This window comes from Oreochromis niloticus, linkage group LG9 (genome assembly GCF_001858045.2).
Source record: "Oreochromis niloticus isolate F11D_XX linkage group LG9, O_niloticus_UMD_NMBU, whole genome shotgun sequence".
In the NCBI taxonomy this organism is placed as follows: Eukaryota; Metazoa; Chordata; class Actinopteri; order Cichliformes; family Cichlidae; genus Oreochromis; species Oreochromis niloticus.
Genome location: NC_031974.2, coordinates 14012668 through 14156269, shown reverse-complemented (window position 1 = coordinate 14156269; position 143602 = coordinate 14012668). Strand labels below are relative to the sequence as shown.

General features: G+C 43.4%; 4 protein-coding genes across 7 annotated transcripts; 3 read left to right on the top strand and 1 right to left on the bottom strand.

Moving 5' to 3' along the window:
• Nucleotides 1-3864: 3864 nt before the first annotated feature.
• On the top strand, nucleotides 3865-11926 carry lztfl1 (leucine zipper transcription factor-like 1). 3 transcript variants are annotated; one of them, XM_005449012.4, is made up of 10 exons: nucleotides 3865-4155; nucleotides 4473-4597; nucleotides 4729-4923; nucleotides 8862-8919; nucleotides 9336-9407; nucleotides 9521-9586; nucleotides 9679-9756; nucleotides 10066-10224; nucleotides 10625-10728; nucleotides 10908-11926. In XM_005449012.4, exons 1-10 carry the CDS (start codon nucleotides 4153-4155, stop codon nucleotides 10924-10926), a joined length of 879 nt encoding a protein of 292 aa, XP_005449069.1. In that variant the 5' UTR covers nucleotides 3865-4152; the 3' UTR covers nucleotides 10927-11926. The 3 variants fall into 3 exon arrangements, with proteins under 3 accessions (XP_005449069.1, XP_003439313.1, XP_005449070.1); XM_003439265.5 differs by having other exon boundaries at nucleotides 3866-4155; nucleotides 10048-10224; XM_005449013.4 differs by lacking the exon at nucleotides 3865-4155 and adding an exon at nucleotides 4199-4390 and having other exon boundaries at nucleotides 10048-10224.
• A 7062-nt stretch (nucleotides 11927-18988) lies between these two features.
• Nucleotides 18989-21482, top strand: ccr9b (chemokine (C-C motif) receptor 9b). The gene is made up of 3 exons (XM_005449014.4): nucleotides 18989-19082; nucleotides 19253-19299; nucleotides 20128-21482. The coding sequence occupies exons 2-3, from the start codon at nucleotides 19258-19260 to the stop codon at nucleotides 21166-21168; spliced, it is 1083 nt and encodes a 360-aa protein (XP_005449071.1). The 5' UTR covers nucleotides 18989-19082; nucleotides 19253-19257; the 3' UTR covers nucleotides 21169-21482.
• Nucleotides 21483-34600: 13118 nt separating this feature from the next.
• Nucleotides 34601-131443, top strand: gli3 (GLI family zinc finger 3). Its single transcript, XM_005449015.4, has 15 exons — nucleotides 34601-35042; nucleotides 52244-52417; nucleotides 71907-72152; nucleotides 87056-87161; nucleotides 104348-104553; nucleotides 107404-107565; nucleotides 111559-111760; nucleotides 113395-113614; nucleotides 115776-115889; nucleotides 116816-116956; nucleotides 123758-123907; nucleotides 124032-124196; nucleotides 124286-124576; nucleotides 126240-126633; nucleotides 127163-131443. Exons 2-15 carry the CDS (start codon nucleotides 52285-52287, stop codon nucleotides 129550-129552), a joined length of 4920 nt encoding a protein of 1639 aa, XP_005449072.1. The 5' UTR covers nucleotides 34601-35042; nucleotides 52244-52284; the 3' UTR covers nucleotides 129553-131443.
• A 1048-nt stretch (nucleotides 131444-132491) lies between these two features.
• On the bottom strand, nucleotides 132492-141790 carry prpf4bb (pre-mRNA processing factor 4Bb). Of its 2 annotated transcripts, none has more exons than XM_005449016.4 (16): nucleotides 141585-141790; nucleotides 140337-140427; nucleotides 138927-140062; nucleotides 138465-138638; nucleotides 138068-138223; nucleotides 137642-137723; nucleotides 137333-137534; nucleotides 135585-135658; nucleotides 135345-135435; nucleotides 135022-135169; nucleotides 134781-134918; nucleotides 134521-134674; nucleotides 134315-134429; nucleotides 134080-134231; nucleotides 133865-133951; nucleotides 132492-133748 (listed from the first exon to the last, which is right to left on the bottom strand). In XM_005449016.4, exons 1-16 carry the CDS (start codon nucleotides 141641-141643, stop codon nucleotides 133545-133547), a joined length of 3063 nt encoding a protein of 1020 aa, XP_005449073.1. In that variant the 5' UTR covers nucleotides 141644-141790; the 3' UTR covers nucleotides 132492-133544. The 2 variants fall into 2 exon arrangements, with proteins under 2 accessions (XP_005449073.1, XP_005449074.1); XM_005449017.4 differs by having other exon boundaries at nucleotides 133545-133748; nucleotides 140352-140427.
• Between the last annotated feature and the right edge of the window lie 1812 nt (nucleotides 141791-143602).

Here is a 143602-nt window from a genome sequence, read left to right as displayed (position 1 = left end):
TTTTCAACCCCTGTCTGAATTTTTAAGTGACTCACCGTGACTGCAGGTAAAGAGGAAACATCTTTGCCTCTGTTACTGACTGTTACTGACAGATGTTGCAAACTAAACTTGAGCAGAGCAGCAGTCACGTTATAAGCCATCTGATTAGGTGACTAACCATGCGCTGCCCGTTAGTCTAATTTAATTAGAGCTAGAGAGACATGAGGGGGAGAAAATAAAAACATTTCCGTCTTTTTCCATGGAGTCAAATGGAGGGTGAAGTTCTTGAGGATGAGAAGACCGTGCCAATCAGTGAAGCTTTTATTTGGCTCACATGATGGCCACTGCGCTTGACTGATGGAGAAACAGACCAGACGATCAACTGAATCTAAAAGACTACAAGAAGACTAACTGTCTAGTAAATGCAAAGTTAAAAGCATTGCAATCTCTTGCTGAAAATATTAAAATCTGATATTTAGAACTTTAATAGTCTTTACAAAATGTATAGCTGAGAGTTTGGCTTTGTTGTTACAACCCTCTGGGTTAGATTGGAGAGGGTTCCTGTGCTAATTGCTGAGGGGAGCAGTGGTTTGCGCTCCTGTCATGCTTTTTTTTCTAGCCAGACGGTGCCACCTACTGCTGTATACTGTGCAAAGAATGAGCACAGCCAGGTACTTGCTGCATAATAAATACTTTAAGTCAACTAAAGCAACAGACAGTGCACAAGAGAGAAGTGAAGATCGTGCAGACAGGATGCAGTGGGTGTCAGGGGTACTTGTGGCAGAAGAGTGAACGTAAACATTCACAAAATGATAGTGAGACCTGCTATTATGTGTGATTTGGATATGGTGGCACTGACAAAAAGGCAGGAGGCCAAGCTGGGAGTGACAGAACTGTGCTTCATTGGGCAAAATGAGTACATCACAGGGACAGCTCAGGTTGAGTGTTTTGGAGACAAAGTTAGAGAAGAAAGGCTGAGATGGTTTGGACATGTGCAGAGGAGGGATTGTGGATATACTAGGGAAAGGGTGTTGAAGATGGAGCTGCCGGGAAGTTCACATAGAAGATTAATGGATGTGTGCTAGGGATAAGCTGAGATGGAGGCAGTTAATGTGGTGTGGCGACCCCTAAAGAAAAAAAACAGAAGATGACAATTTAGGCTTTTTGCAATCACAAGACAAGAGACAAAAAAAGAAGTTGAGAGTAAATGAGAGGAAAAAACTAATTGCATGAAATGATGAAAAGGATTAATTAGTATTTCAAACTCTTACTTGCTTTCCTGGCTCATTTTCTGTTAGTAACACATTTTTAGTTCTCAGTGCAACACCTCCCAAAATTTTTATATTACACATGTAGTGTTTGGCTCATATAAGTGTGAAGGCACTGTGTCTGATCACACTGTCCTCATCTTACATTGTCTGCTTGTGTTTGTGTGTGTGTGTGTGTGTGGGTGGGTGGGTGGGGTTGGGGGGTTGAGTGGTAATGTGACTTCTCATTCTGTTCCTATTTTTCTCACATAAGGCTTCACTATTGCAACATTTCTATGACATAAATTTGTCTGTTCCCACAGTCCCACACATTTTATCCTCTGTCTTCTGGGAATCACCCTATATTTTGTCACAGCGGCAAATCGGTGATGAGACACAACAAATAGCAAGATGGTGAATAGATTATCTACTCAGAGAATTTCAATGAGAGAGAAGATTTGAAAGATGAAGGGGGAGAGTTGTCAGAACATAAGTCCATTCTCTCCCCTTTATAGGACAGTGCAGACAATAGACAGCAAGGCAGGGAGAGAGTGAAGGGGAATGACACAGGGAATGGCCTGGATCAGATTCAGACCCCTGCAGTGAGGACTCTAAGCACACCGGTGCTCAACCAGGTGTGCTACAGTAGCGCTGTCAATTCAGAGTCTTATAATGAGTTTATGACTGTGCATCAGTCAAATTCAGTGCAAACCCGTCTGCAACTAGCAAGGGTAGAAATATGGATGTAAAAAAATGGTGAAACTGAATACTCAATTCAATTCAATTCAATTCAATTCAATTCAATTCAATTCAATTTTATTTATATAGCGCCAAATCACAACAAAAGTAGCCTCAAGGCACTTTATATTGTACAGTATACTCTATAATAACAGATACAGAGAAAAACCCAACAATCATATGACCCCCTATGAGCAAGCACTTTGGCAACAGTGGGAAGGAAAAACTCCCTTTTAACTGGAAGAAACCTCCGGCAGAACCAGGCTCAGGGAGGGGCGGCCATCTGCTGTGACCGGTTGGGGTGAGAGAAGGAAAACAGGATAAAGACATGCTGTGGAAGAGACAGAGAGATTAATAACAGATATGATTCAATGCAGAGAGGTCTATTAACACATAGTGAGTGAGAAAGGTGACTGGAAAGGAAAACTCGATGCATCATGGGAATCCCCCGGCAGCCTACGTCTATTGCAGCTTAACTAAGGGAGGATTCAGGGTCACCTGGTCCAGCCCTAACTATATGCTTTAGCAAAAAGGAAAGTTTTAAGCCTAATCTTAAAAGTAGAGATAATGTCTGTCTCCCGAATCCAAACTGGAAGCTGGTTCCATAGAAGAGGGGCCTGAAAACTGAAGGCTCTCGCTCCCATTCTACTTTTAAATACTTTAGGAACAACAAGTAGGCCTGCAGTGTGAGAGCGAAGTGCTCTAATAGGGTGATATGGTACTACAAGGTCATTAAGATAAGATGGGGGCTGATTATTTAAGACCTTGTATGTGCGGAGCAGGATTTTGAATTCAATTCTGGATTTAACAGGAAGCCAATGAAGGGAAGCCAAAACAGGAGAAATATGCTCTCTCTTTCTAGTCCCTGTCAGTACCCTTGCTGCAGCATTTGGATTAACTGGAGGCTTTTCAGGGAGTTTTGCTTCTGTTTTTAAACAAAAGGAAGGTTGGAGATTGGCCTATAATTAGCTAAGATAGTTGGGTCTAGGGATGGCTTTTTAAGTAAAGGTTTAACTACAGCCAGCTTGAAGGACTGTGGTACATAGCCGATTATTAGAGATAGGTTGATCATATTTAAGATCGAAGCATTAATTAATGGCAGGACTTCTTTGAGCAGTTTTGTAGGAATGGGGTCTAAAAGACCCGTTGATGGTTTGGAGGAAGTAATTATTGAAGTTAACTCAGAAAGATCAATTGGAGAAAAAGAGTCTAACTGAATATCAATGGTACTAAAAGTAGCTGTAGATAATATTACATCTGTGGGATGATTATTGGTAATTTTTTCTCTAATGATAAAAATTTTATTTGTGAAGAGTCACCTGATAGTCAATAGTCATCCATTTAGAAAATCATCCTGATCAGGAGATGTTTGATATCTAAATACTGCTCTAGATTCAGTAGCACCAAAAATAAGAGCTGTATTATGTGTGTGTCTGTCCAAGAAAGACATTAAGACGCAGTATACATGCATTAATTGAATGTATACTGGATGTATATGTATATGGAACACACACCAAAACTCTGCTTCTCATGTGTTTAAAGGCTTTCACAAATGGGCTAGTTCTTTAGTGGGGTTGAAATTTTGACTGGGATGAATCTTGTCAAAACACTGAATTGCAAAGCAGACAACTGAATGACTTGATTACCGACTACTTGTGAGGCAGTTAAAGGCAGATAGCGTGTTCTATGTTGAGATCGAATTAACGTAGAACAACAACAAGACTAAACAACTACCCTTAAATTAAAACCAGTAAAAAAAACATCTCATAGTGAATATCACACACGTGTGTATATGAAATGTTGCTAAGATGAGGCAGTTAATGTTGATTGGGGATTCACTTTTTGTTTCAAATCTTTACGTATCGCCATTGAATGCACCTCAGGTAACCAAGGTGATGACGCTCTTTTCCGTTACCAAGGCATTCTCAATGCAAACACTAGCTGCTAGGAGGCTAGCAAATCTGCTTGATAGTCTTATAGCTGTCATATAACCTTTGTTTAGCCTCGTCGAATGTAATTATAAGAGATTTTCAGGAACACTCGATTCCAGCATTTCACCGCTGGTTTTCAGTCTGCTCACTGAATGATCTAAATTAGAGGCAGAAACACCCATTTTTTTCCTCCTTTGGAGCAGCTCAGTCTTCAAGCTAGCTAACTTAGTTACGTTAACGTTAGCTGCACAGCCATCATGGTAAGTAGCTGAAATGATTTGCTGTACAGGCCACCTGTTCGCTTTTAGGAGTTTAGCATGCTAAACGCCTAGCCCTGTGCTCTAAAGCTGAATCAAAAGACCAGTGAACCGCTAACGTTAGCGAGCAACCCTTTATATACATAAATAGTACGCTGGATGTGCAAGCCCATGTGAAAGGCCCTGCTGCATATTAGCAAGAGAAAATCCTCTTCAAGTTAGCTAATTATCTGCTTGTGTATGTACACCTTATTTGTGTTCATTTTTTATTCTGTGTGCCGATCTTTGCTTAAAATCAATTTTCTCTTATCTTCGTGTAGGCTGAATTTGGATTTAATGAACACCATCAGAATGAAATCATCAATTATATGCGATTTGCACGTTCAAAGAGAGTTCTAAGGCTCAAAACTATCGACTCATGCATCGAGGAGCTCAAGGATAGCAGGTGAATGGTCATTTCTTCTCTTTTCTCACGTTACTTCCGCTCAGTTGTCTATGTAAAGTAGATATGCAGGAAAAACGAAGACGGTTCAGATGTACCTGAAACATTTCCAATTTACGTGTATTTATGTGAAGGCTGGTGGAGGAAACCTTCACAGTGGACGAGGTGAAGGAGATGCTGGACGATCTGCAGGCGGTGGTGCGTGGGGAGGTGGAGATGGAGCTCATCAACACAGCCCACACCAATGTGCTGCTGCTTAGGCAGCTTTTCTCCCAGGCTGAAAAGTTTTACCTACGACTACAGAGTGATATCTCGGAGCTGGAAAACAGGTTGTCTATCTAGATTGCTTAGTTAGTGGTCTATAACAGATATATATATATAGACAAACGGACATACAATGCTGTGAGAAAATATTTGCCCCCTTCCTGATTTCTTTTTTTCTTTTGTTCACATTTATATGTTTCAGATCATCAAACAAATTGTAATACTAGACAAAGATAACCTGAATAATTACAAAATGTACTGCAGGCCTTACTTGCCTCAGTTAAGGTCAGTGTTCATGACTAAACAATAAGAAAGATGCTGGGCAAAAATGGCATCCATGGGAGAGTTCCGAGGTGAAAACCACTGCTGACCAAACAAAAAACAAAGGCTTGTCTTACATTTACCAAAAACATCTTGATGATTTATGACAACATTCTGTGGACTGATTAGACAAAAACTGAACTTTTTGAGTGCCGTTATGTGTGGCATAAAAGTAACACAGTATTTCATAAAAAAGAACATCATACCTGTACAAACAGTCAAAAATGTTAGTGGTGGTGGTGGTCTGGAGCTGCTTTGCTGCTTCAGGACCTGCATGACTTGCTGTAATTGATGGAATTCTGTTCTCTACCAGAAAATCCTCAAGAAGAATATCTGGCCGTCAGTTCATGCTCTGAATCTTAAGCACATTTAAGTTATGCGACAGTACAGTGATCCCAAACACGCTGACTTGGACTGGCCAAGTCAGCGTTTGGACTTAAATTAGACTGAAATGGTTTTGCATGACTTTAAAGACGTCATCCATGCTGGTAAACTCTCCAGTGTGGGTAAACTAAAGTAATTCTGCAAAGAACAGTGGGTCATATTTTGTTACACTGAAGCTGAAAGAACCTCCTACATGAAAGCACTCTTCTGTCTGACCACTAGGTTGTGCAGGGGATGTGAAATGTTATTCATTATTCTGAGGTCTTTGTTCAACACCCTCCTCTCATACGCTAACTGTAGGGGCAGCAAAGTAGTTCCCAGCCCAGCGCCAACTTTCCTGATCATCTTATCAGGACAATGGAAAGATGCCTAAAAAAAGTAAAATCTTAGGTGATACAAAAAAATACAGCTTTTTTTTCTTTTTTTTTAGCAATTTGAATATATTTGAATATATTGTCTGATACAGTGGCTTGCAAAAGTATTCGGCCCCCTTGAATTACGCACACCCCACTTTTCAGTTATTTATTTGTAAAAAATGTTTGGAATCATGTATGATTTTCGTTCCACTTCTCACATGTACACCACTTTGTATTGGTCTTTCACGTGGAATTCCAATAAAATTGATTCATGTTTGTGGCTGTAATGTGACAAAATGTGGAAAAGTTCAAGGGGGCCGAATACTTTTGCAAGCCACTGTAAGTGATTCCTCTAACAGATAACATAAAACGTCCCCTTCAAGTAAATGGACTAGTTTTACCAGATGAGAATTTTTTTTAAAAAAAGGAAGAACAGTCTGTGACATTTTTAATGTCTACGTTTTTATTATGTTTATTGTGGGATTATTTATCATTGCGTGCTGAATGGTGGGCTTATCTGCACAAGCCTCTCAGCAGTTAGGCATTTTTGCATAGACGGCAGGTCGTTTTTAAAATGATGTGATAGGGGTCATGTCACAGCAATGTAAAAAGTAAGCTTCATGTTAAAGAGAAAGGTTCCACCACACTGTATCATAGACCACTTCCTCTGCAGTGCTGCTCAGATTTAGATCGTGTACATGTTACATGCCAGGTAAAAAGGTCACTGCCAGCCCTCGCTGTCAATTTAACCCTTTTTTTTCCATTACGCTTGTTTCTCACTCTTTTGTTTGTTTTTTTGCAGGGATGTTCAGTTAGCCTGAAAACCACAACATGCACACACACGATGCAGTATGGGTAAACTGAGCTGTGAATTTAGATAAGCCTTAGCATTAAAAGTAATATTAAAAAGCATAATGGAAACGTACAACCTCAGAAAAGTGCATGACCTTTTTTCTTTTTATAATTTGCAGAGGAGACCGTTAGGCCTTTTAACATTTGAACATTTTTCCAAGGCTATTTCTGGATATGTTTAGTATCAGAAACAAATACAGATATATTTGTAGGGTTTTTTTTAAACCGTGAAACTATCTGCAAAAGATTTGGTGAATTACTTAAGTCTGCTACTTTAATTTCAGAATAATTACAACGTTAATATTAACATATGTATTAATTAAATCTGAAAGATAATTCTTGTGTTCTTCTTTAACAAGTGTGCCAGATGTTCTTCAGAGAGTGGGTTTTTTTCATATTACAAGCCCAAACATGGAGAAATGAGGGCATGCACATGTGATACCAGAAACAAAGCTACATCACATGTGAACTGTAGTCAGAATATTGCACTCTTTGGCACAAAGGTATCAGGGCTTTCTGGCTCAAGTATGCCTATATCTCAGAGCAACAGAATTGGGTATATGAAGGGTGCAGAATGGTACGGAGCCCCGCAAGAACGCTGGAGAAAAAAAATAAGGAGAAACCTTTCCGAGATGTCGCAAAAGTTCATTGTCATTTTTTTTTTCTCCAGTGTCTTTTGCAGGGCTCCGTAACTTTGTCTTGTTGCATGTGCATGATGTCCTCTTGTGGGACCTCTCTTGACTGCAGGAAATGCTCTAAATCCTCCTCCATGTCTACTCCCGAAGGAGATCCCGAGTTACTTTTGCGAGATACCACAAAACTAACTCGGGATCTCGCAAAACGTTTTGCGAGATCTTGCAAAAGTTCATCTTCATTTTTTTTTGTCCAATGTCCCCTGCGGGGCTCCGTAGAATGGGACTTTGTGGGGTGACAGGACAGTTATCGCTTTGTGTGTTAATCTTATTTGGCAAAAAAGTGTATTGTGCTTGACCCCAAAGAAAATGGATTAAAGAAATCAAAATTTTTATTTACCATGCTGCTGATTTTTCTTTGGTCTCTACTAAAACCTCTTTGGGTTTTATATACACCCCCCACCCATCACCCCGCACTCCATCCCTCTCCTGACAGCACTGACAGTGCCACAGGTTGTAGGCTTCACTTCTGAAATGAGCAAGCATTTGATTTAAATTGCAAATTTCATGGTCACGCTTAAGCCCAAGCCGCACGTCGACCGGTCCTTTTTTTCACGAGTGAGGATATGAAAGCAACTTTGTTTCTTTATCTCAGTCAGATAACATCAGCTTGCTGTCCAAATGTCCTACTTACGATGACCCTAATGACCGAGACCCGGGGTCCGGGTTGCTCAGTGCAGCGCCCCATGGCTCATACACGAGTATAAACGCACTGCCTGTTTTCTGTGACACTCTGATGAACTTGATAAATGAATGTGACCTCTTCTCACCTTTCACCTTGTTAACACACTGTGTGTGTTCTTTGGAAAAGTAGTTTTGTAATATGCGCGCAGTGGGTGGATGAATAACCTCCAAAGCCTTTTTTTCACAGGGCTCAGCTGTACGTGACTTATACGGTGTCTAAAGCTAGGAATACGCCCCATATCACAGGCTACGTGTCTTCATCTGCTATTTAAAACCACATTACAGCTTTTCAGAAGCCTGATCTGCTCACCACAAGCATGCATCTTAAAACATGAGTGCTAAACTGCCACCAAGAAATAGGGTGTTAAGTTTCCCTGCCAAACATTTAGATGGTAGATCGCTGTAATGTTCAAAAACATAAACATCGACATTGTGGTGACAAGATAGCTGATGTGAGGAGATCACACAGATTGTCATATCAGTGCACCCAGTGTCACATTTAAGTGTTGTTTACAGTAACCTGACATATGTCATATTTTACAAAACTGTCATATTTTTTCTCTGCATGTAATATTTTTTATTTTCAGTCTTATTATGCAATATCATGTCTTCACTGTTGTTCAGCACTTTGTGACTGTTATGTCTGTGAAAAGCACTGTATAAATAAGTGTTACTTCTATCATCTAATGCTTTGTGGTCGTCTGACCCGTACAGGGAGCTGTTGGAGCAAGTGGCTGAATTTGAGAAGACTGACTTTAAAACCACCGATAAGGTGAGCATAAGGTGGAGTTTTGGCATGTGTGAGAGCTTCAAACATTACCGCTGCTATATTCGTCATTAATCATGTGTCTCAGCGTATTTGTACCCACAGTTAGTAACTAGAGAGGCATGCAGCTGCTTCTGTGCATTTTAAATAGCTTTATGTACCTGTTAATAGTAGCCTGGTGGTTACTTACTCACACATCATTGAGGCTGACAAGTGGTTTTAACACATACCGTTTTATGACAAACAAATTAACTGCTCTTTGTGACTTTTTCATGACACTAGTCTTCATCACATTCACGTGAAAGTGAAAGACTCGCCTAAATGGTGTTGATTTTTTTTTTTTTTTTTTTTTTACAGTTGCATACCAGTTAGATAAAGAACAACTGACCATCTAATCTTTGTTATTTAAAAATATCCCCCAGATAAACAAAGAAACAAGCAAACCCAAGTTGGCCCCTCTGAATGAAAGTGGGGTGTCTGAACTTCTCAACAAGGTAAAGAAATGTGGTACATTATATGGATTGCTTACATAGATTCACTGGGATGTTGGATAGTCTGTATGTTTACATAGTAAACCACAGCTACTGTATCTTCAATACTTCTTCAGGAGATAGTGAGACTACAAGAGGAAAATGACAAACTGAGAGCAAGGCTCCGGACTTTAGAATCCCAGGTACACAAATAACATTTTAAACAACATGCTGTCTTACTCGTACTTGATAGCGATAGTTGTGTTGTTAATTCTCTTCCTGCTTGATTGTTTAGGCCATGAGTGCACTAGATGAGAAATCCAGGGCAGAGAGAGCCCTGAAAGACCTTCAGAGAGTGCAAGGTGAACAGCAGGTATGTTTCCAAGTGTGGCTTACAGTCAGCAAGTGTCACCTTCTCACTTTTTCTTTTTTGGGATTTTGGTTTGCGTTCTATTTCGTTACTTTTGTTTGTTTAACTTTACAGTTTTTCGTTTTCATATAAATGTTTTCTGCCATTTGCTTTTATCTGCCAACTTGGACCTAAATGGTATGTATCCACATGGTCAAAGTGTGTATTTTGTCGTCGTTAGAAATAGATTTTTTAGTCTTGATGTCGCAACTCATTCAAAAAAAGTGAGGTAACGGTGTTGCCGTTCCCTTTAAGGTGGCCGCTCAATCCAAGGAGATCAACAGTCTAGAGGACACAGTGGCAGCTCTGAAAGAGGACTACGAAAGGTCTCTCAGCGCCAACGTGGCAACCCAGAAAGATTTGCAGGAGAACCTGATCTCTTCCAAACATGAGCTTCTGCGAGTGCAAGAGCAGCTGGCCTTGGCAGAGAAAGTGAGCAACTTTGGTCTCTTCCGGGAATTGAAAGTAACAAGCAAACATATAGTTAACACCCACAAAATGTCAAGTGTTGCTGTTGCTGTTCTACCCAGTTATTGTTGAAGTTGTGAGACAATGAGGGTGTCGTGAAGTCTGCGAACATGACACGCAAAAGGCCTTTCTTGCTGTTTACGAATCTCTCCTTGCTCTTTATCAGCCAGTTCCTATTTTGCAAGTGGCATTGCGGAAGCAAATGTTTTTTTTCATGTTCACTTTCCTGTCATGAGTTTCTAAGCAAAAGGTCATGCAATTGAATGTTGTACTTGCCGCCTGATGCCAATGGGACAGTTGGTCAGGTGCACTGAGCAGTCTGTGCTGTTTTTCTCACGTTTGAATGCGTGTGTGTTGCGCGCAGGAGCTGGAGAAGAAGTTCCAGCAAACTGCGGCCTACCGCAACATGAAGGAGATTCTAACCAAGAAGAACGAGCAGATCAAAGAGATTAGGAAACGATTGCAGAGGTGAGACGATGATTGTGAAATTATTCAAATCCAGGAGGTAAAAATGAATCAACACCTTTGAAAATAAAATCATACGGCATCCCAGTTTAGTCATAATATATAATACTAATAAGCTAATTGTGAGATTTTCCTTCTCTTGTTTATGTTTGACTAATTTCAGATTTTGCTCTCTGTTTCAGATATGAACCTAATGAGTGAGCTCCACCCCGGACAGCTGGTTTAACAGATGTCTGTGGGGTAAAATGGGACCAAGATTTACGACTGTGGTTTGGATACGAAACCATCTGATCTTTTGCTGTAAGACAAGAGAGACAGAAAAAAAAGCTCTTCCACAAGGAAACTTTGATTCACGCTTTGTCTGGCATTTTCACTAGTAATCGGCTTTAGTAAAGAGTAGGAGCGGGAAGCTGGAAGCACACACAACTACACACACACACACACACACACACACAAATGTAGTAGTAATGGCCGAGCTTTCTTTTTCCGTGTCTCAGTTCAGAGCTCACTTACAGTAGCTAGCAGACTTCCCTCTGTGCTCTATGCAATTACCAACATGTCCCAGTTTGAAGAGGCCTTGTCTGTTTGCTGAATTTGACAGATACGTTTTTGTCTGCCGGAAGCTTTGCAGTCTTATTATTGTGTGATCATAGGTTAAAATATTTGGCATTCATGCATCAGGTGATTGATTACTGATATCCTGCTGATTAGTCTTAATCTCAGCAGCCCCGTTTTCTAGTGAACTTGGCATCGCTGTTGAGTTACATGCAGTTTCAAGCAAATCCAAGCCACAGAAAAAAGTTTTTTGATCTGTTGCGGTTCATCTGATTTGTTACTTAAGCATTTAATAGTATTTCACACCAAATACCTACAGTGTTTCCTTTTTGGTTTTTTTCCCAATGCGTGAAAACCCGGAGCTTTTATTTTTCTGCTCTTGCCTATTAAATGACATGAATAATGATTTAGTAATTTCCCTACTTCCCCTACAAAATCGCATAGAATATTTTTGTGTGGAATCTTTATCCATGTACTTTTCGTATTGCTGTGGGCGATGGAGTGTAAGAGGAAAAAAAAATATATTTACATGATGTTCATGAAGTAATGCTCTTGTAGAGTATGACACATCTACCCTATATTACACTAGATGTGCGTTTGTTTGTATTGTGCAAAGTATGGGGTAATAAAAGCTGGTACTAAAATATGTTGTCGGTTTTATGAAAGTTTCTTCTTCACATTCAACTTCAGCTGATATCATACACTAAACAGACACTTTACTGCATGAACATGTTACTAGTGCACTAGTAACCGGACCCTCTTTTCGCCTTCAGAACTGTGCTAATTCTTCTTGGCACAGATTCAGCACGATGCTGGAAACATTCCTCAGAGATTTTGGTTCATATCTATGATGTGACTTTTTGGTTCCACCACATCCCAAAGATGCTCTACTGGATTGAGGTCTGGTGACTGTGGAAACCATTTGAGCACAGTGAACTCAGTGTCACGCTCAATAAACCAGTTTAAGATCGCTGGAGCTTTGTGATACACTGATGTCTGTGGTCGTAAAAGGATGGACATGGTCAGCAACAATACTCAGGTAGGTTGAGGCATCAAAATGATGCTCAGTTGATATTAGGGAGCCCAAAGTGTGCCAATTCAATATCGCCCACACCATTACACCACCACCAGAAGCCTGAACCACTGATACAAGTAGGTCGGATCCATGCTTTCATGTTGTTTATACTAAATTATAACCCCACCATCCGAATATTGTAGAGGATCATCCGACCTGGCAACAATTTCCTGTTCTTCTGCTGTCCAATCTTGGTCGTCCTATGTCAGTTACAGCCTCGCTGTTCTGTCATTTAGCTAACAGGAATGCCATCTTTAGCCCATTTGCTTCGATGTTTGATTTGTGCTGCATTCAGAAATGCTCTTCTACATACCTTGGTTGTAACAAGTGGTTATTTGAGTAACTGTTACCTTCATATCAGCTCAAAGCATCTGGGAATTTTTGTCTGACTGGCACTCACTGTATATTTTCTCTTTTTATTTTTTTCTTTGTAAACTCTAAAATGGTTGAGTGGAAAAATCCCAGTAAATCAGCAGTTTCTGAAAATCAGATTTGATGATTAGAGAGTCCCCTTAACAAACTGTTGAATAGGTCCACCTAACAAAGTGGGAGTTAAGTGTGTTTGATTAAAAATATTCACCCTATTCATTTAAAAATAAAAAAAAGTCGATGTAGTGAATGCCATGCCACACACGGCACGTTTGTGTAACCTGTACCAGGGGGCGCCACAATGCTATAATACAAAAATAAACATGCACAAATAAATATCTCATTATAACCTTGAAAAAACTCAGTTTGGGCAACAGGTGCTTGATGTCAGTGACTTTGCAGCCTGTTGTCACTGCACTGGTTACTCACAAGTACTTAAAATATTTTTTTCTTTTCTTTTTTTTTCCAAGTTACAGATGCAATTGTGTTTTGTGTGTTGACCCATGTATGTTTTTTTCTGGCCAGTAAGTAGGACTAGATGCTAATGCTGTCACACTGAGACACCCAGGAACCAACAAAGCACAAAACTACATGTTTTTAACTACAAATCTGTGGGCAGGACTATTATTATGTTTATGGATTCTGTATTATTTCATGCTAAATCAGCAAGGGTGACCAGTTTTAGTAAAGTACCACCAAAAATAAATAAATAAAAAAAAAATTACCTGTTAAGAAAACTCCGGGGGGTTAAATGACCATGAGGTAAATCTCTCTGGTGATACTCGTAATAGTAGTGCTGACTGGTATTATTTGCACAAAAGAATTGCTGTTGTTGCTGTAGAGTTAACCATATCTAATCTGCTTTCCTTATCTTGAGAAACATGTTTTGTTTCCCTGTTTCTCCTAACCAAAGTAGACCAAGATAGCACCAAAATAAGAAGCAGTGGTCACCAGCAAGTCAACCGTCAAACCCTTTTTGTTTTCACTGAAACCCTTAAAAGCCACAGCGTCCTGAATTAAACTCATGTGAGTTATGCATCTTGCACAGAACTTATGCACACGAGGTGGTCCTCCTGTTATAGGTGTCGAAGGAGGGAGTAGGTGAGAAACACACTACGTGCTTATACGAGCTGTAAACTCATAACAATGATGATGCTTTAAAACCTATTAGCTCTGTTCTGATTCAGAAAGATGGCATCCAAATTATTTCTTCTCCACCACCTAATGAAAGTTGAGTTTAGTAAAAAAAAAAAAAGAAGAAAAATACTTGCCCTATATTTGCATGTTGCGTGCTTGTGGTGCAGCTAAAGAGTAAACAAGATGGGGATTAAGAACTGCTGGTTGGTTCGGATAGCTGCTGTACAACAGACTGACAATAAATCACAGCAGCAGGCACAGGAAGTGGTGGCTTGTATGTACCAAGCAGAGTCTCTTGCACTGCTGAGAGAAGTCACAGCACTTTCCCACAGTATGGGGCAATAGTTAATTTAGAGTAGTGAAGCTGGTGAAGAACAGCTTCCTGCTCACTGACAAGGCATCAAAGGGGTTTTCTCAGTTTCACTCGCAACGCAGAAGCTTCTGGTTTTCTACAGAATCATGAAGCAGGCATTTGCTGGTGCTGGTGGGGAGAGTTTCAGACTGTAATTGTCCTAAAACAAAGATGGTTGGATTTTTAGGGGAAGAAAAGACTGCGGCAATCTACGCTAATCTCGGGTTTCGATGTTAGTGTTGGCATATTTACACCCACATGGCGTTCAGTAACTAGAGAGCAGTCTAACATTCCTGTTCAATCTTGCCCTGAACTTGTACCAGTGTGATTTAGCAGTCACGTAAGCCATATTTGATCAGTATTTGTCCTACAGGTGATGTTAATGTAAGTGTAAAGGTGTATGGCAGTGTGTTGATAGCTGAGATATTACATTTGTCTGTTAATCCATCCATGTTGCTCGGATTTGTTGACCAAAAGACAAACGTGACGACGCTGCCGTCTCTCAAGATTTCTGAATCACCCCAGTAACCATAATGTGGCAGAATCATAACACCGTGGAACCAGTAGGTATGTTTTATCTGACATTGTTACATCAACTGCTGCTTCCAGGTTGGTTCACTTCGCCCCTTCTCTCACATCCTTTGTCTCTGCCTTTATCTCTGTAACGCCGGCTGCCTCACTGTCACTGTGGGAACATTGTTGTAAAACGGTTAGGCCTGCATATCTCAGCTTCCAGGGACTGCTCGATGTCACTCAGTAACTGGCAGTTGCTAAGAGATGACACAGATGACGACAAAGAGATACTGGAAGCAGCTTTTAGTCACTTCTGAGAATAATTGCTTAACGCAGTTGTTTTTTATCTTGCTCTTTCTGTGAAATAAAATGGCACATATATGCTGAGTTCAGAAAACGGCTCAAAGTTGGCCTCTCCGCGCTGCGAGGATCTCCAGTTGTAAATGTAACACACATAATCCTGGTTTAGCTGAAGTGATTGGGAGGTTTTCCCCCTCTTATCTAGATGCACAGCTCTGTTGTAACAGTGTCGTGATCACCTCATTCTGGTGACTAATCTACCACCATCATTCAGATCTGTTGCTTATGTTTTGTGACTTTTTCTATCACAGTGGAAATTCATTTCACACTACAAAACTTAACACAGAAACTAGACTGTTTACTTTGCTTTTACAAATGGGACAATCCTTTGTTTCTGGACTTTCTGTGATTTTTTTCATGTTTTTTTGTTATGTTGACATAAATAGGTATCAAAACAACATGTTCAAAGTCTTTTATTCCCACAAGGGATGAGTGGGTTGAGAGATCTAGTATCTTTCTGTTTCGGATTGTATAAATGGTCATTCCAGGGTGTTTCCCCTGCTTTATATTCTTCAGAATCTAAGTTTACCCTTCACAGGTGGAGATTCAGAAAAGGTAACAGAATATGCAACGTGAGGTTTTCTGTTCTACGCCTCTCCCACCAGATGATGATGGGAATATCCCACAGACTGCAGCATGACATCAGCAGTTGACTTCTAGGCACATTTCAGAGCCTCAGCATTTTGGCATGTGGGTTTTTTGTTGTTTGGAATTGCAAGTGACCACATATGAATGAGGAAGTGATGCGCTGTATTGGTGCATACGCGGACACATGAGCAGTAAGTAAAAGCTCCCGTTTAACTGGAAGAAACCTCCAGCAGAACCAGACCCAAGGAGGGGCAGCCATGAGCAGCTGGGGTGATGGAAGGAAGACAGAAAAAAGGCACACTGTGGAAGAGAGCCAGAGATGGATAATAACTAATGAGGAAATGCAGAGTAATGTGTAAATAAATAGAAAGTGAAAAAGGTAAGTGAAGAAGAAACACTCAGTGCCTCATGGGAACCCCCCAGCAGACTGGGCCTTAAAAGTCGAGAGGGTGTCTGTCTCTCAAATCCAGTCTGGGAGCTGGTTCCAAAGAGAGGGGCCTGGAAGCTGATTTTTAGGGCCCAGTACAATAACTTCAGTTTTATCACTCACTAAAACTAAAGCACAAATGTTTTTTATAATGTTTCTCTGATCATTTTGGTTAAAATTCTCCGCAAATGAAAACATGGATGAGAAATCCAGCTCAGTGGCTCAGATTGGCTGAGCTGGCAGCTGCTAGTTGCTCCTTCTATATTCAGCACACCACTGAAAGTCAGCCTTGGAGGTTTCTCCTTTGCATTTGTGTGTGTTTCAAAAACAGGTCAGTACTGACGGTTGGCCTGAACAAACCCCACCACACACACACAGCTGGAAGACCTCTGCCTGAACCACAGTGCCACCACATCACCTGATACGGCTGAAAAGATGTGTGATTGGGCAAAGTGTGCCGTCCTGGGTTAGATTTTCTAAAGCCCGAAAACAGAGCATGGAGAAGGTTCATAATTCTTATTACAATAAACTTTGGATTTTTTGTGCCATCGAAATTCATCCTTAAAGTTCAGAAACAGATCTGTTAGTTTTATTGTTTTTTCCTGGACTTTTAAAAACAAAATCTCCTTTGCATTTCATGTACATTAAATAGTTTGATTTATTGGTTCAGTCCAAACACAAAAATACAAATACAGTTAAATTAAGCAGGAGACCTGCTGTGATGCATTTATTATTTTAAAAGGCTCTTGTAATCCACAGCTAACGGCTCAGCGTACGGTTCCTTTATGACAGACATTACTATCAACACACCACAAAGGTTGAAGAGCATGCGCCTCAGTGAACAAAACCTTCACCACACACACACACACGTGTTACACAACAACGAAAGCACAAAGCACGCCCATGGCTACAGCAACAGTGAGAGCTATGTCATAAGATGTCATGAGATGCATGAAGCCTTAAAGTGTGTCATTCAGGCAGCAGTCTGTAGTCGTGTTGGGTAAACTACCTCGTTTAGTCACCTTTAAATATGCATTGCTGTGGTTACAATCTACAACAGCTGGCTACATTAAACATTGCTTGATCGCGTTGTTATTCTATGCAGTATTTTTTGGGAGGGACTCTCGAAGCTAGTTTTTGTTTTTATAATCCGTGTATGTGATTTGTGGTTAATATGGTGGCGCATTGGTTAGCAGTTTTGCGTCAAGGCAGAAAGGTTTCGAGTTTGAATCAAACAACATTTATGACACAGAGTTTACGTGTTCTTCATGCATCTACATGGGTTCTCTCTGTTTACTCCCACTTCCTCCCGCAGTCCAAAAACACGCGTAGGTTAAGTTAACTAGCAATGCTAAGTTGACTGCACTTGTTAATGGTTGTCTGCGTCTTTGTGTTGACCTTACCTGTACCCTGTCTCTCACTCTATGACAGCTATTGGAGATTGATGGATTGCGATGTGTGACTTTGCCATTTTGACCCTGACACTGATACTGAAAGGGCAGTAAACTTTGATTACGCATTCATTATGTCCACTGGTTCGTTTTTCATAGAAAGTTCCCAATAAAGCCACTGCATCAAAGATTAGAAAGGTGATCTCATCTTCAATTTGGAAGCTGATGTGGCACTGTCATCAACCGATGCCTACCAACGAAACTCTCTGTTTGACGGTACGTAATAGTCTTTTTGCTATGCTGCTTTTCATTCCCACAGATCAAAGCCATGCAATTAGCCGCACTTTGGCAGTTGGTAGATGGCAAGTAGTGAGTGAAACCTCTCAGGCTGCTACACTTTCAACAGTCTGTTCCCAGAAGGTAAATACTGATCATGACATATTCATTTCCTTGTGCCTCACGCCGATCAAAACCGAGAAACGCAACCAGTGAGCAATTGGTAGAAATTTGAAGAGGTAATGGCTCGCACGCTCATCCTCTTGATTCAAGAGCTAAAGATCCATGCCAGGAAGTGAAACTTTGAGAATACAACACAGTCATACGGAGGGCCTTCTGAGAGGTCAAAATAGCCCCACAAGAGAACGCTATAAGGAAGCAAAAACAGACGAACTATTTCAATAATTTGATTTATAATCATTTTCAAAGTGTGTCAGGCTCTTGTTGATGAGCGTGTATTGCCTCATTCGTGGCACAGTGTGATCATCATCTTCCATCCCGGGTCACAAGATGACTTTATGTGTTTTCAGTTTTGTTTGGATGTCAGGTGGTATGTCAGGGACTTTCTTCTTCATTTGTTTTGCACCACTGTGGTCAGCATCCAGCATGACCGTGTTTTTATTAAACTCCCTTTAGCCTAGTCCAGGCATTACCAAACGAACTTTTTACTTCCCAGATTTGATTTCCTCGTACTTCAAAGGAAAATCACGGTTTCTCTCATACAGACAATGAGATGTTTACTGAGTAAGAGCACATGTTAATAAGAAACAAGATGGCTTACACACATACTATTATTCTAACACAAGCCCACATCGTCTGAATTTCAGACCACTGAAACTGCAAAGGAACAGCAGCGCCCACGATCTTTTAGCTTTAGGCTTTAATCGCACTTTGGTTTTCAGTTTCACGCATCACTCATCTCCTGCGCTAAGTGCTCCACACCTGTGTGTGCAAAATGGGCCACAACTCGATCAAACCTAATCAGCTGTGGAGAGAATGTGCTTTGGTTCCAGCCTGATGGTCAGGGTTCAGATGGTGCAGCCTAAAAATCACAACTTCTCCTTTAAACTGGTGCAACGTTGTCAGTGTTTGAAACCATGCATGTCTGATACTAGTTTTTGAAGTTCTGCTAGCTGTAATATAGACATGCGCGTGCATCAACAAAGGCCCTGTCGAATGAGGGGAAATGAACTGATATCGTCACGTGATTCTGTGGTTACAGAGAAACCATATAAGTTAGTGAAGATGAGTCGCGCTTGGTAAAAGTGACAGCCCTGTGACTGTGAAGTTGCTTACTACGTCCTTACTGAGTGGGTAAGTAATTTGTTGGTCTGCTGAAAGGACATTTCCATTTAACATTTAGTTAAGCTCCAGGTTATATTTAATTTGTTATATTTAATGTTTATTTTATTTCATCTTTTAACATTTTATTTTATTTTTTTAATGTCGTTTTTAATTTTTAACATTTTCTGGTTCCTTTGTAGCAATCATGGAGGATTTCAGTTATTTCAATGAAACAACATATTCTCCAGTAAGTATTACTTTGACATAACTCATAAACACTAATGTCTGTATTCTATATATAGTAGACTTGCCATTTTTAGTATTGCCTGCTTACACATGGAGTGCTTAAGTGACATTTTGTATTGTTTTGCAGTATTTAAAGTTTTCAAAAATACTGTAAAACTTAATTTGAGATGCTGTTTAAAAATCTGTATGTACATAAAAGGATAACGCTTATGACCTGGGTTTGCTTATTTGCCATTATATATCTTTAAGTGTAAAAGAATCCATTTAGTGACCCAAGTGTAGTAGATTTATCTAAAGCAGACATCTCTAGAATACTAAATTACCACAGAGAGCCACGGCTGTAGTTCGCATCAAATTTTCCATTGTATCTCAACACCAAGACGCCGCTGTTTATCTCTGCCCTATATCTAAATGCCATGCTTCTGGGGGTACTGTGTTCTGCAGGGGGCCCCTTTCTGGAGCCCCTCGGGATCGTTCGCACCCCCCCTTCGCCTCAGGGTTGGATAGCAGCAGGAAACTGTGCAGTAGTGTGGTTTCTCCTGTACAGACACGGCACCTGCACCTGACGGCAGTTTTTTTGCATACTCTGGTTAGCTTGCACGTCACAGACAGTGTTTGATGTAATTTCATTGTATTCCCATTGTAAACATGTTATCTTATGTAACCGCCAACGAGTAACCAAGAGAGAGTGAGCTGGGTTTCAATGAGAGAGAGAGAGGTAGAAAAAAGAATGCATGACAGGAAACTCAAAGCAAGACAAAAAAACAGTGCATCTGTTGCAAACAGTTGTCTTTAATACCTCACGAGACAACCTGCTTTCTGATTGCAGACCGAGGACTATTCCCTGCCAACTGACGAATCAGGCATGTGTGACAGAACCTGGGTCAGGGAGTTTCGTGGGCAGTACGAGCCGCCGCTCTTCTGGATCATCTTCATCCTGGGTGCAGTGGGTAACCTGCTGGTGGTTTGGATCTACACCACTGTGCGCAACCGCCTGAAAACAATGACCGATGTGTATCTGCTAAATCTGGCTGTGGCTGATCTCCTTTTCCTGTGCATGCTTCCATTCTGGGCAGTCGATGCCATTAAAGGCTGGGATTTTGGCATCACTCTCTGCAAAATAGTGTCCGCTGTCTATAAGATCAACTTCTTCAGCAGCATGTTCCTTCTCACCTGCATTAGTGTGGACCGATACATTGCTATTGTTCAAGTTATTAAGGCCCAAAATCTAAAGAAAAAAAGGCTGTTCTACAGCAAACTTGCTTGCCTTGGTGTCTGGTTTGTCTCTGCTCTCCTCACACTCCCCGAGTTTATCTTCGCCGAGGTGAAGACGTCTCCAGAAATGCCGTCATCTTGTACTCTGGTCTACTGGAACAGTACAAACAATCATACAAAGATCCTCGTGCTGTCCCTGCAGATTTGCATGGGCTTCTGCATTCCTCTACTAGTCATGTTCTTTTGTTATTCTGTCATCATTCGCACACTTATGCAGGCCAAGAGCTTTGAAAAGCACAAGGCCCTCCGTGTCATCCTTGCTGTGGTGTTTGTTTTTGTCCTCTCTCAACTGCCTTACAATAGCCTGCTGATTGTGGAAGCCAGACAGGCAACTAATATGACTTACACAGATTGTAGCACTGTAATTAGTTTTGATATAGCTGGACAGGTTGCCAAAAGTTTGGCATATACACATGCTTGCCTCAACCCCTTCCTCTACGTCTTCATTGGAGTTCGGTTCAGACAAGACCTGCAAAGGATGGTGAGGACTTGCATTGGAGGTGGGAGCAAAGGAGGCCTCAGTAAAATGCAGGCAGTTCCCAAACGCCCCTCTGTCATGTCAGACACTGATACTACTCCTGCCCTTTCCATATAACTGCCCATTTTCCCGTACCTGAGATCTGAGCCCAATTCATGTTTTCCACTATGTTCTTCATGCATTACTCCACACTAGAGGAGCAACAATAGCATATACAACTTCAAAAGCAACAAAAAAAATTCTAAAAAGCCTTTACATTAATTTCAACCACATACTGACAGTCACAGGCACATTTTTATCTGAAATTACTGTAAAAACTGTACATTACTGTAAATACTGTTTGCATTTTTTTAAACATTTGTTCCATCATGTATTTGCTGTGTGCTGCTTTAAATGACTACGAAACATTAAAAAAAATGATTCATACTCCAGTTTATGCTGCTTATGTTCAATACTTCACTGCACAATAACAAACAGGATGAGTCTTCAACGGTCGGTTCATGTACCCCTGTCTGCAGGGGCTAAGTGATGAGATCAGCAGTTTATACCTGGGGAAGTATTTGAATGCTTTCACTAGTATAACGTACTAAGTGTGGTGGGAAACATACTCGAATGTGACAAGTTCACTGTTTTCGATCTGAGTACACATCCTCATATTAAAAGTCTATGCCATCCTGTCTGCTGACACTGTTTTATGATTGAACCTTGTTTGGGTATGACTTGGCAGTTTCACAGTGAAAGCTAACGTTAGCCATTCATACTGCCATGAAAGACATTTCCCACAGCGGTCTCACAACGGCTGTAGCTCAGACAGGTGACAGACATCCGTGCAGGCAGGTGTCACAGCTTGAAAAACTTTCCAGTTCTACTGCACCTCATGCAAAAGGTAACGTTTCAGCAGGGTGCACTAAATACACATATGCGTGGTTTTTAATGACATGTGCAAGTCAATCCCTGCATAGTAGTGCTTGTTTCTAACTTATCTGGCCTGAAAACATCAAGTCATTCAAGTATCAGTAAGCTGGCATTTAAATTTGCTGTTGATGAGCTTCGAGAAGTTTGTTTACCCTTCCCAGCGCCCACAATCAGAAGCAGCAGATGTCAGATAACCTGATCTTAAATTCGATTTTAAACCAATACAATACAAATTCCTGTGCTGGAAGACAAAAACAAGAGACAGGTGGTAGAAGCAAAGCACACCACAAAGTACCTGTTAGCTGCAGGAAACAAAATATGAGGTGTTTTTGTGGTCACCAAGGTGACCACAAAGACTGCTGCATAGTTATATACCTGCTGGATTCAGGTGAGACCACAGACACGTTCTTTCAAGTGCCTCTTTTGTGCTGTTTCTTCATCTCACGACAGGAAACCATCAGTCAAGTCAACAACAAGATGTTCCCACTTAAGTGCAGAGCTGAGGCCTCCCTACAGATGTCCTCAATGTCCCGGTCATATGAATTCAAGGGAAAGGAATGTTACGCAATAACCGAAGGGGCGCACAGCACTGTGGTAAGATGAAGTGGTTCGTTACAGGCTTTTCAGTGTCTTGTTCTCAAGTCGGGGTCAGTCCCACGCTTTGTCTTAGAAGCAGAAGTGAAGATCTGTTTTTTGCATCAGTGCTTTTATTTCATAACTGATGCAGTGAAAAATCACATTGGGCTTGGGTTACAAGGAAAAATAGTCGTTATGGCTTATTAAGGTAAGATCTAACAGCAACCTCCCCTTAATGCATACACACGCACAATTAAATGGCATTAGATGGGCTTAAATGCCCTGTTTTAGTTTCCTGTTCCTGGTTTAAACAAAACTGCAGAGCTAACATAGGATGTGCTGACTGTACATGTTAGTCTACCCTCACTATCCACTTTATTACGTACAGCCTGCAAGGTAAGGTTATTCTGGCACAGATTCATAAAGGTGCCGCACATCCATGATGTGAATCTCCCGAACCTCCACATCTCAAAGATGCTCTATTGGATTGACCTGTGATGGCTCTGGAGGCCACTTATCACACTGTCATGTTGCAGAAACATGTTTGAGATGATCTGAACTTTGTGTCATGCTGCTTTATCCTAGAGGAAACAGTCAACAGAAGATGGGGACACTATGGGGTCAAAATGTGCAAAGAAAATATTTCCCCCAATACCATTACACCACCACCTGAACTTACTCATGCAAGGCATGCTTGCATGTTGTTTATAGCAAATTCTAACCCATCACCATCTGAATATTGTAGCAGAATTCAAGGCTCAACAGGCCAGGCAACGTTTTTCCAATCTTCCATTGCCCAGTTTTTATGAGCCTGTGTTGCTGTAGCCTTGGTTTCCTGTTTTTAGCTGACAGGAGTAGCACCTGGTGTGGTCTTCTGCAGCTTTAGTCCATCTGCTTCAATGTTCTGCATACCTTGGTTCGAACAGGTGATTATTTGAGCTACTGCTACCTCCTATCAGCTCATTGTCATCTAATTACTCTCTCCTGATTTCACCCAGAGAATTGACGCTCGCTGGATATTTCCTCTTTTTCGGACCATTCTCTCTAAACCCTCGAGATGGTTTTGTGGGAAAATCCCAGCAGATCAACAGTTTCTGAAATAACCCAGTTTGTCACCAACAACCACAGCACACTCAAAGTAATTTAAATCACCTTTCTTCCCTATTCTCATGCTTAGTTTCAGCAGCTCGACCACGTCTACATGTGTACATACACTGAGTTGATGTGATGTGATGGATGATTAGACATTTGTGTCAACAAGCAGCTGAACAGCTGTACCTAACAAAGAGGCTGGTGAGTGCCTGTCAGGGATTTGCATGTTTTTAGGCTTCATGTCTTTTTTCCTTCATAGCGTTCATACATTCTTATCAGTTGATGTTGCAAAACCCTGATCTTCCAAAGGTTTACTGATATATCTGAGAGGGTCACCCAGTTAGTGTGAGAAGAGAAAAAAGTTCATCTTAAACCTACTGAACTACTGAATAATACTAATTTATATTCCCATTTGTGCATATATTTGTCTTACAAACACACTGAACACTACAACACCCTCAACTCTTTATATGGACAGGCCTTTTGTTGGGAATTACTGCCATAAAAGTACCAAACTGCTAGTGTATACAGCAAAAGCTTTGCTATATTGCTTTATTACAGACTGCTACTAATTTCAGCCACAAGGTGGTGTGATGTGCACAGCAGAAAGCTCCTAGTTTAGGCTTCAGTAGGGTCAACAGCAAACAGACAAGTTGGAAAAGAAATCAACCCCATCTAGTGGCGATTTTGGTTGGGAGACCAAGTCTGGGAAAGCAGGGTTAAATATGAAGTCAGTGAGTTTTTCTTTGTTTTTGAACATCAGTCCATTCCCACTGAGCTACAAACAGACTGAACGCACTGCCATACATAACTCTCAAAGCAGGACTGAATCGTGCAGTGAAGAATGCAAAAAGACTCACAAGTAGAGCAGCACCTGTGGTTGGGAACATCCCATCCATCTTTCTGCACAGGGGGGAATTGCGTGCGTGTGTGCATAAAGGAGAGGTGAGTGAGAAAGAAAAAAGAGGGATGGAGGGAGGATACTGTGGAGTCTGTGAGTAATAGGAGAGACAGTGGAAACATATGTGACCCACTGACATTGAGCAGACTGCGGTCTGTTTCTTGTGGACAGCCGAAAGCTGCAGGGACAATGGCTTACATATCAGCAGTGACCCACCGGCTCTGAGCTCCATTTACTGCTAGAGAAAGTCACAAATAAGCTTTGCTGGAAGTTAGGTTCATTGTTAAATTCGAAGCTTGTTGCTGTAAACTGGTTCATGAGGAAAGCAAGAAGCAGCTTCACACACCTCTGAAAAAAAAAAGAAGAAGAAATGTAATAGAACTTGGACCTCCGCAATTCCAGCCCAAACAGGGAGCCGCTTATCATCCACCATCTCTCCCACAGCTAATATTTCACTTCAGCTCCCAGGCCCACAGAATGAGAGACGTTTCCATTTCATGTCAGTCATTTCCAGGCCTGTGTGTTACCTGTGTGGTGATAAGTGTTTGACTGACTGGGAGTGTCGTTAGTCACTGTCCGGCTCAGAGTGACAGCCACAGATTGACGCTGATGATGAGAGGAGGAGAGGGCCCGGTGTGTTCAGGGACGACAGAAAAACCGGGGTTGATGCAGGGGTGGGAGTGGGTGGAGGGGAGGAAAGACATTGCACACTTATAATGATGAACACAAAGCCATGTGTAGACATTCAGTGCACGACAAGGTGTATTTATTTGCAAAATCATGCTTTGCATAATTCTTGGCTCTCATAAATAAAATCTGCCATTCTTTTTAATGGTGAACAATTACTACCAGTTACACTTGTTTATTATAATAAATTAGATGTATCAAGTTAATAACTGATCTACCTGTTTGGTAACATTTTAATTTTCTAGAGAAAAATTTAATTTACAGATAATCTGACATTAAATGCAGGAATAGGAAAGACAAAGCTCCCTTTTCTATTTTTTTTTACCAGTAAAATTTCAGTTTAAGAAAGAAAATACGGTTAATTTTCAGTTTTTAGAGATAAACATCCAATTTTTCTAATTAAGTGCATATTAAATATTTTCCACCCTAAATTTACAGAATCCTGTGGAGGAACAATCCTACAAATTCTGCATTAACTCTAAGTATCAACTACTTTATTACTCTTGCTTGCTGCAAAGGTTGTTACAGGATAAAATGCAACTGGAACCTTATTCTAGTGATTTCTAATCAACATTTTATGTCCACATTGGGGCAGGAAACAAATCTGGCCCTGCAGCAAAAAATATTAAGCACCCTCTTATTGCAGAAATTAGCTTTTTCGTCATAATGCTTCACCTATGTAAATTTTTATGACTGTCTATATTGAGGGCTCATGCACATGCCAGTTGTTGTTACCACATACGTTGTGATATTATCCACTGTGTGGAGAGGAAAACCTATCCACTGTTCCTCAAGTAATAATAGAAGTATCTCACAAATGAAATTGTAGTGTAAATGCATGCCACTGTTTAGCGTCTGGGATTAAACATCTAATTTGTAGCGCAACACAGACAGGTTTTCTTTTTCTTCTTCTTTTATTTTATATGTTATATATATACAGTGGTAACACCTACATCCTCGTCTTCACGTGCAATTTGACTTTTCACGAATAAAATAAACGCATTTCGGTCATCGTTTTAGTTACCAGCTCCTGTGCTGCTGGCCACTGCCGTGCAGAAGGTGTAAGAGATGCAGTGAGGATGTGGTAAGCGTCTACACCTGGGCTCAAGTCTACACCGAAACACCTGCCACAGCAAAGGTAGTATGGAGAGAGATGGGTTGTGTTTAGGTACATTTCACAGCTCTGATCTCACCACTACTGAAGAGCAAGTGAGACAGCACAGAAGATCTGACGTTCTCCAAGAAACGCAGAACACAGATCTGCCGTGTCCCCTGAAAAAACTGTTTTCTGTTTAGATAAATAACAACTAGCCCCGGCACGCATGCCTGAAATTGTTGCATTTTCTGTGTTTGCTGAGGTGAGTGTGTTGAAATCAGTTTAAAAAAAAATTATTGTTCATAAAGGGACTTCAGCAGTCGTGGTAAAAACCATGTCATGTACAATACAGCTCATGATTCAGTATCTTGTAGAACCACCTTTAGCAGAAGAAGTGATGGTTGTCTGTATGACTTTATCAGTCTCTCACATTATTATTGTTATGTTGTTTCTTTTTGCCATGGCTGTGAGCTCATTAGAAAAATAAGAAAAACAGCACTTTTAGACAGTACTGAGGTCATTTTCCAGCATTTGCCATTCATAACATTGTTGATGTCACACAATTTAAAGCTGACAGACAACAGCAGTAAATACTAACATTCATCCATCTATTTTCTTGCACTTATCCTTATATTATATCCTTATATCCATTAATTATTGAAAAAATACATATTAAAACAATCATATTTTCCCGAGTTATTAAAGAAAACCTCCTTACTAGCAGGTTGTGTTGTACTGCGCTGCTCTCTTCCTTCTTATTCTGTTATACATGATACTATACAGTGCTTAGGTGGTAACCATTAGTAGCACACTTCTTTTTTTAAAGCATTGTTGGGTACTTTGAGTGCACTTTATAGGTTAATAATGTATATTAAACATTTGGATAATACTATCAAATGGCAAACTCACTATACAGTGAGTACAGCTTACATGTCTGTTTTGTTTACCTTTTTAGGCCCCAGTTTAGCTGAAAGTGGGGTTTTTGGAGGCAGCAGGTGCAAATTGAAAGCACAAAATTGACATATTTAATGCTTTTTGTGTTGAACTTAGTAACCAGGTGCTCATTTAAACTTCAAGCGCTTGTGCGACAACAACAGCTTTTATTTAGAATCTAGCTATCTAGCGACTGTGTGTGCTGTTTGATGCCTCTGTGGTGAACAGCACAGTTTTGGAGCATTTTCACTGAAAAGAGCTGCCTGCTGTGAGAGTGCTGAGTGTGAACCCAACGCATTTTTTTTTTTACGCATTGATTCTGTTTCACAGCGTTTCTAACAGCTGCCACTTTAATATTCACTTTTGCACTCTTTTTGCGGACAGGGGAAATATGTATATTGAAAATGAACTCAGACTGTAATTGGTTAGCCCTGAAGAACAAAATAGGTTGTAGTTTGGTTAGATTTTAGTACAGCAAGTGCAATTGTGAGCTTCTTTGCTTTATCATCAGAATCTGCTGACTTTAGCTGCTACTTTGACTGCTCTCTTATTTACAAGGGAGACATGACTCGGGGTAGCTCTGTATGTTTGCTTTGGCAGGCTTTTTACGCCGTATACCCTTCCTGACACAAACCCAAAGATCTGTGTCTCATTTGAGTCTTAAACAAAAAGAAAACTAGAAATATAAAATTGTACAGTTAACTGTTTTGTACTTTTTACTTTGTGCACATGTATGCTTGATTACTGCAGTGCTGTGCAAACATCTAGCTTGAGCCACCCTCATGTCTTTATATTTCATTTCCACCGAGCCAGGCTTTCTTGTCACTTTTAAGGAGGTTTTGAGGAGTAGTTCTCCAGGCTTTCTGAGTCCTTCAAAAATTTTCTTTGGGCAATCTCATTTTAAGTCCAGTCCTTGCTAAACCACTTAACACTGAGTTGTGAGTCTTTTGAGCACAACAACAGTATTGCACTCAACAAATGAACCAATAGATGAGTAAAAGAAACAAAAAAAATGTATCTTTTGACACTTTGTTACTGACAGTCTGCTAGAAAAACACACCGCCTTAGCTCAATCTTTGAAGAATGCCCATAAGGGGATTCCCAGACTTGGCACATCTCTCCATAGGGTGCAGTTTGTCCTTAAAATGTTTGAGGAAACTGGACAAATGAAAGACAGAAGAAAAATGGCTGTCCTTAAAAAAAAAAAAGCTATCTGCAGCAGATGACAAGCATCTGAAAGTCATGTCCTTAAGTAACAGGGGGGAAAAATCCAGCAAAGACCTGACACAGGACCTGAGAGATGCATCTGGCTCTTCAGTTGATCCATCTGCTGTTCACTGAAGCCTCATAACAAATCGTCTCAGTGAGAGGGTGGCTGTCAGGAAGCCATTCTTAAGGAAGGCGAACAGGGAAAAAAAGGCTGAAGTGTGTAAAACTACACAAGAACCGCACTGAAAATCAGTGGCAACAAGTCTTATGGAAAAAATTTTGATTCCACCTGTCATCAGTGTTTGTGGAGCCATGTGTAAAACATGGTGGGGGCTCTGTCATGGTTCGGATTTCAGCCAGCGGTGTTGTAGATCATCAGTAGATCAAAACTGATGGGTGTATAAATACAGAAATGCACCATCAAGTTTTGATCCACCATGCAATAACATCTGGAAAACATCTGATTGAAAACATCTGATCTGATCTGATTGTAAAACTATGTTTGCTATAAACCAAAATTATGGAGGATATATTATCAGTTATGTAGCTTTAAACCATACACATGCCTAAATAGCAGCACTAATCTCTATATTCATATGGTGGGCATGCACAAGATGTTTCTGCTGCACTCTTTAATCAAGAATTTGCACAAATCCAACAGAAAGGAGAATATTGCATAAAAATATTTTGGTGAGAATGAAGCCAGCACTGGCAGTACTTTATAATATAGCTCAAAAATAAAAGAGAAGTAAGAGTAAGAGCAGTAACTTGTTACATTACTGCATTTTGGACCAATGTGATTAGTTATGCTTTGAAATTTATTACAAATGCCAGCCCTGTAATTCCAGCATTTTCAATAGGAATCATGCACTAAAACAGTGGAAAGGATGATGGTTCAGGTATCAGTGAGGACTGATGCTGGGAAGCCTTTCTAAAAGATGAATTACAACAGCATTGTTTTTACTATTAGTCTCACTATGGGCAAAAGTGGAAAAAGGAAAAAAAACAGGAAATAATAAAGCACTACAAGGCCAAGAAGTTCAATCTCTGGACATCTCTGGAACATGTTTTCACCCTCACAGTCTCTACTCGTGCCTTTTACCGCCTCTTCCAAAAGCGAGGCAGCAAGCGGCGAGATGGATGGGCTGAGCGTTGCAAGATTTCCAAAAGCGAACAGAGTCTGACTGCTGCTCTACCTGAGGAGCAAAAACAAAAGAGCCATCTCTACCTGTAGGACTGTGGGAGTCGAGGCTTTGATCTGGACCAGAAAGAGAGAGTAGTTTGATGAAATATTGATGCTTTTTTTTAACTGTGTCCTGTGGGAGCTCAGTCTGCTCTCAGGATGTGTGCGCTGATCCACAATACCGCTGCGTGCTCGGCTGTATGAGAACAGACTTGACCGTGGAGCTCAAGGAGTGTTATCGGCCCTAATGGGCCCGATGATGACCCCCCACTCTGGGCCTGAATTGGTCAGGGGCTTCTTCTACTGATCAAAAGAACAGGTGCATTTAATCAGTCAGCACCCATTGCAAAATACATACACCGCTGATATGTGTCTGACATCTAAACAGAAGCTTGACAGCAAACCTGCACAACGTAAATCTTCATTTGGTGATGGACGGGTAATTGTTTGCCCTTGAAACAAAGGTGCAACAGCTTCAGATGTGCATGCAGTGAGCGCACAATTAAAACTGAATAACAGTGTTGGAAAACTGTTTTTAAATAGCCGGGGATTATTCACACTGAGGCTGTTTTGGCCGAGCATTCAAATACTTATTCAAAGCAAGCATCGTGTAATATCCGACTGGATGCTCGGAAAGTTTGATATAAGCTTGTATGAAAGTGACCCATATTCTTCAAGCAACAACGTCGGGAAAAAAGGAAAAAATCAGAATGTTGATAAATTGCCTAGAGTGCTTTTGTCTGAAAGTTAAGAGGCCAACGAAGCCCAATCAGCCTGGAAAAGAGTGTGAAAAACGAGGATTCATCACTCCCATGCCTACGTCCATGTACAGATAGACGGCGGGGCATAATGACTTCTGTGGAAATAGCAGAACGATTATTTAAACTTAAAGGAAGAGGAGAAAGAGGCAGAGAAACGGGTCGAGTGGGGGGGGAGGAAAGACAGGGTCTTAGGAGGAGCCAGGGGCAGGAGATAGTCTGGGAAAGGTCTCGCGTTAAAGTAGAATTAACATGCCTTTCCATTGGAGTCCATTAGATAATCATATTCATACCACACAAGGCTCCAAAACCTCTCTCTGTTTCATTATTCCCTTTTAATCCAGCCTGATAAGGGGGTGCAGGCGTCGTGGTTTTATTATGTCGTCATTTGGAATCCACATGAAATCCCCACGGGATGTTATCACAGGGAAATTGCTTAAGTAGCCCAAGTGGATATAGTTTTGGGTTTATTATTTCTGACGGATTCAAAATAACTGCAAATATCATTTTTTCCCCCCGATTATTGGGGGCTAAGAGTCTTATCAGTCATTCACACTAATGGCCCACTCAAGCCACCCAATACCTTCCGGCAGGGGGGAAAAAGGAGGGATGCTGAGAGGAGGAGGGGTGTGAGGGTGGGGGGGTTTGGGAGTGCTGCGTTTGAGAGTGTCCTAAGTGTACAAGTGCGTACAGGTACAGTACATGTGAGGAAACTGAAAGCAGGAAAAACAACAACACAAAGAGCGACTGAAAGCGGAGACTTCTGAACAAACTAACATGCTCCTGACGGTAGATTAGAGGCTGCTGGCGTTCTCCTTTGCGGCCCCCAGATCTTCCCTGGCAAACAGAGCAGATGTCAGATTGCTCCTGTCGTTTGTGGTTCGGCACATTTGTGGTCTTGAGGAAAGCAAACACTTTGATTAAATGCATTAGGGCCTTTATTAGACAGACACTACACAGGGAAGAAACACGAGGCAGGAAATATATGGGCAAACAAACCTTTAATTTAACCTTTAATAATGAAATATGTGTAATTATTAAGTCATGAGGGATAAGGTATTCATGTTTACAGTCTTCTTTTTCTGTTTCTTGTTACAAAAAACTCTTGTGCAAAGTCAAACGAGTTGTCAAAGCAACGCTGAAGCAAGATCGATTTTCTCTGCTGGGAGTTTTTAGAAGTTTTGAACATTATTGCAGGATTTTATCAAACTATCCTAAGCTTCTGGAGTCACAGGTTAAAAGGTCAGGCCACTCAAAGCAAAGGAAATCTGTGTTTTTGCTCATTTGCATGTTAAGGTACGTGTCCATACACACACATTTCGCTTTTATACGCATATATTTTTGAGATATATATGGCTCCTCAATAAAGAATAACAGTGCACTGAACTCCAATACTTTGAAGGAGATATAGGGTACCCAATATATAGACCTGGCACTATATACTGTGATGTTTGTCTTAAACTACACCGCTGATGGCTTATTGCTTTCCCTTTAATATCTGCAATTAAATATTTTTCCAGAAAGTGCAGTGTTCTCTTCTTGTAATGATAAAATGGGCAAAAAAATGATGTTTGACTGGTTTATATCAACATGTTTGATAATATGTATATTTTTAAATTTCACTCTTTTTGTAATTATTTTCTTATATTAGGTACAACATGATAAAGACATAAATGCCTGGGCATGGAGTAAAGAACTGAATAGTAAGTTTTGTAACCAAGTAGCCACCAAATGCCTAAGTCTTGGAGTTTAGTGTTAAAATGTTTTCCTTTAATATAGATGGGCTGGTTCCAAAAGAACTGCTAGCCCTTATTTCCATTAGAGAAGATTAAAATACTAATTTGAGAGCATAAAAGGATTTAATAACCTGCACTTTGTGTCATGTGTAGGCAGAGATCAGCAGAGATTTGGTTGCTTAGTAAAAACTTACTGACAACTTTACTCACATTCAGCTCCTCACTACTTCCCGCCTGTGTTTGTCTACAGCCGAAAACACTTCAGATACTCTGTAATCTTATTACAACTTCTCCATTTTGCAGTAAACAGTACAGTCGCCCCTGTCATTCCTCTGTTTCTTGCAGCCGCTCCATTTCCAGCGGTCACATCTGTGTGGATATAATATGCTTATTCTGCTGTATCCATTTCACTGTGACATCTGTCCAGCAGAGACGAATTAAAGGCCAAAAAAAATCCAAATGCCTACACAACACTCTGCCAAGTATTGATTTACTGTTACATGTGTAACATACAGTACGCGGACAAACCGAGCGCTACATTTTATTTCAGTGAGATCATCTGAAACTGGAAACACGCTCTGCGGGGTTGGTGATTATTTGAGAAATGAGCCCAGATGCTGATCTTAAACGCACGGCGCTTCTTCTCGATTGTGAGCCGGTGAAAAGTAAGACTGGGTGCGCAGGGATAAGATGTCTGCATCCCGCGTGTGTGTCAGTGTGTGTTTGTTTGTGAGCACGCCCGAGCGTCCACCTTAGTGAGCGCACCTCCCTGTCTGTAGATCTCAGGGTCTGGAACAAACAGTAGTTCCTTCTTAATTGGGGTGAGAGCTGGGGCTTAAAGAGGGCCAAGAAGGGACCTGAACCCCTTTCTTTCTCCTCCAGAATCGCTTTGGCTACAGAGGCGCTTTTGATGTGTGCTTTGGCTCTGTGAGTCCTACTTTGGAATATGTTCTTGGGAGACCATTGGTTACTTGCCTCCAGGCAGAATCTCAATCCCCAGGATCCTGGCCCTCTTTGATGAAATACTTTCGGGAGCCGCTAACCCCACTGATGCCCATGTGCACCTCCTCCCTCCTCCTTTACCCTCTTGTTCTCCCCTACCTCGCCCCCATCCTCTTTCCACCCTTCACCCCCCCCCCAGCCTCCCACCTCTACTACCACGTTCCTTGGATTCTCTTTGAGAGATTCATAACAAGGACTTTATCTCTGTGTAGTCCGGGCCAGATGAGCACCGCCTGACAAACTGACAGGAGAATTAGCGGCTGTCTTACAGAGCACCTTTGACTGTCTCCTCTCTCGGCCCGACTTCCTGTAGCTACAGACGTGAGCGTTTTCTATTCATATTCTCATACTCCATTCTTGTGCACGTGGAACACTTCTATATTTAGTTTTATGACCTCTTAACCTTGTTTATTTTGTCTGTTTCTCTTTAAAATAATAACTAAACATAAATATCTTTTAAGCATTTTTATGGATGCCAAAGAAACTTGACACCCATGAAAACCAATATAGTCGTTCACACACTCATCATAGTTCACAGTTTTGTCACCTTGCTCCACACTGACATCCGAAATCCATCTTCACATTGCGACAAAGTCAGAATCTCGACACTTTTAACGATGACAAAGACGTTGACAGTTGTGACAGAAGATCCTGAGCTCTGATTGATTGGGCAGTAATTAGTCATTGCCGACTTTATCAGCATAATAAGTGTCAGGAAAGTGATTATAAGGCAGCCTTAAAAGACGGATATTTGTCTTTAAATCAAACGGTTTAGTCATTTGTCACAGCAGCCGATTGGATGTGTGTTACAATGAGGAACAAATAGACTTGACGGACCTGACCTCTCGGCCACACACACACATTCAAATGCTGGTTAAACGGTTGATTTTCCTTCCCAAACTCCCACCTCTTCATTGATTGAAACTGCACCCTAAAGACCTCTCTTACCACATAATTTCCCTGTATATTGATTATGTATATTGATTACACCTAACCCTACAGGAGGGCTTCCCTCTGCTGAAGCATTAGTAGGTATGACTCTGAAGGCTGAGCCCAGGAGGCTGTTTTAGCCCTCATAAATCTGCAGTTAAATGTATGTATGAGTTTCTACATAACAAAGTGGGTGTTTTCAACTGAGATCTATGAGATTATTTCAGTTTCTTTTAGTTAAAACTTGGATCCATTTAACTCTTGGTCCCTAAAATGCAGTCATTCATGCTTAACCTGGACCTGTTTTCCTCTTCTTCGTGGTGTAAGGACTCAAACTTGAGTTTTATTTTGTTCTTTCTCTCCTCTAGGTTTATTTCTACTACAGAAATAGTACTACTGAGGAACAAGTCTTTAAAATGCTTACTAAGGAAGAAAGAAAGAAAGGGGTAGCCTGCACAAAATAAAAAAGGAGTAGGCAGTGAGTAAAGGAGGGAGCAATCCGAAGGGAGGAGTCAAGCGAGGGAAGGAGCAGCTGGAGTCCCACACTTCGCCCTCACTCTCTCTCTCTCTCTCCCTCTTCCCGAAAAAAACCGCTCTAAATGTAATAACAACTCTCCATGCGCTTCTCTGACGCTTATGTTGTTTTTACGCACATCTGCGGTCTGCTATCGGCAGATATTATCGGCAGGCTGATGGTGTTAGTCCGGCGGTGGTTGAACACAGCAAACTGTGAGAAGGAGGAGAAAGACAGACAAGAGGAAAAAGTCTGGCAGCGCCGTTTTGGAGTTGGAGTTGCAGCGTAAAAAAAAGAAAGAAAGAAAAAAAAACTCCCAGGCAACTCCAGAGGCACATCTGCAAGTTAGGAAGAGGAGAAGAGGAAAGAAGACAAATCTATATATTATATTTTTTTTTTTTTGCCTGAGAAGATTTTTTTTTAAAGTCGAGAATTAGAGGGGAATTCACCCAGAGAGAAGTAAGTAATCTGCTGAAAGCTCGCGCACACCGCACACAAATACACTTTCTTTTTCTTTCTGAATATTGTTGCGCTCGTTTGTCTGCTTTTAAAGTTGAGAAAGCCACTCAGAGTTTGTGAAGCAGCGGAGGTTTCATATTTCAAAACGATGGAATTTCATACAAGTTCAGATGTAGACGTGAAGTGCACCAACTGCGAGAACAGTTTATGAAACTAGCGAAGAAAGCCTCGATCAGGGACTCCCCCCCCCTCCAAAAAAAGAAGAAAGAAAAAAATACAGCCGTAAAAGCGTAAATGCACCACTGTCTGTTTTACGCTTGGCCCGGCTGTGATTTAATCTCTGTGAAAGAAGCGTCGGTTGTTAGAAACCCCCGGATGGCAGACTTAACAAGTATCCACCGCAGACAGATGTGCATTTTCAAACCAGTTGCATAAACTTTCATATTAATGAACAACGTGTTTTTGTAAAGTTTAATAAGACAGAGAGAGAGGGGGAAAATCACTCTTAGAGTTTGGAAGTGAAACTTTATTGGACCTCAAATAAGCGCGCGCGGGGGTGTGGTGTATAGTGGCGTGGGATGAGACGGGGGGGGTTCATATATATGTGCATTTGTGATCATATTTCAGGATCTGTTATTGATTTGCTTTAACAAGTGAGAGACTCGGGGAAACACTTAGTGACGGCATACATGTTCAACTTTTTATTTCAATCCATCCAAAACCTGTGGCTGACCCTCCCCTTGACCTTTGACCTCCCCTTGCTTCACTATCGAGCACCGAGTCATTTATAGTTTTGTAAAATTTAATTAGCTGAAAACTTATAACTGGAAAAACTCCAAAAAAAAATTGACAATAAATTATAACATTAAAAAATTCCTCATGAAATTATTTTTAGTTATAAAAAAGGAGAAAATTAAAGTATTTGGATGATTTCATATAAATCTTAGTTTTCCGTGTCTGCATCTGCTAACCTGATGGAGTTAAAGAGGCTCTCCAGAGCTTCTGACAATTTGATTTGCGTTGGAAAATTTTTAAAATGATGTTCTTCCCCTCAAGAAAGAACATATTTAAGCGTACATCACAGTGTGTTTGAAGGCATGCGCATGTGCTCAGAGAAATTTAAGCCCATTACACTGAGGTCTGTGGCCCTGCGGGGGTCCATGGGGGAGGTTTTATGGGGGACCCAAGCAAAATTAAATATAGCATAAATCCTCTGTATTTTAGTTGATTAGAATTTATTAGTATTTAAAAGCTTGTGGATATACTTTAAATGCAAGGTGTCATTTAAAAAGTTACATCAATAATAATAATTATAGAAAGAAGAAGAAGAGTAGAAAGCTCTCACATGGGCTTGTGCAGATTTAAAAAAATGTGGGAACAGGGGAACAGAAGTCTGGTGTGTTCATTTTGGGGGTCCAGGACATGAAAACGTTTGGGAGCCCCCCGCCCTCGAGCGTCCACATGTGCAGATATTTGTTTGAAACTTTCCCTCCTGTTCCTCGCCAGCTGTTCCACATTTTATCTGCTTGTCTGCTCTCGGGTTTCATACAAACGACGAGGGTCCGAGGTGCTCAGCCATGCGGTGCAGCTCAAATCCTCCCTTTTTTTGTGAGTGTTGTGTGTGTGGGGGGGGTTTTTTTCTTTTGGCACATGGCAAATTATTAACGGAGGTTTGGCCGCCTTGAGACGGAGCAGCGAGCGAACGCACGCGAAATAAGATGTTTAACAGTTCACACAGATAAAAAAAAATAAATCTCCTTTCGGGTGTTTTTTATGAGGTTGCTCTCATCATTCATCTTGTCTGAGGATTTGGCTTTGAGCGGGGTTTTTGCAGGTCTTGGTAACATTTGTCCAATAAAATAAAATAGGCACTGTCACATAAACTGTCATTTAATATTTCCCCCATTCTATTTTATTAATAGTAACAAAATAACATTCGCAGGGCCTGAAGCTGGAAAATTTACCACTGCACTCAGTTAAAAAAATAAAAGCAGACAAGTCAGGCCTTAAAAGTCTGAAAATTTTAGGCCTAAGCTTTATTTTAAAATGACAACTTGAAGACAATTTATAATTACATTTTTTTTGCATACATTTATGCATTTTTATGGCCTGTGACTTCTTAATTAAGCGTTTTGAGACGATGCCTGTAATTAAAAATATTACACTGATAAAAAATATAGTTGCCTGTATATCATCATAGGAGGCCCTTGTCATTTTATTTTCAGAGTATAAGACATCACATTTAAATTTGGCGATTAATCAACAATTCAGTGCTGATAGATCAAAATATGTAACATTTTTAAATGGTTAAATCAAGTCAAAAATAATGGCTTCAATTTCTATAGTTACACAATAATCTAATGTATGTAATATATATTTTCCAAATATCTAATAAATAATAAATAATACGCAAGGAAGTCCATGTTGTGAAAAATTGTAAATGATAAATCTGCACACTGTCTGTGTGTATATCTAATTTTGCTGTTGCTGCTTTTGCACGATACTATCTGAAAGTGGTGCACCTTTTCCAAATAAAGGACTTTGTCTCATTACAATGCAGCAGCAAGGATGAATGCAGCACTGTTTAAGATGCTAATCTTCTGGAATGAGATGCACAACTTAGAGCCATTCGCTTACTGTAGCCAGGAAAGATGTATCGTTGCCGCTCTGTGCTCCATAACTCCACGCGCGAGGAAAAGGCGGATAACGTTTCCCTCTGCAGGAATCGGTCCGTCAGATATCAGCGGCGGCAGCATCAGCGTGCCGCTTTATCTCAACTTTAAGCATTTCTCTTTTATGCATGGGGACGTTGGCCCAGGACACCTGTGACCTGGTGACCTGGCAGAATAGGAGATGTCATGTTAATGCAGGGAGATGACGTGCTATTAGCTTTTGAGGTATGGCCTGCTCCTCTTTGTAAGGGCCTTACATTCACAGTTACAGGCAGTTTGTGTCCTCAGGCCTTTTTCACCCTGTTGGAAGTATACCTGTTATCAGGTTTGTATGCAAGAAGCCCTAATGAGCTGTTTTGTTGTGCTAATGCCACAACCTGAAGCACTCAAAGAGGTGGCAAATGTTTTGTTAAAACGAGGGTAATGTGAGGGAAGTTGATTATCCGTTAGATAATGAGCACAGATGTGAAGGTTTTGTGTAATCGTGCTCGCTTTGTGGGTTTTCCTGCAGGTTGCTGTTGGTTTGGTGATTTTTTCTCCCTCGCTTTTTTGTACTTTTCCTAAAATTTCCTGTTTCCTGAGAGGATAAAATTGACAATTCTAAGTTTCATTCTATGTAATAATAAAAATCACCTGACCAGGGAAAGTTGGAGGGATTTCTTGTAGCCTACATTGTGATTAGCTGTTGCTTTCCTTGCATACGGCTGGCGTAGTTGAATAGATGGCCCCCAAAAGAAATCTCTTACTCTCTTACTTTGATGATTTGGTACTTTGATATGTTGACATCAAATGAAACAGACACAGTGGGGAAAGAAAGAGGACAAGTCAGACAGAGGTAGTGATTGAGGGAAAAAAAGGCTGTTCATGAGAGCGGGTGGAAATGTGTGTGTGTGTGTGTGTGTGTAAGTGCAGTTTGTGAGGCACGGAGGAGTGCTCTGAAAACTTGGGCTGAGACAGCAAACCTGAGGAGCGTCAAAATGTCTGGATGCATTTGCGTATGAGCATAGACAAGAAGGGGTCTTCGGGTGTGCGAGGGCTTCTCCTTGGCCTCCTAATCCCCAGGCCCAGCCATCCCTTCAGGGCATGCCTCAGATCTGGCTCTCTGGCTCTGTGCGTGGACGACCCAGCTCCGCCAGCAGATTTAATATGCTATGTGTTCCTGCTCCCCCGGCTCCCCTCCACCTCAACCATCATTGTCCCAGAGCGGGACCCTCACTCGCTGTTTCAAGGAGCCTGCTAAAGGCACCTTTCAAGCCAAGGGGTGATGTCTTTGGATAAGTCGTATGGCGGGGAAGGAAAAATAGTGATGAAGGCGATATGAGACTCGAGATGGGAAAAATGTAATTTCACATATGTATATGAGTCGCATTCAGGGATTGTAATTCACTTGGGTCTTTGGTAGCCAGCAAAAACAGTCCTACTCTGAGTGCACATGCATTCTCGTGCTCATTCACACTCTTATTTCTCTTTCTCGCTCTCTCATTCATACAGTTTTTTTTGTTTTTGTGTGTGTACTGTTCTCCTTCTTACTGTCCTTTTTTGTCTTTTAACTGCATGAAAAATAAAAAGGAAAAAAAGTTGGAAAAGTTTTTTTTGCTATAGCTTTCGTCCTTTGGAAACTCCATTTGGACCTGACAATTTGCCTCCCAGAGTGAGGTGAAGAAAACGGCAATAAAAAAAAATGGTGGGGGTGGGAAAACATTCACATAAATTTGAATCAAGTGGTTCGGATTTACGGTAGATGAAGCTGTGTTTGACAGCTCAACATAAGGCCTGCTGTAGGAGACGGTAAATTTTATTGCGGCAGAAACGCAGGCTTGTGTGCGAGGATCCAGTGGTGTGCCAGCTCGTGACTGGTATTTTCTTTTCTCACACACTTTGGAAGAGAAGCGGGACAGGTCACGCCTGCGCGTGACTGCCGCTCATCTCCTCCTCTGTTTGCTGTAGCTGCTGTAAAAATGTCTTTAAGTCCGCCGCGTGAAGTGTAGCAGCGAGAGGTGAAGTGCTTTTAGTCCGGGGGCCCATTTGTTTGTGTGTAAAGTTTGTGCGCCTAAAGAGACAGTTTCCTGGGGCTCTGGGGTGGTGGCGGGTTTGGTGGGGGCTCTTTCTTAGTGCAGATGTGGCATTGTGTCAGCTTTGATGGGAGCCGGTTGTGGCATCCGTGAGGGGGTCTGTGCTTTCTTGTCAAGGGTGGCGATTGGGAGACAGATGAACTGGCCGCTTGCTGTGAACAATGATCCGTCACGTACCGCTGCTTCTTGATGTGTGGGGCTAGGCTGCACCGAGGCATCAGTTTGGGCACTAATTTTTTTTTTCTCTGCCATAACTGTTTAAACTGAGCACTGTATAGTGCATTTTGTTGCACAAAACACCTGCCCTCACAGCAGTAATTAAGTTATGTGTTGTCATGCAACGATGCTCGCCCTGTGTGTTTGCAGCCCCGTGCTGCTTGTAGTTGTCTTTCAGTGGGAGTTATCGCCGAGCCTTGGTGAGTCCCCGAGTGGAGGTCAAGGGGGTGTCTGTTGTTTGGATGTCACATGTAAATCCCAAGGTTAATACCTGAAAGAAGCGCAGGCCCAGACATTCTCTTTGCTCTCCAAACATGTTTTAGATGAGTACCTCTTTACCCGCTCTGCCCCCTTCGTTTCCGTCTGCCGTAGACTTGGGGCAACTTGGAAAAGGAGGGGCGTGGGGGGCGGGTATCCCGAATAAACCCCTTTAGTGTGTTCTTTTCAGTAATGAATGCTAACAGACTCTGGCTCTAATAATGCCTCATCTTGGAAAAACAAAAGGGGAACTCTACTATCTGAGCAAATTTCTACCCGAACCTGAAAGAGCCCTCCTTTGACAGCGCAGCATTTGAAGACTAATCGTTTTTTCTCATGCAAAGCACGCTGTTTTAAGAGCCCGGGCCACGGAAAGAGAGGGGGCTGTGTTTTAACAATACTCCGCAGGGAGTGAGGAACAGGGTTCGGGGAGGGGAGGTAGGGTTGTAGAGAAGAGGGGTGGGGGGGATTCCTCTCTCCTTTGCTCCTCAGACAAAGCCCGGTTCCTTTCAGTTTTGCATGGGGGGTAGGGTGCGTGGAGAAGAGGAGGGAGCATCCAAGAGTTTGAGTTCCTTGAAAGAGATGGACTTGAGCCGTTTTTAATGACAGTTTGTCACCGTGGCCTCTCTACTTTCCAGGGAATTTGTTGGGCTGGCCGTGCAGTGACAGGCCTGGAAAGAAGCAGGCCTGAGAAAATTTATCGAGAAACAGAAATATTAACGTGTACATGGGGCCCTAAAACGGCTTTGGCTATTCCTGCCAGACTGGTGTTTTTATTAAGAGGGGTCGACATGCTTTGGAAATATATCTTATTCATGAAGAAAGCCAGGTTAGACTTCTCAAAGAATTCATTATGTTCCCCCAGATGCGGCTTTGCGGGTTGCAGCCGTCCCTTGGAGGACGTGGAGCGTGGCGCGCAACATTGTAAAAGCTCCCTCAGTGGGCATGGGAGTGCGAAGGGTTCCATTTGTCAAAGGTGCAAGAGTCTTTTTCCCCTCCTCAACACTTTCCCGGCTCAGTCTCAAACTCATTGTCTGAGCAAAGGCAGGACATTAGTCACTGCAACGCCACGGGAGCCTGCGGGGGCTAAGGACCAGCGCTCTGGAGCCCGAGTTGGACAGAGGGGAGGAGAGAGGGGAGAAGGAAGAATGGTGGGAGGGAAGGAGGGAGGGAACGAGTGAAAAAGGTGAAAGAAGGGCAAGAAAAGTGGAGGAAATGTGGGGTAGGTGGAAAGTGAGGAAGAGAGAACATGGGAGCGCAGAGTATGTGTGTGGGAGAGGGAGAAAGACCGTGGGGGGGTTAGAGGGAGTGGAGTCTGTAGCTCTACCTCAGGGCTCAGTATGTAAGCCCCTGTCTACCCCCCAAAGCTGCTTTCACAAAGAGATTTACAAGACAGGTCTCCGGTGTGCTTTGCTGCCCTGCATTATGAGTGAGTGTGAGTGTGTAAATGTGTGTGTGTGTGTGTGACTTGGAAAAATGGGCCTTTCTGTTTTTCTATTCCCTGACTTATTTTCTTCTTTGCATCATCTATGCAAAAAAGATTTGGTCAAATTTACCAATCCAGACAGGTCAGACTCTCAACAGCCCCAGTGGAGCGGTGTGAATAACCTATTCCCCCTGGTGGCAGTGTGTGTGTGTGTGTGTCTGTGGGTGTGTGTGCATTCACGTGTGAATGTATTTCACAGATTCACACATACAAGGGATCCTGTTAGCTTTTGGAATTATTTATAAAGCCTGGCTTTTGTGTGGCGCCCTAAGTCCCTGTCTCCTCCCATTACTGCCTATGACTCTACCTGGGCATCCTTCAGCCCCCAAATGCTCCCTCAGCCACCCTCCCAGCCGAAGGAACCGAGTTTGGTGTTAAAGCTAAACCCTTTATCTGCTGCTGCTACTTTTCTTTATGTGCAATCGCTGAGCATTTTCATCCTCTGTAAAAATCAAAAAAGTTTTCTTATTCAGAAAGTCATAATGTGCAGAGACAAACACAAGTCGTGCACTTCAGAGAGACACACAGAGTTACCCAGAACCATCCCATATGGCCCTGATTACCCTGTAATCCAGGAAAGTTTTTTCCCCACCCCTTTTTTCTTGCACACACGGAGCGAGGGGGTGAAGGGTTTTTTTATTTAGCGTGTTTTTTGAGATGCTTTATGTTAATGCTTGTCTTTTATTGAAACAAGCTGGAATGTGATTATAGTCCTGCTTGGTACATATGAGCAGCGAACTGCTCTAGTTTCTCCATCTCCCTCTGGCATAGAGATCAATGCAAACCAGCTAACACAGGGTAATAAGCCATTAGTACACACATTGTTGCAGAGATTTACATACATCGACCGGTGAAGTGATAAACTAGGTTCCGTGTCCTAGAGGTAAGAATTATTGTGTGTGTGAGTGATTAGCTGAATGAACGCTGGGTTAGAGTAGGTGTGTGTGTGTGTGTGCGCGGGCACACGTGTGTGTGTGTGTGAAGCATTGCTGGGTGATCTCCTCCTTGCGACTGCCAGTCCTGTGTGATAGGTGCCAGATTGCGTAGCTGGGAGCCAGGTTGTCTCTGCTTGTCAGGAGTGCAAGGTGGAGGAGGGGAGATGTGAGGATGATTACAGTACACTGTTCCTCTGATCTGATTCATCACTAACTGTCTCTCCTGCAAAGGGTGAACTTATTATCCCTGTCTCAACTTCCACGGTGGAGCCAGCTGCTCTCCATGCTTCCCAATTAACCCCAGGCGCCCGTCAAACGCTCCAATTAAGGCCTCCTCCTCCTCCTCCTCCTCGCAAATGTATTTGCCTGCGTTTGCCGGGCTGCTGGAGACGCTCGAACATGCGGCGGTGAGCGAGCCGAGCGTGTTTGTTTAGGAGCTGTCCTGAGAAATGGCGTTATAGCTCCCAGATTTATTTGAGGTGGGGTTGCTAACAGCTGAAACAAGTAAATACACCCAGATGTTTGGCTTCTTCACAATCAAGTCGGCAGGCCCGGGGGGAGGGGGGGGGGGGGGGCTGTCTGTCTAACGACAAGTCTTGTTCCTCGGTTTCTATGCTGGGATTTTCAGGGGGCCATTTTGTGCCTGCTCTCTTTGGAGTTTATGGGAAGTTTTATTTTCACGAACACTCGGCAGTACTGTTAGGTTTATGGCATCTCATCCCGGCGTCGTGCCGTGTGATATTGCCTTGGTATTTGAGTTGCGTGAGTCTTTCTCACTGGGCTGAGAGTTTCTTCCGAACTCGGTGTTTCAAAATCCTGTGTGTTTTTGATGCACGGGTTTCTGACGCACAGCAGTGTGCGTGCGCGCTTCCATGTGTAGGAGTGTTGCTGTAGGTGGTGGGATACAGGTTTGGCAGCACTAGCAAATCCTCGGAGACTGCCTGTGTGTGTGTGTGTGTTTGTGCGTGTGTGTGCATGTGTGGAGCCTATGAGCCAGTGCAGGGAGAGGTAGTGGTGGTGGTGGTGGTGGGGAATCTGTGGCTGATATGAAAGTGAAGGGAGAGAGTTGTCTCCCGACGCTGCCGTGGGGAGAGCCGTCAGGGAGCTAGAAGTCTTTGGGACTCCCTCTGAGCTTCAGCTGTCTTTGATCTCACACCTCCGCTGCGGTATACTCCACACTGCTCTATAGAACACCCTCACCTGCCGCCGATCCAGCAACACAGACTCACAGCTCGCATAGATGAGACTCTTAACTTGTATACTTGCACTTACTGCAACGCAGGGCTCAGTGCAACTGCACTTAAAAAACTGAGGTGGAAACTTTGCAAGCAGCAACTGTCAGAAAAATATATGACAATAGAGACTACACTGGTTATTTTTTTTTTTTTTTGGATGTATTAATTACTCGGGTAGTGTGTAAAGTTTGGGAAAGTTTTTAAAAATCAGGAGAACTCATATTGCTCATCCTGTCTGATAAGGAGTCTGAAATGCAAACTTTTAAGGATCTAGACTCACAGATTTAGCACGCTTGGGTATTTTTTTAATAAGATATTGTCAACTATGGTGTAATCAGTAATGACAAAGGTAGCGTGATTAAGAGTCCTGCTCGTTTAAGCCTGCACATGTGAGTGCATTCCCTCCTCTCTTTTTTCCTGTCTATTACTGACATGTTGAATTAAGGTTGAAGTGCTGACCCTTTTTTAAGGTATTTTTTAATGACTTGTGATGGATAAATGCAAAACAAACAAGCAAACAAACAAAAAAAGCCTAATAATTTTCTCCATCTGTGGAATATGTGACTCAGTGCTACCCTTTTGGATCACTTCCCATCTACACAGGAAGTCTAGCATTAAAGCAGTGCTCCTCCTTTTCTCCATGCATTCCTTTGACTGACTGTGGCACATTTCTGGACAGCCTCATTCAGCATTCCTTTACATCCCGATTTGTTTGCCCTCCCTCTCTCCCTCCCTCCTTATTTTTTTTTTTCAAGTCTTCCTGCGTTAACGTCCGGCTTTATCATACGAGAGCCCAACACCAAGACAACTTCATCTCATCCAATTTTCACCCCTTTAATTCGGTTTAAATGGCATGGCCGCGAGGGCCAGGGCGGGAATTAATAAGAGCCAATAAAGCTCGCCGCTGGGGCATCGAGGCCAGTCTTTAAGTAAACATTATGACTTCTTGAGGGGGGATTCAGGCGCGGCAATTGATGAATTGCGGCGGAGCTTGGGAAGGGCTAATTTCTCACTTAGCCGTCCTGATGGGGCTAGCTAATAGGCCTTGCTTTGCCTGGCTGATTGTCTGCTGGCTTTATTATTGTGCATTATCACGCTGCCCCCTGGCTGTTTTTAGCGTTCGGCCCCGGAGACGCCAGAGCACGTCATTAATCACATTGCGGCACTGACTCATTCCACTTCAACACTTATTCCAATGACACAGTGGAATGAAGGAAAGCAAGGAGGGAGGGAAAGAAAGGGAGTGTGCGCAAAATGAGAAAGGAGGAAAACTGAACTGAAAAGAGGAGGAAATTCAAGTCCGAGTGGGCAGGACAGCTTCACGATAACACTCTAACCTGTAGCTGTACAGCCTTCGGATTGCACTCGGTAGTTCAGCTGCTGCAAACAGCGCTGGTTTGACTTCTGTCTGAGGTGCAGAGGATAAGAGGAGTGTATTCTACAGTCCCCTGGGCTAAGTGGAAGATCTACTGTCAAAATCATACGTGCTGCCACTCCACTTACACAGGACCCTCCATCTGCTTGATCCTCCTCTGAGCACAGAGGAAGAGAGAAAGATGTGTGTGAGGAGGAATTTCACTTCCTCCACTCATCCCCTCCCTTGGGCACCCCCTCTTTCTTGCTCATGTTCTACACACAGTGATTACGCTTGCATATTGAAAGGGATGTAGAGAAACATATGCATCCACTTCTATACATACTGTTAGACAGCCGGTCTCGCATACTGTCAAATCTACTCGAAACATCTCCTCTTTTCCTCCCGTGCCGTGTTCACATACACATGGGTTACATACAGCCGCTGTTTAACATTTACTTTTTTTTTTTTTGCTGTGAAAGCACGGCGAAGGATGCTGTTCTTGCGTCTCTGGTTGTGGCATAGCGTAGAGTGCCTTTTAATGACATGTATGAAGAATGCCTCCACAAACACAGAGCTGTTCTCGCTGCAGTTTGGAGGCCCGCTGACGGGATACAGATCCCGTTCTCCTGTGCTTTATAATATCTGCCATGTGCATGGGCTAATTGAATGGAAAACTTAGCTAAGAGTGTAGCGGGCTGCTGCAGTTGGCAACAATTAGTTTGAAAACTAAACTCTTTAGATACAAAATAAGGTGTGCAGTAAAAAAAAAACAAGTCTAGCATTTTCTCTTCTTTTCAAGGACCTTTGGGATATTTTGCTGAAGTATTAGTTTGCATTGTCTGCGAAAGGCTTCAGTAATCGGCTGAACAAGCATCTTTTCCTTCTCCTTAAGAATCAGAAAAAGTGTCTGATCAAACAAAGGCTCTGTGTTTTAGCATGGGAAGAAAATGGATAAAGTAGGAACAAGGGAAACCAATACTGCATAACTGGGCCACCGCAGCATCAAAGCTGCCCGTATTATCCATTGTCTCAGTTGTCACAGCCCCACTTGCCCTGAAACAAGTGGTTCATGAACAAATGCAAAGTCAAAAATATATAAATAAACAATCTAATAAGCATGGGGCTGTGGGGAAAAGGAGCAAGGCTTCCATTGTGGTGCTCGCTTTATTTGCCCCTTATCTACTGGGTAGCGAGCGCAAAAGAGGCGTTGTGTAAGCGTTGTGATTACATCGTGTGGGTTTGTTACCCAGGAATGTAAGATGCGCTCGGCTCATTCTGCTGTGCAACACACAAGGTCCCTCACCAGCCCTCCAAAGCATCTTAAGTGGAGAGGTCTGAGGGACCAAGACGCATGCGAGGATAATCTTATTAACTGTGGTGAAAGCTACTGATGCTCTGTGTTGTTGCACTGTTTGTCCTTGGAAAAAAATACAAATAAAATCAGTCTTCATTTGAAACAGGCTTTCCATTTTCTAATTTTTGTGCAATACACTTGTGGTAGAAACCTGGTTGTTTGCTGACGGGATGCTTTTAAGACCACGTATCTTTAAAATAAAGATAAATCATGAACATCAGTATGTTTAAAATGTACAAAAACATCAAATTGTCATTCATAAGTAGTCTCAATAAAGCTTTGCAGTGTACCTAGAAAAAGCTCAACTCACACGTGACACAGTAACGTGTAAATGACTAACAAACTTAATGACTCAGACATGCCACACTGCACAAAAAGGGTGAGAAGATCAAGTACTAAACCAGTTTGCATGTGTGTATCTGGGATTTGATATGTGTGTGTGTGTGTGTGTGTGTGGCAGGGTGTGACTAATTCTTGCTAAATGGCCCTTACTTGAGAGTCTGGTCCCCATCAGCTGTAGGCCAGACTTAGTGCCATCTGGGCACAATGTTAAGTTTTTGCTGGTGAATGAGAGCCACAGCCCCCAAATCCCCCCCAGCCCCTTCCCCTTTGCCCTTCAGGGCCAAGGGCATGCTGTAAAAGTGCAGTATTGAACACGAGGCCTAAGCATGTGAAGCTATTGAGCCTCCTCGGTAGGGGTTTTGAACCCATTATAGGTCCTCTAACCACCACCAAGAACCTTAAGGTTACAGTCTCCTTAAGGCATCTCATCCCCTCACACTGACCTGATCCAATGCAAACACATGCAGTCCATAGGAAGCACACTTTGTTTTATTGCTAGATTCAGCTAATCCTGCCGAAGGGCTCACACTCCTCCTCCTCCCTCTTCTTCTTCGCCCCTCAGTGTTTTAGTTCTTCCAGCTGTGAAGGAGCTTTTAATATTGTTGGCATAGCTGCGCGACGTGCAAAACACACATTGTGCATACAGGAAAACATGTGCAGGCACGCAGGGGCACAGTGAGGTGCACACGGACGCATGCATGCATACGTGAACACTCGTACACACGTGCACGTATAGTCTCAGTCTCACACTCCTCCCTTTCTCCATTCATTTTCTCCCTTATCCCACTTTTGCTCACAATCTCCCTCAATCGTCTCCATCTCCCATCTCTCCCCTCCCCTCTAACTCGCTGCGCCGCGGTGCGTTTGTGCAGTGTTGATAAGCCTAAGATAGCAGATCTCGGTGGTCGCTGATGTAATGATGATGAATGCTGCGGTGCTGCCAGTCTCCCCCTCGGGGGGCCCTCGACACTGAACAGTCGCCCTAATGAAATGAACACAAATACAGTACCCTGTCTGTGAGGGGGGGGTTGCCAAATCTAAGAAGACACTTCAAGAGTTTATATATAAATGTCCTCCAGTTTCTGATTGTGTGCGTGCGTGTCTAAGTGTGTGCACCATGCAATTGCAAATGTGTTCCTGATGAGAGCATGCAGGTACACCTAAAGCAGCTTTATAAAATTAAACTTGTGAAGTTGTAGGCTTTAAATAACAAACCTCGGTGATTTTTTGATACCATTAGTGCTCGTTTAAGCCTGCGTGAAAGAAAGAAAACAGTTTTTTTTTCTATCAAAGGCAAAAGTTTATTTTAGTGTTTCACTTTGATGTGTACAATTTGCAGATGACTTTCAACTCAGTGCCTTTTTCACCGAAGCGTATAATTTATGTTAAATTGATTTGCTTAATGTGCTTATAAAATAAGATTTTTTTCTTTTTTTTCAGAGGGAACACTTTGAATTGTGGTATTTTAAACCTGTTTAATCGCCTCCCTTTCTGTGCGGAGGGATTACAGTTGAACGCAAATAATGATACACCCTCTTTTTCTAATTGGGTGTAGGACATTTCAACGGCAGAAACATTAATGTGAAATTAAGATTTATTCTGACTAACAACGGCATCCAGTGCCTACTTGTGAGTCATTCTTTATGTGTCAGGGATCTGTGAAGACAACTGTGGGGCTCTAAGTCCAGGTACAGGTGATTGTCTCTGTGATACGCTGTGTAAATTTAGCAACGCGATTTCTGGCGAGGGGGTCAAAGGGCCAAATGGCAAATTAAAACTTCTTTTGACATTTTACGTTAAGGGAAAAAAAAGTTGTACATTTTCTTTAAACATAGACTGATGTGTCTATATGAGGGTATGATTTTGAGTGTCTGTGGACGGGGCAAAAACGAGCAAACACGAAAAATGAGGGCACAGACAGCAACATCTGCACGACTGGGTGTGGGCGTCCAGGTCAGAGGGATTATGGGTGAAAAGGTCCTGCTTTTAATTGCTGCTTTGGAACTGTGGCCTGCCTTGTGGAGCACAAAAGGCCCGTCAGACACGCTTCAGTGGCTTGGACTTGTGAATATTTGCCCGACCAGTGGAATGCCCCGCTTTCTTCTCAGCTACCCCCCTTCTAGTATGACCCCCAATCCTGAACCTCATATTTACTGCACTTTCAGCTCATTTGCTTTGGTCTGACTCACCTGGGGTGTGATAGGAATACACACATGTTGTTGTGAGCTAGAAACACGAGCATGTTGGGAGCTCAGGTCTCCTCTTGTTCTTTTCTCCTTCACTGATTTTACCCAAGTTCAGCTGTATGGATGATGTAATGACAGTTTCACCGGGGCAATGGTGAAGTTTTTTCTCACCGTGCTCTTGCTTGACTTAATGCTGATGAAGTGAATGAGTGGCACCTACGAACTTAATATGAATGCACAGTGCCACCAAAAAGTATTTGCCCCTTCCTGATGTCTTTGTTTTTTTGCACAATTCTCACACTTAAATGTTTCAGATCAACAAACAAATATTATATTACACAAAGATAACCTGAGTAAATACAAAACACAGTTTTTCTGTCCAAACCTACCTGACCTTATGTGAAAAAGTAATTCTCTCACTTTGTTAAATCATGAATTAAGTGAGATTAACCACATTGTTTAGAAAGAAAGACTTCAAATTCACTAGCCAGTCTCAGGCCTGATTAACCCCACACCTGTTGATCAAGAACTCATTTAAACAGAACCTGTGTGAGAAAGTAAAGTTGGCTAAAAGATCTGAAAAACCATAACATCATGGCTCTCAAGTATACTTCACAAACGAAGAAAACTTGAAACAATGGTGAAACCTTCCAAAATTGAATATCGATGACTCAACCAGGAGGTCATAAAAGAACCAAGAACAACATCTAATGAACTGCAGGCCTCACGTCTCTCAGTTAAGGTCAGAGTTCATGATTCAATAAGAAAGAAACTGGGAAAAAATGGCATCCATGGGAGATTCCAGAGAAACAACCACTGCTGACAAAAACAAACACAAAGACTGCCAAAAACATCTTGGTGATCTCCAAGAAAAATGTGTGAAAATGTTCTGTGGAATGACAAGACAAAAGCTGAACTTGTTAGAAGGTTTTGATTCCATTACATTTGGGATAAAACTAACACAGCATTTAATAAAAATATTATCACACCAACAATCAAACATGGTGGTGGTAGTGTGATGGCCTGGTGCTGCTTTGCTGCTTCAGGACTTCCTGTAATTGATGGAAACATGGATTCTGCTCCCGGAGAATCTCCGGCCAGCAGTTTGTGTCTCGGAAGCTCAAGAGCATTTGGATTAGTCCACCTCTGAATATCACAAAAAAACAAACAAAAATACAGAACAAAGTGAAGGTTTTGGAGTGACCTCAGGAGAGTTTGAGTTAAATCAGATTGAGATCTTTTGGGACAACCTTAAAACGAGCTGTTCATGCTCAAAACCCTCTAATGTGGCTGAATTAAAACAATTCTACAAAGAAGAGCGGACCAAAATTACTCCACGGTGATGTGAAAGACTCATTGCCAGTTAACGTAATTCTTGATTGCAGTTCTTGCTGCCAAGGGTGGCAAAACCAGTTATTAGGTTTAGGGGGCAATTACTTCTTCACACAGAGCCAGTTAGATTTGGATAACGTTTTTCCCTTAATAAATGAAATCATCATCTAAAACCTGAATTTTTACTCAAGTTATCTTTACTTAATATAAAACGTTGTTTGACGATCTGAAACATAAGTGTGAGAATATGCAAAGAATTAAGAAATCAGGAAAGAGGAACATACCTTTTCATAGCACTGTACATGTATTGCACACGCTCTAATGATTATAACTCGCTCAGGCTGCGTAACCCCCGCCCCAGAAATGAAAGCATTCACTCTATCAAACACATGCAGCAGTGATTTGAGATGATATCAGTTCAAGTAGGACAAAAATGTCTTTGGTTGGAGATGACGGCTACGCATGTATTCATGTGGGAGTGATTAGAGGACAAGCTCTTGTTTAATTCTGTTTTGATTGGTAGGGGTGTAATTGCATTGTGTTTTTTCTTCCTCTCCTTTTTTTTGTAAGCCAGCAATTGCTTACAGATGTTGTTGTCGGGTCAGAATGGATGACAGACTCTGGTTTTTCAGGGGGTGGGGAAAAAAACAAACAAAGCGCACAGTGTTTGTCTGAAGTTTACCCCTCACCACTTCCCCCTTGCCTTCCTTCCTTGGGGAGTTGGTAAAAATCAGCTCGCCCCCCTCTTTCTTTGAGCAGCACTACTCTCTTTGCATTACAGCTGACTTTACTGCCTTTGTATCCATGCGTGTTTACAGAGAGGAGGACAATTAAATAGTACAGTTGGGTAATTAGCTGCTCTTTATTGTAAAGAAAATCAGTCAGACTAAATATTTCCAGTAATTATCCAAGAATTACGGGGTCTAAGTAAAGGCTTTGTAACGGACCAAATGAAACTGTCCTGTACTTTGTGTAAATGAGTGGTTGTGGTGTATCACCATGTTGTCTCCATAATCAGAGACCTCCATGACCTAGATAGAGTTGAGCTTGTAGACAGCCTCTGAGGTGCTGAACTGAGCAGCATGTCTGCTAGACTGTTGGCTGAACCCCTTCTAAACCCACAGACAGTATTAACTTGAACCACCTTTATTCTTTGAAAGAAAAATTGCCCGGCACCATGATATTCCCAAAAGGGCCTTCAAACAACCCTTGTTTTTTCAGGACTGTGAATGTTTCTCTCTCTGTGGTATCCCCTTAAGGTTTCTCCTTTCTCTTTGGAAAGACTGCTAGAGTAGGATTATCAGTATATCCACAAGCTGCCTTTACTTCTATTCTGAGATATAAAACCTAGTCGGGATGTCCTGCCGCACTCTGTTTATAGAGTTGTTGTATTTTTGACAAGAAGTCAGGAGTTTAGCGTGACAGCTGAAAACAGGGCACACTAAATTTTGGTTTTGGATATTTAACCGCAGTTAGCGAGGAAGGAAATCAGGCCCCTGACAAGCAGATCAGAGCCCAGCAGGTTTGAGTTAAAATAAATCAGTGTGAGCTCCTGGATTGACCCTCAGTGTGCTCTGGGCACCATGAAAAGGGAGGACTGGATCTAAAGTTTTCCTCACAGGGTTCACAGTTTACTTCTGAAGCATTCTACAGATAACATTAGAAAAAGTAAACTTATTGCTAACTGATTAATCTTCTAAATATATACTCCATCTTTGCATTCACCGGCTTTATCTTCTGTTTTTTTCTCCATTAGTTATCCCGTCTCCATGAGGTCTTGAGGAATGAACAATCGTCATGGAAACCCAGTCCCAGGCCAGTTCAGCAGCTGAGAAGAAGAAGAGGGTGGAGACCATCGTGGCTACCAAGGGCTCATTAGCACGAAGTGACATCAGTGAGAAAGCAGTGGCCTCCAGCACCACCTCAAACGGTACAAGTCACCTCTAACTGAGCTGCAGTAATTCATGTCAATAACCTTTTGATCTTTTGTAATATAGCCACAAGCCACCCCATTAGTCAGATTACTCTTTGAGTAATAAGAGTCCACAATTGAAAGAATGCAATGCACACATCTTATATTAAGGTGTTTTTTCAGCGGGGACGACTCAAAATAAAAAGTGCATTCAGGTTAACCAGATCAGATAACAAATGATATCCTAATGTGTCCATGAACATACCATTGACTGAAAATTTCCTATCCATTTTCATCTTTTATTTTACTAGAGTCAAAAAAAAGTAAGTGCCAAAACCTGCAGTTCCAAAAATAGCCACCAGCTCCAAGCTGGAACTGGGTTACAGTTGTCTTAGACTTACAAGACCAGGTTTTACAGCAGAAATATGGATATTTACTTGGGAAAAGAGAAATTTAGTAGTTGGTACCAATATCAGTAGAATTATCTGGTTCTCAATAATAAATTTCATGCCCCCGGTAAAGGTAAAAAAACAAAAAAAACCCCTCAAAAACCCCAAATGATTGATGAACTTAAACATAAACTTCCTTATTAAAAAGTCATTTTAAGTCAGAGGCATAGTGTGGCAGTACATATATTTAAAATGGACTGCTGCTGACAGGCAGCCTCATTACATACACTACACTTAAAGAAACAAGAACCTCTGAATGTTTGTATCAAAAGGTATTGCAAGCGTTGGGTCTGGTTCTAATTGTGTCACGGCCTAACATTTCGAATACTTAGGCCGGGATTATGCTTTCCGCATCCACAAGTTCCCTAGGATCCAATAGGATCCACTTGGATCTGCGTGATGTACATTTCATCATCAGATAGTTAGCATGAGGGTCTGTGTGGATGTCTGTTTTTCATGACCATGCGGACTTGTCAGCAAAATTTACATTACAATGCGTGTGCTTCAGGAAGTGGAGTTCAACAAAGTGTTACAGGAATGACTACACATGCAGATCTCCAGCTGTCCGAGTCTACAGTGGAGTATACAGTGGTCCCTCGTTTACCGCGGGAGTTACGTTCCAAAAATAACCCGCGATAGGTGAAATCAGCGAAGTAGCCAACTTTCTTTTTTACAATTATTATAGATGTTTTAAGGCTGTAAAACCTCTCACTACGCACTTTATACACTTTTCTCAGACAGACATGAACATTTTCACACTTTTCTCTTGTTTAAATACTCTCAAAGTTCAAACCTTCGTAGAAAAAAAAGGTCCAGTATTATAGTCTGAAACCAAAGGCACCCGGAGTTGCCTTTGACGGTGCAAAACCTTTGCATGACTTTTGTTTTAACTCCTATATTTGATTTCATCACCACTTTCCCGCTAGGCCACTATGTAACGACTACCTGTCTGCTAGTCATGTATGAAGCTACTTGTACTAACAGGCCAACAAAGTAGTCAGTGTTCCAGTTTTTATACATGTATTTTATTTGTATCTAACTCAGCATTAGTTAGCAGGTATCTGTTTCTGTGTGATGCATCCTTTCAGGCAATGGATGCACTTTGCTAACAAGCTAGCTTGTACTAGCTAATAACAAAGACATATGATCACATATTGGTCCATGAAATCACAACAATGACTGCTGCAAGGTCACAATAAAGTCCACAAAGGGTGACGTGATGGTGTCTACATCCATCTTCTATCTACAGTCTACATGTGTCAGCGACCATCACTCAACATGTTTGAGCTGTAGGGCCACTGAACTAACCGGCGGTCCAATGATTATTATAAACGACCATCTAAAGATTTAGACACCCACTGTTTTTTTCACATAACTCTTTCTTTATTTTCATGGCTAACAGTGAGTCAAATACAATGCTCACTGGTAGCAACTTTGACATGTTTACATAGCAATGTCTTCAACACTTGCTATTAAAAGCTGCACGGTGCTTGCGCTTCATTAAGCTTGTCGTCATTCAGCCTTTCATTCCCACTTCTGAGCCTTGGAGTAGAAATATTAGACTTTTTTTTTTGTTCAAATGAAAGTCATAACAAAATCGGAGTTGAGATCACCATGGCCTAAGCTGCAGCTGCGCTCATTAGCAGTGAGAGGATTTGGAAGGTTTTTGGGGGTATGGAGATTTGACTCTCGGAGGCAGAGCTGGTGGCCTGATAGAGTGTTTTGTGACTTCCTCTTCATTCTGCTGATGTCAAACATGATCATTCCAAGTGTGAACGGAAGACAAACAGTCTAGGAAGGGGTAAATAAGTCGCTGTGACTTGCTCTCCATATGGAAGTTATCACAGGAAGTAGGTAAGCTAATGCATCCTGAAGCATCTTGGGAACACTCTCACTCTTACTCATTCCCAGATGGCTGGCTCTGTTTCATTCATTAAAGGGACAGTAAGAAAAAGTTTGTTACGGAAAAAGCATGGCTGTAATTTGGAACCGTGATTGTGGATTTTTCTTAGTAATGTGCTGATAATTACAGCTGTAAACGGCTCAAGGTTTGTCTTAAAAATCTGCCGTTTGCCACGTCAGAGGGCATGCTACGACTTTGCACTCCCTAAAATACAGTAGTCCCATAACTCACTTGACGAGGGGCGGGATGATACTTATCTGAAGAGAAAGGTCCCTTTTAGATCCCAATCTCTCTCCTGGAATCATAAGATAGCTTACACATTCTTTGTGTGGTTATAATTACAGCACATTCCCCATTCGGCCCCAGAACTCATAACCTCTTATCAGGTGTAACCCTACACTCGCCTCAACTTTAACCCTCGTAGCCCCCTGCCCCAATGCATCCATCCAAACAAAAGGTAATTGTGAGCAGCTGTGGAACCCCAGTGACTGGTTCATCTTAGGAAGGCCCGGCAAAATATTTCCCCCCGTCAGGCAGAGTAGCGGCCCCTGATCTCAGCACAGCAGAAACCCCCACGGAGCGCCTGGCAATAGCGTGCTATGATAAGTTGTGAAAAGTGGAAAACAATTAGGGAGGGCAGGTGGACTGGTTAGTACGGATGTTATCCAAAGATATCTCTGCTACCAGGAAGCACAGCCATTTTCTGCAACTCTGATTCAGCTCGGAAGTAGGTATTGATCTGATCAGAGCTTATTAGTGATGATAACCTTAAGCTCCAAAATCCTCCCTTCGTGTGCACTGCAGCGATAATTCCCAACTTAAGCATTCCTTGCTCCTTTGCTCTCTTGTCCCTAAGTTGGGTTTGTCCAGGATGAACAGGCCCCGGAGTAATTATTGAGTCCTGGTAGAGCGTTCCCACATGGTTAGCTAAATGGTGGCTTCATCCTGTGTACCATTCATCTCTGTGCCCCCTCCTTTTAGCAGTGACAGCTCAAAAGAGCCGACTGTGCCACAACAATGCTGTGATTGGTGCTCTTTAGGAGGGGTTTGGAGATGACGGGGGGTGGGGGTGAAGGGGGGAGCGGGGGTCTCTCCCCGCCAATCCTCATCATTCAGCAGGCAGGTGGACCACAAAGTCCCTTGATTCTTTTGTTAGGTCCTACGATTAAAAAAAAGATGTCCATGCTCCTTGGTTGGATAAATCCCGTCGTCATGGGATAATTTGCTAATAAAAAAAAAAAAAATAACAGGGTGGGGGGCTAAAGGACTGGTTATTTGCAAAGGAGAAAAAGAATGGTAAAAGTTTCTGGTTGGTTGGACTTTTATGATATGAGTGCTGCCGATCCGGGGAAGGAGAGGGAGCGAGTGTAAATAATAGGATGGGAATTGAAAAAGCGGGCTCAGTTTAGAAGATTGTCAGTGAACGCCGCTTCGACTGCAGAGCCTCTGCAAAGCATGTTATTAAGTGGGCGAGTTGGGATGTTTTAATGGGCGTGCTTAAAAGGGTGAGAGAGTGAGGGTCTCAGAAGGCAAACAAGTTAAGCCTTAAAGGGCAACAAATGTTAGGCTTTCGTGTAGGTTACTGCAGAAATCCCCAAGCAAATGGAGAGCGTGGCTAAAGTGTTTAAGGAAGAAAAGGAGCACTTGACTACACTGAAAAAAAAAGGAAAAAATCTTCAGATGGGCAGAGAAGGTTGAATGATACAGAGAGATGGGTGGGGGGGGGTGATAGAGGAAGAGTGAGGGGCCTCCTTCTTTTTAGGGAGCCATTTAAATGATCAACAGTAAATAGAGGGGAATGTCATCTGACAGAAATAAAGTTCCCGTTAACAGCAGGGATGGAAAGTAATTTACAGATACGCTGTCCCCGCCATCTTTGTGCCTCCCAGATAAGGTTTCATTTCAGAAACGGATAGGAGACATTTTCACTTACGGGCCCCCATTCTGGGACACCTGTGATAACAGCTTGTGGACCCCTAATTGAAAATGGGTTTCAAAATGGATTTTCACTTTTCTTCCTCCCTCTTCTCCCCCCTCTCCATTTGCTCCCTCCCTCATGACTAACCCCCTCCTCCTTCCATCCCCACCAACACCCAGCCCCCCTCCCCCCCTTTTTTTCTTTCCTTGGCGTTCCCTTGTCGTTGGCAGAGGGAGGCAATATTGGAAGGACAGGAAGGGAGGAAGGGAGGGAGGCTTGAAATGGAGCACTGGGAGCGGATCATCCCTCAGCCCGTGTCACAGCTATGACAGCCGCATGATCCGTCTTATTAATGAAATCATTGATCACTTGATGGGACTCATAATCAACTGTTTCTCCACTGTGTCCTGCCCCATCTCCTCCTCCCCCTCCTCCCTGCTCATGCTGTCACCTCTGCTTTCCACTTTTTTGTCCCTGCTGCTAATCCCCCCCCCCCCCTCCACACACTCACACTCACACACACACACAAAAAGAACAATACCTAAAGGAAAGTTATTCATAAATGCATAAAATTAATAGGAACACTCAAACACAGCCTGACTATCAGATGACTCAGCGTCATCAGGAGATCTAATGGGAGGATTGATTCCTTAATTATTTTAAGTGCTGTTTTCTTTAACTGTAGTTTTTTTTTCTTTTCCTAAAAGGTGACCTGTGTCATCTGTATTTGTGCTATATGTTTTTTTATGGGGACCAAAGAGGGAAGCAGGGGCTTCTTCATGTTATCCTGCTGGGGGCTCTGCCTGTGGGGGCTAATGAGAAAGAACTGATGGAGGGATAAGGGACCTCATGGGAGCTCTGCCTGGCCCGTGGGTCAAACAGCACAATGGAGGAGGCGTTATAGACCCTGACACGCAGCCCCACACAGGAAAAGTGGCTTTAAGTGTCAAAAGACCGCTGTATGCTACATGCATAATACATAGAAATGCATAAAAACACATTGTGTTAGAATTAGAAGGTATACATAGAAGATGACAAAATGTAACCATAGCGTGCTCTTTTATGATAGTACATTATGAGCTTTCAAAGATAAATATTGAAGCTACCTGTAGAATTGTAAAATCACCATGTGCACACGCAGCGGATGTGCTTTGCCTTCACTGGTGAGCCATAGCCATTTCATGGACTTCTGCACTGAAGGCAATTTCCTGCAGCAGCAGGAGGACAGACTTTGGCAGAGCCACCTCACAGGGGCCTGAGGCGCAGGATTAGCTTAGCCTCGCTGCTACTCAGGGCGGAGGGGAACCTCAGCAGCCCAACCCACTCCAGCGCTGCCTGGCCTCTCTCGTCTGGCACACTTCCGCCTGCCCAGATCTGCCTGCTGGGGCTTCGCTGCTCCCTCACTGCTGCAGGATGCATATAAGCCGCTGCCTCAAGACCTCTGAACACTGCAGTGGTGCCACCAGAATTTAGCTGTAGTGGAATTGCATCTTTTTTTCTTTCTTTTTTTTTTTCACTCAGTGCTACTTGTTGTAGATAGAACAAACATCAAGTTAATTACAATGTAGGTCTTCTTTTTGTGCTAGCCAGCTGTTACAGTAACACTGGACTTAATATAGCAACTGCTGAGATCCACCACAATATCAAGAGACAGGGCAAAACACAAAAAACAAAAACAGGAAATGATAATCGATAGAAGCATCTCTGAATAAGCCACATGTTTTTAACTGATTTGCAAAGGAAACTGAGTGAACGCACAGCAATAAACCAGGAAGTCTGCAAACTGTATTAGATAAGTTCACCGCTTGTCCTTATCTTCGAGTGAATTTGGCAATCTCAGCGTTTGTTAAAAATTGTGTATTGTTTTTCGCGTTAATGTCGTCTTTCGGCAATGATGCTGAATTCTGTGTTTGTTTGTTTTTAATGTGTGTATCTTTAGATACCAAGACAAATTGTAGTTAAATGAGTCAGAATTCATGGCATGCATGCATCTCCACTCTTAGATTTTTAATATGTTGTGAGAGTTCATGCCACAGTGGCTCCTTAAAAAAACAAAAACAAACCTGAGGTCATTTTTACCAGAAAGGCCCAGGGGTCAAAGGTCATGCAAGTCTAAACCAATGACCAGCAGTTTAATGACAGATCAGCTTGTCTCGTGAGAGAGGATTGGTGTGTATTGACCAGCTTCACTCTGCTGAATCTACGGTCCTGCTGGCTCCTGCTGCTCCCCTCAGAGAGGGAGGCTGAGGGACGACCGGCGGCCCGTAAACCCATAAACCCATAAACCACTAAAGTGGGGAAACAGTAGTTGATTATTCTACCATTCTGGCCATTTGTCGGGAGGCATCAGTGGCCTCCCACCTGCCAGGAGGAACAAAGCAGGAGTGTCACGACCCGACCGGGAGGATTTATTGTTTTTCTCTGTTTGGTTTGTTTGTTCTCTTCTCTTTGGATGAAGGAGCAACTAGTGGCCTTGCCACCAGGGTTGGATTTTAGAAAGAAAAATAGGCTTCGATATTGTCTGTACAATTTGATTTTATTTACAAAGATGTATTTATTATGCACAGTGAAATATTTTCATAAATAATACCAGCTAGTTGGCTTATGAATAACTTGTGGATTCTTTGTTTACTGCAAAATAAATACATAAATAAGCCAAAAAATATAAACAATTAATAAATTATAAAGTTGTGGAATCATGTGTTATGTGCACATCAAGATAAAAAGTGGTAAAAGAAAAAAGCAGAAAAGCTAGAGTCAGTTTTTTTATATATATGTTTTACCTTTATGAGGTACTTACTGCCCTTTATAATTAGCTTTTTGCATGAAAGATATTTCCAGGCCATTTGCTGCTCTGTGCTCTAAACTCACTGGATTAAATCAAGACATGCTTTCAGATTTGAGAGCGCAAAAGGCTCTGTACTCCCTAATCTCTCTCCCCTGACCTCTACACCCTCTGGGCCTTGACTCTCACCCTTCCCTGTGCTTTCCCTCCCCTTTCGCCGCCCAACTCTCTCCCTTTCAGTGCGAAAGAGGAGCTAGGATCAAAGGCCATAAACCACGGCAGTGATTTCTGGTGATTGATTAGAAGCAGAGGTTGAGAAGCAGCAACTCTCTCCCCTCAGTTCTTCCCACCCTCCGGTGCTGTGCACGTATTCTCCCAGGGCTCTCGTAAATAGCTCAGGCTTTAAGTGTGAAAAGAGTTGCCACGATTGGCAGACAGGACCCAGAGAACACATCCGTGCTGAAGCGGCTTGGCCAGTTTTTCTGCCTTTTCTTTCTGGACGGCGGAGGGGGTGTCAGTTGATAAGAACCATTTGTTGTCTTGCTCGGATCTGGGGAGGGACAGTGTAATCCCTTCGCCCTGGTCTGTTCGCAGACCTGGAGGAAAAGAGCAGAGGAGAGGAGGAGGAATTGATTTTCAGAGTGAGGGCATGCGGAGAATTGAACTCAGATGTGTAGCACAGACAGGGTTTGAAAGAAGCTTTCTACTTGCGGGGAAACAAACGTCTGTAGCTTACAGCAGAGGAGGCCGTGCAATTTGAACTTGAGCAAGTCCTTCTAATGTTAATCAATTGCATAGCTGTCTTTCACCATTCCCGCCTCCCGCCCGCTCTGCCTCCCTCCCATGTCCCGCGCACAACTCAGCCCGGAGGCCTCTTGACAAGCAAGTGGTCCTGTAAAGGCATTTTAATAGGCCACGGTCATTCAGTGGCATGGAGATGAATGCCTGAACCAGATCTCCAGCATGCGTGCTTTTGCACAGACACAAATACACTTGGATCTTTCGGTCTTTGCTACCCTGCATGATCTCACCTGGAGCTGTGAGTCTAATGATGTTCAGAGTGTGGGCCTTGCAGCGACAGCTCCGGTCCTGGGGAGATGTGTCTCATGTCAGACTTTGCGCCAGACAGACTCCAATGAGGAAGGCGGGGGGAGGTGGTTGTGGTGGTGGTGGTGGGGTGGGTGTTCTGCATCGCAGCTGGAGCGAGGCCAAAACTAAAAGTGCAATTCTCTGATGGTTTTGTCTCTCCTCTGTGGTATTTACGCAGTGATTGAGCGCATTTTTGGGTGTCGTGGAGTATCTCATTACGCCCTTAAAAGCTTTTTGTCCGTCCACATGCTCTAAGATATGTACACACGCGTTGCAGACTGTGGAAACTCAGTCATGCGTGCTTGCAGACACCCTCGTTTTCTCTCACTTTTCTCAGCGGCACCAAAACTGTACACACACATTTGGTGCAGCTGGAGGATGGGCCGTCGTTATTAACTGTTTGGCGACCTCATGACTTCATCTTCGGTGCTGTCAGAGGCGGCCCACATTATGTCTCTGCTCGGCTCAATGGGCTCTTTGTTCTGGCTTGGCTCTGGAGGAGCTCAGCATGGGGCTGCGTGAGTCCAACAGTCCCACTGCGGCCCAAAGGGGGGAGGGAGAAGGATGGAGGTGCTGGGAGGTAGTGGATGAAGGGAGGCAGAAAATGCAAGGGGAAAGGGATGAGAGGAGATGGAGGAAGATTGAGAAGATTTGGGGAAGACATGGGAACAGGAAGCAGGCTTGGAGTGTGAACTGAAGGCCAGGAGTGAGTGAGAATGCACTAAAGGAGGTGGGGCGTTGAGAGGGAAAATTGAGGGACTTAAGGATGGAGAGGAAAAGGAAAGCAACAGGCTACAGGTGAATCCTGTGGTAGCCTTAAGCATTTTAAGTCAGCTTTCCCTCATCACACCGATTCATTCCAGTTCGAGCAGCGGTTTATGATGGCAACGTGTCACATGAGCTCCAACGGCCGAGTGTGGGATTAATGTAAAAGTAATGCAGAGATTAGAGAAGGAGGATTCCACTGGTGGGAATGACAGGAGAGGTCATACATGAGAGGAGCTTATTACTGAGAGGGGACATCCACAGGAAGGGGAGATGCAGGGGGGAATAGTCGGGGAAATGGGAAGTGAGGTAAATGGACGCAGTGTAGACGGAAGAGATTTGATGAGAAAAAACTGAGGAGTGAAAAGGTCGAGAAAACAAACACGAGGACGCAGACTGCAATACATCTGGTCAAAAAGAGGAATGTGGAACGGTACATGGAATGGTTTGATTTGTAGATTTAAGGATATTTTTGTAAAATATATATATGCATTTGTTAGGTGATGCTAAATCTGGGTCAGTTATCGTTCTGACATCATAGTTTCATTAAAAAAAAAAGCTAAGTATCCATTAAAAAGTTTATTTTTGTAACAATGTGACCAAAGATGCTTGTTCCACAGTATTTGCATTTGCATCCCCTTCATCGTCCTCAAAACACAAACCTGACTTACTCCATGAGAAGTGAGTCCTTCACATATAAATATTACAGTTTTGGTGCTCTAAATACAACTGCAGATAAACTTGCCAGATGCAGCTTTGGAGCAGATTTATTCATATTGCATATTTCTCTAGAACAAGTAACAATACCATTTTTCCATAATGTCTCAGTTCACCCAAAACATTGCTTTGACTTTACTGACTGGACGTTTCTTTCCCCAGTACTCATCTGAAGTGGATTTAAATTTTAAAGTCTTGGACCTAAATATCACTCAAGAGTGATATGTACAAACAATCTTTAACTTCTGGGATCCTCTCAGATAAACATTCCCTATACTTCATACTACACTTTACGTTAAACGAGCATATAGCCCCTCAGTCATACTTTACGCATCCTGTCTGATCTAACCTGTGACATATGAGACAATTTCTCCAGCAGCTAGTCCCATAAATTGTCCACACCTGCAAGTTTCACTGTGTATTGTGCTTTCTCTCGCATTACAGAGGCATTCATCTAATCACATAGAAATCTTGTGCTTTTCCATTTCCTCGCTCACCTCCAACCTTCAGCCCCTTCCCAACAGACAGTGGTTAAGTCTGTTTGGCCAACATGGCAGATCCTCTAATCTGCAGGGCTTTCCCTGCCTGCAGCAGACACTATAATGAAGTTGTCCACATCTCACCTTTATTTTGAGAAGGAGAGGGCTAAACTACCCTCTGTTATTAAGCCGGCACTCCCGCTGATATCACACATTGGGGGCAGGTAAGGGTCAGGTCTTCTGTAGGAAATGTGGCCTGACTATTGGGTGTCATACAATGACAGCATGTTGGAAAATCTTTATGAAGTGAACTGTTAGCTGCCCAGTCTTGATGATTAAACTGGAAAATGAGCCAATGTTATTTTAAATAATTAGAGTTGTAAAAGTAAAGTGTTGATTCACTTTTTTGAAGCCAGGGTGGATTAACGTGCGTGCCAAAGAACAGCCCCTCATTGTGGGAGCACAGTGAAGTGAGTCTGTTGAGTTGTGTTATTTTTATGGCATTTGGCTTGTAGTTTGGAATTCTGATTGTCATGGTCTCTGAAAAAAAAAGACCTTTGCGTTTAAATGTGATGGGTTAGAAACTGTAAGCATTACCAGCTGCAGCATCAAAGCTCCAGGCATGCTGTTCGTTTAACCCAGATCCGTCACACTCACGTGTAGCCCCCGATTCAACCTGTAATGTAGACATTCAGCAGAAAGCATGAGACTGGGACTAATGCAGATTTATGGTTGCAAATTAACTCCCCTCAAAACTCCCAAACTGTGATATGTCAACGATGGCTAGCTAAATTTAAATATATTTGGAGAGGTACTTTAAATAAACACAAGTAAATGTATCCCTGTAGGTTTGCTTCACTTGCGTTGGTTGACTGTTCAGTTTCACAGGTATGACAAGTTTGAAATCAGCAGTTCATTCATCTTGCAGCTTAAACAGAAAAAGATTTAACTGTGACAGCTGAATTGTGATTGGGGGAAGTGATGACAGAAAGCAGGAGGAGGCAGAACAAGGGCATTCTCATGAGGTGTTTGCTGAGATAAACTAAATCACGAGCTACTCCGTGAGAAACCTGCATGAGTCCAAAACTGAATCCACTCCACTGGCCTGCTAAATTGCATTGCAATGGTTGATTGCTTGTTATGTAGCATGCAACATTAGCAAGCTAAACAAAGTCAGCTAACAGTTTGCACAAACTAAGATAAGAAACTTGAATTACTTCCAAACCTTATGCTTCTCAACAAGCTTAGCCTGAACACAACAAAGCTTACTTTGGAGGAAAGAATGTTTGCAGTTTGTTTAAATACAGGCCAATAAACCACCTTTAGAAATGTACCGATGCGGTGACTAGCTTGCTTGTGCTGTATGCTATGCGAAGCAAACTCTTGATAAAACAGTATTTAGTCAGTCATGTGCCCTTCAGTGTGTAACTCCAGACTGATTGCTGTGATGCTGTATGCTAAGCATCGACACTAGCAACTTTCACTGTGTTCTGGTTGAAGTCGGAAGTCAGAATTTTCAAGACAGCAAGTTGGAACAACCCCACCAAGCCCGGCTAAGTAAGCCAAGATGGCGGCTGTAGAACAGTAAACAGTAAAACTGTAAGGGTTAGATTTATTAAGCAAGGCTAAGCATGGTTGCGCAATCCCCAAAAAGTGCTTATAGGTGTGGTTAGTTTTACGGGTTATTTACAAAAGTTACGCCGTTTTGGAAACAAGGTTATTAGTTAATTAAAATATCAAGCGCAAAAAACAAGAAGCTTCTTTCTTGCATTAAATATCGACAAACTTAGCACTAAACTATGTGTTGCTAACGTTAATAAATGATTGATTTAAATATTTTCCTCCTTAAACTTTGCATGCTGACAATAAAAACTCCCCCAAATATATACGCAATAGGTCATTTACAAAAATCTCAAAAGTCAATGTGCTCTCTACGTAAATATTGATAGTACTTTTAATGAGGCTCTATTCATGAGTGTGCTGCAGGGGTGCTAAGTGTAAGGAAAAAAAGCATTGTTCTGTATTGCTTGTGGTGGATGAATGTTCTACCTTCCTGAGCAGCTCAATTCTGGAGTCACGTCATTCCCAGCTTCAGCATCCGACTCCTGAGGGAAATGTAACGCAGCATTTGTCGTTGTATTGCTGTAACTGTAACATGTGGTAGTTTCCTAATCTGGACAGCTTGAGGTTATGATCCTACAGATGCTTACAGTCATTTTTTGGAGTAAGGTATATCTATTCTTCCTGATTTCTCTTGACATCTCTCCGCATTCATTTCATGAGAAGTCAACAAACTTTTCTTTTCCATCTCTTATTTTTTCATGCTACTGCTGTTTTTTTTTAAATTTATAAATAAAAAAACTGGTCGCTTTCAACCTAAATTAATCCCCATAGAGCCCCAGCAGTTTTTTCTTTTTTCTACCCAGAAAATGACCCTGAAAGAAGTACTGTGCATCCTGCAGTAGGAACGTGCACAAAGCTGTGACCCACCCTAAAACTGCACGATAATTTGTGCGGTGGAAAATGGTCTACTCAGTCACTGAAATAGGATGAAGACGATCAGCCTTCTTCCTACTGTTAGAGCATTTTTAAATCATTTGGGAAGTGCTTTTTAAATACAGTTTCCAAAGTAGAGGCTTCTGGAACGACTTCACCTATTTATAAAGTGCACACTAAAAGAGGAAACGGTCATGACCATGATAAAAGCCACGAGCTGACATGCGTTGAGGTAGCAATAGAGCTGTACTATTTGTACAAGTGTTGCTGGCATTTTGACCTCATCAGATGCAGTTTAAATTGGATGCGGTATGAATGATGTTCAAGCTTGACTCTCAAAAAAGTTTCACCTCTGTTTACTTAGCTGCTTTGCAGGTGTGAGAAGAGATCAGCAGCAACAGCACAGGCAGTGAATTAGACAGACAGATCTGAACATCCACGGGCTTAATCACCATGGAGGAGTGAGGGAGGGAGGGAGAGAGTCCACTCTGGACTTAGATGTTCACTAGTCATTGATAAAGTGCTTAGCAGCAAGAAAATTAATGAATCCGGCCTGACTGGTGGAGCGGGGGGGGGTTTGGGTTGGAACGGGTGGGAGAGGAGGAGGGGTGTGTGCGGGGGGGTAATCCTGTTCCAGCTAAATGGCTGATCTCTCTCATTCCTCAGATATCAAATGTCAAAAGTTAAATTAGCCTGCTAGCCTCAGATACGAGTTAACATGCTTTTAAACGGGTCGTGGGGCGGCGATTTCTGTCTCCCCTGGGAGGGCGGGCAGGTGCCTTTGAAGTGTCTAATTATCCAACTCCCAGTAAGTGTGGGCAAACTATCTTAATGGGGTTCTCAATGTCTCAATGCATTGCACTAAAAGGCTCTTACAAACCTTTACCCCAATGTGTGGATGTGTTTCTCCACGCAAAAACTCATTTTGTTTACATGAGAGGATTTTAATTATAAATGCACAAGGTTTGCACTAATAAAAGCTGATTATTCATGCTTAGAGCTTTATAAATTCTCATTCTATACTAAAAGGTGAGATATAGCCACAGTGGAATTTTGGATCATGTTTGATGTGCTTGAAATTACTGTATTATTTTTTTTATAATTTTATCCCAACTGTTGGCTCTGCATTTCTTTGCTTTGGCTGGATATTCATTTCTCTTGGCGAGCCGTTCCTAATCTGAGTGCCACAGACTTGGTCCGGATCACTGTGGTGTCAGAAGCGGGATTCCAGTGCTATGGCCCAGTGGAAAGCTGGCCCACTCTGGTCTGGTGGGCAGTGTGCCCAGATCCACCCTCGAAGACACACTATCCCATGCGGACATGACTATGCCCTCATCTGCCCTAGCACATAATCATTTTATATTGTTGCGGAGGACATTATAAAGGTCTAACAGGTTATGGCTGATGATAGCTGGCTTGTGACAGTCTGAAGCAATGCTAATACAGTCTATGAGCCAATCAGAGCACTAAATGGCATCTTTTTGCTTTGAAGCCTTGATCAAATGCATCTCTTAGTGTTTGATTCCTCAAAGAATACAGGCCAAGGTGCCCTTTGAGTGAAAAACCTTAAAAGCTGTAACTCTCCGTGGTCAAAAACGCATCAGTGTGCTTTTTACAGTCAGAGCTTTCAGCTCTCTCACTGCGATGCTCATTGCTCCCTCACAATGTGGCCCTGATGAAATGGTAGTGGGGTTTCGGGCAGCTCTACGGTGGGCCTGTGCCCCTAATGGGTGAATAAGGGGTAGCTTAGGGCAGGGGGAGGCTTGGCACGACACAACCCTGCTGTGAGGCTGATTTGAGGTGAGCGCAAGGAAGGAGAAAGGAGCCAAGCAGGCTTTGATTTGCCCCTCCCCAGCCCCGGGGCCTGGAGGCTGGGACTGCGAGATGCTGAGGCTCTGGGTGCGTCCCAGAAGACCCCCGGCGGCAGAGAGAGCAAGCTGGGACCGCGAGTGGTGGAGCAGGGGGCTGGGGCGTAGGCTGCCGAGAGCCAAATTGAGATGTGGGAGTCGTCAAATTTGCCTAGATGAATATTGAAGAGGGCATTTGCGGACGCTGTGTGGGAAATCAGCCGCCAACAATAGACTGCTAACCAGGAGAGGGAACATCCTGACCTCTCTCTGCAATTCGTCCAAACATCAATCAGGCACTGATAGTTAAATAATGTACCACAGCGGGTTCACTCTGCAGAGACAGAATCAAACACGAGTGCAGAGTGAGAGGGAGCTAACTTTTATATTTGCTGAGGTTCCCCAGACGTTTAGACTGGGGGATTGCTAACTATCCTGCCCACAGATATCAGAGTAATGACCTCATTCTGCCTTCTGACATTTAGATGTCTTTGTTAAGGAAGTTGTTCGAAAGTCAACCTTTTTAGGCAGATACAGCAAGGCTCGCTAACCTTCACATAATGCATAACTGAACCTTGTTCTGTAGAAGGCCCCGAGCTCCTTGTGGCATTGAGCCTATCAGCCAAGAAGTTGATCAGAAAAATACCTCACACAATTGCAGTAATCCCCTGCGCGCTTGCTGTTGGGTTTGGTAGAGCTTGAACGGTCTCTCGCTCTCTCCCTCGTATTTCAGCCTGCACTAATCGTGAATGATTCCCTCTGTCTTTAGCTCCAATGCCAGGGCCGGTGAATCAGGTACATAAGCCTAAGCTGCTTGGAGAGGTAGTCTTATTAAACTCTAGCCAGCTGCTGGAATTTTTCTTCCCCCTCTCATTGTTAATTGGGGAGTCTTGAGTCTTTCCCGGGAGTTGATTTGCAAGAGAAAGAAAAAGGGAGCAAGAGATTATTGCACAGGAGGAGAGGAGCTTTGAAGAAGTGTTTTGTGATTTCACCGCATATCCTCCACTCCTCTTCTCCTTGTTCGCTCTCCATGTGCTCCCCAGCCAAAACTTGTTTGTGCCACTGACAAACAGCGCTTTGAGAAGTTCGAAGGTGGAATACAGCGCATGTCTGGCTTTGGCTCAGAGGTACAAGAACACCCCTTCTGATATTTTGGGCTTTTAGAAAAAGTGGTAACTGGGGGTGGGGGGAACTACAGTGCGCAATGGCCCTTTGTACAACATGCGTGCCCCAACTCTGGAGACTGACTGAGTTCAGGCCGGAAGGCGAATCAGATGGCATGTGGAGGAACAACAGTCCTCGTTCTTAACCTGCGCCTCTAGAAAATGCCTTCAAAAACAACAAGCTGAGTGTTTTGTTTCACTTGCTATTTCTTTGAATTGGCTGGGCATCCTTAACTTTAGCCCCCCTCTTGTCCCAGGGCCCAGCTCTCAGAGGTACTGGCCCCGCTCCATAGCTCATTATCTCTTTCAAAATTTCATTTTGTCATTGCATCCACGCTGTCTTTTATACTGCCATATTAAAGGCCATGCATAGGGTTTTCTTGAAAGGTATTTGAACCAGAATCCTACAATAGACACCCCAGACAAGAGGAAAAAAGGGAGAAACCTGGGTTTTAGGATTTAATGAGCGGCTTGCTGGGGGTGAAAGAAGGATAGAAACCAAGTGAGTGAGAGCAATACAGAGTGCATTTGTAGAGGGTCAGAGAGAGAGAGAGAAGGAGGAGAAAGAGTAGTAAGGGAGGAAGAATGCAGGAATGGAGCACCAGGTACCATTATAGTGGCAGAGAAAGCTCCTGAAATACTAGAGCTGGGGCGTGTGCTCTGATCAGGACGGCAGTGAGCACAATTACCTTCTTTTCAAATCCTTCAGTGACACTGCGGGAGGAAGGAGGACTTTGAAACTTGAAAGGCAGGAGCTCGCTTTCAACCTCAAACGCGAGCAGGAAAGGGCTCTGAAATTTGTTCAGTGCTCCCCATCCACCATTAGCTTGTTTCTTCCTCTCGCCTCCAGGCATTTAAGCGCTTTTTGAAAAGATGTTAAGAAATTCAATCACCATAGAGAGAGCGGGATAGTTCTTTTTTCTGTTTTTTTGAGAGGCATGCTTTTCCTCTGGTCCACAGAGGACCGGCCTGCTGCTTTTGTGTTGGGCTGAATAGACCTGCAAACTGGTAGAGGACTGGATGCGGCAACCATGGGAAAAGAGAGGGAAATAAAAGAGGAATGAAAAATGAGGGAGGGAAAAGGGGAAAGGGTCTGCTGGGCTGATGGTCAGAGTTGGAGAAGTGTTGCAGGGTTGAACTTTTCAAAGTTGCATGTGTTTACCTGTGTCTTCTCTGTCTTCATTACCTCATTTTTTGACAGATGCTCAACACGTTAGAAGGATGTAAAAAGTTTCCACCCGCCAGGTACAAGCAGCATAGAAGAAGAATCTTACCGGAGACTCGCTTTCCTCCACTGAGGAGTCAAGGAGTCAATTGACCCTTGTGCTGCAGAGTGTTTGTTTAACTATTTAAGGTCCTATGAACTGATGTAATGAACTCCCTCTAGGTGGTATATGGTAGAATGATGAAACCCTCCCAGGGCTTGCTGGGGTGACTGGAGGGGGGATGGTGGTACTGTGACAGTGCTGTGATTGAGCTATTAGTCGCTTGACCTCCCTTGAGGGAGAGAGACACATCTGAATAGCGGTGGGGGTCACCGAGAAAGTAAAAGGAAAGAAAAAGACAGCACACGAAAGCTCGAGGACAAGAAGAGTAGTGCTCACTGAAATAGTTGGCAAATAGAAATGTAAAGTAAAGATTTTTTTTTAAAAAGTAAACACTTGAGTCTCCTTTGTAGTTTTTCATAACTTCACGCTACACCATGTCAAGCCCCAGTGATGAATGTATTTATAAAACATCAAATATATGTATGAAAGTACAAAAACGAGCTCATGAATATGTAGAAAGTTTCTACTTTCCCAGATGTAATGCTAGATTTTTCTGGATGTAAAAGAATTGCGAGTGCACAGTTGGAGCCGGAGCTGCACACAGCCACACGCTCTGCCCTTAGCATCGCTCGCTCCCCGCATAGTTTACAGTCTCGACTTCCTCAATTCATGTCAGGAGATGAACCCAATTCTGAAATCCCTTTATGTTAATATTGCGCTTTGCAAGCGCAGACCTATTAATCCAGCTTTAACCGTATAAGTTGCATTATTCCCTTAATAAGATCACTGGCTGTGCAGTATAGGATTAAATACTTATATCATAACTGACACTGTCATTTCCCGGGGATGAGAGCGCCTTGCCTCTCTGGTTGTCAGTTCCGCGTTAAGAATCCTTGAAACTGCTGCCAGTGCTGCACGAGGGCACGCTGGTCCAAACGCAGGTAATGGATGTGGGAGAGTGAAGGGAATAAAAGCAGGACCCTTGGGTTGCTCCTCCTGCTCTCTCGCTCTCTTCGCCTCTCTCAATCTTATTCTCCCTCTCTGTTTTTCTCTCTTAACCTCCTCCTTTCTGATCGCTTCTCTTCTTCTGTGAAGTGCTACAGCTCTATAGCAGCACTCTTCAGTGCTTAAGGTAGTGTGCTCTTTAATCTGGCCCTCTCCTCTGTTTCTTAATTGGCAGTTGGATGCTGTTGGGTTGCGGCACATAGTGGGGGAGCTGCTCACGCTGTTAGGCTGCTAATACTGCAGTACCTCTGGCGCCAGCACAACGGTATTTTGCCAGGTTCCCGGTGAGAAACGTTAATACAAGAAAGAACATTGGAGTGTACTGATGACCAGCAGCCTTAGTGGTGAACTCATAATTGCATATAACCCGGGCTGAACATGGAGACCTGCGGGCAACACAAGCTGGAACTGAAGGATTTGGCTCAGGGCAAAAAAGCAAGGGCTTGCTCTTGACAAATGATGATTTTTTTTTGAATCTATAACATACAGATGCATTCAATCTCAGTTCAAAGCAAGGCCTAAGAAAGTACCCAAGTCCCTAAGATCAAGTGTTATTGAAGATCATCTGGAATTCATGTGCTATGCAGTGGAAACAAAAGTTTTGACCCTTTTGATAGTGCAAAATGTCAAAATATATATAAACAAAATAACGCTTAAAATAGGCCATGTAAAAACAAGCTCACTCTTTTAAGGTCTGGCCTGCCTTTCTAGTTAGCATGTCACCAGTGATTTTGCAGAACTTCCCACAAACACATTAAAGTGCTATTCACTAAAATATCCCAGTTCAGTCTGCCCCTGAGCATCATGACGTTCGGGCCTAAATCATCAGGCAGGATTTATGTCCTCCTGTTTTAAAGATTAAATCAACCCAGTTGAAAAAAAATGACATACTTTCGATGGCATGTTGCTTTCTGAGTTAGTCTCTGTGGTATCAGACTACAGAAAGGGCTAATACCAGGTCACGAGGATAACTGACCCTTATATATGTCATCTCAGAGGTCAAGCCAAGGGGTCAGAGGTCAGGTCTTTCTGGTGGAGCTTAGCCCTTGAACTCAGCTCCACATTTATCCGCTTTATACAGCATGCCAAGCAGCTTTCTCCAGAGGGCCTCCTAATTTCCCCCTTAGACACAGATAGAAAAAGAGAAAAAGATTTAGTTTAAGAGTGAAAGGTGGGGGTTGGAGGGGAGAATGGAGACTGAAGCAGGGTGGGGTTGGTGTAGCCAATGATACTTGTTAACAGGCATCTTTGAATGCTGACTGAACGCCTGAGTTGTTTCCTTCATGAAAATTTATTTTTATATAAAAAGAGCAGACAGATGTGAATTTAAGCACTTGTTCAGATGTATGAGTTTGGAATTTTTTCCTCCATGGTGTCCGTTAGCTCATACACTGACTGCTTCTGAACTCTCATATCCAGGGGCTGAAGGAAGGCAGATTTACCGTAGGTTTCAGGTGTGCAAAGCTGATCTCCGGCTCCTCCTTTTATCAGCTTCCCCACTACGTGAGCAGCGTTCATAGCTACAGCTTTTATTCTGATATCTGTTTAAAAGAAAATGTGTTGCCCTTCCAAATTTATAACACTGGATTCTTCTCCTGTCTTTCTGTCTTCATGTCCACGCAGAGGACGAGAGTTCAGGCACGCCTTACCACCGTGAGAGGCGCAACGCCATCAGCTCTCAGGTCCCGACGCCTGGCGCCCCTGACAGAAGCATAAATGAGGAGCCCTCTACGTCTACGGAGGAACGCCCTTCCCTGCTCAAGAAGGAGCAGCACGGTTCCCTGCCCCATCTGGCTGACCATGCACTTCCATACCGGGGCACGCTGTTTGCTATGGACCCCCGCAACGGCTACCTAGACTCGCACTATCGTAAGTCCACGAGCCACAAACACAAGAGCCGCTCACTTAATTTTAAAATGGTAAACTTGAAACTTTATCGTGTAAAGTTGAGAAGCTGCACAGCTCAAGGACATGCTTGCAGAACCCCTAATGCTGAGGCCAAGTTTCCCTTTTTTACTGTAGGTGAGAGGCAGGGCCGCCAGATGCTTGATTAAGTCTGACAGATTAGCCCTTCTCTTACACTCCGTCTCTCCTCTGCACACAGATACAGGCACACACACTTGTGAACGCACGCACGCACCCTCGCCTTGTGTTGCGCTTGGGAAGTTAGTATGGGGAACGGCCAGCGTAGCTTCTTAATTCCCTCATTAGGGGCCTGTCTGAACACAGTACTCCGCTTTCTCTCATCAACACACACTTCAAAGCCCAAAAGCAACGCAGAGTCAAACCTCACCACCCCCTACTCTGCCTCTCGGTCTCTCTGGGACTCAGAGACTGTATGAGAGAAAGGCAGAGGAAGACACAGAGAGGGAGAGAGTGCGAGAGAGACTCACAGAGACAAAGCCCGAGAGAATCGGGTGAAGGAAGGAAGCTGGCAAAGATAATTCCAAGAAAAGGTGAGACACATAGCAGCGGTTAGGTAAAAAAACGCTGGAGGAGGGTGTTTGGAGAGCAAAGGGGCTGATTTGGAAGTTAATCCGGTAGCCAGGACTTTAACTGCAGACAAGGATTTGATGTGATAGCTTGTTTAGTTTGGTTATACTGGCGCTGAAAGGGAGCAGGAGGAGTGCGCCAGAAGGATTTTAATCCAGTGGCAGTAATGAAAGTCCAGTGGACCCCAACCTTATACTGTAACTCTATTTATTCAGCCACTTCATTAACTGCTTCTCCATCGTGGTTGGGTGCCTGAGAGTCATCAAGGTGCCTCTTTAAGGTAAAGGTTACTTAAAACCAGGCAGTTCTTTGGACAGAACCCTCGAGGGCAGAACATTACTGCCCATTACATCCTGACCTAACTCAGCAACACTGCCACTTCTCATTTTATGTATGTGTGTGGGTATGTGTGAAGGAACTCTGGTGGTTCCAGACCACTGAAGCCTTGGGGTAGGAGTCAGGAAGGTTGGAGGGGTGGGGGTTGGGGGGAGGGGGTTAAGTCTGAGGCTTGGGGTCATTTGGAAAAGTCACAGTCTTGAAATGGAGAGTTCAAAAGCAGCAGGAAAAGTCAAAAGGGCTGTAGAGCTTCAAGAGGGATTCTTTGTGCACGAGGACTCGAGAGGGTGGAAGACTGCAGACGTATGGAGCAGACTAGAGTAGAGGACTGTGATAGCAGTGATGCTGGGATGTGTAGGCACGTGTAGGCATGATGCACAGAGATTTTAGTCTCCCTCTGCAGCAAGGTTCCTGCAGTTTTTGGTTTTTCAAGACAATTATGTACTATGTTTCTCTCTTTTCTGATGTCGACCAGGAAAAACAAACAATTTACATATCATGTTGGGATCTGGGAAATTATCACAGGCATGACGAAAATATTAATAAACTAAAAAAAACCCACAAATATTTACACAAAAAGTTGATTACCGGTGTTCAGGGAAGAGGGAAAACACCAACAAGGTCGGTGTCAGTGACTTCTGGTGTTTTTCATTGATGTTTCTATGATCTCTCTTGCGCTCAGGAAGACTTATGATTTGAGATGAGAGGATTGCTGTGTAAAACACCTCCTTCTGGCCCCAGGTGTTGAGGACATGGGGAGTTCCTAAAGGCAGCGGTCCCATTCTGTCTGATTGAACCCAGTACCAGAGCTCAATCCCCATGAGCTCTGACGATCTGAGGGTCAGCAGATCGAAAGGGGTCCCCCTTAAACCTCTGCCACCCCCTCCCCAACCCCTGCTCTTCGGCTGCTTTGAACCAGGAGCCTGTAGCATCTGTCGCCACTCCTGCACCACAAGGTGTAAAAAGCTACGGGCTCCTGTTCTGGTTTCTGGTTCAGTACACAATTGAGCACACGTATTTTACACACACACACACCTAATTCTCCTGTGGCAGTCGCTCTCTATGAGGGCTTTGTCACCTCCTTAATTCATCCCAGGTGTGTGCATGTGTGTGATGGAGAGGGGGCCCTAAGCCGTTGTGCTGCGCTTGCACTGCGCTCCACGCCATGCAGCAGACAGCCAGGTAAATCCGATTACTCTTACTGCTAGTGTGTGTCAGTGCTTAATGTGCCTAAATGCGATGGCACCTGCAGCCTCCCCACACCTGGCCGATGGGTCGTTAACATGGTGGCGAAGCTCTGGGAGGTGTGGGAGTCGAGCAACCACAAGAGACCGAAAGGGGGGTTTATCTTCAGGGCCTCGCGCTCTGAGTAAATCTGCGCTATTCACCCAGACTTGTGATCTCCCACTCTTCTTATGTCCTTGGCCTAAGTCTCTGTTTACTCTGGTTTTAACACCCACTTCAGCGCAGAAAAGAGGAGGCACCAAGGAAACATTGCTCCTATTGTTAGCATTAGCTAATCGTGGTGATGCCTGAGTCTTAGCCGCTTTTCTTGGGCAAACACTGGATAAGAGTCCATATCCTTCTTACCACAACGCTAATACATGAGGCTTTGCTGCAGGATAAGGAGAAAGGATTGAGATGAGGATTAATGAGGGAGAAGTCTTTTTTTTAAGATCTTTAATTGTGTAGAAGTGTGAATGCGACGCTGTGCGCTGACATCTGTTTACATTGTGTGCTGATTAGCCGGTCAGTGGTCGTGCAGCAACAGTGAGCCCACTTGCTGGCGACGCATCTCTGCTTCCTCCAAAGGAATCCTCTTTTTTTTCTTTTTTAAAGTTTCTCTTCTTTCCCTTCTTTGCCAGCCTAAACACATCTATGGAGGGACTTAAATCGCGTGCTTTTCAATGGCTTTCTTACAAATGTTGAAACTGCTCTGAATGGTTGATGAATGCAACCAGTAAATTTGCAAAGCTTTAGAGATGATGCTAAAGAATTTTGTCCCTGAAGTGAGAAGTTTGTGGCTGTGTTATATCTAGTCTGGGCACAGCAGGCACAGCAAGCGTCTTCAGGCTGTGATGGATAACTATCAGTTCAATAGTCTTCGGTTTAGCTCCTTAAAAATCTAGCCTAGATCTGGCTGCAAGGGCTTAATCCCCACACACCAAAGCCTTGCTGTCCTTGACTGATCTCAGAAACCAATTGAGTTAAGCACAGGCGGTGGAGGTATGGATCTTTTGGCCGGAGGAATCCTGCTCTCTGATCCAGGTCAAAGGTGACTGCATGGATCATACTGGCCCTGTGTTTGGGGAAAGCTACCGGGAACGCTGAGCCGTGGTGTAAAACCTGTTCCACGCTTTTATGGTTATAGGGAGAGGGGGTGGGTGTCCAGTCACAGGGGTTAAACTCTGAACCGCTGCGCCGAGCTGATCTCAGGTCTACTCGGCCGTAGCACGCCGGCCGCTGCCCTGGCGTCATTCTGTCTGCCTCTATATCAAAATGCAGCTGACCACTGAACTGAATTAGCTGTCATCAAACTGTACGTGATCCACACAACAATGGCCCTGGCCTCGCTACAGTTAATTACAGTCCTTGGTCGCTCACTTCGTATGGACTGCACAGGGCCTTTCTATACGTGGCAGAGAGAGGAAGGACTGTGCGCTATGTATAATGTAAAGTATAAAGTGTGTGCATGTGTACGAGGAGAAAAAAGTAGCAGAGTGCTCTCACAGAACAAACTTTCTGGTCTCTTGTTGGTTTAAATGTGACAACCGGCTTGGATGCAGGTTCAAACATCCTCCCCCCTCAAACAACTGAGGAGAGCCTGGGGTGAGAGGACACGTGCCTGTTTCAAGGGTAAGTGTTTGTCTTTGTGATTGTTTCAATATTGGCTTTTTGAGCGTGGTGGCATGGTGCAGTCCCCCAGTGGTGTGCCGGCACAGAGAAGCCTGGGGCACACTGCAGGCGATGGAAAGGGATCCCTTCCATCCACCTCCTTTCATCAAAAAAGAACAACACGGGCCTGTGCTCTGCCGTGGCCCCTTGGTCCAGCACACCAGGGATAATCAGATGATCCCCTTTTATACAGCTTATTAGAGGCATCTCGCACCGTAAGATAGGCAATATTCTCACATGCATGTGCGTCTTTGTAGTTCTTGATGATTTAAGAGGGTTAAGCGGAGTTTGAAGTGCTTCAAGAATGCACTTTCATACCATCTTAAGGTCATGTGGCGCTCTTACCACAAAGCTGATGTGTGTGTGTGTGTGAAAACGGCATATCTCTGAATAATGGCAGTTCCTATTAACAATGACGAGATTAAATGTGAAGGAGCTAAGAAGAATTAAGAAGAATTTCTAGAGGACTGAAGATGTTCTCAGTGTTTCTCAGTGCCGTTGTAGCATCATCTGCCAGTGTGTTTACCCTCTTTTCCAATGTGATTGGTTAATCGAGTCGCAGATGCAAATAGGAACAATGGCGCTTTGTCGACGGGAAAGCTTAAAAATGAAGATTTGTTGTGTCTTGTCCATCCAAAAGGAGAATAAACACTCCCTCCTGCTTACATTAAGCACCAAATTATGAAAAGAAGATGACTAAATACCCATGAGGGCTTCTCCTCAGCTCTCCGGGTAAAGCCACAATATCACAAGCTTTTCCTCTCCACTTTGAGTTACCCCGTAGTCACCAGTATGATAGAGTCCGACATGTTTCTTCTGAATCCATATCTCATCACTTTTTTTTGTATTTGCATTCCTCTCACATAGTGCCAAAGATAAGCACCCTTATCCCTCCAACCAACAACCCGTATCTTGCTCTTGTCTCTGGAGGGTCACAAGTATATATTGTTCTACATGAAGAAGAGGCTGATGAACATAGTATAATTAAAATGTTTCTAATGGCGTGGTGAAGTGCAAGATATCGCTGGAGAGGAGAAAGAGGGAAAGGGAGGCATGGCTGAGTATGAGGGTGTAAGTGAGACAGAGGGCTAAGAAGTAGAGAGAAGAGCCAGAGAGAGTGGAGGGGTGGGGGGGTGTAACAAAGCAGAAAATGAAGAGAGACATAAAAGAATGGGAGCTCAAGGAGGTCAGGCCCATCACAGGCTTTAGTGTTGCCTTCAAAGATGCCCGGGACAGGTGGCAGCTCCAGACAATCTCGCACCACAGAGCAGCATCCTCTCAGGACGAGATAAGGGATTCCTCCATCCAGGCACCCTCCTCCCACCTCTCCTGCGTGCACACACACACACTCCCCACCTCCCTCATGCCCGCCCCTCCCCCCTCCCTCCCATCTCGGGGTTCTCCCAGACGGGCCGCTTTGATGTGGCTCAGTGTGAGCGGGCAGCTGTAGGCCACGGGGCTGCAGCAGCGCTGCTGGGCCACTGGGCCGGCGGACCGTTGGGATCCGACTGGAGCGCGGCTCAATCAGCGGGGCTCTCCGGTGCCCGGCACTTTCAGGTCTCATTAAAGCGCTCCGGCAGGGTTAATCCTCTTTAAGGTTTACATGGGCCTCCGTTTGTCTCTCTGCCCAGACTGAGGGAACCCCTGGGCGCCACCTGCGTGACAAAGACTCAAATCACTGTGACACAACTTCCCTCCGTCTGTACTCCTCCACACCCCTTGTATGTTCTTCTCACTCCTCCCTCTTTTCCTGCATCCGTCCCCTGTGCATTCCGCCTCCTTGTTCCTCCCATTCCCTTGATAGTACCTAGGCCTGGTTCTGAGTCTTTTAGGATTATTTGGGTGGAATCTGTTGACAGCAGTGTAGTAAATGGATTACAACTTTGTCCTTGTTTAGGGATGTTGTGAGGAGGGAAAAGGGAGAGATCGGGGAGGATGTGCTTTGAATAACAAGAGAGGCAAAGAAACAGAGATAGACAGAAACTGGGATTAACTGAAGGAATTAGGAATACAATGCAAGAGTGAGAGGGTGAAAGAGAGGGTAAGGTGACAGCAAAGCACACTGTACAAAGAGTGAAGAGGAAGGAGACTCAGAGTTACAGATGGTGTTTTACTCATAAGACCCAAATGGTACAGAGGCATCAAACTGTATTTGGTCTTACAGAGCCCAGGAGCCATTTGTCTGATTGTTGTAACACTGGGCTTTGTCTTTACTCTGTGACACGTAGTTTCCTTCCACTCGCCTCAAATAATGGCCACATACCCCCAGAGACCTGAACAGACTTTGTCTAATGTCTGGATTCAGTGGAAGATAGAGCAACAGCCACTCAGCCCAGGGAGAAAAAGCCATTTCTGAGCTAGATATTTAAAGGACTGCACTGGTGGTTTTGAATGTTTATGGTGATAAAAGATTTGGGCAATCAAGTGGCACTGCATTGGTTGGCACTTGTGCCTCATGGAAAGACGGCCATTGGCCTGAAACTGCCTGCCAGCTGGAGCCTTTCTGTGTGGAGTTTGCCCCTATGGGTTCTCTCTGGGAACTCCCGTCTTCCTCCCACAGTCCAAAGACTTTGCATGTTAGGTTAATGGGTGATCCCAAATTGGCTGTTGGTGTGAATGTGAGTTATCTGTCTCTCCGTTAGCCCTACAATAGGTGACCTGTTCAGGTCATACCGTGCTTTTCGCCCTGTGTCAGCAGGGATAGCCTCCAGTCCTACCAAGATCTTGCACTAGATAAGTGGTTACGAAAATGGATGATTAGTTAGATTTAATTCACATGTTCTAGCCGCTGGTTTCACATCATGAAAAATGCATGAAAATCAACTCACATTGGCTTTCGACTTGCCAGCCTGTTTTGATTCCCAGGGCGTCAAATACCATGCAGTCAAAGCTGCTGGCATATCACAAATATGCATGGTGGCCCGTGGCCTCGGTGCCAGGTTTATGTCAGTAGTGAGACAGTTCTCATGTCCAGCTCATCACATGCACTATATTTAGCATGTTCTTCTTAACAACCCGTAGGTGTTTCATTTAAACGTTATGTGAAAGTATAATTTTTCCATGAGCAGAAAAAATATTTTGAAGAGGCAGGTTTAAACACGCAGGGTTATCTCCCGGCATCCAGCAATAAGTCAAGACACAGGTGCCACGGGACTGCTACGCATTTCTTTGACACCAGCATTTATATAATATCATGGATTTGATCAAATCAAAGATTCCCGGGCATGTTTTGAAAAAAATGAAGTGGAACAGAGTGTTTTGCAGTTAAGTAATGTGATGCATTTTGTCTGCTCATACTTAAAGCTCTCAGATTGTATTTCCCACTTTAAGTCACATTATCGGGCTTTTCTCACTCACTGTGAGGGATTAATTCTCTTAATCAAGACCCAGAGGTGAACTAACAGCAACAATGGCTACCAGGAAATGCATTTAGCAAACAAAACTACATTAACATTGCTTGCTGCGGTCAGTGGCCTCTCAGCGTGAGTCAAAATTGAATAGTCATCCATTTTCCCCAGGCGGCGGTGTCCAGTCTGTGTGTTATTAGAATGCAGGTGTGTTAACCTCGCGGTCACTGTCACACAGCCACATGCAGTTTTGGTATCACCTGCATATAGAGGCCTGAGGATGTGATGTGACACAGAACTGCATAGAGGGTCAGCCTGTCCTGGTAGCCTGATGCAGCAGGGACAGTCGAGAACACACTCTCTAATACGAGCTCGGCTTGCATCAGAGTAGTTTATTGTGCATTTTCTCTAATACAGGCATTTAAATGCATCAGTGGACTCTTTTCTAAATAAAGACCTCAAAAAATTCCAAGCCCAGTATTGGCCTTGTATTTGAGTGGAATAAATCATGCAGCTGAAGCAAAATAAATGTAGCCAAGTCCTGCTGAGTTAACCTGAGGTTTAAATCGACTCCCTTCTATCTGAGAGTCGTCATTGTTTGGCGAAAAGGAGATAGACAGATGCAAGAGATACAGAGAAGGAGGTGGAGGGAGAGAGAGGTGTAGTGTGGAGTTTTAGCTGGTAAACTGCTGCGTCTTTCCTCAGCCGAGTCGGGGAGAGGAGGCTGGAGGGTGGGGTAGGGAAGAGAGGGTGCGGGAGTGAGGGGAGAGGGCCAACGCATAGCTCTTTGTTCTACTCCCGGGCTTATCCCAATCTGGAGAAATTCGGGAAATGTAAGAGATAGATGGGTGCTCCAGAGAGGCCCCGTGAAATAACCTTACTAGGATACAGGGGAAGAGAAAAAAAGGGTGCATTGCTGAGGTTGGGTAGTGCTGGGGCCCCTGGCAGAGATGTGTGCGTGCTTAGCTCCACTCTCTAGCATTAAAAAAGTCCTTGGATTGGAGTGCAATTTGTTAAGATTGACTCTGGTTCGTAAATGTTTTGCACATGTGGAGCTCTGCTGAGTTATTTGTGTAACTTATGTCTAAATGTCCTGCAATTGGATACATATTTTAATGGGTAAAGTCATCTGTAAATCCTCTAGAAATTTGAGATAAAGTCTGGCAGGGAATTGTTGCATGTCCTGCAGGTGGTGTATGAGCAAAGTGAACCCCTGGAGGAAAAAAATAAAAAGATCCAGTACTTAACAAATAAATAATCTGTTTGAACGTTAAGTCTCAGAGCAAATATGCACAGACTTGCGGGCACTGACTGACTTGTTCAGTCGACGTCTGACAGCGAGTAGCGATGGAATGTATGCTCAAACAGAAAGCCTGTTATCGTGCAGACGCTTCTCTCTTTCACGCTCGCGTTCGGTTCTCTGCCTTGTTTTTCTTTTCCGCTGTGTTAATTGCTTTTTACCAAAAGAAAGACTGCTTGTGTTTAATGGTGTGAGAGCAACTGAGCAAGAGAGACAGAGAAAGCACGAACAGAAGAGAAGATAAAAAAAAAAAAATCTATTGACTTACAGAGGAAGGGCAGAGTGTGATCTGCCAGCCTCGTACATATGATGAATGGCAGAGAGATTGGCAAGCCAACACTTAACATTTTTCTTTTATTTAACCTCTCTGCTTTCTTTCTTCTGCCTCATTCTCACTGTTGGTCTTTGCTGAATAAAGGCTTGTTTTTATCTTTCTCTATTCTCGTGCCCGAGCGTTACATACAGCGGAGAAAGCTCAGCACAGCACGAACATTAGGCTAATTTATACAGCGGTAATTAGGCCATTAGACCTGAAACAATCTGGGACCTGTAATTAAGCAAAGCGCTCCAAAAGTCAACAGCAACTCCCATTGAGCTTAGCTAAACAGTCTCCAAAAGTGTTATTTACATGTCCAAACAGCTTGAGGTCTCAGTGTAAGCAAACATGATGAGAGGCGGGGTGTGAAAGGATTGATCACAGGGGGAATTTAGAGGCAGCTTCCAAACTATGTCTGCTGATAGTCTGTTGAAGGCTTTTTTTTTTTCAATCTCCATCTCCGGCCGGCCTGATAATGATGAGAGGCTCAGCGTCACATCTCTGGAAGCATGTGTGATCAGAAGTGTTAAACACACCGAGTCCCGTAATAGTTCGAGCAGACTCTGAGTACTCACGGTAAAGCTTGTCTGCAGATATGCCATAAAGAGGAAAGTATGGTCTAATACTCTTACAATTTTATATATTGGAAGCAGGGATCGAAAATAACACCTGGCAAGCACCAAATGTCGCAAGTAAATCTTGTAAGGTTAGCTTAGTTAAAACAATACTAAGAGTCTCTGTGATGATATCGATTACAGATTCAGCCCTGTATTCAACAAACCCTGTTCCTACTCTGTGTCTGTGCAAAAAAAGAAGCCCATGAGTCTTCTAGGGTCTGCTTGTAATCAAACAGTGAGTGCAAGGGTCCCCGTGGACGTCCAGATGAACGCCTAATTTTTGTGACTGCACAGACTCGTCCACCCAAAAGTTCAAGCAGACTTTTAAGAAAAAGTATAAGAGGAACGTGGTGTCTCCAGCTGTATGTGTCCATGTGCAGCATAATCAAAGCTTGAGGAGCACACCATGAAAGAAGCTGGGGGTGGAGTTGGGGTTGCAAAGTGGCTTGCAGATATGCAACAACTGTAAGCAGGCTTAAATAGCATCGAAATAGCATCTGATCAACCAATCTGTCAGGAATGTTGCTGAGCTCGACTTTATTGACTGATTTATTAGCAATAAAATTCAGTTGAATTTTGAATTCACGACTTGTTAACCTTTGACCAATACATTAGAATAATTTTGCTACACAGCCTCTCCTTTTAAAGACATTTATTTTAAATAAATAAATGAAAAAAAGTTAATTGTACATATAAACGTATACATGCAAACAAACATATAACCTTAGCACAGATGTAAGGAAATGCATTTCTGCAAACCCACAAATGCATTTTCCTGTGCTCAGTTTATTTTAAAAAGTAAAAAGCTAAGAGTTAACCAAAGCTAGGGTAGCAGTTCCTAATATGGGGACTTTTGTGGGGTTACGCTATTAGACAAATCAGTTATAGACGACTTTATTCCATAAAAATATGGAATGGAAGAAAGCTGGAAAAACAGCTGTACAAAGACCTGACCACTGTAGTCTCTCCTTTAAACACATTCATTTCCTTTAGCTTGAAAAATTATTCAAATGGACCAATCGAAGAAAGCACTGTCTGGGTTGCACATCTTCTATTTCTAGAAGTCACAATGTAGCAGGAGTGAGTATAACACTCTCTGTCTTCTTTTCCACTTGTACTTCCTTCCAGAAAGGAGCGGCACGCACGTGCGCTATTAAACGTGCAAATACACAAAGTCTTGAGCATCTTTGACGCGCTGCAAAGTGTTGCAGAGTTGGGTTCTAACTGTGGGCCCTGCTGCAGACGAGCATGCCTGAACAGTGAGATCACGAGCGAGGAAAGAGGTGGCATAATGAAATCTGGCACTCGCGGCCCCGGCACAGGCTTCATATGTTCCACATTAGCAATTCACAAACCTCTGGAGCAGGCCCCAGCAGCCCTTTTCTCACTCCGCCTTAGTCGCTTATGACAATCTGTCACTGGCTCTTTGTGCTCTCGCAGTGGAGCGTCGATGAGAAGTGCAGCGTTTATGGTGGAGTGTTTCGTCCTCGGCTGCGGGTGACACTGTGCGAGCAGAGTCAGTGAACCCTCACCGCGGGAGAGGAGGAGCTCAGGTTTTTGCCGTCAAGACAATAAACTCACAATGCTGAGTTGACAACAAAAGAGCAAGAAGGGGAAATTGTTTGTATTATCAACACCCAAATCAGAATTGCGAGTGACAGCTCAAATTCTGCAAAAGTATCAGCTCGCACTCGTTCCGGAGCACGTTTAAGACGCTTTGTGCCAAAGCTTCCACTATGAAAGGAGATTAACCAATAAGGATATTGCAAATGATGTGCTTTAGGCTTTATCCTCCCCTCGTCCTCACCCCCACCCCCCACCCCATTCTTTTGAAATTATTCAAGTGTCCAATAAAGGACAAGTCAATTACCATCCTCTCTTTAATGAGGTGGAAGCTGGCTTTTGGTCCTGAGTACAGAGTGTTTGTGTGAATTAGAATTAATGAGCCTGGTCAAAGTTTGCTTCTAATTGCCCTTTCATTAAGACCCATTTGTGATCATGTCTTAATACCTTCCATCCTTTCTCCTAAAAGACTGAAAAAAGAGGGGGGCAAAACAAAAATGAATACTGCTCCTCTGAAAAGTTGCACAGAGGTCATTAAAATGTTTGAGAGGAGCTCTGAAGAGCTAATGAATTAGTTGAAAGTTATGAAAGACGCTGCTACAAAAAGTTTCTGATTCTCAGTATTTGATTGGCTGACATACTTTAAAAACATAATTAACTTAACTATATGTAACGGGGAGAAAAAGCGTTAGGATTACACTTTCTTCAGGAATGCTCGGGCGGCCGTGGTGTGTGTGGCCGCAGTGGGAAGGTAAAAACTGTGACGTGTGTTTTGGCTTCCCGTGTGCCTTCCAGCTGTATTCTGTATTAGACAAAGAGAATACCCGGAATATCCAGAGAAGCAGGGGCAATTTAGTTTGGGAGTAAACAGTAAGGAGTCCCTACAGGAAACACTGGAGATAGATTGCAGGATGGAGGCTCTCCCCTCTTTTTCTCTGCTCTCTGTTCTTCGTGACTGTATACATTCCCTGTAGTGACACGGGTCGGTTTGCCTTGCTAATGGGGAGCTGTGCTTGGTGTAAAAGAGGTGGCAGGCTCTATTTAGATAGGGCCGTGGTAAAGTAAACTTCAGACTTGGATTTAAATAAACCTCAGCGGAATGGTTTGCCATGCTGTAAAGTCGTGGGCAGCAGAAAGAGTAGGAAGGAAGGGAGGGAAGGAGTGAGAAAAAGGCCCTTGTTTCAGTACAGGGCTGTGCTGAGTGAGTGGCTCCAGAGACATAAACAAAAGGGGGATCTGGGTAATTCAACGAGGAGCGGCGGATGTAGGAATGAAGGTGTACGTTGCAGCGGCGAAGGGGTGGAGTATTTAAATTGATAGCACATTTTTTAACCTCAGTAGCTATCTGTTATTGCACAACATGACAGAGGCTATAATAAAGTTCCTGCTATGTGGGCAGGGATGAGTAAGATTAGAGAACATGAAGCTTTTACTCCCATAGACGCTGGTAAACCTGATGCTTCGTTTCCGAGTCTGACAGCCAAGGGCCGACAGCCCGGGAGTGGAGCTGTGGAGAGTAAACAAAGCAGATTCTGCCCTTGTCTACCAGCAGCCCATCCCTTCATCCCAGCATCCCCTCATCCCTCCCGCCCTCAGCAGCTCTGGAATCAGCTGAGGTGAGCCAAGCCAAAACTGAGTCATCAGGAGAGAACTATCAAACAGACAGAGACGGAGTGGTCAGATACTTGCCAGAGCTGCATGGAGGAGGCTTTTACCACTTATCTCTGCTATTGTGAAAACAGGATAAAAACCCACGAGTGCTTTCTAGAAGTTTGCTTAAGTTTTCTCTTCACTTGTTGAACAAATTTTCTGTGAAACTTTATAGCGTACTGTTATACAGCATGAGGCACAAGTTGACTTATGACTTGGATTTAAGAGCTGTTTGGACAAGGGGTAAATATATATACAATTTCATCCTGAAGTCTGACTGGCATCCGTCTTGCCCATCATCACAGGGGTGCAAACTTTGCCCTCAGTTTTAGCAACTTCCTTTTCTTAATAAACAACTTGTGCGTCTCCACAGATGAACCACCCCATTAGAGCACGTCTCTCTCAGACTGCGGGCTTACATGTGGTTTCTAGCATGTTTAAAAGTAGAATGGGAGGTAGAGCCTTCAGCTTTCAGGCCTCTCTTCTGTGGAGCCGTCTCCCAGTTGGCTTGAAGCTTTCCTTTTTGTTAAAGCATGCCATTATGGGCTGGATCAGGTGACCCTAGGCTGCTTGGGTCTTCCCATGACACACTTCTTCACTCATCTCTAGTCCTGTCTCCCTTCCCTCACTCCTTAACGTTCACGTCAGATGGCTGCCTCTCCCTGAGCCTGCTTCTGGTGGAGCTTTCTTCCTTCCCACTGTTGGGAATAGTGCTTGCTCAAAGGGTGTTGTCTGATTGTTGGGTTTTCTCTATGTTATTGTAGGGTTTTTACCTTACAATATAGAGCACCTTGAGTCTCACATTGAGATGACTGTTGTTCTGGTTTGGTTTGGTTTGCTATATAAAGAAGATTGATTGGAACTGAACTGAAAGCCTTGCTCTCCTGCTGCAGATAGGCTAAAGCAGGCTAAAGCTCCAGGTTGTTTGTGTTGATCATCAATGAAGCTCTGGAGCTTCCCAGAAAAAAAGATATTTGACACTTAAAAGTTTTTATTAAAAGTTCAGGACCTAGATTTTTCTCTTGCTCGGTTTCTGCTGCTTCATTTCTCTTATTAAGACTCAATACATCGCATTGCTGTAAGCCTAAGCAAAACTAAAGCAACCACCTCTCAATTGTAGCTGTTGCCCCAAGCTGGCAGTGATCAACCCAGTAAATAAATGAGCCATGAGGTAAGCAGAGACCCGAGATCAACACCTGGTGTATTGCCCAACGATGCAGCTGAATCTGTCATGGCTCAACACTTGCGGAGCTGTTGGGCACCTCACCGTTTGGCAACGTGCCCTTTTGGCTCACGCTTCCAAATGTTTACAAGCATTAAAAAAAAAGATATAGCTAGCAGCCTCAGAGACTTGTTGCGTGACGTTATACAGATGTTGACACATGCTTAGCCTCGGGGGCATGATAACGCAACTTGGCACTGGTCTCAGTAACACAGGCAATAAAGTGGCTAATGTTCTAGCAGCGAGATGCAGTTAATCCGTGCGCAATGGTCATTTGCTGTTTCTGCCTTGATATACACACTTCAGCCTAAAGTGTCAAAACTTAAGCAGGCACCTTTTGGTTGCTTGTTTCGACTCGTCCAACAGTGGGTGCACGGTTGCGACACACAAATTCAGCTTCAAGTTACAACTATATAACAACGAGTGCAAGTCAGGGTTCGACGATGAGTGCGTACGTGTGCAAAGTCATCCTGGTTGCGGCGCAGCAGTTTCAATTTCAGGGGTAAAAATAGAGAAAGGCTTGGAAACTCATGTTATGCAAATATTTTAATGTTTTATCTGGAGGGGGGGTGAGAGAAAGAAGCCTCTGGATTCTCTGTGATAAAACACACCAAGATGGAAAAGGATGTTTTTGTTTCCCATTTTGTTCGTTTCAGTGGTTGTACTCAAATGTTATCCTTTGTACAAAACCATATTATGCTTGGCACGGTGAGAAATGTGCCATTTGGCTGCTTTTCTTACGCTTATTTATCGCTGTTTATTTTGAGTTCTCTCAGCCTTGAGACATGTACAAAGACTTCCTCGGCTAACATTTTTCGAGCGGCGCAGCTTTTAGCTCGGCGCGTTTAATGAGGTCTCATTTGGGTGGGTCCGCTGAAAGATAGCCATCAACCACTGCCTTTCATTACTGCTGCTATTTAGATTAGCCGAGGAGGGAATGGATCCACTTGCAGACGTATTTTAGGAGAACTGGGACTTTTATAAACTGTAAAGAAAAACAGCTCATGTCTCTTATCTTTTCTGTCCCGCACAGCTGCTCCACAGTTCTTCCCCACCTTCCACCCTCCTGTGCCAATCGACGACAGACATACCCAGGGACGGTACATCTACGATCCTTCGCCTGTGCCCCCTCTTCACGTGTAAGTGTCTCGCACTCAAGCAAAAAACCACAGACTTCAATTTTGCTGATCATAACACAGGAGAACACATTTGACTCAGCCGCATGGTCCGCTACTAGCGGCGATACAAATCGAGCTTCGAAACTTCCTTCCGCCTGTGGGCGTGGAGCATCCTCCTCATGGGTGCAGGGGCGCCTCTCTTTGCCTTTTCAGGATCAAAGGCCACGGCCCCATACGTGCGCAACATGATCCGCATGTCAGAGACACGCAAATGAACATGTGTCAGAGACAGGGAAATGAGAGCAGGGCGAGGGAAGCCTGGGAGCGCGCAATTCTCATAAGAGCAGTGATCAAGCCCTGTCAAGAGAAGGAAGCAATGCCTCTGCTGACATCTACCCATCTCTGACAGACACAGATGGGCTCCTGACACATGAACTGTATACAAGTAACCTCCCTGCCTCTTCCAATCGCATTCGTGTGCATTCGATTCATTTTGAAGCGAAGTAAAAGTGAGGCCATCTCTGCTCTCCAGTGGTAAGTTATTATAAACAGGGTAACTCTTATTGCTTTAGTCTGCCCCTGTGGAGTGGGTCCGATGGTGCCGGCCAGGTCAGCAGAGAACTTCAAAGTGCTCAGCTAGCTCGCTCGCACGCTCAAATTGCTCCTTTCTCCTCACTATTAGTCACTGGCTTCTCTTCTACTCTCTCGGTCATTTGTATTCTTTGCATCCAAACAGTGCAGGAGAAGCTCCGTCGTCCTTGCGGCGCTTGTTTCCTACCCGCCGACACGGAGGAAGCGATCAGCGTGCGACGAGGACAAATTGGATGGGGCAGCTACTTGGGCCGCATTATGTTTGATATTCTTCATCATTATCAACTCCCCCCTTTCTCCTCCTCAGGAGTCATATCTCTCCCTTGCTGATGTGACACTAAGCGTAATGAATTTTTTATGTCCACCCACCCCCCCCCCCGTCTCCGGCCCACCCCACCTCTCAACCCCTCGTCTCCTGCTCAGAGGAGGGGGGGGGGGGTCGAGGCGAGGAAATAAAAAAACACAAGGGGAGGTGATTGATGCCTCGTGTCACTGCAAACAAAATGGCAAATATAATTTAGCATTTAGCTTATGCGCAGATAATGGGGCGAACACGCTCAGGCAACATAAGCTCAAACAAACAGCCGGGCTTGTTATCCGTCAGGAGCACTTTGGTACGACGCGGAGCAGCAGGTTAGGGGGAGGAGGAGAAAATGAGGAAGCAGGTGGGGGTGGGGGTTAGAGGGACAACACGGAGCTGGAGAATTGAATTAAGGGGGAGAAGTTACGCAGCAACGGTGTCTTCAGTCACTCTGTCCAGACAGGAGTTATCTGCGCGCTTGGTTTGCTGCCACTGGAGACACGGCCGTGCTCCTGCCACGCTACTTAGGGCCTGTTTATCCAAACCATTAGGCGTGGAGCTGTTTAATATGACACGCTGTGCTGAGGGAAACTATTTGTCATGATTATAAAACAGCTGTTGAGTGGCCAGCCTTATTTAAATAAAGTCTTGTGAGCTCACTGTCATGCGCATTATCTGCGGGCCCTACGTGGGTTTCATGCAGAAATTGTTCTCATCTACTTTGGATTCTTTTGCACAGGGAAGCAGCAATATTGCCTGCTTGATTAAAAAAGCAGCCCTGAATTCCTTAGTGGGAAGATGCGCTCATCACTTGTGGTATTACAGCTGCGTCCAACCACCTGATGGCAAATTGGAGTTAATTACACTCCCAGATTTCAGGTTTTGAGCAAGTTTCAGCAACTAAACTTTACGACTGTGAAACTACCGCCAAAGCGTAAATCTCTGCCAGGATTTAAGCGATGCGTTCTGTTCGGTAATGCTGCTTGTAGGCAGCCCACGCAAATAGAGGCAGTCAACGTATAGCTGTCGCTCCGGGGAAACGGAGGACAGGAGGCGGCTTATGGAGAAATATTGAATTGTTTTAAGACAAGTTCTCCTCGGTGAGCAGAATTAATCGTTATTAGCCCCCTCAAAGATATGCCTAAGTACACAGGGACTATTATTGCAGTACTTCCCCATGCAACCTCTCATTAGGGCCTGTAATTACAGTTGGGTTGGCCCTGCGGCAGTTCCATCAATCCAGCCGGCTTCCCCCCGCCACGCACACAAGCCAGCCACCACCGGGCATCCGTGGCCGGAGAAAAACACCACGAGCACCCGGCAGCTTGTTTCCTCTGTGCCACAATGACACATACACCATCCGTATGTGGCAAATGAACAGAATCATATCCTATTACTGTGAAGGGCCTAATTGAAACGTGTTTATTTATGGCCCTCGTTTTCAGACGAGGAGCGGGCGTTAGCAGCGCAGCTAACGGGCTCCAGCGATATGAGGCGGTGGAATTAAATTAAAAGCTCATAAAATGAAATATGCTCCGTATTAGCTGTTTGACACTTAATTTGCCTTCAAATGAGCAGAGGAAATCACAAATTAACTGTCCTTTGTTTTTTTTTCTCTCCCCTCTTTACCTCACCGCCCCTATTAGGCAAGGGAGAGTGCAATTACAGACAGAGGCTAATCGTTTAGTTTATGAATTCTTGTGGGGAAGGTACCAATGTGCCATTCAATATTAACGCCTCGGGGTCAGGAGGGAGGCGGGGGTGGGGGGGGGGCGATTTCTCTTTACTGAGAAATTTATATTCACGTGCAAGAACAGCACTTAACAAGAGTTTCAACAATCTCAGTCTGAGTTGAAGCTAATCCCAACAACCAACAAGAAGCGTTTAACAGGTTTCTTTCTTTTTTATCTGAGGTAACCTAAAGTTTACTGTCCTGCACTGATCCGGGATCAGCTGGAGTATTTTCCTCCTTTAAACTTGGCCAGTTTTCTGTGTGTCTGCGTGTGTCTCTGGTCTGGAACCAGCTTAACTCCAGACTTAGCAAAGAGAGAAAGAGTCTTTCCTGCCTAAATAAACACATTGATCTGTGAAGAGCAGGCTCTCCATGGGAGCTCTGGTCCCCTTTGTGCTGGTTTGGCTTAATGGGAGTTTGGTGGTGGGGTGGGGGGGGGGATGAGGCCAGCTCCAAGAGAAGAGACCGCTCCTTTCATTCCAGCTTTATTGCCTGACCGCGGTACACAGAAAAACAAAACAGCCCTCTCATGCAGCTCAACGCCGGCTCTGGGTCACCCGGAGACCGTGCAGAACAAACAGAGGTATTCGTCACAAGTCAATTATCGGCATCAGAATTTACTCTGGAGTCCCGGGCCCTCGTGCTGTGAATGGGGGGCCACTAAAACGACAAAACATTCTTAGGGGATAAGCAATTGACTCACAACCTTTCGCTCATTTACCGTATGTGGATTTAAAAAAGAATTAGTAAAGCCAGCGGAGTCAATTAAAGAGTCTATAAAGCTGTAAAAGTAAACGAGCACTCTAAAGAGATTTTTTTCATGAAAGGATTTCTTTGTGGTAACTATTACTTTAAATTGCTTTCCTCTCCTAGAAAGTTAGGTAAAACATGCATATACAGTATATTCCCCACTGTATATGTCCAAACAAAAAAAATGCAAAATTAGCTCAGATGCTGTCACTTTTCTATATTCTAAAGGTATTAAGAGACCTTAAGGACTCATGTGTCTCATAAATAAAGTAAAGCGGTTTATTTTTCTCTATATGTGGAGTTAGGGTACAGGTGGGGGGCTTTGCGGGTGGGTTTCTGTGTTCCCGGCCTGTGTGGTTATTTCATTCAGGACCAGTGTTTGTTCAGCTGCAGGGCTGAGCTGACTGGAAGGTATTCTGGAGGACCGGGGAGGGTGTGGGGGGAGAGTTGTGGCACATCTCTGTGATCACAACAAAACCTCAGCTCAGAAACGATGAAGCAGGGAGGAATTAATTGGCTCCAGGGCTGCGTGAGCTGTTGCTTCTCAAGCTTTGTTTCATTTAAACATGGCACCAACTTGACTGAGTCACCTTGTTACCCTCTAAATCCAATCAGCTCAGAAGTAAAACGCAAGAGTTCGGGCGCATCGCCCCTTACGCACTTCTTCCTCCCCGCTGTCCTCACTGAACGCGCGTGCATGGGTTTTTGTTGTTTTCTTTAAGATGTGCGCCGAGTTCCTTTTGTTATTTACATAAACTGTTGTCAGAGCGCCCAATCTGCTCACAGAGGAGCCGAGTGTTGCTTTGCATAAAGACCACGGCCTTATCTCAACACCTCCTTCCAGACGGGATGAGAGCGAGCATCGCAATACGTTGCACACACACACACACACACACACACACACACACACACACACACACATGTGCACACAAGCAGCATAACAATAACACAATAAACAATGAAAAGACAAAAAAGGACCTGGTGTAGCTTTTCTAGAAGCTGGTGGAAACGGAGCGTTTCTTCAGTGGCTGCTTACGGCGCGATTTGAGGCCTCGTTTAATCATTAAAATGTTATTTTCAGCCACTTTCTAAAAATATAGTCCAGACTTTCTACAGAAAAATAATATATTAAAAGATTTTTTTATGATTATTCACTTTTGAATCTGTTTTCAACCAACATAGAATGGGAAGGGTAGCCATAAATTGCATCCGGTGTAAATGACCGGCTCCACCATCACATCTGATAATCTCCATCCAGATGTGCTTCTGTCACCAGGAAGCAGTGGCTGAAAGATGAAGGCTGCTTTTTCATCTTCCTCTCTTAACTGTCCAAAAAACCCATTCTGTGTGACTTCATAGGTCACCCCTTTCTGGTGGAGTCACCGGTCCCCCCCGCCCCGCCCCCTTCCTTAGTCCCCCCCACCCCCCACACATGCACACAAACCCCCCACCCCTTCTTTAATACTTTCTCTCTGGAGTAAGTCGGGGGACAGGCGGTCACGCAGTAGCTGGCTTCATGATTAATGGTGTTTATTCTTGACAGAAGGCTCCTTTATTTATCTGCATTGCAGTTTCACTGATACTATCAGTCACCTGAATGAAAAATATTCAGTCATACCAATTTTGCAGTATAATTGAGTAGAGTCACTTCCTTTCAGTCCCCCCCCACCACTCCACCCCTTGCTCTCTTTCTCCCACTTTATCTGGCAGCCTTATCATCGCCACAGTAATTTTCGCGCCGCGTTGTTTGATATGGAGAGGCTGGCTTTAGCCGTATTTGACATAAAGCCTCTTCAATTTTCACAGGAGGGGGAGAAAAAAAAGAGCAGGGGAAGAAAGAAAGTTGCGCGCCACTCTGTGAAAATGTGCGAGAAAGGGGGAAAATACCCCCCTCTTTTTTTTCTTTTTTTTTCTGAGGCAATTTCAGGATTTAGAGAGAAAGGAGATAAATGCCTAAGCAGAAATGTGGGCAGATTGAAGTTACAGTATATCTATTTTTTTTGTAATACACTAGTTTCAGAACCCTAAATGGGCAGCGTAGCCTCCCTCCCACCCCCTTCTTCACCCTGTGCACAGGACCGTGATATTTTGAAGGCACCTGTGTAGTTTGAGAATGATGGATCCAGCAGGTTGAGAGAAAAAAAAAAAAGAGGGGGGAAAAAAACGAGTTTGGCACAGCAGATATTTGACAAGGCCTGTAAAGGTTTTAGGGTTGAGTCATTACTTGTGGAGATCTGTTAAGACATGTTCCAAAACTCTACTTACCAGGCTAGGATTACTTATGCTGGGGCCACTGCTGCCAGGGCTGCTGCTGCTGCTGTGTGTGTATTTGTATGTCTCCCTGGTTATTAAATATCACATGCATTTCTTTTAAATGTTTTTAATCCTCTTTAAATAGTTTATTACTGGTTTAATACGTCTTTCAGGCAAACGGGAATTGTCAAAGAATTTACAGCATTTCCAGTCTGATCCCTTTCACGAGCATTTTATTAATGCAAATCAGTTCCTGTCTGGTTATCCTTTCGACAAATATTTCCTATTAATTATATTCTCTTCTGTGTTTGGTTGAATTTAATTTGAGGCTCCATTGAAAAAAGCTCTGAAAAAGGTACATTCTGATAAAGCAGGAATACATTAATCTCTAATACGAGGGGCCTGCGAATTTGCACATGTAACACATTAGTGGATTTGATTTCCCGTACACAAGTCATTTGCCCCCTCTTCATGTTTGAGATCTCAATTTGTAGCTCTCCCAAGGAGCACAATGAAAAACCAGGTCTGAGGGGAAGAGATAACAGGCAGGTGCCAACAGCTGTGTGTGTGTTTGGGCGTGTGTGTGTGTGTGCGCTCGTGCAGCCGTGCTCGCACACGCAGATAGACACGTGCTTGGAAATAATTTTAGCATTTATTCCGCTGCCATTTTTGTTGTTATTTTGATCGCCATCCGTCAACTTTTATTGTCCTCCTTAATATGACATTGAGACTAAACTCCTGCTCTTTGTTGTGTTTGCCGCTCACCGTTTTCATTGTCCGCACTACATTGTTCAGACGTCTGATAATTTATCGTCTGCAAAATAAGGCGTCTATTAAAGCATTTATATACAAATAACAGCGCTAACTGTATTTCAGTAGTCTCTGTCACTATTGTGGAATGCATTCATTAGATATGATGAAACACCAAATTCTCAAAATGCAACTGTAACAAAAATTCCACTTTATGGTATTTTATCTTGAAAAATAAGAGGCATAATTAAGAAATTACATAAAGCAAATGCATGCTGATTAATTTTGTGTAAGTCAGCTGATTGATTAATCGAGTAATCTCGAATCTGCTATAGTGCATGCAGAGTAGAGAAGTAAACGCAGTGGCTTATTTGGTGGGTGTGGCCGACTGTCACTTTTACGAGACCCTCCTCTCATTGGTGGGGCCCGAGATACAACCCCAGCACAGACGGCGTGCCGCCTCACATCACCTCCCCGACCTCAGGCTGGTGTCTGCTCTGCACATATAAGTCGCGTTTAAAAGAGCCTCCCGGCAGAAGAAGCCATCACTTAAGTGCACCTTTGCTGCCGTTTGAGGAATCGCCGAGTTTCAGAAAGGCTGCTTCTTACCTAATGCAGAAAAATCAATTCTGCTTCCAGATTTTAAAAAATTGAGAGTCAGTTTTCAGCTTTTTTTTTCTTCTTCTTTTTTCGAATCAACCTGTGCCCTAAAGCCGTCACGCTGTAGCAGTGTAGAAATGTGGAATTTCCATTACTCTGATCTCTGGGCTCTGAGCTCCAGACCCTGCGATCCCACTCTGGGGGCCAGTTATAGCAAGTAACGAGACCAAGGGAACAGGGTCATAAATCCTCTCCAACTCTCCTCATTTTCCATCCTCTCTCAGTCCCTCCCTTCCTTCTTTCTTCCCTCTCTCCTTCGCCTCCGACTCTCCTGGTCGAGCCTTGGGTAAATGATTGAAGGGAACCCGAACGCAACAATGCAAAACGTTCCCACATGTCGGTTACAAGAATGCTTTTAGTCATTGTGCTAAAGACCAATGAAAGTTTTAATGCTGGGAGGAAATGAGTTCATTACAGCTTCTGGACCTCCTCTCCTCCCTTTCTCTATTTGTTTATCTTCTGAATCGCATTTTTTTCTTCTTAAATCGCTTCTTTTACACTCTCCTCACCAGTGAAAATTAATTCATATCACATAAAGCGATTTCTTTTCTCTCAGCCCTTCCTTATCTCCCTTATCAGATGTGGCGTCCATTACATCTGATAGCCCGATAGGATGGTTTCCTCTAATAGTGCAGTTTGCAACGCGGGTCAAAAGAGAAGCCCGTTGCTATTTCTGTCTCCCATGGTGCCTCTCTTTTCTTTGAGAGGGCGTCAGCTTGTGAAGTTCTTTCATTTATTTATTTATATTTTCATGGCGAGTGTCCGGCGGGAGCTGCTCGCAAATATGCAGAGTCATGCACACAGCTGCAGGGTGCTTATAAGACAGAGCAAGGTTTTTTTTTCTTCTTTTTTTGTCACATTTTCATCATTTCTCTGACCGATTTGACTAAATTAGGAATGAACGTTTATTTAAGGGGATTGAGTAAAGCTGGGAAACTTGTTCCTGGAGCCAAAGGAAGTAAAAAAAAGTGTTTCCCTTATTAGGATCTCCCATTTCTTAACAGTTTTGCTTCATTTGGGTAGTGAGGTTTGTGAAACGTCCTCCCTCTCTTTGGGTTTATCCAAAATTTCCTCAGGTCTGTGTTTAAGCTTCCCAAAGCTTCATCGAGCCCGCGCTTGGCACCGCCATGCATTCGGCCCCTTCATGATTAAATATCAAGGAACTCCACTTGACATTTTATTAGCCCAACAAGATGGATGAAATGGGCAGAATAAAGTAGGCTGTGTCTGTTCACTTTCCCACCAGCGCTTGCCTTTCTTCTGTCCGGCTTTTCTTTTCTCTCCCTTCCTCTGCATGAAGTATGTATTAGGAAAACGTGATGGATTTCACTCTGAAAAGGAGATTTTTGGTGCCGAGGAGGAAACACATATTTCTGTCTCGTACCTGATGCTCCCGCTCTGCTTCTTCCTCTTCTTCCTCTGTGTCTCGGCTTTCCCTCCCTTCCTCATCCTCCTGACCCCCACCTTTTTTTTTCTGTTGTTCTACCTCAGATCTCTGTCTGAAGGATTAACCATCTCCAGCAGTGTGTCTCTGCTGTCTTGTAGCGCTGTGTATTGTTTGTGATTTGCTCAGGCCCATCCGTGCGGCTGCTCATTTCGGCAGCCCAGTGTGACGTGTCGAATTGCGGGGGGATCATGCGGAGCTGTCTCACGGATCCACGAGGCTCCTCGCAGCCCCTGGGCCACACTCATTCTCCAACACCGCCCCTCACCTGTGGGCCATACACGCAGGCACGCATGCTCATTACCTGACTCGTCGGGTAGCGAGGGCGATGGGGTGTGGAACCCTGAACCCTGTTTAGCTGCAGGCATCAGCTGAGTTTCTGTGTAAAGGCATCGGGGCCATCGAGACACGGCTTGAGAGGAAAAAGAAAGGTAGATGTGTTTCCTCCATGTTTTCAGAAGTTTAACACTTTAACACCCAGGAGTCCCCCTTCTGTCTTCTCTCTTGCCCGAGGCATGCCAGAGGAACTCAAAACACTGACTGAGAGCTAATTCCACCTGTACTCACTCTCTCGCTTTGAAAAAAAGAGAAAAGTAGGGGAAAAAAACAGCAATCAAGTACATAATTGGTTGCGCACAGAGATGAAGGTGTTCTACTTGTAAAAGAGCAAAATCAAGCATGGGAGACGACCAAAAAGAAACAAGAAAATCCTCTTTTTTTTCTTGTTTTTTTCCCCAGAGCTCACGTTTGTTCCCTGATTCCAGCCCCCTTGAAATTACAGGAAAAAAGGCCTGGCTCATTTTGTGCAATTTCACTTTCATGTTTTCATTTTCTCGCTGTATACTTAGTTGATTCGTTTTGGTAGACGTTCTTATCGCGATGGCTGAAATTACGTTTAATTGCAGTGCGTTGAAAAAAAAGGCTTTAAAACTGCCTGCGAACAAAAAAAAACAAACACTAAACAAACAGAAAAAAACCAACCCTGCTGCGTGGCAAAGCCAAATATAAACTTTTCAAAAACGACGACTGTTTTCAGTCACATTTTGAAACCAGCACGAGTGGTGAGAAGATTTGAATCTGTCTTGTATTTTTGTTTTTTCTCGATAAAGCCCAATCCCTTTCTTTTTTAGCGTTTCGCCTTGATCTCGAACAAGAAGCATTTTTCACGTGTGACTCAACTTTTAAGGTTCATGACTCCTCTGGAGTTCACAGAGGTGGCAGATTCAACCAGAGCCGCTGACACCTGGACCCGTGTGTTATGACTCAACCCTGTCACACTCTCTGACTCCTGTTAATAAACATGTCTTACCGCTCCAGCGGTGTGGAGTGATACGTGCCCACAGAGATGAGCTATATGCTGTTCTGGCAGAACGAGTGTGTATCTTCTGCTTGCGTGTGAATGTGACTGTAACGCACACTTGTAGGAGTTGGAGGGGGTGGGATTGAAGGAGGCTGCTGGGAATTGAACTGCACAGCGACTGAGTATGTGTGAACTGACGACGCAGTGTATGGGAATGTCTGGCACGCCCCCAGAGGTATCCCGCAGAGAGGGAATCCTGCTTGATGTGACCATGAATAGAAATCCTTCCCACCCCTCGGACCCACCCAGGCCTTTGATGTCGGAGGGTCACGCAGAGCCCTCGCAGCGTTCAGGGAACATATTTCCCTCGAATGCCTGGCAACCTCGCCATACCCTGCCAGCTCTGCCGCCTGCACTGCCCAGAAGAAAAGCTTAAAGCAGACACTGCTGCTGGACTGCAACGAGGAAATTCAGATTAGATGCACGGCATAACTGTTGGTGCTGACAGTAAAGGCCAAAGAATTAGTTTTTCATCCTTATTTGATGAATCACTCATTTGATTTTTGAAGTTTCTAAACTTCAACATTTGACTAGGTGACCAGTCTGGAACTCAGTTAACAAGGTGCATCCATACACTGCATATAACGACTGTTATATCCAGCCATTAATCTTCTTGACTGCTTATCCTGTTCATGGTCATTGGGGTTGAAGGAGTCTATCACTGCTACCATAGAGTGAAAGGTGGGATACAACCTGTAGAGGTCCTTCTCTTTAATATGGGGCAATTAAGATAATAATGAGCATTTCAAAAGCAAAAAAAGTGGAGAACACATTTCTTTGAAGGGGTGTTAGTAAAATTTACTGCATATAAAGTCTGTTATTTCTCAGATATTTGCTTTAAAAGGCACCAATAGAATAAAGTCAAGACAAAGAAACTGCACGACTCTTATTGGTGCAGTGTGGAGAAAATTCTTTTTATTATTCTGTTCGCCATCCCAAGAAAAATGGTTTGTCACAAAGGCCATGAAGGATTGCGGTGGAAGAGGGAGTCCAGTTTGCGCTGGAATGTGTGTTAGCTGCAGGTCTTAATGAAGCCTTAATGAAGGAACCCCTGAATTCTCTTTCCTCTGTTTGTGTCTCTCAGTCTCTTTCTGCCTTCCCTCTCTCTCCCCTTGTCTCAGCTCCCTCTCCTCTCTCCTTGGGTCTCAGCTGGCTCAGTTCCTATGGCCCTTTGATCTCAGTGAAAGGGTTTGGAGCTTTAAAGTGCTTGTGTTTCCGCTGTCAGGAGCCTCTCTCTTCCTCCTCTCTGGTTTAGGCTTTCAGAGCGGTGGCAGTGCTGTGCTGTGGCTGGGTGGGTTAGAGGGTTGAGAGTGGGTGGGGTGAAGGGGTGGGGGTAGGAGTGCCGGCTTCTATGAGGTGGTGAGATTGAGGTGAGGTTTGAGGGGGGGAGGTGGGCATGTGATGCTGTCAGCCTCGGTCAGGAGAGGTACTGACACCTGACAGATCCCAATTCCCTCTAAAACTCTCAGTTCCCACCTCACTCAGCCCCTTGTGGCCACGTGTGTGTGTAAACTGCTTCTTTATTTTTCACTAATATGAAGTCCTGTGCAGTGTTCTGTTACTAAATCATCCATCTGCTACTAAATATTGTTAGAAAAAAAGAGAGAACAAAAAACTGTCAGTTCACAGTACTGCAATGTTTTTGTGTCAAACAGAGAAAATAATAGAATCACAGAGACCTTTGTGATGGGTTAGGCCTTGTTCAGACTGACTGCAGCAGCACTCCTTGACAGTAGGGGTGCATACGGATAGGAAACATGCTCAGGTTTTGATATATGGTGAATAAAGTTCCATCCTTATAACATATTAAAGCACTTTGCAATATTTCCCCATCTTACCATCAATCAGGTGCTTAAAGTAATCACAGTCATGGGTTTTTGGAGCCAGTGTAGTGCTAAGCTATTGTCTAACAATAGCACAGACCAAGGTAGCTGCTATCTTTTAGCATAGTGCATACTATCATACTAAAGTGCTGCAGATACTATCTTTAAAAAAAGAAATTTATTATACTCACATTTATACAGCACTTTATCTACCTCTAATCCTCACAGAAAGGCGTCGACTGGGATATGAACCGGGAACCTTCTAACTGTGTGAGGCGAAGCTGCTAATTACAGCATCCCCAAGAAAGTTAGCATACTCATTAAAAAGGCTAGAGTTAGCTACAGCGCTCAAATGTTTAGAACATGTCTAGAAGTGGACATTTTAGCAGGGGAGTGTGTGGGAATGTACTGACTTTCGGAGCCAGCCCATCAAGTGGTCTTATAGGGAACTGCAGTTCTTTGTCGCCCCTAATGCTGATTGTCTACAAGTCTAGAGCATTAGCCATCACTAGCTTTAGCTTGAGCTTCTTCCACGCACTTGGCTGCTTATAATTTCCATTTACGAGTGTAAAGAGAGAGAGAAAAAACCTTATTATCAAGTTGATGACACCTGACTATGTAATAATATGTAATGTATATGTAATAATAGCTAAATGCTAAATGGACTGGTTCTTATGTAGCACTTTGATACTTTGCCCCGCACATGCAAGCACTTTTTCTATGGCTAATTGCTTTCTATCTATACACTTTCACACTTCGAAGCATCTTGGGATTCAGTATCGTGCCCAAGGACACTTTGGCATGCAGATTGGATCAGCACCACAAACCTACCAATTAGTGGGTGACCTGCACTACCTCCTGAGCTACAGCTAGCTACAGTATAATATTATTCATAGCTGCAGCTACAGGCAGTAGTTAACTGTGAACATGAGATCATTTTACTCAGGATGCATCTATGCTATTTCATATTCATTAGTTCCTCTGTAAATGTGACATCGAATCAATATAATTGTTGGCCTGTGTCATGGAAAAGCTACATTTTCCAGCTCTCATGAACCGTTGCAGTGTACAGACTGGTTTTAGTAAGACTTCCTCTCAATTCGGCAGGGTCACGACTGTTGGCTTCAGTGCCTTTTTTTTCTTTCGCGACTCTCTGTGGGAGCAGACTGGCAGCTCACAGATGAAAATTTGAAGGTCCACGAATACAGTTGTTGGGTTATTGGATTTGGACTCGCCAATTTCCTGTGCCGGTCACCAAAGAACACATGAAGAAATGTTCATGTTTTTTTCTTTCATGCGCAACGATTTCATGCTTGAGCTAAAAGTATTTTGCAAAGCCTGGTTCCTATTTTAGCACACCGCTATGTCAATACCACCAGGTCAGGCTGCTGCACCACAATGATACCTTGTGTGCCTAAGTGAAGTCATCAGCCTTCACCGCAAGTGCATGTTTCTGTAGCTTTCTCCCCACTCCAAAAAAAAAAAATTTATTAGTGTTGATATAATCTTGTTCCAAACAAAGATTCAAGGTCTCTACACTCCCACTCCACAAAAACTCAAAATCTTTTGGGGGCATATTTACACTTGGCAAGTGTATATTCATTGGGTGAAATAAGACGACAGTTTAAAATCCACAGACCGCCCCGTGTAAACATGGGATGCCTTAAAGAGGAGCTAGCTGGTTTAAGAAAGGCCACGTGAAAGGAAATAGCTTCCATATGTCAGGAGCTCAGGCTTTCCTTTGCCCGTTTTGCAGGACGTCTTCTTTAAGGGTTAATAGGAATTTATAAACATGTGAAGGACGTAGGAGAGTGAAGTTTTTCTCTTCTAAAAAGAAGTATGTAAAACCCTGCAGGACAGCTTTGATGTAAATCTCAAATCAGGTGTATCTGAGATGGTACTTCTCCACATACACACCTACTCTCACATCAGCGCACACACAGGGCGAACATTCCTGCAAACACACGCTGCACATTGTCAGACCGCTTCCTTTTGTCATGTTGATTAATGCATGCTGGCAGATGCTGAGATGATCACGGCCCTACAGAGAGCAGCTGAGCACGGAGGATCGGCCACTCGCTTGCATTTTCTTTTAAAGACGCGCCGAACCTCCTCCGAACTATCAATCTCTCCGCTGTCCTCCTTAAATCCCCTCACACCTGGCCACGGACCCCTTGAGACGTCTTTTTTTCCCCTTCCCTCCTTGTCCAACCCCCCCTCTGCCCTAACTCTTCCCTGTCCACCCTTCCCTCCCAAATTCATAGGTCATATCTTCACATACTCCCTCCTTCTCCTCCCTGAGACTACTGTTCACAGTCATCGCTACCTCATCCTTTCCTGAAGTCTTCCATTTGTCACGATTTTCCCACCGGTATTCCGGCCCTGCAGGCAATTGCTCTGATCTTATTTTTAATTAACTGGAAAAAACTAAGTAAAGGTAGAGGCATTTAGCTTGGGCCGGTGTACGGGGACGCAGCCAACACATGACAGGGTTAATCAGTGTCATGGCAGCCAGAGTGGATGTCTGGCTTCCCTCAAACAAGCCATGAAATTCCTCTGCTCTTCCTCCTGGGTTTTTATTTCAACACAGAAAATGTGTAAAAAGCTTCCAGAGATATTAGTTGCGCTTACTTTGCTGCTAAACGAATGCTTTTTTTTTGCAGGTAATCGTTAAAAATGTGTGTTTGCATGTCTGTTTCTCTTCTTTAATGACTGACAGAGCAGGTTTTTTCGGTTTCCCCCGTGCTACATATTTCCCCCGGGTGCGTACGTGTACGAGCTTCAAGGTCTGCCGTGTGACAAGAAAGCGAACATCACCCTGCAGCTATGTTGCGATCTCTGCAAATGAGGCATATAATGGTGGCGTGGGGGCACATGACCTGCTTATCGTGAGCACGCTCTTTCGTTCACAGACACACCTGTTTTGAAGTGCCCGTTTGCTCTCACGATAGCCTTCTCGGCGAGGAGGAAATGAATAATTCATCGGGAGATTTCTGATGGCTGACGTGCTAAAAGACACCGATCATATGGAGGTGGAGAAAAATTCCACGACCGTTTGTGTTGCAATGTCAGGTATGAGCCTGAAAGTCGCCACCTTTGCGCACTTCAAACAGAAAAGGTTTTGCTCAGGATTTCTTTTCTTCCTCTGGAGAGCGCCGGCGTCTTTTTTCTCGTCCACCTGCTTCAGCGTCGCGAGACATGTTGTCACCCTGTCGACCGCAGTGCAAGCCTTTAAAATTGCCCCATAGCCCCTTTTTGGTCTAATTACAGAAAGGCTTCTGAAGATGAAGAAGTTCACGTGTGTCTGTGTGTGTTTCTGGGTCTGCTCCTGAGTGGGTGTGTGTGTTGTTTCCACTCCTCAGTGCTCATTATTGACCCTGGCCTGAGCTCTTTCATTAGGGGGGCTGTGAAGTGGAGGGACGAAGGGGCCAGGAGGGGATCAGGGGATGGGGCAGAGGTCGTAATTGGGCTGTTCCACTCCCTCTGGCCTTGCTCAAGGTCACTGCGAAACAAACGTTGGGCCAGGCTTTTTCCTCTCCCTCTTTTCGCTCATCCTTTCCTTCTCCTGGGGTCTTTTGTCACAGTAGACCAGTCCATCGGGGAGCCCCAGAGAAGCAGAGGGGCTAATTCAGTCTAATCTTTTAGCCCGTTAATGTCTGCCTGATATGTGGCTTTCTCCACATCCTCAGGGGAAGGCCTTTGTGGTGAAGGCCATCATTATGAAGTTTCCAGGCGCTCCTAGCCAATTATAAGAAGTGGGCACAAATTAGTTCACCTCAAACTCGGCTGCTAAGAAGTTTTCCTGATTGTTCTCAACTTTATTTCACATCTCGCAGAAAAAAGAGGCAGTTGATCGTAAAGGTTTCTGATAAAGTGAAGCCCGATAGCGCTCACATTTTCTATTTAAAGAATGAGATTTCGTATGAGACTTGCCAGTGGATTTTGTACAAAATTGTATCCGTCATGTGCAATTCTGTACACGGTTTCATCTCCAAGCCAAGTTCGAAGCCATCTGAGCAATGTAGCATTGCGGCGCAGCGTTGCTTGTCTGGCCCTGGCCAGCGGTGAGCTCGGTCTAACGTTTCCCTCTGATTAAGACGCAGTGGTGAAAGCTGCCTTTGATCTGAGGAAATGTCTGCGTAGGGAGCAGTTGGAATGCAGCACTCTCCTCTCTGCTTTGCAGATGGAGGGAGAGAGATAGTGTCACAGTCTATTTGTTTGGTCTCGCCACTGCCAGTCTGCCAATCGAATTAACATCTGGATGTTCAGGCTGAAACAAGCCTGACGTCCCTGGTTCAACTGTGGAGAAACTGACTTATTTATGTTTAATTTACTCAAAAATGACAACATAGTGGAATCAAAAGATCTTATTCTTGTACACATGTTGATTTAAATGGTCTAACTGGTCTCTAAATGGTGTCAGATACAGGGAGTCTGTGACAGCAATATTGAACTAAGTTCATTTAAAGTCAAAGAATGAAGGGATATTAGGGCCACTTTAAAGAAATCATCATTTAAATTTTTTTTAATGTTTTAATTAATTTTTAAATTTAATTTTTAAATAAATGTATTTTTTTAAAAATATTACTTTTATTTATAGATACATAAAAAGAAGGCTTTTTACTTTTCTTTTGTTTTTTTTTCCCCATTTTGACTGTAAAGTCTAGATGCTGTTAATATCAGCTCCATATATCCATCACATCAACAGCTGGCTATTTCAGATTAGGTTAAAAATACCAAAAAAAAGTAAGTAAGTTTAATTATTAAATGCTTTTTACAGACAAACGGTCACAAAGCGTTGTGCACAAAAAGAGTAAAATAAATAATAAGTACCACGATAGCCAAAAAATATAAGAAATAATAAAAATAAACAGGTAATTTTTAAAAATAAATAAATTAAATTCAATGAAATTCTCAACAGAAAGCCTCCTTTAGTTTATTTTTATTTTTTCATTCAGTTTTGATCTTGTAATATCAAGTTTATTTGTGACTTTTCAAATATATTTAAATATATATTTAAAAAAATGATAAACATTTGTTCCACAGTGTGTTTTTAATATTCCTTTCTACTCATATATTTTTTTATTATTCAAAAATTTTTCCTGTAAAAAAAAAAAAATATTATGTTGAAATTTCTAGCTCCATACTTTTGTTCTTGAGTAGCTTTGCATGATTCACAATTTCAAATAATCCATATTCATCTCAACCCTGTTCTTCTCATTTTAAGTCATCTTTTAATCTGATTGGCTGCCCCTCATAAACAGATGTTTTTTAAAGCAGGTTGGTGGGTGCAGGTTTCTGTGCAGATGGCCAGAGATTTGTGGCTAAGATCAACAGTTTAAGGATATTTCCTCATTATTACATCATACTAAGCGACTACTTCATCCCTCATTGTATCACTGGAACCCCTCTAACAGAGTTCAAATGCCAGAAAATAAAGAAAAGCACGATACCACCCCCCTTTATGTGACGCCTTTAGTGAAAACCTGTGATTGAGTTTGTATCACATGTGTCATGTTATCTTAATATTTCCTTCTCTGCAGGCCTCCTGCTCTGGCAGGCAGTCCAGCTTTCTCCGACATCTCCCTCATCCGGATCTCGCCCCAGCGGAACCCGTCCATGGGGGCTGAGTCGCCCTTCCACCCTCCACACCCGTACATCAACCCATACATGGACTACATCCGCTCTCTCCACAGCAGCCCCTCCATCTCCGTTCTGTCAGCCACCCGGGGCCTCAGCCCTGCAGATGGTGAGTAAAATGAAACATACACTGATACACGCATACACATAACGCATGACGCACGCACACTCACACACTCAGCTGCACACAGCCCCAGCAGAGAGTGATAAGGCCTCAGAAGACCCTTAAAAATAACGGCTGGAATTGATTACGGAGGTTCGATTGCTATTAGGGGGAATCTCGGTTGTGTGTATCCGTTTAATTCCTGTTCGAGATCAAAAGAGGTCAGGTGAGAGGCAACCAGATCCATCTCTATTAAGACCCAGGGTTTGGCGAGATGCTATCTGAGTGAGGGGAGCGGGTGGATGGGAGTATTATGAGTGTAGCGCCATCCATGTGGGTGGGGGCTCAGATTGGAGGGAGGCTAATCCTTTTGATCTGTGAGTCATGTCGGAGACCTCTGGAGGATGCATCAGTGAGCGGCAGGGTCACGTACAGTTACACCGCGCACACGGAGGGAGGGTCGGGCTCAAGTTCCCAGTTTGGCGGTGTTAAGCGGGGTGATTCGTATCGCATCCTACTGAGAGCAATCTTACATCTTAATATGGATTTTAATTGGGAAATCAATTGATCTGAAGTGTAGCAGTTCATTTATTTGATACCTTATTTTATAAATATATAAAATAAGTCTTAGCAACTTAGAGAAAAAAGAAAAAACTTTAAATTAATAATAAACATATTGAGTTATTTTCATCATGATTTTGGTCATATTTTAAGTAAAAAAAAAAAACTTTTATTTTTATGTAAAAGCTTATTTGCCAAATATCTACATTGGCCTCATAGATCTCCAAATGTCCCAATAATCATTTATGGCCCTCACCTCCTCAGCCATCAGCCTTTTGGTACTTCAGCAGCAGCAGAGACCCACTTTAGCCCCCAACCTTGCACTGAAGTGTATTTCTGAAATGGCAAATAGCTGGGACATTTCCTCTGCACCCGTGCATTCGACCTCTTCTCATCCAGGTCTGTTAAAAGCTGTGACTAAGTGACGACCAAGAGTCTCAGCCTGCAAACCTCACTCAACACCCCCCCTTTGCTCCTTTTCGTGCACTAGAGCGATATACCGAAGCTCCGACTCTCTACCCTCCAATTTTCCATTACCGCAACATAATGTGCGCCGGTCTCGGATTGCTTTAAATCAAAATAGTTTCTCCAACCTACCACATGATCCCCTTTTCACTCCATAATGCTGTGAATTGTGAATGAGGCACCTAATTACTCCTTTAATCAATCCGGTGATTAATTAACCCATCAGCTTTTGTGTTGTTAGTATATCACCGCGCTTACAGGGAGCCTCCTTCAATATGCAAAGATTTTTTTTTCCCCAGCAAAAAGTACATTTGAATAATGATGAATTAATTAACAGAATCTAATGGAGATTTAAAGTGGGTGGGATTTAGTGCCACCCTCTTGCTGCCACACATTTGCTTTCACATCTCTTTTTTTTGTGCCCCCCTCCCGCCTTCAATATTTCTCTCTTTTCTATATGAGACTGAGTTCAGAGTTAGGCTCGCCCCTGTTCCTATTGTTGTGCTGAAGGAGCACCCGGTGGCTCACGGAGTCCTGAGGCATGTCTCTGCCTTCCCTACATTGAGTGCCACACTGACAGCCTTCCCCCACTCCCCCATTTTGCCCCGAGGATCGCACTCGGATGCCAGCGTTTCTGATTTAGAAATTCTGCAAAGCTCTTTTCTGCGCACGGCTCCTGAATGGGACATATTATGGTTGAATGCAAAAGCAAAGCTAAGGCGGAACACTGGAGACAATTAAGAAACTCCCCCCTTCCACTGAAGACATAAAAGCCAGATCGAATTAATTTAGAATTTTTTTCTGCCATTCATTTAACCAATCATGGATGCGTTCTGCAGGCATACAGGCCAGCCTTAAGAGGAAATCTCCTCATACACTGTTTCTTTATTTATTTTCTCTTTATTTCTTCAATTGGGGGAGAAAAAAAAGATCTGCAGCACTCAGTGGTCTGAACCGATTCCATATTTGCATCCAAAACCACAGTGTTAGTCTTTTCCTCTCTCTTTCTTAGAATATTTGCATACGGAAGCCCACCGCCAGATGTTTATTTTTAGGCTATGGTTCAAGGACTTACAGTACTCTATAACTAAGGGAATGACTTGGAAAAAAGAGACATTGTAAAGAAAGAGAGAGAAAGTGAAGTGGAGGCTGTATCCACATGCATGCAGATCTATCTGGGCAGATTTAGGCCTTTTGTTTCCTGCAGAGTTTAAATGTGCAGAGTCGAGGAGCAGGTTGCATATCTGCATCTGCAGCCCCCATGCGCACAACACACAAGCGCCGTGTTTGGCAAAGGATGCACCAGCCCACGTACTCTTACCACACACACATACAGTAAATATATATATTCATGTACACGCTCATGCCCTTTCTCCGAGTGATCGGCACGAAGAGCGAAGGCTGTTTAAAAACTACATTGTATTGTAAGGCGATTGGTTCTGGTGTTCACAACACGAATGCATCAATCAAACACTAATGCACACTCACTGTAATCTCTGAGCAAGCATCCGGTAATCCCCAGTGAGGCTCCTCACTTCAGGTGATGCTCCCTGTGCAGCTGTTTTGCTAAACTTGATGGTGTTGCTAATGTGCTCATTACTGTTCTGCTGAGCTGATTATCATCTAATGTAAATGAATGCAGACTTTATAATGCAGTGCAGGTGCTCAGCCTGTCATGTTTTTCTAACTCGCTAATAATTTTCCCCCTTCCTTTTGCATCTCTCTCTTTTCCTCTTCCGCTTCTACCCAGCCTTTTTTTTTCTTTTAAGTGTTTCTTCCGTGGGTGCAGATCAGTTTATGTTTTGGTTACTTTGTTTTCTTCTCCTCCAGCCCCTCACACAGGTCTGACCACAGCTGAGTACTACCACCAGATGGCTCTGCTGGCGGGCCACCGCAGCCCTTACACGTCTGACCTCCTACCGTCAGTGGCATCCGCCGCTGGGGCCAGCAGTGCCAGCGCCCTGCACATGGAGTATCTGCAGGCGATCGACAGTAAGTGTGCACTCAGAGGTGTCTCATATATAAAACAACAAATAAATATCTAATAATTCTAGGATTACACTGAAACACTGCCTCACACACATTGCACAAAGCAAACCACATTAGTAGGTTTCCTTTCTGCATTCCCCATTACATACGTCCAAAACTTGTCTGAACTCCTTTTTTTGTTGTTTTGCGTCTGGATTTCATCAACTTTTCATGAACTTTCTTTATAAAAAATATTAAATAGATTTAATAATATAGACAGTTTTTTCTTTTTGGGCTTTTATTCATCCAATTAAAGACATTTTATGTGGTTTTGCAGTTCACAAAGTTAAAACCCTGATTAAATATAGTTAAAAAGTGAAAGGTTTTACACCACTGAATATTATTCAGACTCCGCCCAAAAGGGGTAGCTTTGTCCACACAACCTACTCACACAATCACACTAAACTCTAGTGACCTACAGTGTTGCACTTAAAGGCACAGATCAACAAAGAATGAAGTCAAGAGATAAATAGCAATAAATAGTAAAATACATGAAAAAATACATAAAATAAACAGACAGATTGACAAAGAAATTAAAAATGATAAAAAGAAGTTAATCTAGAGGTAAGTGATCTATTTGTTCTGCACTGGGGTACTGGTGAGAGCAGCTTACTGAACTCAGATGACAGAACATAATCAGGGTGGTTAATAATGTTTTTAATAATTGTTCTTTATCTAAATCTCTCTGCCTGACCACCAGGATTTTGAAGCAGGTGTTACCAATGGTGCTGAGGCGGTTTCCATTCTTAGCAATTAAAACACTAAACCAGCAGATAAAAGTAAAAGTTCAAAGACTCCTTATTGACATTAAGAGTTTAACCTCCGTGATTTACAATGGATCTGAGTTTATTGGGAATTATATGTCAACTGTACCAGGCGCCAAAACTGGACATTTACAACGTAAGTGAATAGACGCCTACCACATTCATCCCTACTGCACTTGCACCTTAAATTGAGTGCATACCTGCACATTTAAGCATGAGTGGCCCCAGTGGGAATTCAACCCTTAAAAGTGCACTTTCATAACTCACCTATCTTGTACTATATATAGATCAACCATGGCGAGGAGGTATCTGCAACTTTTTCCTCTGACATGATTTAAATGAGCTATTGTCTTAATGTGTTCGGCTCAGGTCTGTGTGCAGAGGACTTATGCTAATGAGTTATTTTAAAGTGTAAATAGGAAATTAAATGCACACTGAATCTTAGAAAGGTCGGACAGCCTCACCCCGCTCCCTTTGATGAGAATGTATTTAGTCAGTCAGACGCCGCTTTCATGGAAATCCGGGGTGAAGTTCCCCCCGATTCCTCAGAACAAACTAATTAAAACTAGCCAAACTTGTGCGGGTATCAGAAAATTAATTGCTATTAAGTGGGAATTGGAATGTCCCACCATTCATCACTGCAGAAATCCTTTCTTCTGTGTCACTTTTTAAGATTAATAGACTGAAACAAAACAATTAGGGCCAAATTTAAGTAGAGACGCGGTGCTCCTCACTTTAAAAAAAATCGCCTGTGATCATTGCTGGTAATAACTCATCATGTTTCAACAATGTGTGTTCCTGCGCCTGAAATATTAACACTTTAAAGCTTTGGTTGGATTTCAGAGAAAAAAAACCACATACAAAGAGCGGCGTCTGTCAAGAGGCTTTCGCTGATAATCTGGGCTAGTACGACACTGCAGCTATTTTAGTCGATTTCAAATCAGTTTAATTACCTTCAGAGAGCGCTCTGCTAATGAAACAATGGGCCTGTCCTGCCTGTTTGTGCTCTAATGGGCTATTGTCTATGCTCATACTGCCTAATTAGCACCATAGCTCTCATAGATTACTAAAACTAAAGTCTACACTGCCATAAAGTCTTTATTTGTGGTCTTTATTAGCTGACTTTAATCTCCTTGCTATTCTCCACTAACAGCTGGCTGTTTTTCTTATAAACAGGCTTGCTTTTAGCAGCGTTTTAGCATTTTTAACACCAGAGCTGTTTTATGTAACCTGATTAATTGTAGCTATTAATTATATGGTAGCACGTTAAGACTTCCTGTTTGGAATTCATAAGCAGTATAAACATTTCATAAATATTAATAATACATTAAAAGGTAGCTGTAAGCATACAAACATATTTACTGTTATATTACTGCTATAACTCTCCAATAGGCACCTTTAAGTGGAAACTTGTGTGTAAACAGATGAATAACAATGAAAAAAGCTTTTTAAATATAAAATACGTCTTAGAAAAAGTTATGATGTCTGACACGTTGAAAATTAATAAACCTTTTAATGTCCTTTACACTCTAGCTGCCTACAGCTACATTACTGTTTACTGTAAACTGCGTATTAAATATTAATATACCGCTTATTTATGAGAAATGATGGAGAAAAGATAAAGTAAAAATGTAGTTTTAGCAAATAGCTGTATCTGTTCAGAAACAAAGAGATTTTGACCAGATTACTCATTTATATCGGCGTCCTTGGATCTCTAAAATCAAGTTTATATCACGCTAAAAAGTCTATATTCATAAAATCCCTCTCATGTGGCCCTCAGGTGTGTTCGAGACGGTTCAAGCACAGTTTCGGAGCCACGTTTTATTTCCCCCGCCAGTCAGTCTTGCCTGTCTGAACCCTCTCTGGCCGTGAGAATTAATGACGGGGCAACTAACCAGCCATCCCGTCCATAAATCAAGAGGAAATTAGAGGGACAGTCCCGCAACGAGCCAGCACGTTTCTGTCTCGGTCTTCCCCGGTTGGCTGATTTATCATTTGGGCTGTGCATTAATAAATACCGCTCCCATGAGATTTTGCAGTGGTGGGACACAGACCCATCTCATCAGCTGTATTCCCCACCACCACCACCAAACACCACCACCCACCCCCTCACCTAATTCACCACAAGTAGACGCTTTCCCTCTTGCTCGCCGCTCTTCGGCTTGCGTGGAGTGTCGCAAAAGTTGTGTAAAATCAGAAGTGCCATGCAGTGTTCCTCCACAATGTGAAGGACCCCCGTCAGAAACACATAAAAAAGATGGCTTTTCCATACAGTGACATTATTAAGGCAGTGTTGCTCCTCTCCTTACGTGGCCTCTGTTTGCCAGAACACCACTGCTGCCACTGGAGCAGCATCCACACACACACACACGCACACACACACTGTGATTACCATGTGAATGGAGCGTTCTGTAATCGCTGGATGTGTCAAACGAGAGATGGAGCATTTACGTTTGGGAGATGGATGGATTGTGGGGGACGTAAATATGGAGGGGGGTTATCGGGGCTGCCTAAGCTGGTTTTGTTTGCCTTTATAAAATAACTCAAAATGTTTTATTTCCAAATCTTGAGTCACAAAGTCATTGTGTCAGTTCACGCACAAAGCACGACATCCCCTCAGCGCTTTTTTTTTCTCCCCCTCCTTCCATCTCCCCCTGTTTTTTCTCTGTCTTGTTTGTGACATCTCCATGTGAAAAGACAACAAAAGTCATGTTTTAATCTCTACCCGTGGCTCATTGTATGTGCGCAGAGAATGGTTGCGCCGTTTCCGCCTTTTACCTTTTCAAACCCCCTTTTTCGTATTTCCAGTCAACACTGATTGCATTTGAATAACGAGTCAAATTGGACTTGATTAAATATTACCATACACAGTCAGAGCATTTCTCCAACATAAAAGGCATGTTTTCTCATAGATGAAATGCAAGCAGTGCATCAAGTGACAGCCGAATACTCGTTCAGATGAGCCTTTTGTCTGATGATTGACAAAAATGTCATCTGTTGGGGTTAGATTAGGTTAGAGTTTGGATGAAGTCAAAAGCAAAAAACAGTGTAAAAACCAGCAAATGCTCGTTTCATTTCACACATTTTCAGAGTTTACCTGATGCTCGGATATGGGTTTATTTTTAGGTGTACCGGTCTTTCTAAACCCAGATACTTGGCGCTCAATCTCCACCTCTTTCCTCATCCCCCGCAGGCTCTCGTTTCCCGAGCCCGAGGCTTCCGTCGCGACCCAGCAGGAAACGCCCTCTGCCCATCTCGCCCCTCTCTGAGCACAGCTTTGACCTGCAGACCATGATCCGCAACTCGCCCAACTCCCTCGTCACCATGCTCAACAATTCCCGCTCCAGCTCATCTACCAGCGGCTCCTACGGTCACCTCTCTGCTGGGGCCATCAGGTAAAAACTGCCCTGAATGTTCTTATAGCTCCTGGTTCATCGTTTTATTTGTTATTAGAATTTTGAATGGTCTGATATCTTTCTATTGTGTGTATTTGTGTGGAAAATGTGGATGGTAAAAGGAAAGGGAAGTCTAATTAAGGACAAGTGGATTTTATAGTGCTTTTCTATTCAATTATAACACACAAAGTGCTTTCACATGTGCTTTTTCCCCCTATTTTAACCCAACATTCAAACTCTGATAGATGCATTGGGCTGACTCAGGGTTCAGTATCTTACCCAAGGATACTTCGACATGCAGTTAGGAGGGATCAAACTGGTAGACGAGCTACTATACTCTTGGCCTACATTGATTGACTCCCATGAAAGGAATTGTGGGATTAAAACGTATATATGCTGTCCTCTGCTTCTCAGATTTTGACCATTACTTAAAAGTAAATCACTCAGTTGTGAGTCACTTTTATAGAAGTGCTTTGTGCATTTGGTTCTTTCAAGGTGGTCATTCTGGAACTAACATGTGTCAATAATGAATGAATGGATGGAACAGCTGACTCTCCCCAGGGGGGAATGATGTTGTACGTAGTGTTTCCGATGCCATCGGTGCTTATAGTAAAACTCTCCATAAAGTTCAATAGGATCAGTGTGTGCAACAAAAGTGTACCAGAAGTGTGCGGTGGTGTGGAAATAAGTGTGTACGTATCGTCCATGTCAAGGCCCCGCGTGGGTGACGATCTCCCAGCCAGCCAGTCAGCCTGCCTCCCCGGCGGCTCGTGTCAGTCATCCGGTGCACCTCATGGAAACGTCACATACATCACATAACCGAGACTAGCAAAGGGAAGTGAAAGAGCAGAGTAGAGAAGGGAAAAGGAAAGATCCATCGCCCCACCCACAGCCATTGATCAGCAATCTGTAAGAAGAGCCTGATCAATCACGCTGCACACTCAGCCACTGTCCAAGTGACAGGGCCCAAATAGCCAAAGCCAACAGACTGATGAGTGATATGACAAGCGGATGGGCCCCCAAATGTGTCTCGGCTCATTGATTTCCACTCGGCTCGTAATAAGATCAGCAGAAATATGGGTCGCAGTGAGAGCAAAGCGTCAGAGCGCAGGATGAATGGAGGCCTGTGCTCGGAGCCACACAGATCTGTGTTTATTTGGAGGTCCATCAGTGGTTATACAGACCCCAGGAGAGGTTTTGGGTCGCTTCTGGGATTTTTATCATCTACTAAAAGTTAGCTCAGGTTGCAGGTTAAGAAGCTACAGAGGAAAAAAACCCAACAAACTCTGCTGCAGTAGATAAAAAATAATTTACATGGCTATAAGATACACCTCAGATTATTTATCGTGTGTATCATTTGCCTGGTGGAAGAATGACATACCGCCTTACACAGACCACATGATAATTCACTGTGTTAACAAGCTGAACATTCATTGGCAGGGATTTGTCGACGGTCCTGTGGTTCCAGCATTACCGCACCATCTCCTGTCAGATTGTCCTCAGGGATTGAGGCGCTATCCAGAACAATCCATTTACTCACTATCTTTCCCCCTTTTGTGCCTCATTTCCTTTACAGCGGATGTTTTTAGTGAAGTAGTTTAGTGAGGATTTTTTTTTCCCCCTGCTCTCTCCAGCCCAGCATTAAGTTTCGCCTACCCTCCGACCCCGGTGGCTTTGCATGTGCACCAGCAGCTGATGGGCCGTCAACCGGGCATTGTTGGCTCTGCCTTTGGCCACAGTCCACCTCTCATCCACCCAACACCAGCCTTTGCCACCCAGCGACCCGTGCCTGGCATCCCACCATCTGGACTCAGTGCCAGCGAGCGCTCAGTCATCTCCAACGACTCCTCGCAGGTGAGAGCGATGGCTAGTGCCTCTGCGATTTATCATTGCAGGTAATAGATAGCAGCGTCTGTGCCAGCCACATCTGAGGGAAATGCAACGAGCTAACGTGGTGTAGGCACGACCCCCCCCCCCCCCCCCCCCCCCCCCCTCCATGTGTGCCTCTCCTGGGAGTTTCTTCCTACTTGTGTTGTCTCTTGTTTTTAGACTGCCGAGCGTGGCCCAGAACCTGCCTGCAGCAAACAACAAGGGGCTTGTTAGCATAGAATCCCACTGCTGACTCCATTAATCACTAGAGAGAGAGCAAGAATATAGAGAGGGAATATTGACATGGATGGATGGATCCAAAGGGACTTTTTCCTCTCATTCCTCAGCCCTTACTGTATGTGCGGGCCTGCATTTGAAGTGAATATTCAGTGTTTATTACCCATCCTCCCTGCTGTTTCCTGTGCCTTGAATTTTATGTTATCACAAATGAGGCCTCATTCAAATCGGGCACACCAAAATTGCCTTTTCCCTTTTGCTAGAGTCAACAGAATATTGCTTTGAGGCCACAGCTGAATATCAAATATTGGACAAATTCTGAAGAGACTGAGTGAACGGAGAGTCCTGTAAAACACTCCAAATTATGGGGAAAAAACATTTTCAGGAATAGAAAGTCAAAGAAAAACTTGTCTGTTTTTTCCCAGAAGTTTAAAAACTCTTTGTTAATTCTTTTATTTCTTCTAGCTTGATATGTAACAAGAATTCCCTCTAGGGCATATTGAAGCCAGGGCCAAAGTCAGGTCATTCATTGGTTGAATTGGTTCATGTGTTTTTTTTAATTGCAATGATTAGGGTAGCTAATGTGATACACTGAATTGCATTGCTTTTCATTAGCTCGGTTAAAGCTCTTGTCTGGGACTTGGGACTTGCAGGAATCATTAAGGTTCAACCACGGTTGTTTTTTTTTTCAGGCTGATTAAGTAAATGACTGATTGACTTATAAGCATCACATACATTTTTAATAATACCATAAAGAATAAAACAAAAATATATATATGAGGAAATATAAAAATATACAGTACTGTGCAAAAGTCTTAAGCCAGCCCCCCTCATTTTCTTTGTTTTGCTAAGAAAATGGTAAATAGGTGCAGTTATTTAAGTAAATATACGCAAACACACATGGAAATAGAGTGTTTCAGGCAAGAAAACGATTTATACAATTCTAATGAGCTTTTAAAGTTAATATTTGGTATAGCCACTTTTATCCTTCAACACAGCCTGAGCTCACTTTAGCAAGCTTTATTGTCATTTCTTTAAGTAGTCTTCAGGAATAATTCTTCAGGCTTCTGGGAAGTAATTCAAGGCTCTTCTTTGGATGGTGGATGCCTTTTGTTCTGTTCTCTGACGAGATCGGGTGCTGGGGAGGCCAATCCATGACTGATAGTGTTTCACCAGCTGTTTTTCTATTCAGGTATGCGTTACTGCACTTGCAGTGTGCTTGGGATTATTGTCATATTGACAGGCATAATTCCTGTTCCCCAACACCACTGATTGAAATACAGCCCAGACCATGACAGAGCTGCCACTGTGTTTTACAGATGGCTGTAGATACTGAGCCATCTGTTGGATCTCTTCCATACATACTGACAATGATTTGAACAAAAAAATAAATTTGGATTTATAACTCCATAAAACCTGTTTCTACTGATTTTCAGTCTAGTTCTTGTGTAATATGCCAAACCTCAGCCTTTTTCCCCTGTTTTACTTCCTCAAGACTTCAAGACTGACTTCTTGAAAGCCACGATTCCTCATTTCTCATGAGGCTTCATGTGTCTTTGCTAAGTTGTCTGTAATGTGTAGACACAACACTGGCTCATTCTTTTAGTTTGGCACCTAGTGGCTAAACAAAGAAAAAAAAACAAACACTGAAAATGGTCAGGCACAAGGACTGGACTGAAAATCAGTGAAAAAGCAGCCAATGTCCAAAGAAAGACTTTGAGAGACCTTCAGAAAGTCTGGAGACCTACTGCTCGTGACCAGTTTAAAAAAGTCTGGCTGCTTGGAAACAAAATACACAGAAAAGAGCGGTCTCTTAAGATTTTTGTACAGTCGAGACAGTGACACTTTAGGCTCAAAGAAATACAATCTAATAATGTAATCATGTAAATACTCAAATATTTCTTCACAGGCCAAACCAACGAGTGAATCCGCTGTGAGCAGCACAGGAGACCCGATGCACCACAAACGTTCCAAAATGAAACCAGAGGAAGAATTGCCGAGCCCGGGCGCGGTGAGCATACAGGTGGGAGTCGCCTGCACTAACTGCAAACATCAAAATTAGCCTTCATTTACTGACTCGATAGGTATTTTTCACTTATATGAGAACTCCACACATTATGGGGAAAAAGGAAGCAAATTACTGCAAAATCCACCAGCTTGATTTTATTTTTAGACCCCCCCCCCAGAATAACAAGCCCATATAACTGCTGGTCACCTGCCAACATGGCTACAACAATAGGCAAGCCTACCAGCCACAGTTTAGTGTTTATTTACCTGCATCTGGCTGATTTTCCCTTTTTTCCCTCTCTAATCAGTTTCAGTTTCCGAAGCAAAACTATTCATTGATCTTCGGGACACTGGTAGGAAATTGTTTTTGCTTTGGTTTAATCAGAATTTAAATGGCTGGGGTAAAGAAAGAGAAGTGTGATAAGAGTAAGTGTCTGCATCTGGAGCAAAAATCTTACGGGGGTCGATTCTCAGGCAGCAGCAGCAAAAGAAAGAGCCTGAGGTGTGCAGTGGAAGCCCGGGCTCTCCTGTAAAGCCCTCTCCAACTCCCTGCTCTACTCCGGCATCTAGCTGTGACAGTGAAATATGTCTGGGCTAATAGAGCAGCCTAGAGAAGGAAGAGGGGGTTAGATTCCTCAAATACTCACCCCAGTCCTGTCGTATAAAAACCACCAAAACAGAGAGGGGCTTTCAGCGCTACATTTCCGCCCTGTACTCTTTTCTCCCAGGCAGCCAGGTGAGGTCAGCTGTACGGGGGCACTGCGGCTACACCACTAACCAATAACCTTCAAGGCTGTGCCTTTCATGTGAAAAATGGCTTTTGTGACAGGTTTACATGGACGGATGTCAGGAAGAGGAAACGGTTACTTTTGCTTTCTAACTTTTATCTCAGCATGTTGTGCCGGTGATACTGATTGTTGTGCTAAAACTTGTTTTCCTCAGGACAATCCCGACGGTATGACTTTGGTGAAGGAGGAAGGGGACAAGGATGAGAGCAAACAGGAGCCAGAGGTAGTTTATGAGACAAACTGCCACTGGGAAAACTGCTGCCGTGAGTTTGACACGCAGGAGCAGCTAGTACAAGTGAGTAGTTTTTAAAACTCACTAAAAATCACAAGACGTGTTCAACAAAATAACTATAATAACTATAAATGACTTAATATGAAAACAATTTTTCGTTGCCGTCTCACTGTGCTCATACTGTCAGTTTGAGTCACAACAACAGGGTCATGAGTACAGGAAAAAAATCAGCTTAGCATTTTAACCAAACGTGGAAAGCTGTTTGTGTTTTTGGAATGCATCACACTCACAAAGATACCTGATAATTAGTATTTAGTAACAGAAATCAATGCTACAATTTCACTCACAGACTTTTGTAGACTGTCATAGTATTTGACAGGTAATGCCTGTAAGCAGATGTATCAATATGAGTATGTACAATATGTGGACAAAGGACAAGATTTCTATTATTGGAAGCTTTCTGGCTTCTGTCCACAGAGAACCTAAAAGAGAGCTGGCATGTGTGCAAAATGCATTGGATAAGCAGATGGAAACAGAACTCATAAATTAGTTTTTGTTAGACAGTTGCCTTAAAAATACTTCAAAAGTTTTATCTTACAACTTAAAGTAGCTGAGGCGACGTCTTTTTCATGGTAACACAGGATAGCGTTGCATAGGCAGTCACATTTGGAGCCCACCTCTTGTGGCCATTCAAGAAACTGCAGGCCTGGAAGTTGCTGTTTGGATTGTACATAACGCCTGGACACGCAACTAAGCAACTTAGTCACAAAAATGTTTAGTATTTTGTCATATCAACTAAAAAAGTGTTCATATGTCAATGTTGTGGCTCCACTGGAGAAAATTTCATTGTCATTTGAAACTGCCCATCCACCTGCAGCCTTGGACTTGCATAGACTGTTGTTGGTCCGTCAGCCAGTGGCAGAGAAGAGCGATGTTATAACACAAACAAACTGTGAAAAGTGACCATTGCCGCCACTGTCTGTACATTTCATGCCTCATTTTTGGATTTTCATTTTAACCGATCAGCATTCGGCCAACGTGTAGGCCATCCTCCTCCAGCAGCATGCAGCTGGGATTTTGGAGAACTGCACGGGAGTATGTTTGTAGTGGGTGAAAATCCCTCTTTGTATGCTGTCTGTACAGAAATCCATACGCAAAAATTTGCGGTTCCATAAATGACACATAATGTCACTAAACTGTGCTCAGAATATTTGCTTTCAGTGACTTTTACCGCTTTTTTTTCTTGCTGCTGTTAAGCAAATGGCTGCTATTGCACTCAGGTGTCATTCATGGCTTACTATTGGGAGAGAAGTTTCTGCACTTCTCTGACAGGAGCAGCTTGTCTTGCAGGTAACAAACAGCGAGACACAACAGGGTGTTTGCATCTGTAAGACGCAGCAGAGCTACCACCACCACTCTGCTTTTTTTGGTTTCTATGCTGGGAGAGGTTTTTGCTTTCCCTTTTCTCAAGCTCAGTACATCCTAGCACAATCTACAGAAGCCGTGCTATTCTGGACAACGCCTGCTATCAGCCAACAACTTCTGCCTGCGTGTTTGAACACCAGCAGCAGCTGCAGCAGGGTCGGAGCTGCGGGCATCGACTGTTACTGCCGCTGGATAATGCTTTTGGAGATCCGTGGACGGTGGTAATGGGCTCAGAAGCTGAAAAGCACATCACACAGCTGAACGGTGCAAACTGATTTGGAGGGTTAAGCCTTCCAGAGTGAGCTTTGTGTATTACACTGACTTGGCCGAACCCCCCCACCCAGCCCTCCGGTCTGTTATCTGAACTCTCACACAGCCCGGGAGATGGATGGCTCTCATCGTCTTGTGCCCGAGGGTTCGCTGTAAAGCTAAATATTAATGACATCACGGCTGTGTCACCCCCGCCGTGGCTGCTCACACTGGCACCATTAGCTTTGGCCCGTGAACAGCTCGGCCATCAGCTAAGTTGAGGAAGCAGAAGTTCCGAGCGAGCGATGAAATTACAACAATAGAAGGGGACGGTGAAGCGCGCACATCCGCTCACACGTGTGCGCACACATCAGCACACATCTGATAGAAAGATCCTCAGCTCTCCACAGCTGTCTACTTGCCGTCTTGACATTGCAATCCTCAGCCGCGGTGGTAACCCCTATCTATAATTGATATCCTCAGCACGGAATGGGCTGCCTCCCGTGTTTGAAGGGCTCAGCTCAAAGGTTGAGGATCTTGACAACTTCTTGCCCCGTGTTTCAGGGGGCGGGGGGCGAGCGGAGATGGTGGGAGAGGAGGTGAGAATGGCTTATTATTAGAAAACCTTGCCCACATCCACCCACCTTCTTTAGTCACACCAGGTGGCCACTCGAACAAAGCCGTGTCCTCTCATTCCTCCACATATACTATCCCGCCTAACCCCGCCAAGCCGCTCTTATTATCAGATCGCCGTGTCGACACACGCTAACAAAATCCTTATTAGTTTTCCATTTTTCCATCCGCCTCTCCAGCGTTTGACTTTTTGATATTACGTTTTATTTCTCATTTTCTATGCACATGCAGATATGCTGAGAGATGCCAATAAAAGTCTTCGCCTACAGAATCCCTGCCCTCTAATTCAGCAGAGTGGACGGGAAAATGCTCTTATCTCTCCGCACCCCCACCCCCCTCAGTAATAGGATAAGTACAGTATTTGGACCACAGTGGCTCTTCTCACACATTGGGGAGGGGTTTGGGGGTGGAGGGGGGGGGGATTTCCATATAACTAAACAATGGAGCGTCCCTTCCCCCTGTACTTGTCTTCTGAAATGGCTTTGGGGAAAAAAAACATGATGAGAGGGAAAAAAGCCTTTTTCTCCTTGGTTGTAACTCTTTGAACCAACACAAACTTTCTAAAGCGACAGTCATTAAGACATCCGGGCGCTGTGTTAAGAGTCGCCGTCGTACCGTAAACGCCTTTTAAGTTTTAAAACTGGCGGCTTCACTGATTCCAATCCCCCCCCTTCCTTTTTCTTTGTGGTTGGCCTAATTTTAGAATTAAGCCTTTGCACCACCGTCATTGCTCTCCACCTTGTTCAGAAGCACTCCTGCCGTGCTCTTGATGCATATTTTTACACTCTCAAACGTGCTTTCACCATGACACGCCACGGCGTTCCCTTTATCATCTGCGTTTAAGCGCTCTCGGTGCCGCCGATAAGATAAACATCAGATCTGTGCAATTTGGCTCACTTATCTGGCCTACCCAGTCAGCAAAAGCGAGGCGGGCGTCAATTTTCGTTTGCTGTATTTATTTCATTTATTACATTTCAACTCTTTTGTACCTCTCCCATCTCACTCTCCCCTCAGCTACACATTCTTTTGCTTCCCCATTTTTTATTTTTTTTATTTTTTTGAGGGTGGGGGTGACACAAACCTCTCCCTCTCTCATTTTCTCTTTCATTTTCTCTGCCTCCCCTTTTTCCCCCTCAGAGGGAGTACTTTTAAAGATAAGGCCTGGTGGCTCCTTTAATGTCTCTCTTGAAGTAGGTTTTTTTCGCTGGGGTTTGTCGCCGGAGATGTGAACCCCACTCTCCCAAAATTCCCTAATATGGCCTCACTGAAGAATCTTTTATTTTTTCATTGATCTATTACCGATACTTCACCAATGAGAAGTCTAAAATCAAACTCTACGTTTTTTGCCGCTATTTAACACTGAAAAGATTTTAAAAACAGTGGCTTTAAGGTCATTGTATATAATGCAGTTTTACTCGATGAATTTCCAGGTTAATTGTTTTTTTACCCTTCAGCTTTTTTCCCTATTCAAAGCCTGTTTATTTTAGAATTACGTGAAACAAATAGGTGATGCTGGATGTCAGTACTTAAAAAAATTGTGGCTTCTGAATTATTTCTCTCCCAGTATTGCAGGCGTGCACAAATAGCAGGCTTGTTTTGGAAGATATGACAGACTTTAAACTGAGGTGTCTGAAGAAGTTGGTGGTCTGCATGTGTGCGACTTTTTTTTTTTTTTTTTTTAGCTAATAAAGCCTTTTGCATCCTACTGTTATGTTCCAGGTCAGCTTCACAGGTGGCGCTGTGATGTCCTTGTTCTTAGATGGGGAGCTGCCTTTGCTCAGCCGGTGTGCACCCTCGCTGAGGTGACTGCTGCGCGCCTCCCCAGTGTTAAAGGGAGATAAACGCAGGCGCAGTCTGAAGGCAGCCCCCCACCCACCCTGCTGGCGCAGGCCTTTAATTGGTAAAATTGGTAAAATGCAGATTTTTTTTGATCAGGAGAAGGATTAGGCCCCCTTATCTGTCTAGAGTATCATACTCTAAGATGAAAAGAGTGTGCTGAATTACACATGCCAATTCTGGCTCCCTCACTTACTCTCTTCCCTTCCTTCACTCACTCATTCCCACCCCCCTCGCTTCCCATTTACTTCCTCCCTCCTTCCCTCCCTTCTTTGCCTTTTTCGTTCTCGCTCCCCCCCCTCCTCTCTCTTTACACAATGCACTTCACCAACTGACATCACAAAGGAACATATGATTTATTAGGCGGCGCTTGATAAAGCTAAACGGTGTTGCGGGTCCCACAGCTTAGTGAAATTGCCTTGTAAACAGGCCCTCTTTTCATGCACGCTTGCATTCTAATGCGTGGAGGCTATGTCCCAGAGAGGGTTTGATAAGGAGACATGGAGATGGATACTGAAGTGGGCAAAAAAAGAAAGGAAAAAAGAGAGAGGGGGGTGAGCCTGTGTTTTAGTAATGCATATAAGATGTGAGAGTATTTTATGGAAACAAATCATGCTTTTTTAATTTATTTCATTTTATATGTATTAGTTATTTTACATATTTTGTTTACATGAATTGGAGTGTAAAGTAATTGTGTCTTTTAGGGCTATTTATGTTTATTTTAAATATTTGTTTGGGCCAAACAAGGATATAGACCAAAAAACAGTGCCTGCACCTCTGTGTGTGTGTGCGTGCACCTCATACGTCACAGACGGCTTCACTGTCCCCTGTGTCCGTGTCCCTTGCATTCCCTGTTGTGCGACTCCCTCCTAAATCCATCTTGGTGGCGTTTTTACAGTTGTTGGCCGATAAGCTGGCAGGGGGAAGATGAATAACCTGCCGCGCCGCCGCTATCAGCACCTGTTTGTCGATTTAGCCGGCCAACGGGACCTGTCTGCTCAGCATGGAGATTATTGATTCAATAAGAATTGCCATTAGATCTTGCCATTAGGTTTCTCGGCGGCCCTTCTCCCCCGTGCTGCCTGTCCCCCTTTTTGTCAGCCCGGAGGCTCATGCATCACGCCCGTCAACGACCTCCTTCGTTTTGTACAAACAGAGCGTGACTGTGTATCCATCCGTGTGTGCGAGCGCGCACTGCTCCGTGCCAGCCACCGGCATGATCCAGCGCCGCGGCCCCTCTCCTCATCGCTCTCAGCCGGCGGATATTGAACGCTGGTCACAACAGACCGATCGCTTGCCACCGGGGTTCCCTCACGGAGAGGAAGAAAAAGAGAAGACGAGTCAGGTTTTTCCGAAGCTCGGACCAAGGTGGGGGAGAAGATCAATCTTGGGGAAACTTCGCTAACGTCCATGGTCAATCAGGCTCCAATCATTTCCCCTGGAATTAGTCTTGTTTTGTCACTTTAAAATTAAAAACTGTCAAGTGAGAATAATGGAGGTTCCCTGCCGATATATTAGTGTCAATTTTACTCTTTGCTTTTGCGCTCTGCTGTTACTGTTTTCACTCATTTGTTGGTACTCATCCTTTAGTATTGCTGGGAAGGGAAAGGCTTGGGGTCAGAATAAAAGAATGATTATAAGAAGCGCGGTGTCTCTTTGATGTCATGGTCATGCTTGCGCTTGGGGTCATGATCTAGCCAGTGAGCAAGGAACTGAGAAGGTACAAAGATGACATTGTCAGGGCAGCTTCATGCCTGGAGGGTAAATGACCCTGGGTACTTTATCTGCTTTGGTCCTGCATGTTTTATAGCTCGACAATCTTGGATTCCCCAGACATTTAAGAGCGTTCAAAGTCAAGTATGTATTCATCTCCCTTCCTCTGTCCCTCCTCGTTCAGCCTAAAGGTATAAAGAGTCCTCTCTGCTGCTCAGGAATGTAATAATGCTGGTTTCTTTCAGTCAGGATATTGTCTGTCTCTGTGGGTTTAAATTGCTCTCGGATAGACACTTCAGAGGCCACCACACACTGTTGTCTCTGAAAGAGAGCCAGATGTTGACTTCTTCCCCAGAGCGTCTACATCTTCACATCCCCCCTCCTCCCCTTTCCTCTTTCATTCCTCTGTAACTTAGACCACTTATCCCATTTTACAAGACAGTTTGTGAGGAAAAAGAAAAAAAAATATGGAGTAAAAGGGAAGAGAGAAGGGGATGGAGCAAGGGAAAGGTGGTACTTGCAGATATAATGCTTGGCTGGAGTTGTAAAGCCCTCGCATTTCAGACGCCTCGACTGAACTTTGGATTTCTTTCCCTATCCCCTCACCTCGCTCCCACCTCCCCCGTCTTCCTAAGCCTCAGATTGGAAGTTGCCACGGCAGCACAACTGTCAGCACTTGTCATGGAGGGACGCGAGCCCAGTGTGATGCGAAGTGACAGGGTTTTATTTGAAAATCCCGTTCAGATCGGACACCGAGACTCACACGTCTGCCTTTTCTTTGCCTGCTTTTATGCAGATTTCAATAGACTGTGAAAAGGAGAAAGACTATAGAGGAATGAGACTGAAGAAATTAAATGGAGATTCGCCAAACAAAATATTATTTTCCCCCTATGTGGTGCAGAGGAAAAAAAATTGCTCAAGCTGAAAAACAAATACGCTCGACGCAAAGTGACGTTCCACTTCTCACGAGAGCGGTCCTGTTTTAAATTCTCTCATCTTCTTTTGCAGCACATCAACAATGACCACATCCACGGAGAGAAGAAGGAGTTTGTGTGCCGGTGGGAGGAATGCTCTCGAGAGCAGAAGCCCTTCAAGGCACAGTACATGCTGGTGGTCCACATGCGCAGGCATACTGGGGAAAAACCGCACAAGTGCACGGTAAGGGACGCTCAGATAGGCTCAGCTGATGTCACATTATTGCAGATTAAAGCTGATTTTGAGGGGCACGACGTTTGTGGTAAAAGTATGTGATGTGTGAGTGAAACTGTCTTCGTCTCCTCAGTTTGAAGGCTGCACCAAGGCCTACTCTCGTCTGGAAAACCTGAAGACTCACTTACGCTCCCACACCGGAGAGAAACCGTACGTGTGTGAACACGAAGGCTGCAACAAGGCTTTCTCCAATGCATCAGACCGGGCGAAACATCAGAATCGAACACACTCAAATGAGGTGCCAACAGGTTCTTTCACACATTGAACATGCCAAAAAAACAAAGAAAAACAAAGAAACTCAATGTTCGTCTCTCGTCTCTCTCTTAGAAACCGTATGTGTGTAAAATCCCGGGATGCACAAAACGCTACACAGATCCAAGCTCCTTACGAAAGCATGTTAAGACGGTACACGGGCCGGAGGCGCACGTCACCAAGAAACAGCGTGGCGATTACCCACGTCCGCCGCCCCAGCCCCGGGAGCCTGGGGGGAACGGCCAGGGTCGCTCGCCAGGGCAACTTCCCCTGGGCGGGTATACGGACCAAAGGGAGTACAACCACTCTACCTCAAAACAGGACGATTGTCTGCAGGTCAAGTCTGTCAAGACAGAGAAGCCCATGGTAAGACTTAACTTCAGCTTTTGTATCCTTCTTGCCGACTCGCATGTGTTTAGCTTCCTTTTGATTCCTGCACTTTAACTTTCTAACATTCTGACTACTATTTACTTGAACTTAGTGAATGAATGCCTAGTATTTAGGGTTGATATAGCATTTAATAGGGGCCATGCACGTTTAACACCATAATCTTCTAATGAGTACATGTTTCCTTCTATCCAATGCTTCGGCATTTCTCTCCTTGCCTTTCTAAGGACAGTGGGTAATCAGGTGAGATAGGTATCACTTTATATTTTATTTGTAAAAATATTCTCATGTTCTTTGCTCATCATCCTATTTCCCATCAAACGTTTAACATCCTGTCACAACTGCTCCACACGTTGACTTTAAAACATGCCAGTTGGGTTCCCATTCCTGGTTTCTCTCATCCCTTAAATTCATAAAAAATACTGTTCTTCTCATTGCATTGTACGGCACTTTGATATTGACCAAAGGCATTGTGTTGCTATAAGCTGAGAGCATGCCTTTGGGGAGAACTGCAAGGGCACTGAAAGTAAGCTTGATACTGCTCAGGGCTGCACTGTGCAGCCAAACTTAATCACTAGTAAACAGGATCAAAAGCACTAAATACTATTTCAACTTGATGCCAAAAAAAAAAGGATCTCATTATTCCCATGTGCAACGTAATTTGTAACATTCCATTAAATAAAATCAAAAAACAGGAGCTCAAAAAGATATTTGACTATTCTCTATTTGCCTTGTTTTTATCCAGATGTGGTCACATGAGAGGAGTCATTGATTAGACCCCTGTTACAAAAAAGATGCTTGGTGATCCACAGACTATGTGATGGTGGTGATTTCTGTTCCATGTGTACAATACTCGTCTGCCTCTCATGTAGCACCACAGCTGAGCAGACTGTGTTAGGGTCCAGTAGATGTGGTCACAAGTATTCTAATAGATTTCTGAACAGAAAATAAACAATGACTCAGTGATGTTCTGTTTTCAATATACGTCTAACATTTTGCATCTGTACAACTACTGGCTAATATATACAAAAGTCTTAAGTTACCCCTAATTTTTTTAAAATATTTTGCCATGAAAGTGAAAATAGGTGCATGTAAACATACATGGAAATACAGTACATAAGGCAAAAACAGACCACAAATATTCTTCAACACAGCCTGAACTCTCTTGGGTAATTTTCCAGACTTCTTGAAGAGCATTCAAGGCTCGTCTTTGAATGTTGGTTTCCTTTTATCCCATTCACTTACAAGATGCTGCGTTGGCAGTGTGTTTTTCAGTCACTGGCATGCGGTAAAATGAAACAGTTACCAAGCAGATGCTTTCCAGATGTTATTGCATGGTCAAACAAAATCTGATGGTACTTTTCTGTTGTTTTTCCCCCCAAAAGATTAAAAGTAACTTTCACACAATCATTACACACACACGACTACAGTTGTGTTTCATAATGGTTCATTTTCATGAATAATGATCATTGTCCAACATTTTAGAGAGTGTATCCTCATTTGTCATCATTTGTAATGCTTTATATCTTCACTTGTGTAACCTGGAGTCATTGTTTCTAACTATTTAACTAATATATTGATTGTTTTTCTCACCTCTCTTCTCCTATTCTTATTCTTCTCTTTCTTTCCTGGCGTGCATCAGACGTCTCAGCCAAGCCCTGGCGGTCAGTCTACATGCAGCAGTGACCAGTCCCCCATCAGCACCTATCCCAGCAGTGGAGTCCAGCTTGCTGTGAGCGCCGGACGCTCGCCAGGGGAGGGGCTGGAGGAGGACGAAGAGAAAGAGGAAAACGAAGAGGAAGTAGAGGAGGAGTGTGAGGGTGAGCCAGCCCCCATCATGGACTCCACTGTCTCCACAGCTACCGCGGCCATGCTGACCCTCCAGGCGAGGCGAAGTATCGGCCGCCCTCTGCGATGGATGGAGCACATCAAGATGGAGAGGCTGAAGCAGGTGAATGGAGCGCTGCCCAGGCTGGGGCCCCTGTCCCCTACACCGCCCCCCAAAGCTTCTGCAGTACCCAACATGTTGGGGAAGGGTAAGGTTAACTTTTACATTTTTAAATGTCATTTTGTCCATTTTATTTGAAGCTCAAATGGGATTGTGAAGGATTTAAAAAAAAAATCATCTTATAATGGAATGGTTTAGACACATGGTAGTTAAAAAGCACCTGTAAACAGAATTCACACCTCACCATGACCGTGCACACAAATCACAGAGATAAATTATCCTGAATTTCATCTTCTGGCTGAAGGATTCAGGCAAAACAAATGCTTAAAATTTACTGTTCTGCTGGAAAATGGTATCAAGACCATATCAAGCTGTATATCATATCAGAGAGAATAGCATGTAATGTGATGTTTCATGGCCCAACTGCTGCCAGTTGTCTGTGGTAACATCTGTTTGAAAGATCTCTCCACACTTACACTTAACTTATTTGGCTTCTCCTCATCATCTTTGACTAATATCCCGTTTTCACCACACTTTTTTTTCTCCCTCCCCTTGTTTCTCTTTATCGTGTCCAAACTTTTCTCATTCCCATCTCTTTGTCTGTGTGTCTCTCCTAGGAACCTGTCTGGGCAGGCAGTGGGGGGTGTCTGCCCCTCAGCCACCTGCTCATGCTGAGCTGGGCAGCACAGAGCTAACAGTGCTCAACTTGCTCAGAGACCGGCGTGACAGCAGCGGCAGCACCACCAGTTCAGCCTACCTGAGCAGCAGCCGGCGCTCCTCCGGCATCTCCCCCTGCTTCTCCAGCCGTCGCTCTAGCCAGGCTTCCCAGAGCGAGGGTACGGCAGCAGCCGCCCACCACCGCCGCCACCACAACCTCAGTTCCACCGACTCTTACGACCCCATCTCCACCGATGCCTCCCGTCGGTCCAGTGAAGCTAGCCAGTATGGAGGTGGGGTGGGAGGAGGGGGTGGAGGGGTGTTCTCAGTTGGGGGCTGTGGAGGTGTGGGAGGAGTAGGGATAGGGGGAGGAGGAGGGGGATCACGAGGGATGCTCAATTTAACCCCAGCCCAGCACTATCACCTTAAAGCCAAGTATGCAGCAGCAACAGGTGGCCCGCCTCCTACGCCTCTACCCAACATGGAGCGCATGAGCTTGAAGACCCGCATGGCCATGATGGATGAGGGTGGTAGCAACCACTGTTTGCCACCTCTAGTCAGGCCACCTCGCTGCAGTGACGGCACCAGTGGGTACAGCAATGGCTACACAGGACATGCAGGTAACAGGAGGAGGGTCTTCTACCCTGGCGAGGGACCACTGAGTGGAAACCGGAGGGCTAGCGACCCAGTGCGGACGCAGGCTCCTGAAACTTGTAGTTTCCCTCCGGTGCAGCGCTTCAGCAGCCTTAATAACCTCCACCCCCTTCCGCCTCTTGCTCAGCACTGTACGCCGGAGTCTCGCAATTTGAACCTACAGAACTACACGCGCTCAGAAGGCAACCTGCACAGAGGCCTGCAGCACTCGCCATACACCCCTAGCATTGCGGAACAAGCGGCCTTAGAAGCTCTGGCAATGGAGGACAATGGGGAGGCTGAGCTGTTGCTTGGGGATGAGGATATATTACCAGATGATCTGGTGCAGTATCTCCACTCCCAAGTTCAGTTGGACAATGGCTCTCACATGCACAATGAGGACCAAATAGCTTCTAGCCAAAGGGACACCTCCCACCTATCTATGGAGGAGATAGACCAGATCCAAACTCCGGGGTCAAATATGGCCTTCCCTGGGTCCCATAGTCTTCAGCAGCAGCAGCAAAAGTTACGAGAGAGGAAGAGCCCCAGTAAGCTTCCCATCCAATGGAATGAAGTAAGCTCTGGGAGTGCTGACAGGTCTCCTCCAAGGGATCAAAACCACCATTCGCAGTGTAGAAGGTGGCCTAGCACAGAACACGGGCCTGTGTCTGCACCTTTTGGCAGGTTTGGAAACATGGTTATTCAGCAGCAAGTACCCGTTGATTTCCAGAACAGTTGCGCCCAAGCTAATCAGTCTCAAAGTGCTTGCTGCTTAAACCCTGGAGTGAAGCTCGAGACATCACCTAACTCCTGCTTGGAAATGAGAGGTACTGGTCACAACTCTACAAACAACTTTAATAGGCCTAATTTTACACAGATCAACAATGGACTTTTTCCCCAGGGCTTCAGAGAGCAGGCCTCCAACGGATTTCAAAAACAGAGCCACTTCCATCAGAAGCACAACAGCAGCTCTTGCCAGGTAGGAAACAACCTAATCCTTAGCAGAGCCTCCATGGATTACCTCCCCAGCCTCTCCCAGGGGTCTGCTCTTCATCACAATCGCCCGGTACATGTTCCTCATCCACCAATCAACAGGAACTTGGGCAGAACCCAGCAATACCTCAGTCCCGGGAGCACCAATGAAATCGAATCTTGCGTCACTCAACAAGCACAACTGCAGAGGAGCGGCGAGAACTGCTCCCTTGCGAATCAAGTTTCTGGGCTGAAGCTGGAGTCCCAGGATCATGGATACTTAGAGCAGGGCTTTGTTGACTGCCCCTCTTACGAACCAGCAGATCATAAGGCCGCCACGTTCCATGTTCTGGAAGATCAGTGCTTGTTGGACTCCATAGCTGCATCTGAGGGACAAGGTGGTGGAAGTGGCAACAGGGATTCGGTTGCTCTTCTCTCCCCTGGTGCAGATCAGGTGACCAGCACAGTGGACGGTAGTGTTCCTGGTGTATTAGATGAAGGGGTAAGTCTGGACTTCGGTGCCATGCTGGAGGATGGCTATGACCAGGGCAGCTTGGTCTCAGGAGCATTGAGTCCCTCCGTCTTCCAGGGTCTGTCCAGGACCTCCTCACGCCTCACCACCCCTCGGGCATCCGCTGCCTTCCACAGTGTGGTCCCTGGCCTAAACAACATGGCCATCGGAGACATGAGCTCTCTCCTCACCACCCTTGCTGAGGAGAGCAAGTTCTTGGCTATAATGCAGTAGCTGCTCTCTTTCTCTCTGCTTTCTCCTCCCGTAGAAAAATAAAGGAAAAGGAAGAGGAAAAACTCTGGTGTATGTGAAGACAAAGTTAAAAGCGATAATTATGAGAACTTTATGTACTTAGAAGTGTTCTGAAACAGGCAGTTGCCAAGCCCTTGCTTTTTTATTTTGTAAAAATGTCATCCTACGCAGAAATGGGATGTGTCAAAAATCGTGTATAAATAAATAGTTATATTCCTTTTCTGGAATGAAGGCTATTTTTGGAAGCCCTTCTCTTTGTAAAACTACGTGATGGTGAGCAAAAGCTCACACCCTTGAATCAGTATTCTGTGTATTGGTACTGTTTTTGCTGTACGCCCTGTTGGTAACAAAAAATATAAAATAAATGCATGTACTCAAGTGAAACATTCAACACTGTCTATACGGGTGCATAGACTAGCCCACGTGCCCACGTATCAGTCGTGTACTGCTCCCACTGGAACAAAGCAGATGAATCCATTGTCATCATAGGAAGTGAGACACAGGTCATGAATTCAACAGGCCCCGAAAGCAACTTTATATATCATAGGTTTTAACAAGTGGTATATTTACATTTGTTGTTACATTTTTGTTTGTACGTTCCTTTTGTGAAGCTGTAAATGTTTCAGTGCTTCTACCAAGTTTTGCCAAGTGGTGTTTTTCCTCGAGACGGTATCGAGTCCAAAACGTGGACCACACATCCGAGTCTTCAAGGCGCCGTAGATTGTTGTCTACTTGATATCTAAATGGCTTGATTTAGTTAGTCTGGTAAGGTACTCACAAGTGTATATAACTGTTTTTATATTCTGTTCGTTTTGTTGACGTTGGATTGCACGGTTGTTCGAAGCTGATGTGTAAATGGACTTTCTCTCCTTGATTTGGTGCTTTTTTTAAGAAAAAAAGAAAGAAACAACAAAAACGAAAAATGCTTACATGGATTGATTTGAGTACTTTCTATGGTTTTAAATTGTCTTAATAACTGATGGCGGTCCACAGCACACAGTTTTCCGCTCCCAATGAAAAGTGCTGTATAGTGACGTGTTTTGTTTTATAGGAAATCATGAGTATCGTTTTCTCCAAAGCTCTTAAATTCAGAATGTGTACTGCCATTAAGTATTGCAGTGACTTTGTCAACAGTGTTAGTATTGCCTTGCAGTCTTGTGTGACTGCACACAGAATATCGAGTAGTTTACCTTTTACTCTGCATCAAAGCAGTGAGGTACAAACTGTTTTATTGTTTTTTGGTACTTTTTTGGTCATTTTTGTAGCTGTGCATTGATGGTGTTTCCTTTTTTTGGTTTTGTTGTGTTTTTTTTTTTTTTTTTTTTCATTTTTTCAAAGAAGTAGAAATCATTTCCTTTGAAAGAAGGAAATGTCAGAGGTATGTGCCTTATATGTATCTGCCTGTCAGAAAAGAAAGAGATCACTGCCAATCTTCCATTGTGAATTATGAAAAGAATAAAAAGTAAACATGTAAAGTGTCTTGTGGGGTCTGAAAAAAAGAGAAAAATCACAGAACATTTATATAAGAAAAGTCTGAATATCAGAAAAGTTGAGATTTGCGAAATGCATTCTACTTTTTTTTTTTCGTTGTTGTTTTCACATTTATTGTGCTTTTATATATATATATTATGTAAATACATTACTCATGCTGTAGTTTTAGCAGAGGAACTAGGGCGGGGGATATCCTGGGCCAATACAGAACTGACTTTGATAGCAGGGATTCCCAGGCCCTGGGCAGAGACCAGGCAGATCTGGCTCAGAGCAGAGCTTCAAGTGCCCAGCGCTGCCCCTCCGCCAGAAGAGCCACTTTGCTCTTTTATAACTGACTACAAATGTTTGTATGGTTTTAATAAAAATGGAAATTATATTTTAAGTGTCTTCCCTTCTTTATACTGCGGTTTTGATATTTTATGAAACATATTGCTTTGAACTCTGTGCCTGTTTTCATAAAGACACAAGCCCAAGATAAGAAACCGAGCTACTTCAGTAACTCTGGACACATCCACCTCAATTTACTATAAATCAAAGTCACTAAAAGGAACAATATTATGCAAGTTTATTTAAAAAAAAAGAAAGAAAAAGATTGCAAGATACAAAATAAAATAGTCTGATGCTACTTCAGACTACTGTGTGGAAATATTCTGCCATTAAAAGTAAACACAATGTTCCAACATGAGTAAATTCATTCAGAGAGCCGCGAGTGTTCCTGATGCCCTCTTTTGATCATCAACAGAGACTACACTGTAAGGTTGGAGCTCATGAAGTTGATGGATATAAATTACATGTTTGGTTACATATTCACATTAGAAGCAGTCACGTCCTCATCTATGTTGAGATTAAAGCCAGCAGGTCTATAGCCCACGTCTATTTACAGGCCCCTTAAAGCTGACAGCCCATCAGCTCCAATCAGAAGTCCTTTTAGTGTGAGCACAGTGAGATCTTGCATCACTTCCATCCTCCACCCCCCACCCCCGCCTGACTTTCCAGAGCGAGAAAAAAAAATGGGAGTCTTTTCTAAGCGAGACTCCCATTATGCTTTTAAGGAGCTCGACACAAGTGCAATCATGCAACGAGAACGAAGGCTACGGTTAGACTGTGGAGAGGGAGAGCAAGAGACCTTTAAATTGTTCCAATGGGATACAAGATGGAGCACTTTTACTTTTGATGCTCCGAGGCTGCGGCTGTCTCAACAATTTTTTCCCTCCCTCTCAAAGAAAAAAGAAAAAAAGAAGCTTGCCACCCTTTCCAACACCCCCTTTGCATCCTTAAGAGTTCACTTAGCGGAGACGGAGGATCCTATGAAGTAAGACCCCCCCCCCCCCTCTCAAATCTGTTCATGCATCTCTACACCAGAAAAGCCATTAAAGTTATGGATAAACAAGCTAAACAGTGCTACGTCACATCCAAATGAAGAAAGGGTGTTTGGTATACAATAGGAAACATTTTATTACTAAAAACTTCTTATACTGAAGGTGCTCTTTCAGCAGCGTTTCCACAACTATTCTTTATTGAAATCACAAGATTTTTTTTTTTTTTAACCACTTACTTGAAACAAAAACAAATCATACATGAAATGACAGTAACTATGGACTATATACAACAGTGGGAGAGAGGTGGGGTTGGCTTCTATCGGCCAGCATTGTTTGGTGTTTTAACACACTAGGCTCATACAGGAGGCACTTGAATGTGAGAGCCTTAAGAGCCACGACCTAGCCAGAGTGCTGGAGGGAGAGGAAGGTTAAAAATGGAATCGACCGGCAACAGAAAACAATGACTATCCGCTTTAAAAATTAAGAAAAAACAAAACAAAAACTTTTTGTAAGGAGTTCATAATATGCATCTATTCCTTCAGCTCAGACCTCGAGGCCCGAGGACTGGTTAGTGGTGGAGCGGGGAGGTTGTCGTCGTCACATGTGGGACACTGATGCACATACAGAGCATTTTTACAGGCCTGCACCACGCAAATCTATAGCACAAAGGGTGCACATTCAAAAGCATGCATTGCCCCACAATGAGCAATGTGGTTATAAAAGAGGAAAGGTGTGTTTATGTTTAGACGTCTGCAACTACGACAAAATTCAACTGTCTGCTGCTCGAGATTGTTAATGCAATAGACATACACAGTATTTACAGGAATCATATTTTTTCTTTTAAACATCTGTTTTTCTGATGCCAGTTAAATTAAAAAAAGAAACTAACTCATTGGATATCAGGGAAAAGTTTACAGTGACAATTGCAAAAAAAAAAAAAAAACCCTATGTTTTCAAGAATGGCTACCATTTCAATGATCTATTTACAATAAAACACAATTATGCATCCATAAACAAAATGATGCTGAGGACGAAAAAAAAAAAATCCATGACATTCTGAACAGAAGTCTGTGAGTTGGCTGCCTCACTGCAGAGTTCCCGTCAGAGCAGGTTTAGTGGTTGGCTCTGTCTGTGTTGCTTTGGGAGTGTGTGGCGTTCAGCGTTTCAGATCTTCTCCTGGATAAAGGGGTGCTGCAGAGCCTGGTTGATACTGATGCGCTTGGCAGGGTCCAGCATCAGCGTTCCATCCAGCAGGTCCTTCAGCTGCATTACCTTCTTCCTCTGGTCCTCGGGCAGCCGCTGGCCTCCTATCATGTCTGCCAGCAGGTCTTTGGTGGGGTTGATGGTGCTCATCACTGTCACCTTCTCCTAAACGTGTTGAGCAACAAAAATATTAAACTTTTAAAACCACTATTAAAATAGCGGGACATATATATATATATATAAAAAAAAAAAGGGTTTAGAGGCAAGAAAGAACACCTTACCCTTTCAGTCACTTTGTCTACTTCAATGTACAAGAAGTTCAAATTCTGATCGAAGTGCTGGTCTTTGAACAATCCTTTACGGATCATCTGTGGAAAGAATCCAAAACATTGCATCAGTCTTCTTGAACAGAGCACAGTAGAGCAACACATCTCCCTTCATCTAGAAAAGGGGAAACAATCACTAAAGGAACTGAAATTATATGATGCAATTTCACCTTGTTGGGCATCTTGCCCTTGAGGTCCATAGCTAGCTTGAGCATGTGATTGTTGGAAGATCCGGGAAGCAGGATTTTGCCCGTGTAAAGCTCGTACAGAGTGCAGCCGACGGACCACATGTCGATGCCATAGTCGTACGGCTTTCCTATGACTGAGAAGGAAATTATGAGCAACTTCAAATTTAAAAAGAGCTGATTAACGGTGAACATGGAAAAAATAAATAGTAGTACTTACTAATTTCTGGAGCCCTGTAAAATCTGCTGACCAGATATGGTGTGATGTCATTGTCAGCAACATGTGATGCCGAACCAAAGTCACACAGCTTCAGGATGGTCTTTGACTCGTTCACCTTTTAAAGACATGAATAGAAGTCACGTGTGGCACAGCTACTTTAGTCATTCTGTGAGCCGATTTAAGATGACTGAGCATTTGAGTCATACCAGGATATTATCTGGCTTGATGTCGGCGTGGAGAATGTTGCATCGTTTGAGCAGCTTGAGAGCCAAGAAGAGCTGCTGGCTGTAGGAACGCACAGCTTTGATGTGAAGCCCAACATCTTTACCGTACTTCTTCAACACCTCTCGCAAATTCATGCTGCAAATGAGAATTTACAAACTCATGAATTATGCTGAGGTAATTAATGAAAAGCACACCTCTCAAAATATGATGAAAATGAATGTGATGTCCTCTCTCTGAGTACCTTAGAGGCTCAAACACCAAACAAAGATGCTGCTTGTGGTAAAAGTGCCTGAAAAGGCGCAGGCAGTGGAACTTGTCATCGGGATCGGCGTCATTCAGCTTCTTGAGGAATTCCAGCTCTTTTAAACCAGTCTTGTGCCTGTTAACCAAACATACATGCTGTCAGGAGTGAAGCCATTACAGCATTTAAACAGATCCATAACTTTCACATATGAAATGCTAACATTCATGGGAAGACTCACATGAGCTCGTTGTTTCGGATGATCTTGATTGCCACCTCCTGGCCGGCTCGGGCAGTGTCTCTGGCTCTGATCACATTGCTGAACACACCTTGTCCAGTGTAGCCATACACGTCGTAACGTTTGTCCAGCGTCTCCCCGATGTTCACTCCTAAACAACCACACAATTTACAAATTTGTAAAATGAAATGAGATGAAGTCTCTCGTTCCACTTAAAAACCAACTTTGATGTGTGACGAATGCAGGCTACAACCTTCATTCCTGGTGACATTAAACAAGCATAAAATGTCACCTTAACCTTCAGTTAACAGAAAGGAAACACTTACGGTAGTAACCCTCAGCATCAGTCCAGTTGTCCCTGAGGTTGGGGTTCTCCTTGAAGTCCTTTCCTACACCGGCTGCTCTCATCCTGGCACTCTGCAGAAACAGCATGAAAAAACAGAGGTCAGTAATTCACTGGTGTGCCACAATAATTTACACTCTTCTGAAGAACGACACAGAGACACAAATTAAAAATAAAGGAAGATTTTAAGACGCCCTACTCAGCTCAGTATTTAAATACTTACGTCAAAGTCTGCAGCAAACATGTCATCTGACTCGGTAAACATGTCTGGAGCTGAAGGCTTCTTCGGGTTAGATCCTGAGACACACAACAACAACAACAACAAATTATACCAGCAAAAGATGAGTTTCTGCTCATTCAGCATGTTGTAAAACAGTATATCTGGAACTTGTGTTTGATTCACATACTCTGCAGAGATCAAAACATGCTGCAGGTGGCAGAGACACCAGGCTTTGGATTACAAGCCAGCAACTGAATGAACACATGACAGAAAGAAACAAAATTAAAATCCCTGCATCACAAAACGCTGCATTTCTCACACAAACGAGCCACTAAATACCCTTTTTAGACATGTGTACTTCCTGTACTGGACGTTTTTTTAAACATGCTCCTGTGTTAAAGTGAAAATACCAAATTGTTCCAAACTGCAGGGAAGCAATATTAATGCAGCGTCCTAGCTCCAATTTCAAGTAATGCAAAAACGCTTTTTTATCACATTTCACGTTTATAAACTTGATTTGATTCATTTCTGCTGAAAGGACCGTGACAAAACCAAAAGAAAGAAAGAAAAAAAACCTGAAAAGTGCCATTTTGCTTTCAACAAAAATCATAGCCAGAAAACTGGGAACAGACTGTCCAAAAGATTGCCATCTCTGACAGAAGGAGCTTTTAACGGTTAGGTTTCATCTCTCCGCCATGCTCAAAGAAGACTGTGCTCTTCAGTGATCAAGTAGGCACAGGCAGCGACTCAAATCTCTTTTCAGAAAAATTTCAAAGGCTTAAGTGAGGGGTGAAAGTAAAGGAAGGACACCGCAGGACAGTCTGTCGTTACCTGGGTCAAGCTGTCTCCTTTTTGCTAAGATAACACATGAAGGCACGTTTGTATTTGGCCTAAAACTGACCATTTTAAACGAGCTCCGTGTTTGTCATGTGTTTTCAGCGGTCACTTGTATTTAAATTTGGATTCTTCCGCTTCATATGCAAAACAAAAAATAAACAGCATTGCCATTCGCAAAGACCAAATGTGTTGATTTAAACTGGTGGGAAGTGCAATGCATTTATGTTAGCTATGGCAGAATTAAAACACTACAGATGGGGTCTCACACTTTTAATTCATTCATTCTGTCTGTTAAAATTCATAATAAAATTCAGTAGCGCATAAAGGAGGAGAGTATACTTTGCAGCACGTCAGGTGAGTATGCAGTCCTGTAGTATGGCCAAGGACACATCAAAGAACACGCTGCTAAAAACAAGTGGCTCTAACACACCCAGACCTCCTGCAGTTCAAGCAATCAGACATTACTGTGTCCTGAATGCATTCACTCCTGTGCTTAAGCTGTTCACTTGTGATCAGATCAGCCGAAACATCCTCCAGTGTCAGGTGCGAAAAGATATTTAAACTTTGCCTCTGCAGTATTTCTGGAAATAACATTTCAGCTAAAAAAAAAAATAAGTAAAATAATAATAAAAAAAATAATAAAAAAACTCTCAAAGGCTTCTGCTTGCTCTTATTGTGACAAGCAAGTAATAAGGTAACATACAAGAGTCTTTAAGATTTAAAAGTCATTCTCCATGCTAACCGGGAGAAGGAAATGAACATATCTGCATCCTCCCACTATAATCCATTACAATCCTGGAGTATTTTAAAGACATCCCCTGAATTTGCAGCTAACCAGCTAACTCACAGCTGACAGTGTGGTTCATTCAGTTGGCCTTGTATGCTAACAGTCATCATTCTGACTGGAACATTACCGTCTTTCTCCTGGGCGATGAGGTTGTGCTTGGCTTTGATGCTGGCCTCGAAGGTGTTGAGATTCTCACGCTCGTACTCCTTCACGTCTGCGGCTACTCGCTCCAAGATGTCATCGGGTGAGGGCGAACGGCTACGCGTGCTGCTCTGGGGGCTGCTGGGCTCCGATGTCTGATTGGTGTCCTCGTTCACGATTTTGTACTTCTGTAAGATGGAAAGAACAGCTGATGTTTGTAAGAAGGTCACTCATCAAATCCACTTATAGAAGTTACAAAAATGCCAGACATGAATTAGCGTGGGTATAAACAGACCTGGACGATGGCCATACGCTGTTGGCGGCGCTGCTCAATGAGAGCTTCTTCATCTATCTCCTCACCATCAAAATCCTCCAAACTGCAAAAACGTGCCAGAAATTAAAATGACAAAGGAAACACTTTCCTGTTAATGACCAAGCAACAAATCGTGTCCTGATGCATTAATGTGAAACAGGATATCATATCAGCTACAGATTATGGACGTCCTCAAAGACGAGATGGTAAATCTTGTCTCGTTTCTAATCGATATCTACAAATGCTAAGGACTCAACTTTGTTTTGATTCATTAGTGCCAGCATTAATTCACCAAAAGCGGTTGATATGAATGGCTGCATAGAAGTTGTACCACACCGTTTCACAGCAAATTTGAACTCTGTATGGCGAACCCGATCGGATCTTAGTTTTTATATCACTTTTACTTACACTTCTTCCTCTGAGGACTCCTGATCGACTTTCATGCCCTCTGAGAGACTTCCCTTAAACTTGTCTTCATCTCTGCCGCGTCGCCTTCTTTCCCGATCGCGGGACGTTGAGCGTCGATACTGTCGGAGTCGACCATATCGGTCTCTCTCCCCAGACCTGTGAGGCATAGAGATGATGACAGGGATCATCATTTACTTCAAATAGAAAAGAGGGGAAAAAAGTACTAGCAGACAGGTATATAAACAGAATTCATATCTAAACAACTGTCGAACCACCAAAAACTAATTAAATTAGAGAAACTCAAGAGTTCTCCTGTGATTTTTGAGAACTGCTTTGTTGTTGAATAATGTCTTCTGTCACATGTAGAAAAGTTGAGTGAAAAGTGAGCTGCCATCACCTCCGTCTCAGTGGAGACCTGCTCCGTCTGCGGGGGGAGGAGCGGGAGCGGCGGCGTGGCGATGGGGACCGTCGTCTTAGAGGCGAGCGACTCATCCTGCGGCGAGACGATGATCTCGGACTGTTATCGCGCGATCGGTCTCTGCCTGGTCCAACATCTGCCCGAGAGCGCTTCCTGGAAGAACATAGAAAATAATATTTCAAAATCTGTCATAACTTTACGTTTGCGCCTTTATGACTTTTTTTTTCTCTGCAATTTTGGATCAGCATTTTAGCTAAGTTAAATATATCATTATCTTCCAGTTCTGAAAAAAAAAATCTTTCGTTTTTATAAATGAACACTTAAATATTTTACATTTTTGCAAACTCACTTTTATTCATCTGAAACTGAAAGGCAATTCTGTCATCTGTCACAATCAGCTTATTCTGGGAAACGGTGGAAAAGCCAGAGGTGTGCACTAACCTCAGTGGTGACTCCTGCCTCTCAGCATCTCGCCTCCTGACCTCTGGTGAGCGGCTACGGCGTCTCTGGGGCGAGAACCTAGTTCTGGAAGGAGAGTGGCTCTGTTTTGATGTCCTTTCTGAGGCACTAGCCGAAGGGTAGCGGGCATCTCTATGGCGAGGGGAAGCGCTGCGTTTCCTTGCAGGGCTGTGAGCCCCTCGTCTATGAGGGGAACGGTTTTCCTTTCCTAAAGAAGTGTCCTTGGATGGTGACTTGGCTGGCCGTTTGTCCCGGTCAGCGTCTGAGCGACTTGGCCGTTCCCGTCCAGGCGATCTGGACCGTCGGCTCACTCTTTCCTGGTTGGGTCTATCATCCCGCTGCGGAGAGGACCGTTTATCAGTGCGGCCGACTTTCTGCTCTGCCCTGAAGCTGGAAGGAGAGTTGGACTTCCTTCTCTCCTTGGACCTATCAGTGCTGTGTGAACGCTTCCTGTCTTTTGACCTGCTCCTTCCACGCCCTCTGTCTTTTACACCTGTGTCCTTGGTGCTTTTGGTCACCTTGTCCTGCTTAGACTCCTTGGCCGGCTTGTCTGCAGACTTACTCCGACTACGGCGTTTGGAGCTAGACTTACTGCCCTCTGTTGAGTCCCGTCTAGATTTGCCACTTTTTCCTCCTCTGGGTGATATAGGTTTACCTGAGCTGCCCCTTTGTCGTGGTTCTCCATTTCTGAACCTTGCATCTCCATCCTCTTCAGATCCAGAGTTATACCCCTGAAGAATCAAACCCATGCCAGACTGAACTTTTCCCTCCATCAACTGGCTGTCAAGTTCAGCTTTGATCATGGCCCTCTGTTTCTCCAAATCCTCCAGCAAGGCCCTGTCATCCAGACTTGGATTTCCAGAAGAAGGAGAAGATTCAACTTTTCTATGAGTAGAGGAGCCAAAGAGGACAGCGGCGGAGGGAGAGGAGCCCTCTTTGCGTTTGTGTTTCCTATGTTTGTGACGATGCTTGCGTTTGCGGTCCTTGTCCTCATCAGAGGCATGTTTGTGCTTTTTGTGCTTACTGCGATGCTTGTGTTTTTTCCGCTTGTGTTTACCGCTACTGCTGTGATGTTTGGACCCCTCCTCTGTCTTCTCGCCGTTAGTTTCAGCCTCCTCCTAGCATGTGAACATACCAGGATAACAATCAATTTAGTTGACAGATGATCTTTGTAATTCTTAGTTATGGTGTAAACATAGATACAATCTTGTTTTCTTTGAGTTTTTACCACCTAACAAACCTAGACTGTATTCAGAATGACTGATATAGACAAAAAGTGTTACTAAATTTTGGTTAAAGGTGATCTTACAGCAAGTTATAGTAGCACAGTTTGTTATAGTTTGAGATTTGTGTTAAAAGAGATGACACCACTGATGGCATTTAGGTCCTCACATTGTCAACCCCTACCTCCTCCTCCTCCTCTTCAGATATGTCGCCACTGTCCTCATTTCCACTTCGTTCATGGCTTTCCAGATCTTGCTTCCTGTTTCAAAAAAAGAATATTTAATTACTTTAGTGCTAAATTATTTGGCTGACTGAAGTCAAAAGGAAACAAAGGTCTAAAAAATACACGCAACTGGGTTAAATATAGTTTTTGGACTGGTAGTAGGAACACACAGCCTGACCCTGAATGCAACTGATAACATGCCATAGAATGAGACACACAGAGTTCTGCCATCTGTCCAAAATACTGACAGGTGCTTAAGTTTAAGTAACAGTGTCTGGGATATAAAAAACTATGATAATCAACTAAAAATTTCATTTACACATCAAATCTTTTTTAAATCTGGCAAAATAGGAAACTCTGTCCAATTATTATTTCTTTAACACACAATGAAGTGAACACTATTCACAGCAGCAAACATCATACAACATCATCATCAGTGGTTTTAATTTTTATACATGCACATAAAAAAAGACCATAAAGCTGGCTATTCTTTCCTCGAGGTAACTTGCAGACATCGTGAGCATTTAGTCTAAAAATCAGTCCATAGATTACACAACATTCATTTCCGAGTTTAACCCATCATCGCCCGAAGTGTAGCATTTTAGGTTACCGTAAGGTGTTTAACATCAGGTATACCGGGATTATATAATGTGGTCAGTTTAGCAGGAAACTGTAGAAATACTCATCAGAACCACTCGTTGATGAGAAAGTGACACTCGGTAAATCCCCGTGTAACCTTCACTTGCTCCCTCTTTCCCCGAGCGAGACCGCCAAGATGATTTTCACTCATTAGCTCTGACATGCTAACCGTCTTTAGCAAAGTTAGTGCTAACCAGCTACATCCCGTGAATAATTTTAGCTATGCTAACTTACATTACATAATAGCTGCTTGGGAGGGAGTACAAACCTTACACTGTGTGTGGCTTAGCAGGTACACTTTATTGAGGCAAATACACACAAACGCGGATGAGGTACACTTCTGCATGCTATCACCGAAACTTAGTGCTAGCCGCGCTAAAGAACGTTAGCTAGCTAGCCAAGAACGTTAGCCTATCTTGAGCATGCCCCGGCAACAACGTGAACCTGCTACTCCGTTAGCCCCGGCGATGCTAACACTTCCCTTCATTTTCGACCTGAAAGAGGCCTATAACTTACTGCCACAAACTTTAAATATCTGTAATTTAATAACTTACACGTGCTCGTTGCCATTATTCATTCTCCTGGACGAGATGTCCATCTCAACGTCGGCCATTTTCCTCAGCTGAGGGGGCTTTTTCTTCTTCGGCTACTTTCACCACATGGGTACAATGATATCAAAATACTGACACGTTCCTCTGGTGTTTTGGCGGCGCATCGCAGTCAGGATTTGTGCACTGAAGTCTGTTCTTTGTCCACTAGAGTGTGTGCTCGTGTAACTTGAAATGTTCATATTAGCCACTTACGTCACACACATATACACCCCCCCTCCCCGAACAACTGCCAAATTAAAATTTTTGAAAATTTTTGGTAATTATGTCAAATCTTTCATCTATTAAGCATCTTGAAATTTCAAGTTATTTCTGAGTGGAAAATTTGTAATAAGCAATTCGAAATGTAAAGTTATTAACCAAAGTTTTTAAGTTGAGAATGTTGAAATTTCGTGTTATTATCTCAGAATTTCGAAATGCTAACGTACAAATGGAAACATTGCAGAGTAAGTCAGTGTTCTGAGATACGCAACTCAAGAAATTAAGTCATTATCAAGAAATTTTAAGGTGCGTTACTCGAAATTTATATTTACTGTTTGTGTACTGTATGTATTGTCCTGTATGTATATTTAAAGGAGCGAGAGAATAGCTCTTTTAGCCAGTGTGACTGTTTTTAATGTGGCTTTTAATGATCTGCTGTTGTGTGTTATTCACATGTTTGTGCTCACTTGTCCGTATGCAATATATTATTTGTTTTTTACTTGTCATATTATTATGCGTCGTATTTGCTGTGGCTTTTGCTGCCCTATTGGCCAGGTCTTTCTTGGAAATTAGATTTAAATCTCACTGAAACTTTTCACCTGGATAAATAAAGGATAATAAAAACAAATGTATAATAAATACCCCACAATGTACTTGATCTTTTTTGAATTTTCGTATTTTTTCTGTATAAATCGATGGGCGACCTGAAGACTTGGATACAGGATTTTAAATGACCACATTGGCTATAGAAAAACTGAAAACATAGTCGTGCAAAGGACAGGCTGTTGGAGCCTGCTCGGTCTGCTTTTACCACAGGATGGCCCAGGAGGTTAACTACAGGTGGATCATGTGTAGTGGTTCACGTGGTTGCTGAAAACCCCTCGTGCGCGTCACAATTGCGCACCTCAGTGTGCGCCAATGGTCAACAAAATGACACATGAATGATTACAGTTTTATCTCCAGTGCAACATTTTAACAGCAATGATTTTGCGGAAGTTACTTAGTATTATTGTGGTAAAAATAGAACAAGTAAAAGCGTCTCACTGTGTGATACTTGAGTTCTGTGTCTGAACTTTATTGCCTTTTATTTAAAGAGGATACTGTAAATAAAAGGCAGGTCATTGGTCAGGTTCTTGTACCTTAGAGGAATGTGCTTTTTGTGTGAGTTTGTTAAGCCACTTAACACTGACCTATGAATCATCCAAGCATAAAAAGACACATAGCACAAGGGATGAACCAGTATAATGCCTACACATGACAGACAACTTAGCTAAGATATTTCCATACATCCTAGCAAAAAATGCAGAAATGATCAGCGCTTCAACACTTCTACACAGTTCTATAAATAGCCTTTTACTTATGGTAGTCATCAGACCTGCAAAAACAAGAACAAGTCCAGTATCAGAAAGTGGTAATCCTTCTGCAAAGGGGAAAAACAGCATGTGACTCTGAAAGACAGAGTTAAAAAAATACCAAACACCACATCTGCTTTATCGTGTTGCTTCATACAAAATGCAAAATCTAGTCAGACAGATCTGAGGCATCATGTTCGCAACACAAAAAGTTGCGAGCTGTAAGCGGTAGCTTCTGAGCACAGCTCTGTGAAACCGCATGACTTTCAAGGATGCAAGCCCATTCAAGGGCTGGGCATTATCCACTGACAGTTTTATATCAAGCAGTAAATTGTGGTATTGTGAGACACCTGTGGCTGCTCCACAACAGTGACGAAGTAATGGAAGCATGAAGACATAACGGTGTTAATG

Coding starts and splice junctions, on each gene's coding strand:
- prpf4bb (XM_005449016.4), bottom strand. CDS start 141,643: ATGGCCGACGTTGAGATGGACATCTCGTCCAGGAGAATGAATAATGGC. Junction 134,675..134,780: donor TTGGTGTTTGAGCCTCTAAG/GTACTCAGAGAG, acceptor TCTCATTTGCAG/CATGAATTTGCGAGAGGTGT. Junction 133,952..134,079: donor AGGGCAAGATGCCCAACAAG/GTGAAATTGCAT, acceptor TTCTTTCCACAG/ATGATCCGTAAAGGATTGTT.
- gli3 (XM_005449015.4), top strand. CDS start 52,285: ATGGAAACCCAGTCCCAGGCCAGTTCAGCAGCTGAGAAGAAGAAGAGG. Junction 113,615..115,775: donor TCTCCAACGACTCCTCGCAG/GTGAGAGCGATG, acceptor ATTTCTTCACAG/GCCAAACCAACGAGTGAATC. Junction 123,908..124,031: donor AAAAACCGCACAAGTGCACG/GTAAGGGACGCT, acceptor TCGTCTCCTCAG/TTTGAAGGCTGCACCAAGGC.
- lztfl1 (XM_003439265.5), top strand. Junction 9,587..9,678: donor TCCGGACTTTAGAATCCCAG/GTACACAAATAA, acceptor TTGATTGTTTAG/GCCATGAGTGCACTAGATGA. Junction 9,757..10,047: donor GAGTGCAAGGTGAACAGCAG/GTATGTTTCCAA, acceptor GTTCCCTTTAAG/GTGGCCGCTCAATCCAAGGA.
- ccr9b (XM_005449014.4), top strand. CDS start 19,258: ATGGAGGATTTCAGTTATTTCAATGAAACAACATATTCTCCA. Junction 19,300..20,127: donor ATGAAACAACATATTCTCCA/GTAAGTATTACT, acceptor TTCTGATTGCAG/ACCGAGGACTATTCCCTGCC.